The 143,070-nt window shown below is 48.0% G+C and overlaps 3 protein-coding genes across 13 annotated transcripts in view; all 3 read right to left on the bottom strand.

The window, feature by feature from the left end:
* Positions 1 to 56,005, bottom strand: part of EFCAB8 (EF-hand calcium binding domain 8) — a 65,048-nt gene extending 9,043 nt beyond the window's left edge. The window contains exons 1-22 of one of the 5 annotated variants that reach the window (XM_046679950.1): positions 55,131 to 56,005; positions 52,662 to 52,830; positions 49,127 to 49,245; positions 47,569 to 47,669; positions 44,655 to 44,790; positions 41,753 to 41,858; positions 41,449 to 41,533; positions 40,760 to 40,884; positions 38,199 to 38,272; positions 34,650 to 34,780; positions 30,409 to 30,476; positions 29,941 to 30,092; positions 28,377 to 28,514; positions 26,859 to 26,972; positions 25,438 to 25,665; positions 24,618 to 24,688; positions 23,631 to 23,835; positions 22,607 to 22,816; positions 21,299 to 21,433; positions 14,149 to 14,370; positions 13,469 to 13,606; positions 6,308 to 6,476 (exon numbers count right to left, since the gene is read on the bottom strand). In XM_046679950.1, the coding sequence (XP_046535906.1) occupies positions 6,308 to 6,476; positions 13,469 to 13,606; positions 14,149 to 14,370; positions 21,299 to 21,433; positions 22,607 to 22,816; positions 23,631 to 23,835; positions 24,618 to 24,688; positions 25,438 to 25,665; positions 26,859 to 26,972; positions 28,377 to 28,514; positions 29,941 to 30,092; positions 30,409 to 30,476; positions 34,650 to 34,780; positions 38,199 to 38,272; positions 40,760 to 40,884; positions 41,449 to 41,533; positions 41,753 to 41,858; positions 44,655 to 44,790; positions 47,569 to 47,669; positions 49,127 to 49,245; positions 52,662 to 52,830; positions 55,131 to 55,220 (2,986 nt within the window). In that variant the 5' untranslated portion in view covers positions 55,221 to 56,005. Of the gene's footprint in view, positions 1 to 6,307; positions 6,477 to 13,468; positions 13,607 to 14,148; positions 14,371 to 21,298; positions 21,434 to 22,606; positions 22,817 to 23,630; positions 23,836 to 24,617; positions 24,689 to 25,437; positions 25,666 to 26,858; positions 26,973 to 28,376; positions 28,515 to 29,940; positions 30,093 to 30,408; positions 30,477 to 34,649; positions 34,781 to 38,198; positions 38,273 to 40,759; positions 40,885 to 41,448; positions 41,534 to 41,752; positions 41,859 to 44,654; positions 44,791 to 47,568; positions 47,670 to 49,126; positions 49,256 to 52,661; positions 52,846 to 55,130 lie in introns of those variants that run through there. The other 4 variants (XM_046679952.1, XM_046679951.1, XM_046679953.1 and 1 more) reach the window with 4 other exon arrangements.
* Positions 56,006 to 64,701: 8,696 nt separating this feature from the next.
* On the bottom strand, positions 64,702 to 92,738 carry MAPRE1 (microtubule associated protein RP/EB family member 1). Its single transcript, XM_046678484.1, has 7 exons — positions 92,597 to 92,738; positions 87,543 to 87,666; positions 78,447 to 78,592; positions 76,012 to 76,219; positions 73,344 to 73,465; positions 68,315 to 68,467; positions 64,702 to 66,444 (listed from the first exon to the last, which is right to left on the bottom strand). Exons 2-7 carry the CDS (start codon positions 87,661 to 87,663, stop codon positions 66,388 to 66,390), a joined length of 807 nt encoding a protein of 268 aa, XP_046534440.1. The 5' UTR covers positions 87,664 to 87,666; positions 92,597 to 92,738; the 3' UTR covers positions 64,702 to 66,387.
* A 5,572-nt stretch (positions 92,739 to 98,310) lies between these two features.
* Positions 98,311 to 136,947, bottom strand: DNMT3B (DNA methyltransferase 3 beta). Of its 7 annotated transcripts, XM_046679887.1 has the most exons (23): positions 136,832 to 136,947; positions 122,733 to 122,895; positions 121,687 to 121,748; positions 119,322 to 119,429; positions 118,307 to 118,432; positions 117,406 to 117,615; positions 116,362 to 116,520; positions 114,286 to 114,393; positions 113,293 to 113,437; positions 112,740 to 112,799; positions 111,265 to 111,390; positions 111,071 to 111,115; positions 109,908 to 109,987; positions 109,473 to 109,585; positions 108,800 to 108,983; positions 108,133 to 108,217; positions 107,001 to 107,146; positions 106,564 to 106,654; positions 106,079 to 106,227; positions 105,146 to 105,231; positions 102,317 to 102,386; positions 101,434 to 101,552; positions 98,311 to 99,896 (listed from the first exon to the last, which is right to left on the bottom strand). In XM_046679887.1, exons 2-23 carry the CDS (start codon positions 122,887 to 122,889, stop codon positions 99,755 to 99,757), a joined length of 2,571 nt encoding a protein of 856 aa, XP_046535843.1. In that variant the 5' UTR covers positions 122,890 to 122,895; positions 136,832 to 136,947; the 3' UTR covers positions 98,311 to 99,754. The 7 variants fall into 7 exon arrangements, with proteins under 7 accessions (XP_046535843.1, XP_046535844.1, XP_046535845.1 ...); XM_046679888.1 differs by lacking the exon at positions 112,740 to 112,799 and having other exon boundaries at positions 122,721 to 122,895; XM_046679889.1 differs by lacking the exon at positions 112,740 to 112,799.
* Positions 136,948 to 143,070: the final 6,123 nt, after the last annotated feature.

Raw genomic sequence — 143,070 nt, 5'->3', positions numbered from 1 at the left:
ATCTAAGCTTCTACTTTAAGAAGTTAGAAAAAGAAGAGCAAATCAAATCCAAAGGAAATAGAAGAAAGAGAATAATTTTTAAATAAATAAAAGCAGGGGAGCTGTTGTTTAATGGGTATAGAATTTCAGATTTGCAAGATGAGAAAGTTCTGGATATCTGTTGCACAATGATGTGAGGATATTTAACACTAAGCAACCGTACACTTAAGATGGTAAATTTAATGTTATGTGTTTTTTAACACAATAAAAAATGGAAAAAAGTTATTTGATAATTTTATGGATAAAAAGCTTAATAAATTATGCTATATAAACAAATAAACGCAGAAATATATAAAATAGGAAATAAACAAAGAATAGAAAAAAATCAATAAAGCCAAAGCTGATTCTTTGAGAATATTAATAAATTCATAAAGCTCTAGCCAAACTGATAAAAGAGAAAGGGAAAACACACATTGCTAGTATCAGGATGAAAAGGGGACATTAACAGAGATCCTGTAGACATTAAAAAGATGATAAGGGGCTCTTGTGAAGAACTTAATGACAACTTATTTGAAACTTAGATGAAAGGGACCAATTTCTTGAAAAAAATGAATTTATCAAAACTGACACAAGAAGAAATAGGAAACCTAAATAGCCCTATATCTACTAAAGAAATTGAATTCACAGTCAAAATCCTTTCCAGGGCTGGCCCCGTGGCCGAGTGGTTAAGTCCGCGCACTCCGCTGCAGGTGGCCCAGTGTTTCGTTGGTTCGAGTCCTGGGCGTGGACGTGGCACTGCTCATCAAACCACGCTGAGGCGGCATCCCACATGCCACAACTAGAAGGACCCACAACGAAGAATATACAACTATGTACTGGGGGGACTTTGGGGAGAAAAAGGAAAAAATAAAAAAAAATCTTAAAAAAAAAAATCCTTTCCATAAAGACAACTCTAGACCCAATGAGTTTAATCAGCGAATTATCAAATATTTAAGGAAGAGATAATATCCATTCTATATAAATTGCCCCAGAAGTTAAAGAGGGAGTACCTCCCAAATCATTCCGTGACACTAGCATTATCCTGATACTAAAATCAAAGACATTACAAGGAAACTTCAGATCAATATTCTTCATGAATATAGATGCAAAAATTCTAAACAGGGGCCGGTCCAGTGGCGTAGTGGTTAAATTCACACACTCTGCTTCAGTGGCCCGGGCTTCACAGGTTCAGATCCTGGGTGTGGACCTAGCACCACTCATCAAGCCATGCTGTGGAGACATCTCACATACAAAATAGAGGAAGATTGCCACAGATGTTAGCTCAGGGCCAATCTTCCTCAAGCAAAAAAGAGGAAGATTGGCAACAGAGGTTAGCTCAGGGTGAATCTTCTTCACCAAAAAAAAAAAGAAAAAAGAAAAAAATTCTAAGCAAAATTTTACCAAATAGATTTCAACAGCATATTAAAAGAATAATACATCTTGACTGAGGTGTACCTCAGGAATGCAAGATTGGATTAACATTCAAAATTCAAAGAATGTAATTCACCACGTTAACAGAATAAAGGAGAAAAACCATACGATCATCACAATAGGAGAAAAATCATTTGACAGAATTCAACACCCATTCAAAGCCCTCTCAGCTAACTAGAAATAGAGAGGCTACTGTCAAAAAAGAAAGAAAACAGAAAATAAGTCTTGGTGAGGATGTGGAGAAATTGGAACCCTTGAGCACTGTTGGTGGAAATGCAAAATGGTGCAGCCACTATAGAAAACAGTGTAGAGCTTCCTTAAAAAATTAAAGATAGGGGCCGGCCCTGTGGCCAAGTGGTTAAGTTCGCACGCTCCACTTCGGCGGCCCAGGGTTTCAGCGGTTCGAATCCTGGGTGCGGACATGGCACTGCTCATCAGGCCATGCTGAGGTGGCATCCCACATGCCACAACTAAAAGGACCCACAACTAAAATATACAACTACATACTGGAGGGCTTTGGGGAGAGAAAGAAAAAATAAAATCTTAAAAAAACATAAAAATTAAAAAAAGTAAAAATTAAAAAAAATTAAAGATAGAACTACCATAGAATTCAGCAGTCCCACTTCTGACATCCAAAAAACAGGAAAGCAGGATCTCAGAGAGATATTTCATTGCAGCCTTATTCACAATATCTAAGTTGTGGAAACAACCAACCTAAATGTCCATAAATGCATGAATGGATAAACAAAAAATGTGGTACATACATATAATGGAATATTATTCAGCCTTTAAGAAGGAAATCCTGTCTTACGCTACAACATGGATGAACTCTGAGGACATTATGCTAAGAGCAATAAGCCGGTCACAGAAGGAAAACTACAGCATGATTCCTCTTACTGAGGCCTCTAAAGTAGTGAAACTCATAGAAGCAGAAAGGAGGATGGTGGTTGCAGGGGCCGAGGGGAGGCTATATGGGAGTTTTTCACAGCGTACAGAGTTTCCGTTCTGCAAGATGACCAAGTTCTAGAGATCTGCTGTACAACAAAGTGTATACAGATAACAGCACTGTACTGCACACTTAAAATTTTGTTAAGAGGGTAGATTTCATGGGTTTTTTCCAGCATTATTGAGAAGTAACTGACATACAACATTGTGTAAATTTCAGGTGTACAACATGATGATTTGATACATGTATACATTCTGAAATGATTAGCACAGTAAGTTTAGTTAACACATCTATCACGCACATAGTTACCATTTTATGGTACAATACTACATAGCGTCCGTAACTATAGTCACCATGCTGTACTTTAGATCCACAGACTTATTCATCGTATAACTGCAAGTTTGTCCCCTTGACCTCCTGCATACATTTCCCCCATCCCGCACCCTGCCCCTGGCAACCACAGATCTACTCTGCTTCTACGAGTTTGATTTCTCTGGATTCCACGTGAGTGAGATCATGCAGTATCTGTCTTTCTCTGACACGTCTTAGCATAAAGCCCTCCAGCCTCATCCATGTTGTCACAGATGGCAAGATTTCCTTCTTTTTTTACGGCCCAATAATATATCACATTTTCTTTATCCCTTTATCCATCAATGGGCACTTAGGTTGTTTCTGTGTCTTGGCTGTTGTGAATAACGTTGCCATGAACCTGGGGGGTAGGGCAGTGCAGATGTCTCTTTGAGATGGTGATTCCATTTCCTTCAGACATAACCCAGAAATGGAAATGCTGAATCAGTAGATTTCATGTTATTTGTTTTTACCACAATAAAAAATGGATTTGGGGGGAAGATATAAAAAGCACAAACCACAAAGGACGAGATTGATTAAATGGATAACATTAAAACTAAGAACTTCTGTTCATCAAAACATATGACTGACACAAAAAAAACTCTGAACAAAATGGGGATAGAAGGGATCTTCCTCAACACAATAAAGGCCATATATGACAAACCCACAGGCAACATCATACTCAATGGGCAAAAACTGAGTGCCATCCCCCTGAAAACAGGAACGAGACAAGGATGCCCTCTATCACCACTCTTATTTAACACAGTACTGGAGGTCCTGGCCAGAGCAATCAGGCAAGAGAAAGGAATAAAAGGAATCCAAATAGGGAGGGAAGAAGTGAAACTCTCGCTGTTTTCAGACGACATGATCTTATATATAGAAAACCCCAGAGAATCCATTGGAAAACTTTTAGAAATAATCAACAACTACAGCAAAGTTGCAGGGTATAAGATCAATTTACATAACTCAGTAGCATTTCTATACTCTAATAATGAACTAACAGAAAAAGAACTCAAGAACACAATACCATTCACAATCGCAACAAAAAGAATAAAATACCTCCGGGTGAATTTAACTAAGGAAGTGAAAGATGTATACAATGAAAACTACAAGGCTTTTCTGAAAGAAATGGATGACGACATAAGGAGATGGAAAGACATTCCATGTACTTGGACTGGAAGAATAAACAGAGTTAAATGTCCATTCTACCTAAAGTAATCTACAGATTCAACGCCATCCCAATCAGAATCCCAATGACATTCTTTACAGAAATAGAACAAAGAATCCTAAAATTCATATGGGGCAACAAAAGACCCCGAATTGCTAAAGCAATCCTGAGAAAAGAGAACAAGGCTGGAGGCATCACAATCCCTGACTTCAAAACATACTACAAAGCTACAATAATCAAAACAGCCTGGTACTGGTACAAAAACAGGTGCACAGATCAATGGAACAGAATTGAAAGCCCAGAAATAAAATCACACATCTATGGACAGCTAATCTTTTGACAAAGAAGCTGAGGGCATACAATGGAGAAAAGAAAGTCTTTTCAACAAATGGTGCTGGGAAAACTGGAAAGCTACATGTAAAAGAATGAAAATTGACCATTCTTTCTCACCATTTACTAAAATAAACTCAAAATGGATCTAAGACCTAAAGGTGAGACCTGAAACCATAAGGCTTCTGGAAGAAAATGTAGGCAGTACACTCTGACATCAGTATTAAAAGGATCTTTTCGGACACCATGTCTTCTCAGACAAGGGAAACAATAGAAAGAATAAACAAATGGGACTTCATCAGACTGAAGAGCTTCTTCAAGGCAAAGGAAGACAGGATTGAAACAAAAACAACAACCCACTAACTGCGAAAAAATATTTGCAAGTCATACATCCGAGAAAGGCTTAATATCCATAATACATAAAGAACTCACACAACTCAACAACAAAAAATCAAACAACTTGATCAAAAAATGGGCAGGAGACATGAACAGACATTTCTCCAAAGAAGATATATGGATGGCCAATAGGCACATGAAAAGATGTTCATCATCGCTGACCATCAGGGAAATGCAAATCAAAACTACACTAAGAGATCACCTTACACCCATTAGAATGACAAAAATAACCAAAACAAATAGTAACAAACGTTGGAGAGGTTGTGGAGAAAAAGGAACCCTCATACACTGTTGGTGGGAAGGCAAACTGGTGCAGCCACTACGGAAAACAGTATGGAGATTCCTCAAAAATTTAAAAATAGAGCTACCATATGATCCAGCTATCCCACTACTGGGTATCTATCCAAAGAGCTTGAAATCAGGAATCCCAAAAGTCCCATGCACCCCTATGTTCATTGCAGCATTATTTACAATAGCCAAGACATGGAAGCAACCTAAGCGCCCATCAACTGATGATTGGATAAAGATGTGGTATATATATATATATATATATATATACAATGGAATACTACTCAGCCATAAAAAAGAACAAAATCGTCCCATTTGTAACAACAAACAGATGCTCAACAGCACTGCTCCTCAGGGAAACTCAAATTGAAACCACAATGAGAGGCCACTACGTATCCATCAAAATGGCTAAAATTTAAAGCACTGACAATACCAAGTGCTGGAAGAATTATGGGACAGTAAGAGCTGCTGTCCACTGCTAGTGAAAGAGTGCAAATTGGTAACCACCTTGAAAGACCGTCTAGGAGTATCTGCTGAGACTGGACATATATACGCCGTGGGGCAGCAATTCTGTTCTTAGATTTCCAACAGAAATGCATACATTTGTTCACCAAAAAACATGTATAAGAATGTTCATAGCACTGTTATTTTTAATAGCCCAAAATAGCCAGAAACAACCCCAATGCCCACCAACAGTACCACAGATAAATAAATTATGGTATCTCAACAACAGAATGATGTTCAGCAATGAGAATGAATGAACAACCACATCAACAAATGGCTGAACTGCACGAACATGATGGTGTTTGAGAGAAAGAAGCCAGGTACAAAGGAGAACCTAGGCATATTTCCATCTATAAAAAATTCAAAACCAGACACACTCTGAGGATTTAGAAATCAGGATAGTGGTTACTTTTGGAGAGGAGTGGGTAGTGATGGTTGGGGTGGGGGGATAGGGAGCCCCGAGTGCTGGTAATGTTCTGCTTCTTAATATGATGGTGGCTCAATGGGTATACGTTTACTTTCTGAAAATTCACCAAGCTGAACCCTTTTGGTTTGTGCACTTTTTTTAATGTATGTTTTAATGCAACATTTTTTAAAAGAGAAAGGAATATACCTTATCAGATATACGATTTGCAAAAATATATGAAGGCAAATGATGTTGGGTGAATGAGTGGATGGAGACTTGATGGATGAATGGACAGACCGCTAAATGGACAACCGGATAGACTCACACCCTGTAAGACTATTTGAGCAAAGACAACTGCTGTGGCCTAAACCCCCCACCCCACAGGATATAAGGTTTATGTCAACTTATGTTCGAACAGGAAGAGGGACAGGAAGGGCCATGGGGCATGGCTGAGCTTCAGCAGGACTCATACCAATGGCATCACCGGTGAGTTTCCAAGCCTTGACGTCCCGGTCCTGCCCAGCGCTGATAACCAGTTGGAAGCTGTCCACATACAGGATGTCTGCCACACTACCCAAATGGCCCTTCCAGGTAATCAGAAGCTTGGGGGGGACTAGGGAAATGGTCTGGCCAGCCACGATCTAGAAGGGACAGTACAGGAGAACTACTTATACCAAAGCCATCACACAGGCTCATCAGAGGGCACCGAGGACTGGAGGCAGCAGAGCCCACTGGAAGGGCCCCTGGACACGGGCCAGGGTTCTAGCTCTGGAACCATTCCCATGTTAACTTTCTGGTGACCTCAGGTATGTCCCAGCACTCCTCTGGCCCCCACTGGCTCCTTTGGTAAAATCATAAAAAGCCTTTGCATACTGCTATATTGTTTACCAAGTACCTCCATACAGATTCTTCCAGTGGAACATCACAACAGGAGTCTCATCATTTCACAGAGGAGAGACAGGGACGTTCAGTAACAGCCCAAAGCCACCTAGCTAGAAAGTGATGGGGCTAGGACAAGAACCCAGGTCTTCCTCTAAAGATACTCAGCTGGGCACTGGGAGGAGAACAGGGTGAGTAAGGGGGTGATGTATCACGTTATACTATGAAGGAATAAACTCTACGGAACTGGAAACTGAGTGACAATATCCAAGACCATTTTTAAATAAAACGAGATAATTGAAGAGGAACATATTTTACCATATTCAAGTTTGTTAAGTCACAATAATAAAACTTTAAACAGAACAATGGAAGACAATAGAGAGCTCAGAAACCACCCAAATATACACATAAAACTTTGGTGTAAGATAAGAGGGGCAGGAAGACTTGCGGTGATGGAGAGAAGGACTAGACAAACAGTGCTGGAATGCCTGAGGAAGCATTTAGAGAAACTCACATCATTGTCACATGTCTTCCAAGTAAAGAAACACTCGAACGGTCAAAGAATTCTTTTTAATGAAACCATAAAACATCTCAAAGAGGGGCCAGCCCAGTGGTGTAGTGGTCAAGTTCTCATGCCCCAGTTTGGTGGCTCAGGGTTCACTGGTTCAGATCCCAGGCACAGACCTACACACAACTCATCAAGCCACGCTGTGGAGGCATCCCACATACAAAATAGAGGAAGACTGGCACAGATGTTAGCGCAGCACCAGTCTTCCTCAGCAAAAAAGAAAAATGAAGAAAAATCTGAAGAAAAGTGTGAGTGACTACTTATCTCTGAATTAAGAAAGTGATAGGCAATGAGAAATATCACAATGGGAGGAAAAATTGACCACAAAAAAATATAATTTTTAAATCATCATAAATGAAATTAAAAGGCAAATGACAAACTGGGGGGAAATATTTGCAGTGCCTATGACAATGAGTTAATATCTTTTAATATATTTTTAAATGATTATACATCATTTACAAAAGATGGTTACCACAATAGAAAAATGGGCAATAAACACTTATTGAATGCCTTCAATAAGCAAGGCACTCTGATGGACCCAGGGGACCCTCCTTCAGATGATACCGCTGATAACAAATACCTCATGTCGTCAAGGACGAAGCAAGACAGGCTAATAAAGTACAAAACTCTCAATGTTCGGAAGCGTGGTGTGGCAGCACGCATTAACGTCCTGAGAAAGATTTACGTTCTTTTACATACTATTTCCTCGGGACAAACTGTTTGCAGATAAACAACTACAAACAAAAGACTTGTGAAAAAGCCTATTTGCTCCATCATTTTTACAGCTTTTAAACCCAGCTTTACTGAAATATAACTCACACACAATTTACCCAAAGTGCTCACCTCAGTGGTTTTTCGTACACACATAGTTTGCAACCACCATCACAATCAATTTTAGACCATTTCCTCACCCCAAAAAGAAAGCCTGTACCCACTCACGGTCACTCCTCATTCCACCCCCAGCTCTGGGAACCCCATAATCTACTTCTGTCTCCATAGATTTGCCTAATTCTGGACAGTCTGTATAAATGAAATCATACAAGATGTGGTCTTTCGTGACCGGCTTCTCTCACGGAGCACACCGTCTTCAAGGCTTCTCAGGCTGTGGCCTGTATCAGTACTTCACTCCTTCTTATTATTCAGTAACATTCCAATGTAGTGATAGCCCACAATTTATCCTTTCATCAGTTATGAACATTTGGGTTGTTTTCAAGTTTGGCTATCATAACTAATGCTGCTATAAACACGTGTACAAGATATCGTATAGACATATGTTTTCACTTCTCTTGGGTATACACTTAGGAGTGGAACTGCCGGGTCATAGGCTGACTCTATGTTTAACTTTTTGAGGAACTGCCAAACTGTTTTCCAAAGCGGTTGTTCCACGTTACATTCTCACCAGCAATGGATGAGAGTTCCAATCTGCCCATATCTTAGCCAACACTTATTATCTGTAGCCATCCTAATGAGCACGAAGTGGGATCTCATTGTGGCTTTGATAGGTATTGCCCTGATGGCTAATGATGTTCAGCATCTTTTCATGTGCTTATTGGTTATTTGGATGTCTTCTTTGAAGAAATGTTTAGATCCTTTGGCCATTTTTCAATTGGGTTGTCTCTTTTATTGTTGAGTTGTGTGAGTTCTTCCTATATTCTAGATACTAGTCTCTTATCAGATATATGATTTGCAAATATTTTCTCCCACTCTACAGGTTGCCTTTTCACTTTCTAGATGGTGTCCTTTCAGGCCAAAAGTTTTAAATTTTGATGAAGTTCAATTTATCTATTTTTTCTTTTGTTGTGTTTTTTGCTGCCATATCTAAGAAATACTGCCTAACTCAAGGTTGTGAAGATTTCTCTCTTGTCCTCTTCTAAGAGTTCTATAACTTTAGCGCTTATGGTCCATGATCCACTTGAAGTTCATTTTTGTGTCTGTTGTGAGGTACGTTTTTGTGTATGTTGTGACTTTGTTCTTTTGATGTGGATATCCAGTTTTCCCAGCAACATCTGTTTAAAAAGGCTATTCTCTCCTCCATTTGATTGTCTTGGCACCCTTGTTGAAAATCAATTGATGAGAAATGTTAGGGTTTATTTTTCAACTATTAATTCTATTTCGTTGACCTATATGTCTGTCCTAACGTTAGTACCACACTATCTTTACTGTAGCTTTGCAGTAAGTTTTGAAATTGGGAAATGTGAGTCCTCCAACTCTGTTCATCTTTTCCAAGATTTTTTGGACTATTCTAGGTACTTTGTATTTTCATATGAATTTTAGGATCAGCTTGTCAATTTCTTCAAGAAAGGCTGTGCTGGGATTTTGATATAGATTATATTGAATCAATTTGGGAAATACTGCCATATTAGGTTAGATCTTCTAATCTATGAACATAGGATTTTTTCCAATTTATTTAGGTGTTCTTTCATTTCTTTCAACAATGTTTTGTAATTTTCAAAGTACAAGTTTTTCATTACTTTTGTAAATTCACTCCTAAATGTTTTATTCTATTTTAATACTATCGCAACTGAAACTGTTTCCTTAATTTCATTTTAAGATTGTTCACTGCTAATGTACAGAAATACACTGATTTTTTGTATATTGATCTTGTTCATGCAACCGTGTTTAACTAATTTGTTAGTTCTTATAGATTTTAGTGGATTCTTTAGGATTTTCTATGTATAAGATTTATGTCGTCTGAAAATAAAAAGGTTTTACTTCTTCCTTTCCAATCCAGATGTCTTTTATTTCATTTTCTTGCCTAACTGCTCTTCCAGTAAAACGCCGGAAGAAGCGGAAAGAGCAGACATCCTCATCCTGGTCCTGATCTTAGGAGGAAAGAATTTAATCTTTCACCATTAAGTATGATATTAGCTGTGAGTTTTTCATAGATACGTTTTATCAGGTTGAAGAAGTTTCCTTTTATTCCTTGTTAACTGAGTGCTTTTATCAGGAAAGGGTGTTGGAGTTTGTCAAATGCTTTTTCTGCATCTGTTGAGACGATTATGTGTCTTGTGTTTCTCATTCAATTAATATGGCATAACATTGCCATGTTGATTTTGGACATTAAACCAACTTTGCATTCCTAGGATAGGTCTCACTTGGTCATGGCGTTTAATCCTTTTCATATGTTGCTGGATTCAATTTGCTAGTATTTTGTTGAGGATATTTGCATCTCTATCCATAAGATATATTGGTCTGTAGTTTTATTTTCTTGTGATGTTTTTGATTTTGGTATCAAAGTAATTCTAGCCTCACAGAAAGTTCTTTTGGAAGAATTTTTTAAGAAGTCGCATTAATTCTTCTCTAAGTATTTGTTAGAATTCACCAGTGAATCCATCTATATCTGGACTTTCTTTGTGAGATGTTTTATCACTAATTCAATCTTTTTACTTGCTATATTCAGATTTTCTATTTCTTCAGATTTTCTATTTCTTCTTGAGCCCATTTTGGTAGTTTGTATCTTCCTAAGAATTTGTCCATTTTCTGTCATTTTTTGACAATGAAAAGTTAGAAACCATCCTATTATCCAACAATAGGTAACAAGTTAAATAAATGATTGTAGGTCTATAAAGTGAAATATTACTTAATCATTAGAAAGCTTGATTTTCAAAAAATATTTGATGATATAGGAAATTCTAGTTACATACAATATAATCCCAATTTGTTTAAAGTATATCCGTATAAAACTAAGAGCAGATGGTCAGGAACACAGACTCCGGAGTCAGACAGTCTTGGGTTTACTCTCAGGTCCAAACTGGCAGCTGTGTGAGCTTAGACATGTCCCTCCAGCTCTTCAGTTTTATCTTCCTCATCTGAAAAATAATATCTCCCTCACAGAGTCATTATGGGGATTCAATGAGAAGATACATAAAAGCACTTATCACAATCACTAAAACATAGTAAATAAATGACACATTATTGTTGTTATTATAATGCTTATATTAACATTGTAGATTCCTCATATACTGAATCCATGGGTAACCAATTCCCAACAGATCTGAATGCAGTGAAATTCTCTTCTTACTGAAACTAGGCTAGACATAATATATTTGTGCAGGGAGTCAAGAGGCACCTAAGACTGCAAGATGGCTATCAAAATTGAAAATGCATACAACTCTTTGACCTAGCAATCCCACTTCCAGGAATTTATCCTACAGACATTTTTGTCACATATGTAAAATAATATATTCACTATTCACTTTTATCTAAGAAGAAAAGACTGAAAACAATCTCAATTTCCCTTAAAAGGGAATTATATCAATAATATATCCTATGGTGTACTACACAGCCATAAAAAAATAATGTACTGATATGCAAAAATCGCCAAGATATATTATAGAGTTAAAAAAGCAAGGTGAGGGGCCGGCCCAGTAGCGCAGCAGTTAAGAGCGGACATTCCGCTTCGGCAGCCCGGGTTTCGGCAATTTGGATCCTGGGTACGGACCTACACACTGCTTGTCAAGCCATGCTGTGGCAGGCGTCCCACATATAAAAAGTAGAGGAAGCTGGGCACGGATGTTAGCTCAGGGCTGGTCTTCCTCAGCAAAAAGAAAGAAAGCAAGCAAAAAAAAGCAAGGTAAGGGCAAGCCCCATGGCCAAGTGGTTAAGTTCACATGCTCCACTTCACGGCCCAGGGTTTCACTGGTTCGGATCCTGGGCGCAGACATGGCACCACTCATCAGGCCATGCTGAGGTGGCGTCCCACATGCCACAACTAGAAGGACCCACAACTAGAATATACAACTATGTGCTGGGGGGCTTTGGGGAAAAGAAGGAAAAAACAAAAAAGAAGATTGGCAACAGTTGTTAGCTCAGATGCCAATCTTTAAAAAAAATAAAATAAAAAAGCAAAGTGAGTACTGTGTGTATGACATGCTACCTTCATGTAAAAAAAAGAGGGAAATAACTTTACACATTTGTGTTTGCACAAGTAAACACCAGGAGAATAAACAAAAATCAACAGAAGTGGTTAATTCCGGGAACAAGGACTGGTTTTGGGGGAGGACAGCAGTGGGACTAAGACGACTCCTCACCATGAGCCTTTGCACACCGCCTCATTTTTTAACTTTCACTGATGTATAACACACATACAGGACAATGTACACATCATAAATGCACCACTGAATGAATTTTTTACAAACAGAATGTGATGGTATGATCAGACCTGGGTAAGGAAACAGAGAGCTGTCCGGCCCCTAGAACCTCACTCCTTCCAGCCACTCCAACCCCCAAGGAAGATAATCACTTCTGATAGGATAGCTTTGTTTTGCCTGTTTTTGTACTTGACATAAATGGAACTATAAAACATACAAGATATACTCTCTTGTGTTTGACTTCTTTTACTTAAATTGTTTGAAGAATTTCTCATTTTGTAGCAAATGGTTGTGAGATCATTCACTTCCAATGCTGGATGTTATTCTACATAGTGTGTATACTACAATCTATTTTTCTATCTACGTTGATGGGCATTGGAGGTGTTTCAAATGTGGAGTTATCACACATCGTAATCCTGTCAACATTCCTATTCACGTTTCTTAGAGAACAGATTTCTCTAGGGTATGAGCGTAGGAGTGGGATCGCTGGGCCACAGAGTAGGCATACATTCAGCTTTAGAAGCTACTGCCAAACAGTTTCCCAAAGCAGTCACACCAACTTACATTCCTACCAGCAAGGGAAATTCCAGCTGATCTATATCGTTGTCAGCATTTGGTATTGCCTATCTTTTAGTTTTAGCCATTCTAGTGGGCGTGTAGTGGCATCACATTGCGGCTTTAATTTGCATTTTCCTGATAACTAATGAAAGGTGCTCAACTTCAGCAGTCATCAGGAAAATATCAAGTGATTTTTGAACTATGTATATGAATTACCTACTCAAGGAAATACATAAGTATTTTCATTATTTTTAGAAAGAATTCGTGACTCCAGGGCCCTCATTGCAAAGATCAAAGCACAAGGAATGGGTGTGTGTGTGTGTGTGTTTACATATGCATGTGGTTGTATTTAATGTGTGCACACTTGTGTTTTACTGGTTAAGGGTGACTTCTGGTTAACAGAAACTTCTCTACATCAACCAGACAACCCTGAACAGGAAACATGAGACTCAGAGCCTCAGTGAGAGAACTGTGGTCCTGGCTCATTAATGGGGCTCAAAGGCACTTTTCTGAGCAACCATCCAAATCATCTTCCTACCTCCTTCTCCTTCAAGGGAACGTAGTATGGGAGGCTGGTCCGGATCCGTTTAGGAATTAAGAACTGGAACTTGTTTACTCCACTGTGTTGGGATGACCGCTTGTCAGTGGGTATGCAGTAATCCTTGATGTCCCAGATCTAGGCACAAAGTGTGGGTTACTGTAGCAGTGACCCCAACACCAGCTCACTCTGTGGGCCCTCCCCCACACCATTTCTCCTCACTTTAGGGGGCAGTTCTTACTCACACCTCTCAGATACCCAGACATTCAGAGCCAGAAGGGGCCCACGGGATCTCAGCTAGCAGGCAGAAAGGGACTGGCCCAAGGACAAGATACTCTTGCCTCATGTCTCACAATGCATGAAATCAGTTCCAGAGACAGCTGATCACAGATCAGATGCATGGTTGGAGGGTGAAGGAGTTGTAGGAAGAGAATGATGGAGCACAGGACCCACTGGGGAAGGCTTCTTGGAGGCCCTTTTGAATCATGCCCTCCCTCATTTCACTGGGCACATCAGAGCAGGAGAGGGCTTCCAAGGTAACCCACCCTACCCTCTACTGTTTTACAAATGAAACCAGTAGCCAGAAGGAGTAGGGACTAGGCTAGGGCCACATGTGGCAAAGAGGTGGCCAGAACTTGGCTGACGCCAGCTCCTCAATCTTAATGCCAATTCTTCCTCACCTTGATGTGTCCTTTATTATCCCCTGTGACAAGGATGCAGTCATTTTCATCAGTGGCCATGGCGCCCACAACCACGTCCCACTTGTCTTCCAAGTCCACAGGGAACTTCCCCAGCAGGCCACCATTCCCATGGATGGACCAGGCATAGATGCAACCATCCGCGCAGCTGCTCAGCAGGGCGGCTGTGTGTGGCAGGCGAGGCCTGGTCTGCAGGAAGATTATCTGTACAAAAGATGTGAGCCTGCTCAGCAGTGCTGCCTGCTGGGCTCACCCTAACCGCTGTCCACGGTGCTGAGGGGCCACGGCCAATCACCAGATCCAACTGGTCCCCCAACTTCCTGGATGCCCAGTGAGAATGGTAATGGGACACCACCTTTCCTACCTGGCTAGTGACAGGAGCATTTTGCTGGACTATGAGCTCCCTGAGGCTAGGGAACTGTGTCCTTTTTTGTTTAGTACTTTATCCTCAGCAATTGCAATGGTGCCTGACACATGGCACATGACCAATGAATGGTTATTAAATGAAGACACACAAGTTTGATTTGTCCTGGGCTCACACAAGATTTTCTAAGTCCTGTAACTCAACTCAAAGTGATTTGGAGAACGAACTCATTCCTCTTCATACATTTCTAGGTGATATGCTCATATTTTCCAGCCAATTGTCAAGAAAGCATTTTATCCAAATTCTTCTTCAAGTCTTGATTTGACCATGCCCTTTGCTAATTCCCCCCTCTGCTCACTGTCACCTTACATGTCACCCCTGTGGTCCACTTGGGGGCCACTGTGGGAAGTGACTGCAAGACGAGCATGAGAAGAGAGCGCTTACCTGGTACCCACCCTGCATGCGGCAGAGAGTCTGGTCATGGGGGGTGAAGTGAGAGGCCTCCCCACCTCTCCTGAGTCAGAAATTATAGTATGGTGGCTTATGTGTCCCTAAAACAAGTCACTACCACCAACAACAAAAACCCTATTTCCTAACTGTCATAGAGATCTAAAACAAAACGCTCAAACTGCTTCCCATTGGCCCAGGTGCCAAGGTCACAAAACCAGGAGTCCTTAAAGCAACAACGAAGGGCAAGCATTTCCTCACTTCATGCAAGTGTACTTGTGCACCATACAAAACGTGGACAGCACAGACAGATGAAAAGAAATTAAAATTACCCACTGAATCCCAGAAAGAATCACCATTAAGATTTTAATGCATTTCCTTCCAGCTTTTTTCTGATTGCATTGTCTACAAAGACTTTTACCAGATCTTTTAAAATTATGAAATATACATGCATGAATAGACAAATATACCAATGGAACAATAGAGAGGATCCAGAATAGGTTACAGAAGACTATGCTGGGGCCCAGGATAGGCCACCCCAAAATATCCTACAATAGCATACTGATTATTTTGAATTAAAGTTACTTGAAAAACAAAAAGGGCAGTCTGACCCAGCTGTCTCTGTTCCCCTGAAGGCAGGAAATCAATCTCCTCTGTGAGAGGCGCTCTCCCTGCATCCTGATCCCCAGAGCCAGGGATTCAGGACAGAGGAGCCGGCATAAACAGACCTTGCTAATTAACGACCTCAAGCCTAAATTCTGCTTAAATTCTTCACTATTTATGTACCTCAAATCTAAGTGTCTTTGTCCTGTCAATTCCTCACAAATTTTTGTTTCTTTGTGTAGAAGATACATATACACTGCCTGCTTTGTTCACTCTCTGAGCAGGATTTCGCTGTGATCTCCAATATGTACACATTAAACTGGGTTTTTCTCCTGTTAATCTGGTCTTGCATCAATTTTACTATTAGTCCAGCCATAAGAACACAAGAAGAGAAGAAAGGGAAATTTCCCCACTTCAACTGCTATAATATGTATGAATGATGGAATCCTAAGCCAGTGGAGAAAAGGTAAACTGTTCAATAAGTGGTATTTGAACAACTGGCTACCAATTTAGAAAAAGAAAATTAGATTCATACATCACACCTTACATAAAATTACTTAGATGGGACAAAAAACTAACTAAAAACATATAAAATCATAAATGTCTAGAAGAAAATATAACAAATTTTCCTGTGATCTTGAGATAAACAATGCCTTTCTCTATTGTCAGAAAGGAAAATAACAAAGATGGCTAGATAAAAATTAAAACTTCAGTGTGATACCACAAAGGCAGATGAAGTGTAAATATTTGAAAAATACAACAAGCCAAGGATTCATTTCCAGAGCATATAAAGAGCTCCAAGAAATTAATACAAAAAAGAATGGACAAAGCATATGAACAGACATTTAAATTCACTGAAGAAATACAGACGTCTAACAAATATAAAAAAAGCTCAACATCACAAATAGTCAAAGAAATATCAAAAAACAATGCTATTTTCCACCTACCAGAGTGACAGAAATTAAGAAAAGGTTGCTGTCCAGCTCTGGCTCTGTGTGAGGACAAAGGCAGATGCACACGCTGTTGAAGGGAATGGAGACCATCACAGTCTCCCTGGAGAGCAAACTGGCCTGATGTGTACGCAAAGAAGACAATCCTTTACCTTCTAGGTCCTTCTGGCTGGTCTACAAATTAAATTGACATGAGCCAGAATAACAGGAGAAAATCAAAGTTTGATAATATGTATACATGGAAGTAAACCCAAGAGAAATGGCCAAGGTCAACACCTTAAACATCATCCTCAGCTAAAGACAAAGGAGGATGTTGGGGTGGGAGTCAGTTATGGGAGATTACCAGAAAAAGTGCAGTAAACAAGGGTAAGGTTATTATGCAGATTTAAGTCCTTGCCTTCCACATTGATAAGAGTTTCTAGAGATAAGGTCGTCCCCCTCTTCCTGGTATAGAGAGGAAGAGATCTTACAGATGGAGACTTCCCTTACAAATGTAAATGTTTCTTACAAAAGGTAACTTCTACTTGGTTTTCAAAGCTTCTCCCCTATCTGCACTTTCTTAAAAGTAACCAATCCAATTATGTTAAGTGAAATAAGCCAGATAGAGAAAGACAACCTCTGTATGACTCCACTCATATGTGGAAGTTAAACATGTGGACAAAGAGAACAGATTAGTGGTTACCAGGGTAAAGGGAGGTAGGGAGTGGGCACAAAGGGTGAAGTGGTGCACCTACAATATGACTGGCAAATAATAATGTACAACTGAAACTTCACAAGGGTGTAAACTATCATAATCGCAATAAAAAGTAAAAAAAAAGTAACCAACCCAAAATAATCCTCACGCCAAAGAGACATATCTTGAGGTGGCCAATTCTGCACCCCAACGACTGATCACAGCCTGAACTGTGCACACTTGCTGACCCACTAGTCCCACTTCTGGGAAATCTGGCATAACTGCACAGACAGATCCATAAGGATCTCAAATTGCACCATTGTTCGTAATAGTGAGAAACTAGGAACAACTTAAAAGTCTGTCAATTAGGCATTCATTAAGTAAATTACGGCAAATCCAAAAAAACACACTGCAGCCAGGGGCAGATTTACTAGTGAAGTTCATGAAGTTCAAGGCGAAGGTCAAGTTCAAGCCCCTTCTAAGGTCCTGGGAAAACCAGCAACATTTGGTGACTGCTCTAATTGTCAGCTCTGAAGGCTTCAGAATTTGTTGTCATTTGTTTTCTCATTCTAAACAAATTTTCACTTTTGTACTAATTTTTTGTGCATAATTTTGTGTTATTTTTCTTAAAGATTGACTCCCAAATTGTACAAATTTCAGGCTCCAAAAAACCTAGATCGGCCCCCCGTATGAAGCTATTAAAAAGAATGAAGTAGATAGACATGCAGGCACTGAGAGGAGAAGTCGTCTACTGTACATGGCTAAGTCAAAAAAAAGCAAACAGCTCAACTACAGTCTCAAATGCTCCCAGTTTTGTTTGAAAACCAAAACCATACCTGTGTGTATATATAGTATATAGGCATTTAAAAATAAATCTCAAAGACGCACATTTGATACTTTGTAGTAGTCACTACTATACTTTAAGGAAATTTTTAAAGTTTTGTAATAAGCAACCCAAACAACTTGAAATCAACAATCCAAAGTAACATATGCACCCCTATGTTGATTGCAGCACTATTCACAATAGCCAAGACATGGCAACTATCCAAGTGCCCATCGACCGATGATTGGATAAAGAAGATGTGGCATATATACACAATGGAGTACTACTCAGCCAGAAAAAAAGACAAATCACCCCATCTGCAACAACATGGAAGGACCTGGAGAGAATTATGCAAAGAGAAATAAGCCAGACTGAGAAAGACAAACACCAGATAATGTTACTCATATGTGGAATATAAAGAAGCACATGGACTAAGAAACCAGTTCAGTGGTTACCAGGGGAAGGGGGGTGGGGGGTGGGCACAGGGGGTGAAGGGGAGCACTTATGTGGTGACAGACAAGAAATAACGTACAACTGAAATTTCTCAATGATGTAAACTATTATGAATTCAAATTTTTTAAAAAATTTGTAATACGCATACTCCAGATCATTAAGTTTTCCCCTAAAATGGGGTTCCTCATAGCTGCACAGGATTCACCAAAACGATATGCCACAAAGAGCTCCTATTTCTGAACTGCAGAAAGATGAGGCTTCCTCCCCAAGCCTTCCTGCACTGCCCTGGGACAGCTAGAGCTGGCGGGAGTGAGGTGAAAGGATGGTGGCAGCCTCAGAGAGGGCCGTAGGCCCCAAAGGGAGCACACAATTGGGGCTGTGTGGCCAGTGTCAGGAGTGTGCACAGTCAGGACGCTGGGCCCTAGGCAGGACAGAGTGGGACCCGTGTGGCTGGGAGGCAGGTAACCGACACTATTCCTTTTGCACTCTGCACCTGGTCCCTGAAACCTCAAACGTATCCCTCTGCTCATTTTGCAAAGAGCTGCTGGACTGAGGTTGGGCATTCCAGCCTCCCTCAGTCCAGTGGTCCCAATGGTTCTCAACCACAGAGCCAACCACAGAGGGACTAAAGGCCCCTTCAGAAGCAGCTGAGGCTACACCCGGGCTGGGCTTCATACCTTTCAGAGCAATTTGCCACTTCCCACCTCTTTGGTCCTCACCACTAGGGAGAGGGCCCAGGACGGGGCCTCATCTAGAGTGTAAGGGACACAGCTGTGCCTGGATCCATGTCCTTGCCTCCTTCCCAGTGCCCTTTCTGCCATACCCCACAGTCTTCGGAGGCCAGACAGAAATGGTAAGAAGGAAGACCAGACAGACGAGACACTCTCCCAGGTGTCCTTGCCCCAGCCCACTCCCACCCCTCGTCCACTAAGGAAAGGCCGGGACCAAGGGTGACCCAAGAGCTCTGGACCCTCTCCAGGGCACCATCCTGAGAAGTGTCACTCTATCTGCCCCCCAGCTCCTCAGAGGGAAGAGACTTTGCAGGTCAAGGAGCAGTGGGGGTGAAGACAGAGCTCTTAGGAGCCAGGGGCAAGGGTCAGCATCAGAAGTAAGCCCACTTCAGACAGTGCCCAGTACATGGAGACGCTCAATGAATAACTGTGCCCTGACAGGACGAGGTCACCAACCCAAAGGTGGGCTGTAAGTCCCCGATCGGATTCACAGGTTGAAAGAGACGGGGTCTTCTGGGCAATTCTGCTTCCAGGAATCCATCCTTTTGATACTCACACAAGTGCACAGAAATGTATGCACAGGGGTGTCCAGTGCAATGCAGCATGTAAAGTTAAAAACTAGAACTAACCTGCCTATCAGTGGAAGACTGGCTTAACAGTTTATGATGCCTCCAAACGATGGGGCATGGTGCAACTATTAAAAAGAATTAGATAACAAAAGAATAAGCTGAATAAAAATTGCTGGTGTGAAAATATATCCAGGATATACAATTAAACAACGAAAAAGCAAGACAGCTATAATTTAGCTATAATTTTATGTCACTGGTCTAAAAATAAAAAGGACACAAGCTAAACCAATCTGTTAGCAGTGACTGTGACTACTGTGGGGATGGCATGGACTGTGGGGAGACACAGGGGACCTTTAGTTTTTACTTTGCACACAAAGTAGTTTTTCTTTTCTTTCTTTCTGTCTTTCTTTTTTTACCAATCAGCATTATTACTTTTTAAAGCTTTTTTAAAGGGATTTTTTCTTTGGTGAGGAAGATTGGCCCTGAGCTGACATTCATTGCCAACCTTCCTGTTTATGCTGAGGAACATTAGTTAAAGGCATTTTTAAAAGAGAGGAGGGGCCGGCCCTGTGGCTGAGTGGTTAAGTTCGCACACTCTGCTTCAGAGGGCCACGGTTTCACCAGTTCGGATCCTGGGCATGAAGACGGCACCACTCGTCAAGCCATGCTGAGGCGGCGTCCCACACGCCACAACTAGAAGGACCTACAACTAGAATATACAACTATGTACAGGGGGGTCTGGAGAGAAGAAAAAAAGAAGATTGGCAACAGATGTTAGCTCAGGTGCCAATCAAAACAATAAAAATGTAACAAAATAAAAGAGAGGAAACCACATTCAGAAGGTGGAGGAGAGAATATCCAGCCCCTCAGAGCCCTCCACTCCCCCACCACAGGACCCGGCTCTGCAGGGCACTGCTCCCCTGTTCCTGAGTGCCTGGTCTCTGGAGCTGGGTGAGGGGGCACTCCTGCCCACCCTAACATAACTCTGACTTGTATTTTCACTGGGCTCACGTTAAGGACTTAGGAAACCTAGTCTCTGAATTACACTATCTCTGCAGATTAAAGCCGGAAGGGGCCTTAGGGGTCACCTCAACCATGGTGACACAGCGAGGGGCATCCAGGGTCAGAAAGGGGAAAGGCACAGGAGGAAGAGAGAAGAACAGAGGACTGGATGCACTCATGTGCTGTACCAAACACCCTACAGAGCCCCAGAGGGCATTTAATGGGATTCTGGGAATGCTGCTTCTCCCACCTCCCAGTCCAGCCCCCCAACCAGGAGGGGACACTGGTCACCTCCCTAGACAGAACCCCCATACCCAGGGAGCACCCCCCAGACAGAGCAGCCCTGAAGCCAGAATCCTCAGCAGCACCATCCTCTCCTCCATGCCTCTCCAGGCCCTGGGGAGAACCAGGCTGGGCCCCTCAGGTCCCCCAGGCTCATAGACACTGCATTTCCCGACCCCATCCCAACAGTTGACCCCCCGGCTCACACCCCAGACCCTGCCTAAGCCTGGACAACCTTCTCCACCGATGCATTGGACTGCAGCGATATCTTCTTCATGAGTTCCCCTTTTCTCTTTTCAGCCTCTGTTAAAAGTGACTGTGTGCCACGGGGCATTCTTGACGGCTTGGGGCTGCCAGTGTTGAGAGGTTTCTGGAAAGCAAAATGGGCCTCCAAGGTCATCATGAGGGGGTCCCCCTACCCTACGGGGGAACAAAGACCAGAGGCAGATGCTGAAAGAGCAGCCACCCCAGCCCCATTGAGTAGACACACCACGCTGTGAAAGGTACAGCCAGTATCTGACAGATCCTCTGATCCACTCTGAGGCTGGCAAGCCTCATTTTAAGTTACCAGCAGCTTCCACTCTCAGAGCAGAGACCTGAGTTTGCCTTTGGGGAAGCCCCCTTCTCAGTCCCACAAGAGACAGATGGCTAAAGGTGAGGATCGTGGGGTGTATATACCCAAGGTTCTAGAAGATCTGAATGCAGTGTTGCGGCCCTAATACTTCGAAGGTGGTAGGAGCGTCTTATAGTAACGTACAGTGTGAGCATCTCACAGCAGAACCGTGTTCTAGCAGGTCATGTGGGATCCAGGTCTGGGCTGCTATGCCTGACTAGGATTGCGTGTTTGGGGAAGGTGGGGTTTCTCATTCAAGCCTCAGCTCCCAGGAACTGGAATCAGACTTCAATTGCTGAAAGAATCGGACTGGCTCCCCAAGCCCCACCCAAGATTACTGTACTGAGGGTCTGAGGCCAAACCGCCCCTGTGAGTAGCGAGAGCAATTCCCCTGCTCTTTCCCCTTACTCCCCCCAAAACAGGACCATCAGTCCAGCCTGGAAGGGTTAACCATGGGGCAGAGACCAGGGCTCAGAGGAGGAGGGAAGTGGTTCCCCTGCATCTGGGCCTCATGCCCCTGAGCCCGGTCCCCAGGGCAGTGAGACTTGCTGGGGGTGGTAGGCAGGCCCAGCGCCTCCTCTCTACCGGGGCAACGTGAGCTGGAGGCCTGAGAGAGCAGCCCAGGACCTGACCGCTGGTGTAGGCTCCCTGGATTGTCTTCCCTCCAAGTCCCGGCCCCAAGCTTGCACAGCCTGGGGTCTGGCATCAGCCGTGCTCTGGGAAGAGACTGTGCCCAGGCTCGAGGCAGCAGAGCAGGCTAGACACTGTGGGCCTAATCAGGAGGGGCCTTGTCCGTGCTCAAGACAAGGGAACTGACGGACCTAAAGGCGCTCCAGAAAAATCTCCTCCAAGTGAGAAAACAAACACACAACAGCAAACTCAGGGGTCTGGAGAGTGAGGGTGGTGGCTGGGTTCGGCACTCGCTCCCACCTGCAGGGGCACAGGCCTGTCTGGGTCCTTGTCTCTGGATTGTCTCATCACCGGGGGGGCTGACGTCAGGGTCCGTCTCAGGTTGGCATTGGCCACAGTCTTCTCACTGGAGTCCTGGGGCTGCTCTGAGCTCCTGTGGGCCCATGTCAGCTGCAAGCAGGATTTGCTGGGACAGTGCATCTGGCCCAGGAAGTCGTCCGCCACTCGCACCTGTGCCACAGAGTGAGCAGCCTGAGGCACTGCAGTGTCCCAAAGGCAAGCGCAGAGTGCCTGGCCCCACGCTGCCACCACATGGCTCTCCAGGGGCCCCAGGGCTGGCTTCCCTGAAATGCAGGACCCATAAAGGCCTTGAAACAGAGCTTATAACCCTGAGTGCCCCCAGGCAAGAGACTGTTCCCATGAGGAACTCAGTACCCCCGTCTGTAAAATGGACAGTGGTTTCCAAATGTTTTTGAGGTTGTTTTTAATCTTAAGGGAAATTCCAAAGTGTAAGATTGATAGAAAGCTGAGCTCCTCTGGGAGAGGCCCCTGCAATAGGCTCCTAGCCTCTCCCCTCAACACGTTTGGAAAACTACTGAATGAGGTGGCCTTTAAGGCCCCTTCCAGCTTTGATCTGCAAAGATACAGTAATGCAGAGACTGTATGGGTTTCCTGGCGCCCACGCGAGCTCAGTGAGCCTGGAGTGGTAACATGTAACAGCAATGGGTAAGGTGTGAACCACCTTAAGGACAGGGTAATCTACCCGAGAGAACAAGACAAGCACACCAGGCATGGAGTCAGACTGCCTAGGTTTGGATCTATCACTCCTTGGTTTTGTGACCTCAGGCAAGATGCTCAACCTCTCTGTCCCTCAGTTTCCTCACCTGTCAACTGAGGAGAATTAGAGAAACTACCACCTACCTACGTAGCTCCCAATCTCCTCCAGAACAAGTCCCCCAGTCCCCTCTCCTTCCCGGGGTGCCCCCTACCCCCAGGCCCACAGCCGAGAGAAAGGAGAGAGGAGGGGTGTTCCTGTTGACCATACCCTCTTGGGCGTCAAGGGCAAGGGGCTCTCAGAAGCATTGAAATTGAAGATGGGCCTGAACATGCTGACATTCCAGAAGAGGATGTCCCCGTTGTAGGAGGAGGTCCCGAGGAACTGGTTCTGGTACTTGGCCATGCTCAGGACGTCCTCCTTGTGGAAGGTCTGCCAGTGGTAGGACAAGAGCACTGGCTTGGCCTTGTGGAACCTGCACACATGCCAGAGGCAGGAGAGCTGAGAGAGCAGCCTTAGTGCTCCCCCGGGGAACACCGAGGCCTTTAGGATTCTGGGAGCCGACTCAGAGGAGGACACTCAGGCGTCGGAGCAGGCTGAAGCCCTGCCCCACCGACCTCATTTACTAAGCACCCACTGTGTGCCTCCTATAAAGGCCCTGTCCTGGGGCTTTACAGAAACTAATCTTACAGATTCACCCCATTTAGACACTCGAGCAAGGACTCAGGTTTAAAGAAGGGGAGACCACGGCCCTGGAAAGGCCCTTTGGAGAGGAAGGGGCCTTGCACATGCTGTTCCCCTGCCTGGAATGTTCCTCTGTCCCAAGCCCTCGCTGCTTCACTGAGACCTCTCCTGCTCATTCTTCAGATCCCACTCCACCCACGAAATCCTCAGAGGAGCCTTTTCTGACCACCTAAGGCGGAATCAGATTGCCGTCTCCTCCCCGTAGAAACTCAGCAGACTTTATCGATAGAAATGAAGTTATTTGATTAGTCTCTGCCTCTGACTAGAAGCCCCAGGAAGACGGAGACTCCATCCTTGTTTATACCCAACCCCAGCACCTAGCACAAAGTCTAGAACATATCAGCCTCAAGAAGTGATGAAGAAATCCATCAGTAGATGAAGCATTGGACATTACCCATCACTCATTTCCTGCCTGGAGTTCCAACCAGCAGCAACGCCAGGAGTGAGGAGCCCATTGGAAGTAGAGAGAATGGTCAGCTGCCCTTATCCACCCACACGCACCTTGCTACTCACCTGAAACAAGTGATTCTCTTACTCCACCCAGTCACGTAGAACACATTGTTCATATGGACAATCCCACTAATCTGTTGAAGATGAAAGAAAGAATGCTAAGGCACCTCAGAGAAAACGGCCCGGGCCCTGAACGTCTTCCTAGCGGTACCAAGCAAGAAGTCCAGACTCTCCATGATGACGAGAATCCCCCAGAGGTGGTGCCACCATCTATTTCTCAGAGTGCTCTCACATCCCATCATCTCACTTGATGGACTTGGAGGAGGCAGACAGCGTAGGCATCCATGTGCATTATTTAGGGGGATAACTGGGAAACAGACAAGTGACTTGGCTCAGGTAAGTAACTGAGCGATAGGATCTGGACCAAACCCCTGGCTGCTTGGCCAAGTGCTCCTTCTGAGCTGGTTAAAGGGCTGTGTCACAGGCGTTAGTAATGGGCTCAAGTTCCAAAGAGGGACTGCTGGCTTTGCTCCATGCCACACCCACAGACTATCCCTAGAACCCTGGCAGGCATTTCCCAAGGAGGGGTGAGCGTGGGTGCCTCTGAACCCGACCCCAGCTAGAAACGCAATCCAGAGCCCTCAGCCGTGGGCTAAGAAGAAAGGAAGGAGGAGCCGACACTTGTAGACAGGTACTAAGCACAGGCCCTGTCACCTATCATCATTTTATAGGTGAGGACACAAAGGTTCAGGGAGGCACAAAGCCAGGCTGTCTATGCACAGCCATTCAGGGTGGCACAAAAAATACTATGTCCCCGGGTTATGGGAGCTGTGCTGTGCTTCTCAAGAGGCGCCCCCGGCCCTGGCTGACCACCCGGACTGACCTCCAGCTGATCCTGGGAGGGGAAGGTCAGCAGGCATTCGCCGATGCTGTGGTTCCACATCTTCACGGTGCCGTCCTGCAAACCTGTGAGCAGGCACCGCTCCGACTCATCCAGGGACATGGCAGTCAGCTCCACGTCCTCGTCACCGGTCACAGAGAACTCCAGCATCCTCCTGCCCGTCACCATCTCCCACACGCTCACTATGCCACTCAGGCAGCCACTCACCACCTGCAGGGGAGCACACGGCTGGGGCTCCTGGTGAGGAGAGCGCCCCCACTCCCAGGGGCGGCCTCTACACGTCGGGCTGGCTTTAGACTGAGAAGACAGTCATTCAGGGCCCCTGCTGCAGGAGAAGCCCCTCTTGAAACAGGCCTTCCTCTGCTCTGTAGCACAGGGCAGAGCAAACTGGCACAGCTCTTTTAGAAGACACCAATTTAGTGAAATCCCCTTTAACTTAGAAACGGCATTTATCAGAATCTATCCAGAGAAAATAACCTCTAACTTGGAGAAGACGTTTACTGAAGCATCATTAATCATAGGAAAAACAAAAAACGGGAAACGCTAACTGCCCCCTAAGTAGGAAAACGCTGAGAGTAAAGGATGGTCACAGGACTTGATGCAACATCTACTGCCCCCACAACCAGAACAAGGCAACAGCAGCAGGCGAGGCTGTTTCAGAAGACCCCTCCTGCTGAGAACATCCAGGAAAGCTGGGGGAGGGATGTTTTTGCAAGCTGGTTGAAGGCACTGAAGAGCCCTAAGGTATGCAAGATGGTGGTGCCGGAGCCAGGATGGGAGGGAAGCCCAGAGAGGTGAGCTCTGGCCCCGTGTGGCCAAGGGTAAGGCAGCCTGCCCTGCCTGGAGCGCAGGCCAGAAAAGAGGTCACCATGGGAGTGGGCAGAGGGCCCAGGAGCCCTTTCTGTTCCTACACTTGAGAAACCATGTGCTCAGCTGCCCTGCCTGACCCAGAGATCTCTACTCAGGACCAGGGTGCTGTCTGTGGCCTGCGCCTCCCTCCCTTCCCACAGTGGACAAAGCCGAACGAGGGCTTCCCGGGAAAATGGCACCCAGGAACAGCGCCCACCCTGAGAGCCTTGCAGAGCAGCCACACCCAGTGTGCCATCTTACCCACCGTGTAAGCAAGGTGGCTCCTCCAGAACAGACCCGAGGCAGTGGCCAGGGGCACACAGGCCTGGAGGAATTAGGATCCGCTGACCAAGCAGTGGGGCTCCGACATCCTCTTGGGCCGGCCCCTCTGCAGGGCTGCCTCTCGTCCGCACCCTGCCGCCCACACCACCATCAAATCCCCACCGCCTGTCCTGACCACTCCGTGGACAGGATCTGGACCCAGCGGGAGGCTGCGGTGCCACCCGTGTCACCGGCACTCCCGCCAGCCTAAGAGGCAGCTCGGGCCCACTCACCTGCTTAAAGAGCTTGCTGTAGAGGACGTTGCACAGCGGGGTGCTGTGGGTCGTGATCTTCTCCCCGGCCTTCCCAGGCCCCTGGGTCTCTAAGTACCCTTTCAGGATCCCAATCTGCAGGGGTGGGGAGAGGGGCAGCAGCTGGGCAGGTAGAGGGCTCTGCCCTCAGTGACTGGCCCCCGGGAGAAACTCCCAACAAACGGACACCCAGACATCCTGACTGCACGCAGGCCTGGGCCCAGCAAGGCCCCACGGCTCTCAGCATGCCTGCTGATATGTACCTCTCACCTCTACTCCACAGGCCCAACTCTCAGAGAGTGGGGCTCCCAAACCCTAGTGTTCCTAGAACCCCAAAGTCCAAGTCCAAATTCCCTCCTATAACTTCTGAGAAGCATAAAGCCTCAATCTGATATCCCCTCCTCCAGGAAGCCTTCCCTGACTACCCTGCCCCAGGCTAGGCTAAGGATCCTATCTCTGTGCTCCATGAAGCCCCTAGCACACATCTCCATCATAACACACAGCATTTTCTGCTAAAATTATCTGTTCTCCTTCTATCAGCTGAGTTCCTCGAGAGATGGGACAGTGTCTAATTAATATATTCTCTGCTTCTGACAAAGAGCAGGGGGTTGACGTTTGATGACTTGAAATGAACTTCAAAGGTCCATTTAATTCAACAAATGCCGGCAGCCAGCCCAGCACTCAGCAGAGATGAAGGAATCCACAACCTCCCTTCTCAAGAAACCTGCCGTCTGGGGGACAGACAGCCAAGGGCACAAGGATGACGTATGTGTCCCCTGACAGGGTGGCCTGGCCAACGGAGGGGACAAGGCCTTAGTGGGGCTACCCCTTCCTCTCAAACACAAATGACCCCCTCGTCCCCTTTCTAGACAGAACGTCCCCATCTTCTGGCAGCCCCCTGAGCTCCCATCTCGTCACAGGCCCCACCGCCACCTGGGACAGCCTGCCCCTGTGCTTCTCCCACTCTGTCCTGTCCTCTGGGACACATGGGCACCAGCGAGGTCACAGCACCCAGACGGTCTCCACACCTCATCTCTCCAGGTTCTCCTTCAGAGGGGCTGGTCGGGCCCTGCTTCCTGGAGCTCACGATTTGGCAGGAAAGAGAGTCATGTAGCCGCGAGAGGACACAGTTACAAAGGCCGCGATGGAAAGGAGGCACAGGGCCACTGGAGCTCAGAGGGGGCCACCTAACCCAGCCTGGGGGTCAGCGTGGGCTTCCAGGAGGAGAATCTAGGGCATGGACAGGGCGGGAAAGAGCAGAGAGAGCAGCAGCACAGAGGGTGACAGGCTGGGTGCCTACAAACGGTCTTCCAGGAAATCACAAGAGATGGGAGCCTCGGGCCAGGCCACAGGGTCTAGGAGTTTTGTCCTCATGTCATGAAGAGTAGACTCGGGAGGGACAGGATGCAACCAGCCCTCGAGCGCCCTCTGGGACGTCAGGCCCCAGCCACGGGGCCACCCTGTGTGCACAGCCATGACCCGCCTCCTGCGCAGACTCACCGAATAGGTGCTGCAGATGAGGGTGTTGTCGTTCTTGTGGAAGTAGGCGCTGGTGATGGGGCAGTTTCCCAGGGCAAAAAGCTTCCCGCAGAAGGACTGGAGGCATATGTAGTCCTGCATGTCCCACACACGGATATTCTGGGCGTGGGACACAGGCAGAGAGGCCGAGAGTGGATCCTTGGGGATGCGGCCAGCACCTGAGGCCTCGGGGAGCTCCCGGGAGCAGGACCAGGGGTACACAGTGCAGGCACTTCCAACACACCCCCACTGCACTGTGTCTGCCACAATCACAGCTCTACGACAGGGACGCTGCCTTAGGCTCAGGTGAGGAAACCGAGGCACAGTTCCACCCCAGCCTTCCCCCAGGGCCTCTCCCCTACTTGAGCAGCTGCGCTCAGTGGCCAAGGATGAAGACCAAGCAAGCCCGCATGCACCCCTGCAGACCCTCACCAGCTCCCGCTCCCGCTTCCCTCCAGTAAAGCCAGGCAGGACACAGAGTGTGGCTACCAACATCACTGCCAAAAAGGCCCACCTGTCCCCAGAGTAGCCCCCTGGAGTTCATCCCGAGTTGAAGAACTGTCCCTAGAGAGGCCCCATCTCCATGCTCCTCACTGCTCAGAGGCATCGGCAGGGAGCTGGAAAGGGCACAGACTCGGAGTCGACCAGAATCGAGTCTGCAGCACAGCTCCGCCTAGCATTGACCGGGAAGATTTTAGCAAGTCTGTGCCTGTCCCCTGACCCCTCCAGCCTCAACTCCCTCATCAGAGGGGAGGATGCCCGGCTCCCAGGGCTGCCAGGGGAATTCGAGACAATGGGAAGTGGGAGGATGCGGTGGGAGGGTGGCCTGGGTAACCCAAGGGCCCTGCCAACTCTCCATCTACGGAGCCCCAGAAGACACCAACTTGTCCCCTGACGGAGGGCCTTGGAGCTGCTGGCCTGCATCCCCACACCGGCCAAAACGCCCGAGCAGCCCAGCAAATGGGGCAGTACCTGAACCAATAGCTGCAGAAGAGCAACGCAACGGGGCTTGAGCAGGGGAGCCTCGGACACTGAGAAGGGGCCACTGGGAGGGCCGAGAGGGGCAAGTCTGTGTGTGTGGGGGGGGAGGGAGGGAAGGGCTCACAGGGACTGTGCACCGACTGTGAGCCAGGCACACGCTGCTCTTTGCCACCAGCTCTCCTCCAAACCACGCAACAACCCATTCCAGGGATGAGACTGAGGCTCAGAAAAGGGAAGGGCCCTGACCAGAACCAGAATGGAAGAAGCCAGGCTGGGCTACGTGGGAACCCAGCTCTGGTGGGCTGCTCAAGGCTGGGCTCAGGCCTCTACCGGGGGCTGTTGGAGACCCAGGGCCCCCTCATGGTGGTTCCACCTAGGGCACTTCCCTCTGGGCCTTAGGCCAGGAGCGGGACCATGGACAGGGAGGCCACACCATTTCCCCAGGCCTCAGGCTCCTGCCAACTGCTGGCCACATGGCTGGCCAAGGTAGATCATTAGCCCTGGGCCAGCATCTTTCCGGGGACGCTGTGGGGGGCATAAGGGCCATGCTCCACAAGGGGGGCACCTTGTCCTTGGAGACACTGAGGAGGATGCTGCTGTTCTGGCTGTTCACAAGGATGTGCGTCACTGAGGTCTGATGACCCTTCATCAGCCACACAGGCTTTTTCGAAAAGAAGGGGTTCCACAGGCGGATGAGAGGATCATAGCCACCGGTCACTGGGGTCAAAAATGGGTATCAGCCACGGGGGGGCCTACCCTTCTCCTGGGGCCAGACCTCAGACCCCAGCCAGGCTTGGCAGATGGGGGGGCATTGCTGTGACCCCTCCCCCTCCTGCACCACCCCCTCCAACACGCCACGCAGAGCCCGTGTCACCACATCACACCCGCACCCATGAGTGGGACCGGAGAGGTAGGAGAGGAGGCCGGACACCGCACGGCCTCCTCCTCAGCTCTGATGGTCCCCGAGCCCCTAGCGGCCCTCACTTCAGCCCCGCCAGGCCAGCCGCTGCTGCGTGACATGGAGATTACTTACCCAGGAAGTTCTTGTCTGGGCAGTAATCGAAGCAAAGAATTCCTCTTCTCAAGTTCAGCACTGAAAACCTACAACAGCAAAGAGGGAAGGCCGAGGGCTGGGAGCAGTGGCCTCAGGGAGTCTCTGGGCCTGGGGAGGGAAGGAGCTGGAGGCAGGGGCCTGGGAGGAGCAGCCCCAGAAATCCTGACCAGGCTCATCCTGCCGCCACGCCAGGGCCCAGCACCGCAGGCAGAGTGGCAGCCGTGGGTCTCGGCCCAAAGCCAGCAGCTCGAGGAGAAGGCACCCACCTCTCGCCTGTAGGGGAAAGCAGCCCCCAAAACAGGAGCCGCTCCCCACAGGTGTAACACATTGGCCTCATTCCAAGAGCAAACTTAACTTGATCTGCACCTCACCTACACCGGAACAGGTGTCCCCAACCCATGACACAAATCAAAAAAAGGGGAGGGCGTTCCAAGGGCCAGGGGCAAGGGCAGAAAGCTCCTGGGTGCCCCTGCTCCGGGCTGGCCCCATGCTGGGTGCTGCTCCTGTGTCACCTGGACCCCTCCTACAACCCTGAAGAGTGTCATCAGCCCTGTGCCACGATGAGGACACAGAAAGGAGAAGTTAAGGAGCTTGCCCAAGGTCACATGGCTGGCAAGATGGGGGTCAGGATTCAGACCCAGGGTGGGCATGACAGGAAGAGGCAGAAGGCTCAGCAACTGGTGCTCCAGAAAAGGAAGAGGTGAGGCTGGGAGGGCCAGGGTGATTCTGGGAAGCCAGCGGCCCTCACAGGTCCAAGGGCCCTGGAAGCTCTGTGCCTTTGCACATGCTGTTCTCTCTTATCCACACATCCTGTCCTGCCAGCTCCTTCTGCTCAAACTCTCTTCAGAACTCCACTCAAAGGCCCCAGCTGTAGGGACTCCAGCCCTCTAATGCAGCATGCCCCACTGAACCTGCCCCTGCACTGGCTCCTCTGCCACTCCCGTGGCCTGAGCCCGTTGCCTGGGCATCATCCTGGAGGCTCCCTCTCCCGCACTTTCAGCATCCAGCTGGGCCCCAAGTCCCTTGCCCACATCCCACCACAGCGCTGACCTCTGCTTAGGACAGACCCCTTCATCTGTGTCAGCCTCCCAGGGGTCTCTCAACCTCCAGTCTTGATCCCTCTCCAGTCTGCTCTCCCCTCCACAGCCAGAAGGATCCCTCTAAAAACCAAACTTCAGGAAGAACATATCGAATACATGTATTTCATTTATTGTCCAACCAGATACATCTCCCTCCATGCGTACGAGTGCAGAGAAATATTCTGGAAGAATGGTCACAAAAGCATTACAAGAAATTATTTCGGGCTGGCTGACTCATTCATTTGACAAACATTTACTGGCTCCTACGCCCTTCCAGGATGGCCAGAGGCGTAGATATGATGCCCCTGCCTTCACAGAGCTTTCCTTCAGGAGGGAAGCAGCACGAGCAAGTAAAGGAACAGAGAGACAGGGAGATGGACCTTTACAATCATGGCCAATCCTGCAGGGAATAAACAGGTGGCTTTGACAGGACAGCTGAAGGAGACCAGGTCTGCAGATGACTGCTGTGCAGGGAAGGGACTGGAAGGTCAGAGAGGACACAGCAAAGGCCATGGCAAGCAGTCCAGGTGGGAGATGATGGTGGCTTTACCTAGGTGGTGGTGGCAGACGTGAGAGAAGGGGGAAAGCAGGGGAGATGCAGTGGGTCACTCCATTCCTCCCCAGTTCCTCCATCAGAGTCACTGTTGGCTCCAACCACCTGAGGAACTCATCTCAGGCTGGCTTCCAGGAAGCCAGACGCTGAGGCCCACACTGCCTTGGAGGCAGAGTTTGGGGTGGCAATGCCAGACCCCACTTGCAGAGGCCACGCCCCGAGGTCATTGCCAGGAACAGGAGACCAGCAAGCAGTCAATGGTGCCACCTGCTGGCCAATGTGTGTACTGCATTCAGGCAAGAAGGAAGGGTGCGGTGCGCCATACAGCCAACCTGCCCCCAGACTGTATATCAGGTCCCCCCATCTCCACTCCACTGGCCGGCTCCAGGCCACCATCATACGTAGCCTGAGTTATTACAATGGCGTCCACACTGGTGTCCCTGTCGCCACTCCTGTCCATGTACACTCTGCTTGCAACAGAGCAGCCAGAGGGGTGCTCCCACACATCAGACCGCACAGTTGCTCTGCTCAAAATCATCTTAGAATCTTGTTTATATCCTATTTCAAATATTGTAAAAAGACATTTTGAGACATTTGGGGGAAGATTAACTTGGACTAGGTACTAGTGATATTAAATCATTATACTATTTTCTCTACTTTTGTGTCTGAAATTTTTCATAATAAAAATGTTTAAAACACAAAAACAAAAAAAAACAAGAGCACATGAGACAAAGAAGAGCAATGCAAAGGCCCTGGGGCAGGAGCATGCCTGAGTCACAAGGGGGCCAGCGTGGCTGAAGTGGGAAGGGGGAAGAGGTGAGATGAGGAAGGCAGCAAGCCAGACCACAGAGGCCCCACGAACATGGTGAGATGATCCCCCTGATGCCCTCCTGCCACTGACACCCAATAAAGCAAGAAGCTGAATGAAACACATCACAGACGTGAGGTCCTACTACCACCAAAGCAGAGAGGCGAACCTCAGCAAACCAGCTCCAAGCAAGATCCTGAACCCTGTCCCACTCACAGCACTGAAGACAAGGCCGAAATTTGCCCACCGCCGCAGACATTCTCCAAGGCGCCGCCTCCACCCTGCAGTGAGTTCCTGGACTTGGACGGCAATGTGCAGAGTCCTCTTTGGTTAACAAGACACTGGACATACAATGAGGCCTGGGACACAACCCCAGGTCAAACGTCTGCTCCAAGACAGGCACCTCCCCTCCCTAAGCCGCAAGTTTCCCATCTGTAAGCTGAGGGGTTGCACTAAACTAGCCCTACCATTCCAGGTGTGAGCTTCCCTCTGGAAAACAACTGGGACAGAAAAGGACAGACGGAGATGGGGCCTGAATGGCTCTCAGTCTCCTCAATGTGCCTCACCCAGTTGCTCCCCCAGCATAGGTCTCAAATCTCCTGCTCTTCCCCCAAGACGTGCCTGAGGCTGCAGCTCATGATTCGGCTGCTCAGAGCAAAATGTCACAGACCCAAAGGCTCCCGAGGGTAAAGACCTGAACAGGAGGAAGATGCAGAGGAGGGAAGGAATCTTTAGGAGGAAAAACATACCGTGAAAGGCATAGTGACAGGTCCCCCTGACCAGATGAAGCAGGGCCTTCGGTAACAGAGTGAGCCAGTGGGGACTGGATAACGGCAGGGGGGCCACAGGACTCCAACTATATTTATAACATTTTAATTTGTTTCAGGGACAATGTACACATATTTCCTCGTGTGACTAATAAGAAAAAAGAAAGAAAAGGAAAAAATTCACTCCAGGGTAGAGGACTCGAGAATGAAGGAAATAGATGAGAAGTGTCTCCACAGAACAAATGCCCCCATTACTGAACACAAGCCATGTACACATTCACTCGCATAACCCTTGAGGGAGTGACCTAAGTGCGTTCTCACGCCCTTTGACAGAGGAAGAAACTGAGGCTCACAGAGGGGAAGTGACTTGCATTCATTCCTTCATTCAGGAAACGCTTTTTATTTTTCTAAAGATTGGCACCTAACAACTGTTGCCAATCTTTTTTTTTTTTTTTTCTGCTTTTTCTCCCCAAATGCCTTCAGTACATAGTTGTATATTTTAGTTGTGGGTCCTTCTAGTTGTGGCATGTGGGATGCCACCTCAGCGTGGCTTGATGAGCAGTGCCATGTCCGTGCCCAGGATCCAAACCAGCAAAACTCTGGGCCACCGAAGTGGAGCATGTGAACTCAATCACTCGGCCACGGGGCTGGCCCCAGGAAACACTTTTTGACTGCCTACTTTCACTACGTCCCAGCTTCTATGCTGAGTTTTGCAGATAAATTGGCGGGCGAAAGAGGCCTATGATATTTTTGCCACTGGTGGCAATGCCAGAATGATGGTTAAAACCAACTCCAGAGGCCACCTTCTAACCAGCACACCCACCGTGGACCCGGAGGACACGCGTGCTTCCTCAGACCAGGCATGATCCGCAGGACTCTGCCCTGCGCACAGGACATGCCACCGTCCTGGGGGTGGCCACTCTCAGCAGGAATGAAGCCAGCTCCCTGGAGGCACTGTCACCACCCGCCCCCGCCCAGCCCCACCACCCCAGCCTGGAGAGACGTGCGCTTACTTGGGATTCTCGGGGGCTTTGGATGGCAATATCGTCAGCACCAGAGAGGACTTCTCAATGGCTGAACAGGAGGCCACCAGGTTCAGCTGGGGGATGAACTTGACCTGTTGGCACCAGTTGGGATGCAGAGCCTGGGAAGAGAGCAGCGGTGGTGGGAGACCCAACCCACGGACAGCCTTCAGGCCTGTTCCCCAGAACACAGCAAGTGCTGGGGGCCGACCGGGCCCGGAGATCGCCGAGCCCAACGCCCTTCTGCCGACTACAGCTCTGACGAAGTGATCTGACCCTGCAGTCCTACACCAGGTCCTGCGACCAGGGGGGTGTGGCCATTGCTTCTCAGTGAAAGGGCTTAAAAGTACTTAAGGCTGCTGCTTGTGAAATCTTGCTTATAAGTTGGAGGACAGGCAAGGTCAGGCCCAGACCAGTACTGTCTGTCAGCCCACCCAAGGGGAAGGAAAGATGAACTGCAGTCTGCCTAGTCCACAGTCTCTGCATCCACGGGGGCCCCAGCACAGAGTGGCCAGTGCCCCCAGCCCCACCGCTCCCTCCATGTTTGTCCATGTTTGAAGGTGGTCTGCTCCCAGAGCCTGCAGTGCAGGAGAACATTATCTGCTGCAACTTAGGCCACAAAAGGCTGAGACCCACAAGGCAAAGGGCTCTGCACTGGAGCTCCAGCTCTGTGGTCTGGCCCAGGCTCGGCCTCCCAACCCAGAGATCTCCTCTCTGGGACAAGAATGGAGGAGGTGAGGTGGGGGCTGACCAGGCTCTGAGCTGGGTTTCACAGGCACTGTCTCACCCAGAGTCTGTCATCGTGAAGGCAGAATCCAAGGCCCTGCACGGAACCGGGGACACTTAGCAACTCGGAGGGAAAACCAAGGCCAAGATGAGATGCCCACAGAAGGTGGAAAAGAAGGCGGGCTAGGGTGTGACTCTTCCTGAGAGGGTCCCAGGGCCTGAATGATCCAACCTGCTCGAAAAGAAGCATTTATGGGTTTTGGACCACTCAACTTGGACTGCCCTGAGTGTCAGATTCATTCATTCACACATGCGTTCATTTGTTCAACAAATGCACTGGGAGCCCACTTACACCAGGTGCTATTTCAGGCACTGGGACAGAACAGAGAACACCACACACTAAGTGCCTGTCCTCAAGGAGCTGTCAATCTCCTGGAGGTGACAGGATGAGAAACCACTGGAGGGACAATACAAAGTTGGGAGGTGGTAAGCTGTGATATTGTGATTTATAATTAGAAACATATATTTGGTATCTGTCCCTGTTCCTGGCACAGAGCTCCTAAAACCCTTGGAATGTCCTAAGTGATGAGAGCAATAAAGGTGTCTTGATATTCCTAACAAAGCTCTTTCAACCACACCTGAGTTTATGTTAATGAGGTGGCTTTTAGAAAGCACCTGAGGATGGGGGCTGGCTGCCAGTGGAGCCAACCACGTGATAGAGGGCTGGAACTTTCCATCCCACTCCCTGAGCTCTGGGGAAGGGGAGAGGGCCTGGAGGTCAAATCCATCTCCATTGGCCAATGATTTAATCAATCATGTCTATGTAATGAAGCCCCCCCAAAACCCCAAAAGGACAGGATTCAGAGACCTCCTTGGCTGGTGAACACGTAGAGATTTGGGGAAAGGGGTGCACCCAGAGAGCATGGAAACCCCATGCCCCTTACCACATACATTGCCCTACACATCTCTTCCATCTGCCTGTTCCTAAGCTGTATCTTTTTATAATAAACTGATAATCAAGTAAGTAAAATGTTTCTCTGAGTTCTATGAGCCGCTCTAGCAAATTAATCGAACCCAAAGAAAGCATCGTGGGAACCTCTGATTTACAGCCAGTCGGTCAGAAGCAGAGGGGACAACCTGGACTTGTGATGGCATCTGGAGTGGAGGGCAGCCTTGTGAGAATGAGCCCATGACTGTAGAATCTGATGCTATCTGTGGGTAGACAGCGTCAGAATTGCGTTCAATTGTAGGACACCCAGCTGGGGTCGAAGAATTGCTTGGTGATATGAAAAATAAACACACATTGTCATGGTGTCAGATCCTATAAGTGCTGGAGGGTGAAGGCATATAGGCAGAGGAGGCGGCAGAGCTGTTCCAGGCTGGTTGGTTAGGGACCTAAAGGAAGCAGGGAGACCAGCATATAGGTACATAGGGAAGAGCACGGCAGCCTGAAGGCCCAGCATGTGTCAAGGCCCTGAGGTTGAAAGGGGCTTTGTGTGTTGAGGGAATAGCAAGGCTGCCTGCATCTCTACAGCAGAGGAGAAGATAGGTAGAAAGCAAGACCCAGAACAAGTGAGGGGCCAGATCGCCTCGTGTCCTGATGGTCATAGTAAACACTTGAAATTTTGTTCCAAACATGATGAGAAGCTACCGGGGGGTTTTGAGCAAAGGAGTGACATTGATGAGGATTTTAGGCTGGTTACTTTTAAAACTGCAGATGAGAAGCAGGCTCCGAGGACTGGAATTTTGCTTGCCCTTTTGAGAGACATTTGCATTTGTGAAGGAAGGGGGGATGACCTTGTAGGGACCTGAAATTGGCCACCCCAAGATATGTCTCTTTGGCATGGGGATTCTTTTGGGCTGATTGCTTTTGATAAACTGGGACAGGGAGGGAAGCTCTGGGGAATGGAACTTGCCCTTGTTGGGACACATTTACGTTTGTAAGGTAAATCTCTATCTGTAAAAGGTGCCTCCCTCTCTGTACCAGGAAGAAGAAGAGAGATGACCTTATCCCTAGAAACTCTTAATGGAGAAGGGAAGAACTTAAGTTGGTTGCTGTCTGGCAATCTCATGTAACTGATTTAGGGTGGTGGCTTCTGACCTTTACTTATTCCGATTTGATTCTTGTCTAAAAGTCATGGGATCACCGAACAACCAGACCCCACCTGCACTGATACCATTTTAACTTTTTTTCATGTTCTTTCCTTTGTCTTGTAAAGAAATGATTCACATACCCATGCCTTATAAAATTAGCCCTAACCCTCATCTCGGGGCAGCAGCAGGAGCTCTGACTGCCCGTGGGTCCTGTCCCCACGCAGCAGCTCTGCCTGCCCATGGGTCCTGTCCCCATGCCAGCGGGGGCAGCAGAAGTGGCAGCAGAAGCTCTGACTGCCCATGGGTCCTGTCCCCATGCTATTCTACACTATTCTCTAAATAAAAGAGCACTCCTGCCAGATCTTGAGAGTCTAAGAAATCTTTCTTTCGACTCCTCGGCTCACCGACCCTGCATCAACATGACTGTATTTGTATCTGATCATTCTCCTGACTACTGGAGAAAGCACACGGGGAAATAGCTGGAAGCCACAGCAGCCATCCAGTTGCAAGGCAAGTTGTGCCGGGACCACGGCCCTTCGGGACACGTATGTCTTCTGCAGAAAGAGCCAACAGGATCCAGCAGCCGCCTTGACCCGGCTCCCAGAGGTCAAGCCTCAAGGCCTAAATCGGAACCCAGGGGACAAATGCACTCCCTGCATGTATTTTGAGTGGCGTGTGTACAGTTACCATGGTAACAGGCTATAGAAAGATACGACTCACCTTCAGTCGGTAACTTCTGTGCAAAGGGGACTTCTCATTTAAGAGCTTCTGCGTGGAAACCTTGATCCCCTGATCTGAGAGGAGGAAAATTGAGGTCCACATCACCAGCTCTCCCCCTTTGCCAGACAAGCAAAGTCTCAGAAGACACTTGAGTTGGTTGGCAACTCCCGAGCGTCTGAAAGGGCTTTTCCATTCAAATGCTCGTTCAAGCCTCAGTGTCCTGGTGAGTTCAGTGGGGTGAACTCAACACCCAGAAAACAGACGGGGCAGATGAACACTGCTGCCCAGAGCCCCCCGCCAGCTCATGGCAGAAGTGGAGCCACATTCCGGTCTCTTCCCTCTCCGTAGCTGCTGCGACCTAGACCAGCAGTGCTCCATTAGGGAGACCCAGCTCTGCTGGAGTGGACAACGAATTGAGACCCTAGGCTCTGTTCATTCTGAAAATACTCATTTGGGAGTTTGCCATCATGCTTCAAACTACATGCCCCGTCTTCCAGAAACTCACAGTCCAGGAGGGAGAAGTTGCGCATGTGCGTCATAGAGCAAGCGTGCCGGGAGAAAGCAAGCGCTGAGCTCAGCCTCACCTCAGGCCTGGGGGGCTGAGTCTCCTGGCTGCGGAACCGCCCACGGCAGGCAGCTGAGGAGCCCCCAGGGAAAGCACTAGCAGGCCCCTGGTGCCAGCTGGATGGGCGGTGTCAGCAGTGACAGGGGACAAGCATGGGCCTGCCTTCAGAAGGGAGTTAGGGACGTAGGTCAGAGGGGCGGGGCAGTCTGGGCTCCAGTCTGAGAGAAACTCCCAGGCAAAATGGAGACAAGAGAGGAGCCCATCTGGGGACTTATGTCAAGCGCACGAGTGCTGCAGGTCACCTCCCCATCTTGCAAGAGCAGGAGGAAGCTTGAGAAGGAAGTCCCAAGGGGGTGGAGTGTTGCTCAAGGTCACTAAAGTAGGGGGGGCTCTGCACGGGCACAGGCTGGAGGAAGCTTAGTTCCTCTGCTCTGCGAGCCTGCTGGCCTGCCTGCCGCTCCCACTGGACCAGGAGGCCCAGGAGGGCAGGGGAGACAGTCACCAGCACTTACTGTGTGCTTCACACTGCACTCTCTCCTTGTACCTTACAGTGAAACTGTGAATTGATTATGCTCATCCCTATTTGAATCAGGAAACTGAGGCACAGAGAGGTTAAGCAACTGGCTCCAGGTCACAGAGCTGGTCTGTCCAACTCCTGCCAAGTTAATACACTGCTGGGCCCACCTTGTCTTTATGTGGCTTGGAAGGACTCCCAACCAACATTCCAGCTTCATCGGCCGCCGCTCTGATTTCCCATCCAACACTCAGCTCAAAGACCACCACAACCACCCACGCCAATTCCCAGGGTGGTGCAGAGAGACCAGGGTGCCGAGTCAGGGCAGAGCAGGCAGCAGGGGCAGAGGCTGATGAGGCAAGGACAAAGCAGGGAGCCAGCCCCTGCTGCATCCAGGGCAGAATGTGTTTCTGTGCAGCCAGTGGGGGATGCTGCCCCAAAAAGCTTGGCAGGAGGTGTCAGCAAGGCCCAGGAGCCCCTGGAAAGTATCCTGCTCAGAAACCCTGACTGGAAGCCCAAGGAGCCATTCTGGTGTCCTGGATGGAGGGGGAGGCAGTGTCCCTGTGGACTGGGGCCCCCAGTGGCCTGGGCCTCCTCAGGATGGATGTGGAGCAGCCTGGAGGCCAGACACTGTGCATCGAAGTCTCGATCCTGGACAGGGTCCAGCTCAGATGTGTCCCCAACTGCCGCAGGCCCCAAGGCCTCAGGATCTAGGGCCCCTGGCAGAGAAGCCCCAAATAGCATCCTTCAGCATGTAGTCAGTTTGGGATAGAGCCCAGCAGGTGGTTACAGTGCGGACACTGGGACAGACTGCCCGCCTCAGGCCTCAGCTGCCACTTGCCCACCGTGGGGCCTATGCAAGAGCTTCAGCCCTAACCCTCTGCTCCTCCTCTCCTAACAGACTGTGACAACAGCAGGGGTGCGGGACTGTAGGGGGTGATGCACCCAAAGCACTCAGCACACAAGTGCTCAGCGAATGTCGCTGTGCTTATTCACCTTCGCATGGAGCCAGGCTTTCCTTCAGGCCCCACCAAGCCCACCTCCAGGGCAGCCTCTCCACTCCCCACACCCCAAAGGCAGCACAGCGCCAAGGAGAGCAGAACTCTCCTCACAACCATGGAGGAGGTGAGTGCCATCATCCTAAGACCCAGAGAGGCTGAGTAACTTCCCCAGGGTCACACAGCTGGCACAGGTTCATCATCCTGGGATGAGGAGGGTCCCGAAGCCCCAGCCCTCAGCCCTCACCTGCACAACCTCCCATCTTCAGAAATTGCCCCTCTTCTCAGCCCCTCCTCGTCTCCTGCTGTCACCCCATCACCCCGTCTGTCTCCCACAGGCCACTCTGAGCTGCGTGTACAAGTGCACGGCTGCCTGAGCTTCTGAAGGAGCCAGGCTTCCCAGCGGCTCTGAGCAGGGAGGCAGGCAGAGGGCAGAGCACCTTGGGGCAGGCCTTCTCCACCCGTTCCCCAGCGTCTTAGCTACCCCATTTGGAGGCCTTGGGGAAGATCTGGGGGTTGAACAGCCCGTTGGTCACATTGTCGGAGGTGAAGACGAAGACGTTCCCTTTGGTGTCCCCATAGCAGAACACACCTCTGCTATAGTCAGACCTGCAGAAAGATGGAGACAGAGGCTGTGGAGCCGGCTGGGGCACCCAGCTGCAGTCCTGCACCCCGTCCCTGGCCTCCAGGGGCCTTCCTCCACCCAGGAGCGAGCACAGTTCCCACATGACTGTCCAGCCTTGCCTTCAAGAGCTGACTAACATGGGACCAGACGCCCAGATCCAAACCATGGAGAACCAGGTCCGAAAGAAATCAGTATGTAAAACCAAAATAAATGAAACCCTGGTCCTCCAGCTGCTCTTTGTCAAGTCATCCCTACTGATGGACCATGACGTTCCCAGAGTCCTCAGCCACAGCGGGACAAGCCTCTGCCAGGGTTTGATGGCTGAGGTGGTGGGGGAGGGAGAGGAAGAGGAGCCGACGATGACTCTGAGGTCTGAGTGACCGTGAAAGGGGACCCCAAGAGAGAAGCAGCTTGCGGGGAGGAGAACACAGGCACACAGGGTGGGAATCTTTCCAGGGCTGTTTCCAGAGAGGCTTTCTGGGGGTCCCAAACCCCCCAAGTGATGTGGCTGCTGTCAAGACCCCACACCAGTCTCCCACGAGACTCACCAGTAGTCCATGACCAGGACACAGCTGTCCAGATCGATGAAGGTGAAGGCCGGGACACAGCTATGGTTACTGATATCAAAGAACTCTGCGGAAAAGACACAGGGAGGCACGCATGGAACCCACACCCACATCCCCGCCTCAGGGGTCTCTGGTGAGGACCAGCAGCCCCACTGCTCACTGCCCCGTGGTGTACCTAGAGGGTTCTGATCCAGGCTCCTGGTTGGCTCACGGACAGATCTCTCCAAGCGCAAATGCATGGCTCCCCACAGCCAAGAGCAGGCCTGGGGAGCCGCCAGGGACTCACCTATCCTCTGGTCAGTGGACGCAACAGCAACCAGGTTCATGTTGTGGAGACACACCATGTCGATGACCCACATACGCTGGTTGTGGAGCTGCTGGATCTTGTTAAGCTGGCCGGACGAAGAGCAGAGGGGACCCGGGCTGGGGAGGCTTGCCAGGAGAACACACCAGGAGCACAGGGTCCCCGTGAACTCTCTCCTGCTGCCCGAGGCCTTGGAGCCAGGAGTAGACCTGGTATGGAGCCCAGCGCTGCCACCAATGACCAATGATGGGGCCTTGGATAAACTCCCTAACCTCCCTGTCTCAGTTTCCACATCTGCAAAATGCGCTTAAAGAACACCCATCGTCACAACCCCTTTTTAGCACTTTGACAAGCTCATCAAAGTTTTAAATATGCATAGCTTGTGAGCTCGGGATCCATTTCCAAGATGCATCCATAGCTGCGTTCGCATGTTTTCACAGGGAAGTATATGCACGGGTGGACACTGCCACACGGCTATGACAGCAATAGGCCAGAGACCACCTGGAAAGGATAGCTTACACAAATCCACACCACGGGACACCACCCAGACATCAAGAACGAGGGAGCTGTGTATGTATCAATAAAGAATCGTTGCCAAGATCTATTATTAAGTGAAAAAGCAAGGTGAAAAGCAGCATTATAACGTGCTACCATTTGTATATTTAAAAAGAAAGGGGGGTGGGGTACAGGCTAGCCACGGAAGAGTGCCCCAAAACTGGTCACAGCAGTTGCTTCCAGGGAGAGGAATTAGCGTCTGGGAGGGGGAGACTGACTTTCCACTATCTGCCCCTCTGTGTGCCTGAATCTTTTCCCCCCAGTTATTATTGAGACATAATTGACATATAACACTGTATTCATTTTGGTTTTTGTCTGAATCTTTACCATCTGCTGGCGTCACCTGGTCAAAGTGGCTTATTAAGGAGAAATCGTCCTGCCAGATTGTGAGGAATGAAAGATAGAGCATCTAGTGGCTGCTGGCACATGTAGGAGCTCAGCAGGCAGGGGGGCCCTTCTCTGTTCTAGTGCCACCTCGTGTAATGCTTGTGCAGACAGAATGTGAGCTGGCACTCTAGGCAGGGGATGCCACAAGCAAAGCACGTCAGCAGAAATGAGCTGCTGTGTCCAGGGAAGAGAGGCGGCCAGCCCGACAGGCTTGGGTTGGGGAGGCTGGGAGGTGAGTTAGGGAAGGATGCTAAGGAACTTGCATTTACTCCCTGAACAATGAGCGGGCTCTGAACTGAAGAAAGCAGAGGGTACGACCTGAGAAAGAAAGGTAGGGGTGTTCGAAGGCAGTTCCTCTAGGCGGAGATTCAGAAGGGATGGCAAAGGCAGGGCCAGGAAGTGGACTGTTCTGTCAGAACTCAGAGCACCAAGAGCAGAGGGGCCTGCGCTAATGGCTGGGGCAGTGACAACAGTGGACCAGGGCCCCCTGAGGCCCCTCTCCTGCCCATGGCTTGGGTCTAACCCACACACAATTGAAGTGACGGCAACGCCCATCGCCCCCATGTTCAGATGAGAAACTGAGAGCCCTAGGGAGTCTCAGCAACTTGCCCAAGGCTGCGCAGCCGCTTAGTGAAGCCCAGGCCCCACCCTAGACTCCGGGCTTTCCATCTGCGTGACTTGGGCATGCAGTGGGTGCTCATGGATGGTGCCTGATGGTTCACTCTTGCCAAAGCAGCCCCTCAAGGAAAGATGCCCAGGTTTGCTGGGCCTTCCAGGGGACCCTTCCTCTGTCCTCAGCCCTTCTGAGGTTTGGCCCTTGAGGGGCACTGAGGTGACCATATGGCAGCCACAACCAGGAGCTCAGGCTGCAATGTGCCCCAACCCCAACAAACACACAGAGAAAAAGAGGGTGGAGTGTGCCAGAAACCCCAGCCTCCGAAACATGGGTGTGCCTGCCCTCGGTCCTGGGCTGCCAAGTGCGTCCCAGGGAGTCACTGGACCTCCACAGCCCTTAGTCTGCAGCCACGTGGGGGAGGGGACTATGCAGAATGCTCCTGCCCCAAGGGAGGATCCCCGAATCAGCCACCAAACACTCTGCAATGACACAGGCTTGTGAAAGCTTTCACGTGCTGGCAGCATTCTCAGTGAGCCTCTCATCTCGGGAGAGCTGTGCCCTCCTCCTTTGCTGGAGGATTCTGAACCGGCCTGGGAACACCAAGCACACTGCAGCTGGTTCTGAGTGTTTTATCACTTAGAGCGCTTGAAAGACAATGACGATGTCAGCTTCTGTTTATCGGGTGCTTGCTGTGTGCCTCACTATGCTCCAAGGACGAGACATATATTGCGCCATTAAATCCTCCCACCAGCCCTGAAAGGGGGCACTGTCACCAACCCCATGTGACAGATGAGGAAACGAGGCACACAGTGCTCTACACTAACTTGTCCAAGGTCACAGAGTTGGAAGGGGTGCAGCCAGGCTCCAGAGCCCATGCTCACAGCCACTATGATTTCCCCTGGTCCAGGAAAGGACTTGAATCAGCCAAACTTGGCAATAGAGTGGGTGTGATGGGGAAAGGCAAGGAGGCTGCTGCCCAGCACAGGAGCTGTGGGGATATTGATGCCATTCACTGAGACAGGGGCACAGGAGAAGTAAGTCTGGTGGCAGGGAGGGCTGTAGTGACATTCTGTTGGGACAAACCGGGTTTGAGGCATCGGTTGGACAGCCTAGTGGAATGGACATCTAGGTGGGATCCTGCTTGCAGAGAGAAACCTGAGGCTCATAGTCCCACAGTGAAGCCAGAACCTGGACCCTGGAGCTATGACTGCAAGTGTGAGCTGCTTAGACCACGAGCCCCAAGAAGGAGCCCGCTCAGGGTGCAGGGTGCAAGGGCAGAGGCTCTCCGACCAGCCCATGTGTGCTCCCCATGTGGGCGCCACTCACCCTAAAGCAGTTGATCAGCACAAAGGACTCGGACCAGGACTGCAGGAACCCGTCCTTGGTGATGGTCAGGAAATACCCGGTCTTCTTGAACCGATGGATTAAAAACTCCACTTTCACAATCTCACTCCCATGATTCCTGTGGAAGGTAATGAGAGAGAAAAGGCCAATAAAAACAGAACAAAGCACAGAGGAAGATGGACAAAGCACAAGAGCAGCTTCGCTCACATGCACGCATGTGTGCGCACATGCACACCACCAAGGAAATCTAGCTGGCTCCGTGAGACAGGGCCACTGCCCCTCCTCTGAGGGGACTTCTATCATTATCTACGGGGACCCAAAGAAAAGGAGACCCAAGCTGATCTGAGATGGGGCTCCAAAAGCAGTAAGCTTCTTCTGTGAAATAGCCAGTCAGCTTCCTCAGGATGGCACGGGTCAGAGGAGACGAGAACAGAGGTCCTTTGCAAACCATCTTTTTTGGGAAAAACGGCCCACAGAAGGTGAGCGGAATGGGGCTTTTGACTGAAAACTGTAAAATAACACTGCTTTCAGCAACTGCTCTAGTGCTCCAGGGTAAGGGGGGGAATGAGGCCCAAGAATGAGATAAAAGTGGACAAGGGGACAGTAAGAAATTAGAGCCCTGAGTACCCAACTCTGCGTCTCCAAGGACACACACTGAGCCCAGCAAACAGCTCCTGGGGCCGACTTGGCCTTGCAGGAAGCCACATACAGCCTTCCCAGTTTCAGCGCCACCTTGCAGTGGCTTCTTTCCTGCCCCAAAGTTGGCTAAGCCAGCTATCTGGTTATTAAAGGGCACCGTGATTTTGACTTCCCAACACGTCAGAGCATACACTGTCCCACTTGATGTGCCCACACCTCTGGGTCCCAGCAGGGCAGGTAATGTCACCTCGCCTCACAGGGACCCAGGGGATAACCGTTTGCCTGGAGTTACATCCTGGTTACCAGCAGAGCAGCACTGAACCCAGGCAACTTGATCCCTACTCTAGCCAAAGCCCTTTCCCAGTGATCTGACCGGCAGCTTCAGGACAAGCCAGTCACTGTGCAACGCCACTGCGTCACAATCTCTGTAGAAGAGAGCGGAATCGGGCATCTGGACACTCCTCCCCCTCCTCTCCTCGGCCCAGAGCTCCATCCAGACCACGATGAATGTTCTCAGTCACCCTCTACTCGTCACTTCCAATTCTACCTCCTCTGTCAGGACCAAGAGACAGAGAGGAATAGATGTGGCAGATGAGAGCTATGACAAGTGAAGAGGGCCCTAGGGAAATGTCACCTCATGAGGTCTTGCTTCTTCATCTGCACAAGGACAGCACCTCCACCTCCTAGGATTGTGGTGGGACCAAGGAGATGGTGTGCTAGTGAATTCGGCCCAGGCTCGGTAAAGGAGAGCCAGCCTTTAAAAGCAGGTAATTAGGGGCCGACCCGGCGGTGCAGTGGTTAAGTGCGCACGTTCCACTTCTTGGTGGCCCAGGATTCGCTGGTTCGGATCCCGGGTGCGGACATGGCACTGCTTGGCAAAAGCCATGCTGTGGTAGGCATCCCACATATAAGCAGAGGAAGACGGGTATGGATGTTAGCTCAGGGCTAGTCTTTCTTGGCAAAAAGAGGAGGATTGGCAGTAGTTAGCTCAGGGCTAATCTTCCTCAAAAAAAAAAACAACAGGTAATTAAATACAATGTATCTAGTAGTTTCTCTGCCAAGCTGGAAGTGCTTTCCAGGTTTGCAGGTTGAGAAAATAAATAGGAGAAAACAGGGGCAAGCTTCTTGACAGTTTTGGTTCAGGTCTTTTCAGTACCTTGGGATTCTGAATGTCCCAAGGAAACAGAAAGACCAGTGAAGGCTTGGCTACATCAAGCCAAGTTTTCATGTCAAAATTTATGGTTATAAAATCTTTCATCATTCATAGTTATTGGCTATTCCTCAATTAAATCTTGACCAAAATTTTTTTTGAAGTTCCCCTTTTGTGGTTTTCATTAAACCGTCTTCTCTATTAAACTTGAGGCTGCTTGCAGGCACAGCCTGCCTTCTAGTTTGTGGTCTTCCCCGAGGTCTGCTCTGGGTGGTCCCCTGAGGACAGACCCACCCACAGCCCCTCCTAACCAGGCCACAAATGTAGGTTACCACATGTTGTACCAGAAGACTCAGCTCCCAGATGCTGGCCGCCTGCACCTGGCAGTCGGTGCTCCAACCCAAGATGGGCTCTGGGAAGCAAGCCAGTGGCCTACAGGCAGCCCAGCTCAAGAGACCTGGGTCAGGGGGCCGGATCCACTGGGGTGCTCCTCACTCTTGGGGAGTTGAGAGGGGTGGGGGCAAACAGGGCCATGGCACAGAGAGAGGAAAAGGCGAAGCTCCAGAGGGCACAGCGGGGAGGAGCCACAAAGAGGAGAGAGCAGGCAGGGTCAGGCAGAAGTCAAGGCAGGGACAGAGCCACATGCTCCAGGAAAGATGGGGCGGCTGCCCCCAGGGCCCAGTGCAGCTCGAGGAACAGTTCTTGCGATGGCTCTCACTCCCTGTCACCTCAGAGGAAAGCCCTATCCACGCTACGCGAGCCATCTGTGCCTGCCTGTCCGAGGAAGCAGGAGAGTGTGCACGCTGTGCAGAGGGACTGGGAGGGCAAACAGAGCAAGCCCACCACCTTCACGTGCCCTCTCTGAGCCTCAGTTTCCTTTCTGTGAAGTGGGACCTGTAAAATGGGACACATCAGCTACCTTAATGCTCAAGCCTACCTACAGGGCTGTGAGGCTGAAATGAGCTAAAGAACATCAGGCACTGGGCCAGATAGCAGGCCCCTAGCGGGCCCGAGGGAGTGGCTCAGGGATCTAGGAAGCGGGGCTCACTGCAGGACTAGTCTAGCCTTGTTCAGACATCCCCTTCAGTCCAGGGAGAGGCTCCTTACAGGGGGATGATCCTCATGGGAAGCTGGAAGTGCAGACGGTACTGGCTCTTCATCATCTCCTTCCCCCGGAATTCGCGTATCATGTAATCCACATACTTCGGCTGTCTCGGGAAGAAACCCACGGGAGGGAGGGCGTTGGCCAGAGAGGCTGAGCACTGGGCTCCGGGAACCCACGACTGGCTTCCAGCGTCCTCCCCATCGCTCCCAGCCCCTTCCAAGGGGCTCTGGGAGCCGTCTCCTGAGGCTGGCCAAGAGAAGCAGGCCAGCAACAGAGCTCTTCTTGGATCTGGAATGCGTGAAGGGTCTATTTGCAAGTACACAGCAGCACCTCCCTCCTTAACGTGTTTCTGTAATGCTAAACACATCATCACCTCACCTCCACATCCAGCACCTCATCTGAAACTCTTTATTCACCCCCACTTTATGGATAAGAAGACTGAGGGCCATGTAAGTATAGGAGTTGTCCCGGCTCATATATCAAGTTAGCAGCAGGGAGGACCCATAAGCCAGGCGACTAGGGCAACTCTAGACTCCACTGACCAGTCTCGTGAAAACATGGCTGAAGCCAAAACGGGCTACCATATGAAACTATAACAAAAAACAGAAATCAAAGAATTTAAGAAAAATCATTGTGTAGATGGCAAAGGATGTTGGAAACATGCTTATTATATCATATTAAGAGAAAGAAATGCAAAAAACAAAAATCAAAGAACAGAATGTGCACCCAAACCAAGGGAGAAGTCTGAAAAAGCAGTTAACAAACGGGTTCTCGGGGCAAGGCCCCTGGGTCTGAAGACAAGCTCAACTGCTAACTAGCCCTGTAATCTTGGACAAGTTTCTTAACTTCTCTATGCCTCAGTTTCCCCATCTATCAAATGGAGGTAAATAATAGCACCAGCCTCTTAGGATTCCTGTGAGGTTTAAGTAAAATAATAAAGAGCTTAGCACAGTGACTGGTGCCAACGCTGGTGATCATGTCATCATCACTACATCAACATGTCAGACTAATTTTTTGTACTTTTGTGTATTCTTTTGTATTCTGTATTCGTAAATGCCATATGTACTCATCATAGAACATTTAGAATCAGGAAAAAAACCCAGCATTATTATTAACATGCTCTAAAACCCTCACATTCTGGGATTTAAGCCATAGATTTGCCTGTCCTGAGTTACCATAAAGGGCCACGAGATGGTGAGGCATCGGCCGGCATCCCCTCAGCCGATGGGAGGCTAGTGTGCAGGAGAGCCCTGCAGCGGGCGGGGAGGGCCCTTGCTGCTCATGGCTGTGCACCTGTGCAGGAGTCACTGACATTCGTCATACACTTGCCTCTTCCCCGGGAGGGGAATGAACTGAGATGAGCCCAGCTCACAGGAGTCTCAGGAGGGCCCCCTCAAAGACCCAAGGGTTCCCTCTACCCAGCAAACACCCCAGAACCCACAGGAGGCCTTCTGATGTCGTGACTGCCATCTTAAACCCTCATGTGCTCCACGGACCAGCCAAGCCCTGTGCCCTCCAGCCTCCCTCCCGCTACTGTGGCAGCAGGGGCGGCCTCCTCACCCAGGTGACAAAGCCACTACAGTCTGTGTCCACCTTCAAAAACAGCGCCTCCAGCATCTCGTCTGACACACCGCTCACCATCTTCTTCATGGCCTTAATGAAAGCCTTCTTGTCCAGGGCTTCAAAGGAGAAGAAAGAACATCATCCACTTTATCACAAGTCACTCAGCCCCATCACCGGTGTTCCTGGATGTCTGGGTGCCGGGGAGGGACACACAGAGGATCACATCTGCAGGCTTCCCTTTTGCATCTCATCTGTTCAATGTTCCATCATCCCACAGATCCTGGCTGCACCCCTTCCACACAAGAGCACTGCGTTGGCCCCACAGCAGGGGTCCAGGGGGTACTGAAAAGTCAGATCCAAGATCAGATCCCATTTCTGAACAAATACGACAGGCCAGGCACTGAGACAAAGACAACTGATGAGGACCCCAAAAAGCAAATAATGGCGACAAAGAGACATAAATTCCAACATACAGAGGGAGAGGTGAAGTGCATCTTTTAAAAGCAATTAAAATACAAACTTTGACTGGAGGGAAAGATGGGGAGGGGAGAGGCAGAGAGGGCGGGGACAAAATATCCTCCCCACACTGGGTTTTGTGGCTCTAAGGAAATCTGTCTGCAAATGGGTCAATAACCCCTGTCTAGATGTCGTTTCTAACCACAGTTCTTAAAAAGTGCTTTTAAAACCCCTCCAAATAATTGAGGTCCTCACCCTGGCCTGAGGGCTGTGCACCTTCTGCCTCCCTCAAACCTCCCTTCCCACCATGGTCCCCTCACTCTCTGCTCCAGTCACAATGTCACCACATTCTCTCTCACCACCAAGCACACTCCCACTGAAGGCCTTTGCACCGTCTGGTTCCCTCCACAGGGAAGCCTTCCTGAGGACTATCTAAGTTGGCCACCCACCCCACTGCCCGGCTCCACTGTCCCCTCGACGTTCCTCATTACTGGTCCCGCCTGGGAGCTCTGGGAGTGCAGGGGTGAGCCTGTCCCCTCCATGACTGGGTCCCCAGCACTCAGCAAAGGTTTGTTCCCCGAGTGTTTCTGTCTGAACTAGGGTGCGATGGCGAGGATCCTGGGGCCCAGTATCATCTGTGTATATTCATACTGACCACCTAGTGGTGGGGAAGGCTCGTGAGGGAACTCTGGCACAGAGAGGTGAGGTCGCATGCCCAAGGTCACGTGGCTGGTACCAGTAGCCAGTAAGTGGCGGCACCAGAGGCTGACCCCAGCAATCAGGCCCCAGAGGTCACGCTCTCACCCTACTATGTGCTCCTCATAAAACACCTAGCACAGTGCTACAGCAGCAATTACTATTATTTCTTGCTAGATTAGGGAACAAATGAGAGCATGAACAGAACTTGTCTTGCTTAAAGAAGGATTCGTCTTGCTTATCTGAAGCTAGCGCCAAGAGGCTTACGCGTTCTGAGTGGCGCTTAATGGTCCTTCCGTGGATAAGATGGATGTCAGATGACAGCCCACCAGCACGGAGCCTTCCCCTCAGGAGAGAGCTGGGAGTCAAAGCACCTTTTTGTGGCAGTTAGTGAACAAACTCCTCAGGAAAGCACTGTAGGGACCGAGTCCTTCCATGGGTGTTTAGGAAACCATACATATTGCCCACTGCCGTAATATTTTAATATACTTCTTCTTATAAACAGTTTACTAAAAGTTTTCTGGGAATAACAAGAGAAGAGACACACAGGTATTTTGGAAAGGAAACGTACACTGTGGAGGCCAGGCAGGGGCTCTGCTTTGCCTCTGAAAGGAAGTGCTCGCCTATCTCACGCCAAAGGGTTAATTAATAGCTCTCAGAGCATGAATGTGAAAATATCCCTCCCTGGGGAGGGGTCAGTACTAGGATCAGGCAGGAGGGCACCTTCTGGGGGCTCCCTGGCTTCTGCCAGCCCACAACACTGAGCCACCAGTGACCTTGAACCACACCCGATGGTGCCGTTCCTTGTCCTTGGGGCCTCCTCCCTTCCAGAGGTGACCCCCTGGCCACTCCCATCTCCCTGGAGGCTCTGTCTGCTCCGGGCTCCACCGCCCACCCTGCCCTGGCATTCAGCATCTGCCTTGGCTCTTCTCGTCACTATCTTTGCTGTTCTGCTTGACACTCTCCTCGAGTGACCCCATCTATTCACCCATCTCCACATCTCAGGAGACAATTTCTCTCCCATATCCCTAACTCTATTTCCAAGTGTCCCTCTGGCTCCTCCAACTCAGCAGATCTAAAGTCCAATTTATTATCTTTATCCCACAACTTGCTCCCCTTTCCGGTGTTCGCCATCTCTGCTGATGGCGTCACCTCCACCCAGTCACCCAGGCTGAAAACTTGCACGGGGTTTTCAATTCCCTTTCTCCTAAATCCACACAGGAATCCTATGATCCTACAAGGTAGGTATGTCATTTTTCCCATCTTATAGATGAGACACAGAGGCACAGAGAGGTTTGGGGATTTGCCCAAGGACACACAGGGGCGCAGCAGGGATTTGAAACTGGAAGTCTTCCCTCGTCTCTGATATAATCTCCACTGCTCTATGCAGGGCTGTCATGTGATGAGCTGGGGCTCTTACAACTGCCTCTCAACCAACCCCTAGCCCTTAACGTATTAATATCAGGAGAAAAAAAGGTCTGAAATTACGCATAAAGTACAATTACAGACATGTGAAATCACACATAGCCGTGCGTGGCAGAGACGTAAGGCGGCCCGCATGATGTCCACCTGCTGGTGCTCATGCCCTCCTGAGATCCCGACCCCTTGAGCGTGGCAGGGCCTGTGGCTTGTTTCTAACCAACAGAATACGGCAGAGGTGACAGGATGTACAGGACCATGTGTACATGATTACATGATTATGTTCTGAGATTGTCGCACACATCTTGCTGGAGTTTCTATCTCCCTGGCCGGCTTGAGCCTTGACATCAGCCATGTTGGTGAGTCCTACATGGCCAGGAACTGTGGACAGCTCTAGGAGCTGAAGGCAGTTGCCTGCCAACAGCCAGGAAGAAATGGAAAGTCTCAGTCCTGTGGCTGCAAGGAACTAACTCTGCCAACAACCTGAGTGAGCTCAGAAGTGGATCCTTCCCCAGTCAAGCCCCAGATGATTCCACAGCCCCAGCTGACACCTGGATTGCAGCCCAGTGAGACCCTGAGCAGACCCACGAGCTAAGCCGTGCCTGACTCCTGACCCACCAAAACTGAGACAATAAACATGCTGGTTTAAGCCACTAAGTTTGCAGGAATATTGTTACACAGCAATAGATGATAAACCACACATATGAAATTGTTTGGAAGAAAATATACCAAACTGCTAACAGTGGTTACATTTGGGTGTTTGGTTAGAGGTTTTTTGTTTTTAAGTTTCTAGGTCCCAAACAGCCTCTAATATGCTTATAATACTATATAACAATAAAAAGTCTTAAAGGAGACACTGGATGCAAAGATGCTTGTCAAGTCTGAACCCTCCACACCCTCCAGGTGCTGGGTCCCACTCTGCGCAGAAGCCATACAGACTGAGGCCACAGGGCAGCTTTACCTCCAGTTGAGTTGACGTCATCCTCAAACATTTTCTCTACCTTGGCCAGGTGTAGCTCGGTAAACAGCTGAGACTCCTGCTGGAAGTCGGGCATCTGGCTAAGGGTGATGGATGATGCTGGGAAGCTAGGAACCTCCTTTCTCTTCTGGAATCCACCTGGGATGGACGCCTAGAACAAATATGGCTACAAGAACCAGGAGCTGAGAGGGCCGAACTCCTGAGCTGAACCTTGTGAAGCACATCTTATTGGAAGAGAGACTCTTAGGGGAATGCAGGATATGTAGTATTGCAGTGTGCTACTAACTGATGCAAACGAGTCAGTCTTAACCACTTTTAGACCTGGGAAGGCCGAGAAAGATCTAGTGTGCTTCTCCTGACTTTACAGAGTTAACCACTGTTCCCTTTTTACAGATGCCACAACCGAGGCTCAGCGAGGTTAGTGGGCACAGCCAAGGTTCCGCCTCACACACAAGAGGACTCTAATTTATAAGGTGCTTCAGTTCAGAACTCTATTGTCTCAAATCTCCAGTGGTCAGAATTCAAGACTCCAAGGAATCCAGTTCCATCTTCCCAGCCAATTTGATCTGGTCCTGACAGCCCAGACACCCCCCCGGCTCAGGTCAGATCATCTGCGCACACCCCAAAGCTCATGCTGACCCCTCCCCCAGGGGCTCTCGGCTTCCTCCTACTCACCTCCCCACATCCCTCCCCTAGCCTCCCCTATCCATCCAGCTCCCAACAATGCTTTTTCTCCTCAGCTCCTACACACGATTCATTCTGACACTTAGCCCAATGCTTCAGGTCACTAAAGTCTCAGGTCATCAAAGGCTGCCACCCTCAAAAGACTCCAGGCATGCGCTCTGGGATAACCATTGAGTGTTACTCGCTGAGACATGCTGCTTTGGGCCTTGGGCAGTCAAGAAGATTTTGGTTCAAAAAGCTAAAAGACAAGGTGGAGGCTAGATGGCTCACTCTCCCCACCCTCTCCCACCAAACAAGCAAATGTGCTCATCCTCTCGTGAACTTTCATTCATTCACTCATGGTCTACACACATTTGCCGAATGCCAGGCACTCTGGATACATGAGTGAACAAAGTGGAGACCTGCCATCATGGAGCCCAACAAATGAGCTAGTTAATGCTCTCACCAGCCCTGCAAGCCCCCAAATTCAACATTTCAGCACCATCTTTGGCTCTTCCCTTTCCTTCTATGCATCCTTGCTGTCCCTCCTATTGATTCTTACTATGACCTATCTCCTACATCTCAACCCTCCTCTCCTACATCCCTGTCCCACCTCAACCTCTGGCCTTTTCCTGGGACAAGTACAATGACCTCCCCTGACTGGGACCAGAGTTTGGCCTTCCCTTCCAATCCTCCTCCCAACACTGGCACCAATCATCTTTCTAGCAGGCAAATCTGATCATGACTTTCCCCTGGCTCTGACACATTCCAGGATACTCCTACCACCCTCAGCTCCTGAGTGTGGCATTCAAAGGTAGCCCTGACCTATCTTTCTAGTTTCAATGCACACACCATGGTCCAGGCACACCAACTGCTCTCCATCCCCAAACACAGCAAGCATGCCACTTGTACTCACATCATCCCCTCTACGCAATACAGACCATCTCCCCAGAGGCGAACCCCTACCCATTCTTCAAAGTCTGGCTCAAATGGCACCTCCTCCAAGGAGCTTTTCCGTAACTTTCACTGCTACCTCCAGGCTCCCAAACTCTGTTTCTATCTGCCATGCATGCATGATACTTGTGTGTGTCTGTCCATATGTGTAGAAAGTAAGGTGTGATGGGAAACACATGGCTATAGAGTCCCAGAGTTCTGTGTTAGAATTCTGCCTGGCTCCCTACTTCCAAGCTAATTTATTTTGGACATATCACATCACTTCTCTGAGCCACTAGTTTCTTCACCTGCAAAATCAAGATCCACAGTACCTGCCTTAGAGGGATGTGGGGAGACCTACACGACGCCTGAACACATGTGAAGCCCCAGGAGACTGTAGTTACACAATAAATGATAGCTCCTGTTAAACTTGCGGTCTCATAGTGAGCTCTTTGAAGGCAAGGCCATATTTAATTTATCTTAATTTAATTTATACTAATTATCTATTCCCCAGCCCCAAGCACGTAATAGACACTAAATACTTATCTAGCTAGATAGTAATTTGTACAGCCCATCCCACCACTATCACAACTTGGCTGGACAAAATTAAATAGAATCCATGTAGGACTGCAAATTGGTAGCCTCAGGTTTGCTGCACTTGGCTGATGCAGTGCTTTAAAAGGAAAAACCAGCCCACGCAGCGCACACTTCAGTTACCTACATGGCCTTGTAAATATCTGAGTTTGCAACCCCTCGTGCAAAGACTCATAAGTGATAGACTTCTATGTTAATGAGTGATGTTTGGGTGGCTCCAAAACACCCCCGCCCCCTTATCAACTCTGATTGTTTTCTTACCTTTTGAGGTTGAGGGCTCTTGGAAGACACTGGTTTTGACCTAGAATAGGGAACCATAGTCGTTTTAACTCCAGCCTTTGTAAGGAGCATGTGGGGGAGCTGACCTAGCCGGGTCACAGGAGAGTGGAAAAGAAGTCAGGGTTGGGGGTGGCTGCCCCATGCCCATGGACCACCCCCAGCATGCATGTGATGAGAATCCCTTTTCCCATAGGGCCTTCTCCAGCAGGGAGCTTTTCCCAAGCTTACAACTGTGAACCTTCTTTCCCCTGATGGAAAGTTGTCTTCCTAAAGCCCTGGGGCTTAGTGCCAGAGGCTTCCTAAAGGGGGCTCACCCTTTTCACAGAATTAGAAGGGGCATAGGAGGCCATGCTGTGGTCCAACTACAATTCACAGATTAGGAAAATAAGGTTCAGGGGCAGGCACGTGTGCAAAGGGCCAACACATGCTCCAGAGGTGGGGCAGGACAGGCCCCAACTTTCCACTGCATACACCCCCCTACCCACCCTCCAATGCCCTTGGAGACAGAACTCTCCTCACAGCAGCAAAGGATCAGGTGAGAGTGTGTGGAAGAGGGCCATTCCACGGAGCTCTGCTCTGAGAATATAAAGGGCACATTTCCACAGGGTCAGTGACACCTCCACAGAGATGTTAGGATTACTGGAGCGTCAATTCACCTCAAATAGCAAGTCCCACCAGGCAAGAATGGAGAGGGCACTCTGGGATGGCAGGGGAACGGACAGGAAAGAGTCAAGCCCTGGACAGGATCAGGGGACAGAGAAAATGAGCCAGCTTGGTTTGACAAAGGGTTCCTGGGGGAGAGAGCGTGAGGGGTGAGGGAAGGAATAATAAGAGACAAGAGAGAGAATAAAACTTGGAAGCAGAATGTAGAATCGTAAATATCTCACCAGAAAGACTGAACAGGATGAAGGGCAATTATGAAGATTCATCAGCATAAGATGGAGGGAGAAAGGAGGAGGAAGACTGAAGACTGGCCAACAGTGTCCTAACCTAACAGTGTCTTGGCAACAGCTCAGATGTAAGGACCAAAGGAGAGAGAAGAGGCAAGGAAAGGAGATTTGGAAGCCAAGAACCAGGGTAACTGAGGGAAATGCCAGAAACGTTTCCAGAAATGGGAGCAAGGAGGGAAAGTGGCTTAATGCACATGACGCTGGGTTTTCCAACTGGAAATAAAAGACAAATACCTGGAAATAGGGAGACTGACACTGGAGGCATGGCTATATTTAGGCAACAGAAAGAGGAGGGAAAACACACAAGAGACAGGATGAGTCAGCTAGGAGGATGGGATGCTTCACAGTGGGCCAAGATGATAAGGAGAAGAAAAGGCCACTGAACATGGCAAGTGAAGGTCACCAGTGAAAAAAGCTGCAGAAGTATATTTGTAAGTCCATTTCTGTTAAGAATATACACATGTGTATGTTGGCACAGGTATAGAAAGAGAGCCTGGAAAGGCACACCCCAAATGTAATGGCACTTATCTCTGGCAGGTGAGGTTAGGGAGGATTTCTATAGTCTAAATCATGCATTTCTCTACTTTTTTTTAATTCAAAAAAGGCTCACGGCAATCTCTAGGACTTATTTCAACAGAATGGGTAGAATGGTGGTAGTGATTTCAACTACTCATCTGTGACTGACCATCATACATGAGGGGTTGCTGCAGCATCATTCATAGCAGCAAAAAATAAAATAAAGTGAATGGCTATCAGAGGAATGGCTGAACAAATCAATACACCTGCACTCAGAACATGACCTAAGCACCCAAAGGTGAGTCTGACCTTCAGCAGCTGACTAGGAGGGACTTCCCTGAGGTACTATCAGTAAGGAAAGACGCAGAAAAGAGTGCACAGTATGCTGTACCAACCAAAGGCATGTCTATCGCCACATTTATACAGAACAGGAAGCATGGGTATGTATAAAGGAAATGAGTACATTCTGTTTTGCTTTCAAGTCTTGGCTAACAAGTGATAAAATTAACACCATCAATGAGGGAGCAAAAGACCATCACATGCCTCCTGGCGTGTACACTCAGGACCCGTTACTTCGATGGTATTACTGACAAACATGCATAACCTGAATCGGATCATGAGGACCAGACAAACCCAAACTGCAGGACATTCTACAAAATAACTGTGTTTTAGTCTTAAGATGTCAGCGTCACGGAAAACAAAGAAAAGCTAAGGAACTGTTCCAGATTAAAGGTGACTAAAGAGAGTCAACTGCTAAAGGCAATGGGTGATGCTGAACTGGATCTCAGACTGGGAAAAAAAACTCTAAGGGCCATTATCAGGACACTGGTGAAATTTGAACACGGATTCTGCATTCCTAGATGATACTGAGCTAACGTTGTTTCTTGCTTTTGACTATTATATTGTACTTATAAGAGAAAATGGCCTGTTCTTAGGAAATATACACTTGAGTATTTAAGGACAAAATGTCTATAATTCATTCTCAAATGGTTCAACAAACATATAAAGTCATGCTTTGCTTAACAACAGGGACATGATCTGAGAAACGCATCATCCGGCAATTTCATCATTGCATGGACATCATAGAGGGCACTTACACGAACCTAGATTTAGAGCATACTACACACCTAAGCTACACAGTACTACCTTTATGGGACCACCATCGTATATGCTGTCCATCATTGACCAACATGTGGTTACGTGGCACATGACTGTAACAAACCAAATCTGGCATGGCAAAATGTTCACAATGAGTCAATCTGGGCAGAGAGGACTTCTTACACTATTTTTACAACTATTTAAATATGTTTCATATTTCAAAACTAAAGGTTTTAGAAGAGGGAGAAACATGTTTCATCAAGAGAGAAAGAGGAGCTCTGTGTAGCTGTATGTTCATAGACTGAGGCAACAAGTGGAAAATATTGGTTGAGGGCAAGAGAGACACCCATGAGGAAAGGAGAAGAGTAAGAGGAGGAAGGAGAGAGAAGTACTGTCCTCTGATACTGGAGTGAAGAAGAGAAAATGCACACGGAGAATCACATTTCTAGTTCTAATTAGACAACACGTGAGATCGGGGAAGCCACACCCACTGGCCTCAATCTACTCCCTGAAGTTCACCTGCTCTGGGGGAAGCAGGTGAGACAGCATAAACCTGGAAACAGGGGTGAGAGCTTAGAACAGCCACTGGGGCAGCATGCTGGGACTGAGGGGGGTGGGTTGGCGATAACTGGTTGGCTAAATAGCAAGAATTTGTAGGGGCAGACAACTCAAGGCCAAATGCAATTCCAGCTGTCCTGGAAACATGCAGGAGATGCTCTCCTGTGGAGACTTCGCTCTCAGGCATACGTATCTTAGGGCCCAGGTGTCCAAGCTTTGGGAGACTACTTTAATCCCAAACCCTTACTCACCCTGACCCAATCTGCTCTCCCCAGTTACTCCTGCTGGCTATACTTGACAGAGGCATACTGGTTTTCAACTGGCATCTCGACTGAGACATCTCGGCAGCTCGCCCTGAATCCAAAGGAGCTCCTCTATGAAGTCACTGTGGAACTCCAAAGAGTTCCACCTGACTGCAAAGTCAGCCGGTCACATTTAGAACCAGGAAAATGAGACAGAATTCCATGTACAGAACACAAAACAGAATATCAGAATCCATCCCACAAACCATAACCAGCAGCCATTTTTCATCCAAATTGAGACATTCTTTTTATTGATGAAGTTGAACTTACAGCAGACAGTGACAGGAGCTACAGCAAACAGCCAGGACAAGTATGACTACAAAACGACCCATAGGACAATTACAGCACACAGTGCCCACCTCTCACGGAAACTGTGGAAAATGCCAAGGAGCCCTGTGATAAGGCTGGTTCACCAAAACCAAAAGGCCAGCTGGCCCCCACAGCTGCGACAGTGGAAGGCACAGCCACTCTCTTAACATGCCCTCTGCATGAGCTCCAAGTCTCTGAAAAGAGGAAGGCTCCAAGAGCATCGTGTGTGAGATGGGGTCTGACAAGTCCAGACCTCGGAGCAGGCCGGGACTCGATGCAGCACTGCTCAGTCTTCATCCACGGCACAGGCAGCAGGAGGAGTTGTCAAAGGTCAATCTCTGGGGAGATTTCAACCAGGGACATGGATTCCAGATTTAAAGGTAGCCAGCTCAATCACATCTCATGATGACCTAGATGTTACCAAAATGTTAACGGACCACCACCAAACAAGACATTCTCCCTAGACTCACACCATAAAGAGAACACCAACATACAGAGAAAATTTCTGCTTCCACTTCATCAATAATGGAGACAAAAGATTTTGTCACATTGTAGAACATTAAAAGTAGAGAGGTTCACTGAAATGTCATAAACGGTGCAGAACGTCTTTTAAATCAGAGTTTTATTAAACTAGGTATTAATAAACTAGAAGGGTTTATTTTAAAAAAAAACAACGCTGATGGCCCTACATTTGACAGCTTCCCACTATTTTTTTGGCTCAGTACTTTCATTTTTCAATCCAATGTTACTCCTACTCAGAGCAGTTCCAGTACTTATCAATATTTTTATATGTGCCCAAAATACACTAAATTCAGTCATAATAAATATATTTTTCCTTCCCTGGGAGGAAACAGGAGAAAAAAGGGTACTAAGATGCACTCCACTTTTTAGGAAAGGAAAAATTCACAAAACTCCCACCTAAAAAGAGTGAAAACATGATCATCAATAACAACTCAGGCAAAAAAAAGAAAAAAACAGAAATGGGGGGCTGGCCCCATGGCCGAGTGGTTAAATTTACGTGCTCAGCTATGGCGGCCCAGGGTTTCACTGGTTCAGATCCTGGGGACAGACATGGCACTGCTCGTCAGGCCATGCTGAGGCGGCGTCCCACATGCCACAGCTAGAAGGACTCACAACTAAAAGATATACAACTATGCACCGGGGGGCTTTGGGGAGAAAAAGGAAAAATAAAATCTTTAAAAAGAAACAGAAATGGGAGGGAGGGCATTTTGAGGAAAAACTCTCCTAGATAAACCTCTGCACAAAAATAATTCTGGAAAAAAGTTCAAAGTCCTACTTGAGACTAGGTTCAGGCATCAGTTGCCAACCCTAAGGAGATTCTGATCCCTAAAAGTAGAGGTGAGACGTGCCAGAAGGGAGTGACTCCGGCGGCCAGGGCTGCAGGGACACACAATTAACTGCTCCAGGGAAGGCCCCTCCAGTCCACTCAGCAGCACGGCAATACTGTCCTCTCCAGCTTGACAACTGCGGGTCCTAAAATGCCAAAATTCGTTTCCTAATATGCCACTATATGTGTCCATTATTCCTCAACAAAGTTAAATTTAAAAAATTGTAACCTTCTCAGTGTTATATAATTTGCAAAAAATTTTAACATGCAAGTTGACAGCCAGGGAGAGAGGCTTTTTCCTTTCAAACACAAACGAGAGAGAAGTCAGCGACTGTTGGAACTGAAGGGCCCCTGAAGACTAATATTGAGATCACATCTTTAGTTGAGGTCAACAACTCAGCTGCCATGACATTTAAGACAGCGTTCTTCCTACCACAGCACACTGCCAAAGAGAACTCCGGGTCCAAATGCCAAAGATTTCAAAATACCAGAATCCAAGAAAAAAGGCAGAATCTCAATCTGGTTCAGTAGCTACTTACCCATTTCCTCCCAAAAAAAGAAAGAAAAAAAGGCACTTCTTAAACATTGGTGGGAAAATATTAAGTCAGAGAGTTAAAAATTCTTATGAAATTTTGTTAAATAATTTTTATTTCATATGACACGGAATTATTATTTCTTCTCTCAGCTTTTAAAATTAACAGGGAGGAAGGTGCACACAAACGGGCAAGCTGGGATGGCCTATAGCTAAAAGCACAAATATTCCATTCTTCCAAGCAGAGTTTAAAATTTCAAAGTAAAAATAAGTCATACATAATTATACACATTTAACTCACATTATTTTGTAGAAAAACACATAAAACACCCAAAAGGGGGGCGGCTATCAGGTTGGAAACCCTTAGAATGCTTTTAAAATCCAGACGACCCTGAGGTATGCTGGATCTTAAAATACCTAGAACCACTTCAAAATATATAAACGGGCCCATTATGAGAAACAGAAATACGGACATGATAAAACAACTGGGAAGCAAGCAAGAAAGGAGAGCAACGTGAAGGTCGCTCGGCTTAGACCAGGATAAACCACGGCAGAGCCTGGGAGAGTACAGTTAGATTCCTGCACCAAACGGCGACTCGGGGATGCATCTATTGGCCAAGCTCTCCCTGCAGCTCGCAGACTGTGGGGAAAACTCCAAACACATGTGTTGAACCACTTGTTACTTCTCCTGTCAAAGCCTCTTCAAGTCAAAACTCTGATCGAAACACAAAAGTCGTGCACTTCACAAACGATTTCACTGCCAGTGAGAACTCTTCCAAAAATCTCACATGCAAAACGTATACAGCTGATGCTGAGAGACACTGTACAACTGTCCCTCAACTGATGAAAACTGGCCTCTAGAGGCAACATATGCCAGAACTGGGCACTCTCCCACCTGTTCTGCTCCAGGATCCTATTGGCTTTTACAGACCTAAGCAACTTTTTCTGGCCCAGAAGGGATCTTGGGGAACCATTCTCGCTCATCTTGTCACTGAGCCAATGAAAAGCCATGCTCTGCAGACCGGGCACACATGGTCTGGAGGAGGACCCTGGTCTCAACTCCTGGTCCTTGATGCCCTGACCACAGCACTGTCTCCTCGTTCATTTTGGTAAAGGTCAGAGAAGGGTCTAGCCACACACTCGCTGGAATATTCAGTCTACACACTGGTATGCTTGACACTGGACTTAACCTTGTCTACAGTGCAATGTGTGAATCATCCATGAAGGGTGAATCTTAGAAACCCATCTCTGTCCCCAGAAGAAACCAGTAAGAGCCATAAAGCCAGATTTAAGACTTACCCTGAAGTGAAACTCACCAGCAGCTTCCCAAATCTCATTCTACCACCCAAACCAAAAGTTCAAACAGAGACCTCAGTAAATGGAGCGCTCCTCCTCTTCTTCCTCATCCCTGCCTCCGGCCTATCGGCACCAACAATCCCTGCAGACCGAAAACACGCAAAGTAAACCCAGAAAAAGCTAACAGAGAAATTTTTTTAATTCTTAAGGTAAGACATCCTACAGAATTCCAAACTGCTGAGAGGTCACTTTGCAATTCTAACTCTGTTGGTACCACTGAGCAAGGCTCACCTGGTTTGCTTTCAAATGCACGGGACAAAGATTCGCCTCTCCCCACCCACAGAAACGTGTCCGTGAAGTCATCTGGGTTTTAATGTTCTAACTGTACTCAAGTTCAATGTGAAAGTAGAGAATCCCTCCATGGGCTTTCTCTCAGACAAGGACTCTGCATACTCAGTCACAACCTCACATGTGCAAACTCTGAGAAAAAAGCAGCGAGGGTCAGAAATAAACAAACTCATCTGGTCTCAAAATTTTATCAATGGAATGTGTAAATCAAAAGTATGACATATTCCTAATTTTAAGTCAGCAGCAGCAGTGTCAGACCAGCAAAATGACTGGTGATTCACAAACGCTGACCACAGGCTCGGTTCAGTGCAGTTACTTCCACCCCACAGACAGCAATCAGACGTGGGTCACTCGCATACTAGAGCAAGCCAATCCGATTAGGCCACTCGCATACTAGCAAGCCAATCCGATTAGGCCGATCAGACTTAAAAGCTAAATCTTGTTTGTGGACTATGGTGAATTACAGTAAACATCACAAAAGTAGCTCCTCATCCCAAATCTTACAAAACAATCCTTAAAGAAACACTTCTCTACACTCACTTTGGTGACAGCAAAAGAAAACTAATTCCTTTCCAACATACTACATTCTAGAGAGTAAACCATGACGAAAATACAATTTTTTAAATCAGTGAATCTGAATTATTCAATCACTGAATCTTCATTTAAAAGAAAATCGCGGCATGTGTGTTTAGATCTCAATTTCATTTAGGGAAAAAACAGGACGAAAATCATAGTCTGAAAACTGAAAGGAGCTGGACCCATCAATACCAGAAAGCTGAAAAAGAAATATTAAAAAAACTTGCTACTTCTTTTACAAAATACTCAAAGCCTATCTTAAGGAATGCCCTCCTGAATTCTCAGGATACAAAACCCCTGTGCTAAGCTTCTCTGCTCTATAAACAGAATTTCAGACTGGATGTGAAGAGCCCATGCAGGGCTTTCTAACGTGTGCTTGCTTTTTCTGTCTGTCAGTTCATTCTGCTCCAACAAGCATCGAGTGAGGGAGGCACTTCAGCCACCATCATCATCCGTGTTTTATAGGCCAGAACAAGGAGAGAGGTCCATTAGCTCCAAAGTCACAAAGCTAGGAGGGATCTGCAAGGACTCAAATCTGAGGCTCCCTCTGCCAGAGCCAGACTTGAACTTGCAGGCAGAGAGCAAGGCCAAAGTACAGGTCTGAGGACTAAATCAAGCCCAAGTGCTCTGAGGCACATAATAAAACACAGATTTTCAACCTCCTGACTCGGAATTTCTGGGGACAGGCTTTAGACCTGTCCATCAACTCCCGCAGGTGATTCTGAAGCCCACCAGTTTGACGACCACCAGCATGAGGGACTCCTAAATCCTAATCCAGCCAGAGAACCCATTTGTGTTCACCTATCCTCTGCACAGCACACAACTTGCCAAGCAAACCAAGCAGCTTATTCAAGTTTACCGCACCAGTGACCGAACCTCCATTAGTCTCCTCAGAAGACGTTATGTGCCTCAGCCTAGAGCCAGGTCAGTGGACTCATGTCAGAGGTACACACAGTATCAGCTTCATCCTTCCCAGGTGGCTTCTCAGTTGACATTACCCGATAGTATCTTCACAAACTCCACGCACTCCTGGAGGAATCTTCTTGTAGATTACTGACACATACGGTGTCAAACTCCTTCTGAAGGTGCACACCATTTCAAGGAAGGTATCCTACCATTAACTCTTAGAGGAAGTAATGTGGGTGTAATTCTAGTCAAAGTCATCAAGTTGAGTTTACAGAGGATCCATAATTGCGGTATGTACTCTAAACATCATACAGAAAACTACCTTCTGCCCATTTAATTTTATTTCATACTGAAAATGGCAGCAAGTCTCCTTTTGAATTCATTTCTTATGGCACAGAATTTTAAAAGGGAGGAAAAATGGTGACAATTTCAGTTATTTTATAGATTAAAGTTATATTCACTGCCTTTGAAACATACTTTCAGGAAAAATAACAACAAAAAAGTATCTCCCCATGGTAGGCACCAAGCATTGTCCTGCCGTACTTCTCGGGAGGAAACAGCCTTAAAACCCTTCGCGGCCGAGCCAGACTTCTGAAAGACCGCTCACAGTAATACGAGCACGTCAAACAGCAGGAGGCTGAGAGATGTTAAAGAGGAGAACCAAGAAAAAAGGAACAGGTTTAGAAATAAGCACATTTAAAAATACAGTGAAGGATTTGAAAAGACCAGTTCTCATTTAAGAAAGAAGCATTGGTACCTGTCATTTGAACCTACAAGAACATACCCAGGGCAAGACAAATTTCAGAAGCCATGACACTCTTGAAATACAGAATTTTATTTAGAAACTGGTTTAAAGTAGAAAAAAACCCTGTCAAGAAAGATCAGGTGGAAAATGGGTTCCCAATAAAATGGAATTTTAGGGCAACAAAAGTCTAAAAGGCCACAAGAGAGAAAGAGCACCACTGTTATTTGAACAATGGCTAGTTACTTGCATTTTTTTGGCATTGTTAATCACTGAATCTGGGTTTTCCTCTGAATTCCACACAGAGCATGCACTACACAACAATTTTTTCATAAAATACCTGCTTTCTACACACATTTTAGGACAAGCTACCACCAGAAACAAATCAATACAAATACATCAGGGGCCGCACAATCTCAGTAGTGGGTGACACACATTTTGCAGAATTCTGCGAAACAAAGGAACTGAACAGGCTATGGGCAAAGGAAATGAGGGAGTTAAGGAATGAAATACTTTAAATATTAATAATTAATTCAGACATGGTACTGTATTTTCTGCAAAAGAAAATTAACATTTAGTAACACACTAACAAATTTTATCTCCAAAGAGATTAGTGCACTGGCAAAGTATTCCGGTAACAGCGGAGGGCTCTGGACAGCAGGTACCGAAAACACCCAGCTTTGCAAATCCCAAGGTAGCGATGGCCTTCACCGATCACTCCCTCTGCCAGAGGTCCAGAAAGAACTCGCAGCATGGTCACCTGCCTGCTGAACTTCCACTCTAAGCAGCAAAGTTTAAGGAGCCAAAGAGGAGTCCCCAGTGGGCAAGGGGAGCAGAGAAGAGAAACACGTTAATGTAAACTTAAAAGACAGTAAAATGGGACATGACCCTCATTCAAATCCCAGAGGTGAGGGCAAGTCCCCATAAGTAGTTGTTAGATTTAAAAACTGGACACACTTCATTTCCCAAAAAACACAATACATAGAATTTTCAGGGATCATTGGAGAAATCGTCAGAGAAATGCTCAATGAAGATCAAGCTCTTCACCTCAAACACCTCAGGGCTGAACCACACCCTCTCTTCAACCAGGCAACAATGCCTCTTGCTTCTTAGCAGGGATGCAACTGGGCAAGGACACCAAAAGGCTTTACAGAGCAACTTTTCAAACTTTCCTTCTGGGCCAAGGTCCAGGCCTATGAGGATTCAAGCAGCCCTCAAGGCCTGTGAACAGCAGGTTCCCAATGTTCCCATGTGTGGCCCCCCTTCCTTCCCAGACACAATGTCGAAACATAAAATCTCCTGTCATGTTACATTTTCTATTTTGAAATATGGAAGCATATTTTAAATACTCTTAAGGCATTTATTTATTAAAATGTTCTCTGCCAAGATTTCACATTAGCTTAAAATTCAAATCAGTCTTTACATTTCTCTGCTGAGGTCTCCCTCTCAGCGTATTACACAAAAACACCTTCTCCAGCAATCGTTACCAGCATCCACACGGTGAGCCCCATGGTCAGCCTCTTTGTTCCTAGGTGAACCAACTAGATGTTAATACTGCTCTGCTACAAGGTAAAAGCTCCTAACTCAAACTTATCGGAAAAGGAGTGAAACTTCTGCAAAGTGCACTTTAAGAAGAGGTACTTTTTGCTTATGAAAAGAAACCAGTGAGTCCTCTAAGAATAATAAAAGGGAGTATTTTACAGTTAAGCACATGATTTGGAGTGAAGAATTCGGATGTTGCTCTGCTGGTCCGGGCTGTTAATACTCTTCTTGTTCCTCCTGTGGGCCCCCTTCATCCGGTATCACAAAGCCTTCCTAAAATGGGAAAATAAGAGGGGAAAGCCATTACTCAATACTAAATGACGGATCAGTTTCTACTGTGGGCTCACTTTCTGCATATTTAAAGCCTCTCAAAGTCAATGGTTCTTCCTGTCTCTATCACACACTTGGCATTTAATGGCACAAGACCAACTGACCACAACTTTATTATGTAGGCAGAAGAATCATCTCTCACAAGAGGCAAGAACTGAGCACACTCAAATTTACCCTCAAACTCTGGGGGTGATGCATGCACACACGGTCTTGATTACGGTGATGATTTCACACATCATCAAGTAGTACTGATATATATCTGCAGTTCATTCCGTCAATTATAGCTCAGTAAAGTTGCTTAAAAAAAGAAAATTTACCCCTGAAGTCACCATTAAGCTCAGGACCACACCATCTCCTCTCAATAAATCGTCAGTCCAGCCAGGCTTTGCTTCCCACATTCCTTTGACTCCACTTAGGAACCATGCATGCTACTGTGGGTAAAAGACTGACCCAACATCGTGGCATGGGAAAAGAGCAGATTCGTGGCTCCCACCTCACCTTGCGCCAGGGCACTCTGGCATGTACTAATGGCTACACTACCATCAAAATTAGACTTCCAGGGCCGGCCCTGTCGCTGAGTGATTAAGTTCGCACACTACACTTTGGTGACCCAGGGTTTTGCAGGTTTGGATCCTGGCCATCAAGCCATGCTGAGGTGGTGTCCCACATAGCAGAGCCAGAAGGACCTACAACTAGAATATACAACTATGTACTGGGGGGCTTTGGGGAGAAGAGAGAAAGAAAGAAAGAAAGAAAAAGAACAAAGAAGATTGGCAACAGATGTTAGGGCTGAGGTGCCAATCTTTAAAAACAAATTAGATTTCGTCTTCAATCACCACCTTTTTTTTTTTTTAACTAAATCTCTAGGGCTGAATTTAGTTATGATTCCACTAAAATAATACTGAGACTCGACCAAAGACTCTCATATCTTCACCATCTTTGTTTTCGTTATCTAGCAAAAAGCAATCCCAAAATAAGAATTTATTGAACAAATTATCAACTCTTCAGTCATCTGCCTTAAGCCCCCAAAATTCATCTGATTTGTTTAGAGGACAGTGTTAATAACAGCATTAATATCACCTCATATTTGTATACTGCTACACATACTACAAAACACTTAAGACACATACTGTAGTTTGACCCTAGAGACCCTGGTAGGTATACAGAAGAATTCTTAAAAAAAACAGCCATTAAAGAGTGGACACAGTAAGATACCAAATTCCAAATCTAGGGAAAATCAGCCTTCCCTGAGCAGCTAACATGTCATGATTAGCATCAGCAGATGTGGCTGCGTGACATACATGGATCCCAAGAAACAAGACCACAAAGGCCTGTGAGGGAATGGGAAGCAGGCCGCACCTGGAAGGGAAGAGTGAGGTGCACTCTGATGGCTATGGGCAGCAGACGTCACCAACGGGCCACATGCCTGGTTATCAGAGCATACCTGGGGCCCTGATAAAATGGGGGCAGCACCTGAGGCTGAGGGGTCCAAGCTACAGGGACTGGAGTGGGGATGGTGGGGTTAAGAGCATTCTGTGGCACTCATCACCTATCAGTGGCCACAAACTAGAAAGGCAGGGTAAGTCAGCACTCTTTGTCCTATTCCTGCCTCAAAAGCTCCCAGACCTCAAGGCAGATGTTGAAGCTAGGCAGAGGCTCCCTGTGGCTGACTTTGAGGGTCAAAGCCGAAGTCTTTTGATGAATACTACACTGGAACACGAGAAGCATTGGCACTGAGTTTGCCAAAACCAACCAGATAAAATTTTCTTAGGTGGCAAAATGGCAAGAAAATATCCTCATAGTCAACACGTACATCTGTGGCATAGAGAATGTCCACAATCCTCTGTAACACAGGGTTGTTTTCCCCCTCGTTCTCCTGGCATATCAATTCAATGTTCCTTAGCTTTCCAAAGTAGAAATCTCTCTCTTTCTCCAAGTCTTCGACGGTAAGTTTCAATACGTTGACCTGCACAAGACATTAAAAAGGGTGAGACACCTGGCATTCATGTACCAATAACACATCAGACAAACTTCTAGCCCAAAAGGAGATGTGGTCTTTAATCAAACTCTCTAACGTGGACAAAAACCCACTGTAGTTTAATGTCAATTTTCTTCAGCCCTAGATAAATAACATGGGCTTGTTCACTACCACCTTGACTATACTAACTCTCAGGAAAGGGCAGACTACACCAGGAAACACGCAGGAACTTCCCAGGCACTGAGAAAAGATCAGGGAGAAAAACTACGGGAGCCTGAGACAAACAGACAAGCAGAATCCACAACCCAGCCCAGCAGGATGGCAGACAATCATAAATTGAGTCCTTACAGGGCACTGGTCCATCAAGTCCAGACCTCTCTGCGTATGGAGGTCAGCAAAAGACAGGGTCTGGTCCAAGGGAGCAGGGTAGAAATGGCGAGCCAGGAGGGGAAGACTAGCCAAAGATGATTAATATTAGCCAAAAACAGCTAGGACCAAGGGAGGCCTGGGCACGGAAAACTCAATGATTCTTCCCAAAAGTCTCAAAAGGGAGAGGACAGTGGCAGCAGGGAGCAAACCCCACCACATTCCACTGCCAGCTCCACTGAGCATCTCCTCAGCTCACCACACAATGCTGCAGGATCCTCCAGGAGTCCCAGTGAGGGGCTCTAATTTCCACAAAGCGGCAATGAAGGAAGAAACCTCAGTGCGCAGGCCAAGACTCTATCTAGCCAAGAGTAATAAAAGTCATAAGGACTCTTACGGTCCTTTGTGTATTTTAAGCACAGTGTATCTTCATTCCCGTATTCAAATCTATGACACGTGAATTCAATTTAATGCTCACTAAATGCAAATCACACAGCATCCGTGCCACATAAAATCCTCACAGGACTTACAGGCTAGGCCACAGGGCAAGCCAAGCCAGGAAATCACAGGGGCAGCTGCTGAGAACAATTTGGGTAGCAGGGAATTCCAAGAGCCAGAAGCACCCCAGAAATCTAGTTCAGCCTTCTGAATTTCTAGCTGCAAAAACTGAATCAAACAGCTTACCTAGCTTCCCCACACTTCTTCTGATCAAGAAGCCAGACACAACCAAGGGATCGAGCCCCGTCCCAGGGTGGAAGGAAGCTCCCCTTCAGAACCTGTAGTCAAGAAGCACTCAGAGGTGAAGCGCAGGTGACTGGAAGCACCAGGACCATTTTGTTAAATACTTAACTTCCATGTTCATCATCAAAAGGCTGAACAGCCCAAACCAGAACCAGGTTTGAGATATCCTTTCACTATTCCTTTATCAGTCACAGAAATCACTTTTAAAAATCATTGAAAGTTTCGATAAAGCACTACCATTACCTAGTAGCCAGCAAATCCAAATCATCCACCTCCCCCCACTCACCCCTCCCTGTTTTACTGCTACTTGTTTCCTTTCCTTCAAGTCTCGTTAGCCCCAAAGGGGAGCACGAGAGGGGAGAGAAGGGCAAGAGCTGACCAACCTCAGCAGCAAGCAGGAAACTGCCCTGGATCCTCAGCTCCAAGATCCAAGCACCAGGGAACAGGCCTTCCCATCATATTAGCGACCAAAGAGGAAAGGACAGTCAAAACAGCTTAAAAAGATATGCTAGCTTGGACTCCATCTGCACACTCACGTTTCACTAGTACCTCCCTCAAAACCCATTTAAACCTTCTCTGGCCTACAAATCATCAAGGTACCAGAACCCAGCCTTCTGGGTCCCACCTGTAAAGCCAAAGCAGCACTCCTCCTTGACAGCACTCAAGGAGCACGTATCCACAGAGACAGTGAGTATACACTAAGTCACTGGCTTTCACTTGGTGCTCTTCTAAATGCTTATTTATGAGCTTATTAAAAACCTGTGGCTAGTAACCACTGTCACTCTTAGAACCTTCTCTTGTAGTAAAATAGCTATAACCTAAGAAGCCCAAGGAGAACGCTTTGGACCTGCATTGGCCAATATGGTAGCTATGAGCACTTGAAATGTGGCAAGTGCAATTGAGACGGGCTATAAATATTAAATACACTCTAAATTTCAAAGACCTATAACAGTCTTGAAATGAAAAACATCCCACTGATAATTATTTGTATTGATTACACGTGAGAATGATACCATTTTGGATATACTGGGTAACGTGTTATTAGAATTAATTTAACCGGGCCAGCCCAGTGGCGCAGCAGTTAAGTGTGCAGGTTCTGCTTTGGCAGCCTGGGGTTCGCAGGTTCGGATCCTGGGTGTGGACATGGCACTGCTTGGCAAAAGCCATGCTGTGGTAGGTGTCCCACATGTAAAGTAGAGGAAGATGGGCATGGATGTTAGCTCAGGGCCAGTCTTCCTCAGCAAAAAGAGGAGGACTGGCAGCAGTTAGCTCAGAGCTAATCTTCCTCACACACACAAAAAAGAATTAATTTAACCTGTTTCTTTTCGCTTTTCTTAATGTGACTACTAGAAAATTGTAAATTATACATGAAGCTCATATTTCTGGTTTGCATTCTGTTTCTATTGCACAGTGCTGCTTTAGACTAAAATCAACTGAGTAAATTTCTCCCGGATGACATAAGAATGTGGAATTGCTGCCCATCTCCCAAGGATATGAATACTACAAGGTAATTTGTAGAATACACTGTTCTTCTCCTAGCCTAACAAGCCCCTCTGGCTCTATTTCCCACACAGGTCACGGCCCCAAGACGTCCACACCTTTATCAAGGGGCACACATTCAAATACTTTCAGGGGCCAGAAAGAGCACGTATGAGCCAAGGGAGTCAGTTACAGGGGGTGGTGGTAAGGACGTCAGTGACCTGGAGAGAACCTCAAATCCTTCATATGAAGAAGAAGAATAAACGAAAACCTGGTGCAAACCAAATAAAGTACTTCTGAGGCAGGGCTGGACCATGTGGGTGTGAGGCAGGTTCCAGACCCAGCTCAAGTGACTGAACCTCTCCGAGCCACACTGTTCTTATCCGTAAAACCTCACAGGGCTGCTGCACAACTGAGATTAAAGTGCCTAGTAAAGTAATGACACACACTCTAAAATTGTTAGTCACTGTTTAATTATTATTAACATTCACGTATTTCACCCCAAAAATCTGATTCCTGTGAACTTTTAGAAACACTACATAACCTATTTCACTCTATCAAAACCGCAGAGAAGGGGCCAGCCCCGTGGCCAAGTGGTTAAGTTCGCACGCTCCGCTTCAGAGGCCCAGGGTTTCACCGGTTCGGATCCTGGGCGTGGACATGGCACCACTCGTCAGGCCATGCTGAGGAGGCATCCCACACGCCACAACTAGAAGGACCCACAACTAAAAACACACAACTATGTACTGGGGGGATTTGGGGAGAAAAAGCAGAAAATTAAAAAGAAGATTGGCACCTGAGCTAACAACTGTTGCCAATCTTAAAAAAAAAATTTTTTTTAAAAATACACTGTAAACCATTCATTAAAAAAAAAAAAACCCACAGAGAAGAACGGTAATAATCACAACTGTCTTTTATCCACTGCCATTTACCCCATTTATCCCAAACACCACTCCAGGCGCTTGACATAGCATCAGCTCGTAATCCACTCAGCTACCATGACCAAAGCACTAGCCCCACTTCACACGGGACAGTAAGTGCAGAGAGGTGAACTGACGCATCTCAAGGAGAAGGAAGTGGCAGAGCCAGAACAATCTCCAAATCCGCGCAACCCAAAGCCCGTGCTCCCTCCCCTAGGACACTAGCTGAGCCAGACAGCAGTGACATGGAACACGCTGCACCTTCTCCTAGAGGGCACAAGATCAACCCTGCGCTAGCCACCCAGTCCCGGCATTTACTGTTTTCCTCTGAAGCTGTGTCCTGTGTATATCCACATCTGGAAACCAACAGTTACAGGGAAGTCTCCTTATTCTCCAGGATGGCGTACTTGGAGTGACAAGTGACACACAGTGACAACACCCAGAGGGTGCTCAAGGCAGCCACACTAATGGGGATGGTGACCCAGTCACCCTGACACTCCCAGGGCACGTAGGACCACGGGGCACACACAAATCAATGAATAAAAACACAAAATATGACCTCTGAGCAGGCTCTTATGTCCCATCTCCTGGGAGCAGGGTCAGGGTCGCGAGAGCTTCTGGATTAAAAGTGAGGTCTTTTTCCTCAGGTTTTAGGACTCGGCTTTTAGGAAAGTAAAAGGGTTCAATGACAAACTCAGGGGCATCACAAAGCACCCCTGACTTTAAAACCGGAATTAATCAAGAGAGGCATGCAAAAGCAAACAAACAAACTGCAAGAATTAGTGAGAAGATGTCTAAACGTCTAAAATTTGTTCTGCTCCACAGAGACTTCTGACAAGTACCTTCAGGATATTTAACTAATCCTGAAGAAGACATTTCAAATGACTGACCTGTTAAGAACAGAAGAGCAACAGGCTTTTCATACCAGTTCCACTCTCAACCTGAATCTCTAGGGACCCAGGATTTCAGTAGAGACACTGTGGAATCTTTTTTTATTTACTTCTTTAAAAAGGAACTTTCCTTTATCTTCTGCCACAGCCAAAATTCAAGAGGCACTTTCTGAACCCCAGAGACTCCTGACAGCGTACCAGACTTTCAACAGGGTTCTATCGTATGGGTGGGTTTCCAGACAGCCATCGGTCTCCGTCACACTAACAGATGTCAGAAATGCCTGACCAGCCCCCACCTCCACATTCACGATCCCCACACCACACCAAGTGCTCACACGTGACATAAGGACTGCTTCTGCAAGCAGACAAGGCAGGTCTCCCTCCAAGAACACAGACAGGCTTCCCCTGATGAGCGCAGCAAGTGTCCTCCCCCCAAGGACTCCCACCTCGGATGGAGAGGGGGCCTACCTGCTGCATCAGTTCGGCTGCCTCGTCATCCCCGTTGCCCACACCAGGATTCTTTCGCACCACACCCGGGCCAGCCTTAGGGGTTGCTGTAGTTCTGTGTGCTGCAATGGGCCTCTGTGGAGCTGAGAGAGGAGCAGAGGTTTTTTAAGAGAAGAAATTTCAAGACAAGAAAAACACACCAGACAAGAGGAAGCTGTGACCAACTGCCCTCCACAGCTATGCAGTGAAGGGACCCAACGTAGACAGCCCAGCATGCAAGACAACACCCCCACGCTGGCCCAAAGTGATGTTTTATCCTGGCAGCAGAGTTAAGTACCAATTTTAGCCACAATCTTCTGTGCTGGGAATAAGTCCTTCTCTGAGGTCTTTTTCCCGCTGGGGTGAACAGGACTATCATCTGAAAAAGGCAATCGTTATGGTGCATGAAGATGATCTACCTTAACCCAGCTCGAACCAAGTCCACATACAGGGCAGCTTCAGGGAGCGAAGGCAAACTTCACACCAGGGCTGAGCTCTCAGGCCCAGCTGTTGCCAGGTGCCCACAGCTCCCCAACTGGAAAGTAAGATGCCTCCTAATTCAGAACCGTGGGCTCCCTGGACCGGGAAGAGGAGGGCGGTAGAGACTGTTCTTATCACTAATTACTTCAAACCCGCCGCTTGCGCACCTTTGAGGTGGTGTTCAGAGGGGTAAGGAGAGAACAGCAGCACACTGACTACGATTTACTGATTTCTCTCAGTTGTAATAGCCAAAGGCAGACAAGGAAAAGGAAAACGCAGTGAAGGGGCCAACCTATCTACAAGTTAAAATCATCAAGAATGCGCTACCTCAAGGAGATTTATCGATCATGATTCTATTCACTCATTCCACAATTATTTTGTAAAGCTTGTACTTTATGCCAGGCTTAGAAACACGTGATCTTCCTAACACCCCAAACTATTCAATACTCATAAGGCCTTTTGCCCGCAGTAACAGGCATTTCCTTAGGATGATCTCTAGTATGTGTTTATTCCGAAGACTAACGCTTAATGCAAGTCTCCACGTGCCCGTCAGCAGCATCTGAAATATGAAATGCACAGGGTTACCTATGCAGTTCGCCATTCTAGGAAGCTAAAGAATAAAAGTACTCAATATCTGGAGCTATCGGAACCCTGACATACTCTGCTGATGGCAATGTAAGATAGTGCAGCCACTTTGGAAAAGTCAGGTAGTTCTGCAAAAGGTTAAACAGTTATCATATGATCCAAGAATTCTGCTCCAAGATATACTCTTAGATATACACCCAAGAGAAAAGAAAACACACACCCACACAGAAACTTGTATAGGAATGTTCGTAGCAGCAGAAGCAGCGTTATTCCTAACAGCTAAAAAGTGGAGACAACCCACATGACCATCAACTGATGAATAAATAAAATGTGGTATAGCCATACAATGCAATATTATTTAGCCATAAAAAGGAATGAGGTACTGACACATGCTACAACATGGATGAAACTTGAAAATATTATGCTAAATGAAAGAAGCCAGACACAAAAGACCAAATAATCTATGATCCCATTTATATGAAATATTCAGAATAGGTAAATCCTAGACAGAAAGTGGATTAGTGGTTGCTTAGGGTTGGCTGGGGGCGGGCGGGGGTGGGGAAGAAAAACGGGAAAACAGGAGCGACTGCTATTGGGCACACATAAGGTTTCTTCTTAGGGTAACAAAAATGTTCCAAAATTGATTGTGGTGATAGTTGAACACACTTGTGAACATACTAAAAACCATTCAATTATACACTTTAAATGGGTGAACCGTAACAGCACATGAATCATCTCAACAAAGCTATAAAAAGTACTCAGTGTCCCTCTCTACCTACCACACGGATCAGCCTCTCTCTCAAGGTACTACGGGACCTTAACTAATGTTCTTGCCACCTTCTGAAAAAGGAGTTAGCATCTATAGAACATCCACTTGCCCTAAAGTATACATATGTTCTATGAATATACTACTGGAAACACATTTTGGGAAACCTACCAGGCCAAGACCTTTTAAAGAAGGTTCCTGCCCCTGCCTCGCACATTCCGCTGGCATCACAGCAAGTCAAAGCCACTTAGGAGCTAAAGTTGTAGGGAAGGGCGGGGAAGCACTACGTAAGCACGGGAAGCTGGTCTGCAGAAAGAATCATGATGCAGAGAGCCAAGAGCAGTCCCTGAGAGACCTAGAAAGTTCCTTCAGTTCCTGGGAGTTCAGGTCTGGTTCTAACTTCCCTTCCTAGGGCTCTGTGAAATGTCCTTGTGTTCAAACTAAAGCTCTCTTTCATGTGAGCTAACCCGAGGGATTTCTATTCCATACAACTAAAGAGTAGTGACAAAACTGCATACTCACTCAGTAATTCACTCAGGCCTCAAGAACAACCCTCTGGGGCAAGTACTGAAATTCTCATTTTATAAAGGAGGAAATTGTCGGGCAGAGGTGAAGTGGCTTACACTGGGCTACAGAGACCTAAGAACACATACAGGTCTGCCTGATGCCACGAACCACACTCCCGCCACAGGGCTGGGATTATGCTCCTTAAGCTCCCTAAACCTATGGCTACTCGGAAAATTCTAGTTGAATGATGAATGAATGAATGAATATCTGGAATACTATTATTTGGAAATGGTGTTTGTTTTGTTTTTTTACCTGCACTGCTAGAGCTGAGAGGTTTCTTCGGTTTGTTCAGAGCTGGAGCAACAAGGGAGGGAGCCACTGCGGTTTCTTGACCTTGTCTGGCAGCTACAGGGTCATAGTCTTTTCCATCATAGTTTGCATCAAAAAACTTCTTGAACCACTGAACGAATTCAAAATTATCCTGAAACTTTCCTTTTACTAATTTGTCCACAGGAATTATCTGCAGAGAAACATCAAGACTGTTTAGCTCAAAGCATGAAGTTTTTGGCAAGCATCAAACATGTTCATGCACCAAATCAGTATAAAGCACTGCCAAAAGGGGAAAAAAATATTTTAGAGGCAAGAACTTAGTGCTAAGTAAGCCCCTGGAAGTTCATAGAGCAAGTTTCATTCAGTTTGCCTTCCACAGAGTACCTAAACCGGCCAACCCCCACCCAAGTCCATCAAAAGGAATAAGAAAAGCAAGAGCAGTAGGTGTCATATATAAGTCACATGCACACATCCTAAGATGAGTCATTCCCATGTAACTTGCACAGCCACAGTGCCTGTCACAAAGAATGAAATCCAGAGCACAAGCTAACCACAGGTATCTACCATGAACTCTGTTAAAGAAAATTCTGTCTTAAAAATAGGTCAAGGTGGGGCCGGCCCCCTGGCCGAGTGGTCATGTTCACGCGCTCCACTTCGCGCCGGCCCACAGTTTCACCAGTTTGGATCCTGGTTGCAGACCTGGCATCGCTCATAGAGCCATGCTGGGGTGGCATCCCACAGAGCACAACCAGAGGGACCTACAACTAGAATATACAACTATGTACTGGCAGGGGGGCTTTGAGGAGAAGGGAAGAAAAAAAAAAAGGAAGACTGGCAACAGACGTTAGCTCAGGTGCCAATCTTTAAAAAAAAAAAATAGGTCAAGGTACAGACTCAGTCACACGGTAGATTTCTACAAAATGCTATGATGTTTTTCAAGCAATTCCAATCCTATCAAAACATATTTTAAGGACCCTGTACGTTTTTTTTATTGTACAAGAATGCTGTGTTATCAGGTATTACTTCAAATCATTGGACTGTGGGCCAGAGCTTAACTATCTTTTAACTCTTTAAGGATTCCAGCTGCAATGGTATTTTTATAAAAAAGAATGTATATAATGATCTGAACTATATCCACCCCTCTGAGCAAATAAATATAACTTTTTTAAATTACTTTGTATAATACTAAAACGTTTACAAATAAAATGTTATGACCACAACTCACTTTAAAATAATCCAGAAGTACAGGGGGTGGGGTAGAGGTAAAGCTGGAACAAAACTGGCCCGAAGCTGACAATCATTGACACGTGGGAGATCAGCACACTATTCTACTTTTGCATGCTTTAGAAATTTCCCTTATTCAAAAAAATATATATAATTCCAGAAAAGAAAAAGAAAAATCACTGTATATAAGCTACACCTAGTTTAACCATGTCTGGTAACTAAATGATATTCTTAAGACTACAAATGCACATTTTATATTGTACAGAGACAAACTAAAATAAAAATAAGACTGATTTCAAAGTAAATAAAAAACAGATACACCAGCAAGACAATTAGGGGATGATTATAAGCTTTACTAAAATAAATGTCTTCCCCCCCAAAATGGTTTAAAAGGATAAATCCTTCTAATTTAATTGGGGGGGGGGGGGTAGGGATTGCTTAATTTTGCAATAATCTATTATCTAAAAACAGAGATAATATCTGTCCTAATGAACCCGGGTGAACCATGTTTCTAGCACCTTCAAATAACCTTGGGGGCAAACAGAACTTCCCAGTACCTACTAGAGATCTTCCTTGTACCTTGCTATAACAAGTATTTCTAGAATCTTCCCTATTAGAACTATTTACTCTACCATATGGTATGCTTTACAGAAGTAAATCCAGAGATTAAAACAGTTGGAGCTGCGACTAATTGAGATTAAACAGTAATATTAAAAAAAAAAATCACGGGGCCAGCCTTGTAGCCGAGTGGTTAAGTTTGTGTGCTCCACTTTGGCAGCCCAGGGTTTCACCGGTTCGGATCCTGGGCACGGACATGGCACCATTCATCAGGCCATGTTGGGGCAGCATCCCACATGCCACAACTAGAAGGACCCCAGCTAAAAACAGACAACTATCTACTGGGGGGATTTGGGGAGAAAAAGCAAAAAGAAAAAATCACAGGTACAGATTTACAGGTTGATTCCTCCAAATGGTTACTAACTTCATGATGAAGAAAGCAGACGGCGAGGGAACTGGTGGTAGCAGGGCAGAGGGAAACTCTGCTCCTAGTAAATTCTGCATTAACTGGAGAAATGATAATTATGTAAATCGGGAAAAGAAAAAAATGTCCAAAGTTATTGGCCAACATCTACATCCTCAGTAACAACCACTAGTTAAGAAACAACCTAAATGAAAGAATAAAATTGACTCACTTTGTCAACACCCATCCTCTTAAAACCTGCCTGCAGGATTTTGAAGTTCTGGATGTACTCGTGTTCAAGCTTTGCTTGGAACTTCACTTTCTTCAAGGCAACAGAGCCAGGGAACAGCATGTCCATAAACTGACAATAGGCAGCCCCTGAATGAACAACAGAAGAATAAAATATACACCAGGTCATTAAACACTACTAGTAAATAAGTGGGGTGAACTTTTACCCAGACCCACTTAACCCACATACCATTTAAGAAGTTGTAAAGTGAACCTACAAAACCCAAAAGCTTCATTACTACTTGACTCTCAAGTCAATTTTTTAAATCTATAATAAGACTGTGGTTTTACCTGATAAGTTCTACAACACACTTGCAACTCGGAAGCCTATGATGAGGAAAAAAGGGATGTTTCTATGAAATTTGAAAACTACTCTTTATAAGAAACCAGCGTGACAACAAAATGACCACTACAAAGAAAAATGAATGCCTAGAAGAGAAAAAAGGGAAACAGAGATGACACTGTCTGATTTGTCACAAGGACTTACCCTCCTCCCCAGTGGTGGGAGGGATTTCCCAAGTATTTCAAAGATCCGTCCTCTGACCTAGGTTAAGAAAATGGTTTTTCTAAGATGTCTGTCTTTCTGAGCTTCTTACATCTCTAAATAAACTTAACCTATCATTTTATACACAAAGTTGAATAGAAGACATATTTGTGTTCCTCCATTTAAATTTTTTTAATTTCAAAGGCAACTCAAAGAACTTACCACATACATTTTAATCTCATTTCCTCCTCCCCAATTTCATTCCTTCCCCCACTTGCCCATTTTTTTGATCACCACCCCCAAAAAAGTGTTTTCTTGGTGCTTAAAATTTCCAGGAATGTTACTTCTCTAATGCCTACCGAACTGCACCTTCCTGATACAGGGCAGGCTTCCCTGTGCACTGACTGCTCCTCCAGGGCTAATTTCGCCAAAGAACAAGCCAAGGAAGACGACAAGAAATCCAGTGACTAAGCAATAGGTGGTGTGCAGAACACAGACCACCGTAATGCGCACATTCAACCTACTTTAAATCAGGCCAAGCTGGCTCCCTGACAGTTTTGGCACAAAGAGTGCCATTATCATTATTTTTGGAAAGATGCAAAGAGAGCAAAAGCACTTCAGTGACCAGAGTGACATTCTTAGCAGAAAGGAACATCGGAAAGTGAAAGCCTGATTTTTTCTCTTGAGGAAGATTAGCCCTGAGCTTACATCTGCCACCAATCCTCCTCTTTTTGCTCAGGAAGATTGGCCCTGAGCTAACATACATGCCCATCTTCCTCCATTTTATATGTGGACGCCTGCCACAGCATGGCTTGACAATCGGTGCTAGGTCCATGCCCGGGATCCAAATTGGCAAACCCCAGGCCGCCCAAGCAGAGCATGACAACTGGACTGCTACACTACCAGGCTGGCCCCGGTGAAAGCCTGATTTTCGAGGTGGCTGATTTATTTACTCATCCAACAAAAATATACTGAGGGAATTTTATGCACCAGGCACTGAATTAGCAATATTTATATTTTTTAAAATAGGGACACTAATAGCTTCTTAAATTCTAGAGGACAATGACCCAGTTTCTTTAAGAAACTAAGAGCACGACGAAAAGGAGTAATTGTTAAATTCTAAAAGAGATTTAAAAGTCAATTTACTATTTGCAACATATAGATCTTATCTGGATCCTGATATATAAGAATCAACTTAAAAAAAAACGAGACACGGGGCTGGCCCTGTGGCCGAGTGGTTGGGTTCGCGCACTCCGCTGCAGGCGGCCCAGTGTTTCGTTGGTTCGAATCCGGGGCGCGGACATGGCATCGCTCATCAAACCACGCTGAGGCGGCGTCCCATATGCCACAACTAGAGGGACCCACAACAGAGAGTGTGCCACTGTGTACTAGGGGGCTTTGGGAGAAAAAGGAAAAAATAAAATAAAATAAAATAAAATAATAAAATAAAATAAAAATCTTTAAAAAAAATAAAAAAATAAAAAAAACAAAACCAGACACACACACACGCAAAAATCATCTACTAAGCATCTATACCCATAGCACTGCTCTACATATGAAAGATATTTTTCTGAAACAGCAAAATAATGTGCATTTATTCCCAAGCCATCCATGGGACTTCCAGCTCAAGTCAACCAAAACTACCTAAAAAGAGGAGTCATCTGCTTGCTTCTCAGGAAAAAACCACTTGAAGAACTATCAGTTTTTATTTTAGAGCTGGAAGAATCCTTAGAGCCATTATAAATTTAAAAACTGAGAACCAAAAACTATGTCCTAAGACCACAGAGGCCAGAGACCAATCTTAGGATCAGACCCCAGGTCTCCTGAATCCCGTCTGCTGCTCTTTTCAACAATACCATTATCCACTCCCTTAGAACCCCTTCAGTTGAATAAAGAAGCATTTCCTGGCTCAGGGAAAAAAAGAGATACAGCATGCTGCCACGCTGACTGAGAGAGAAGCTCAAACAGAGAGTTTATACATAAAGAAAAACAGTAAGACCCCACTAAAAATGGACAACGCAGTTGGACAATTCACAAGAGACATGCAAATGGCTAACAAACGCTGGGGGTCTAGCCTAAGGAAGCAATTTTAAAAAATAGGGCAAAGATTTACACAAGAAACTGGTTACCATAACTATTCACAGGAGTAAAAAATGGAAGCAACCTGTATGTCCAACAGTACAAGGAATAAATTACATAAATTTTAGCACACCATCTGCCTGAGAGAATATTACACCAGCACTCAAAATATATTCTTTTTCATTTTTGGGGGAAAAGCTCAAGATGTAATATCAAAAGAAAAAGATACAAAACATATCTATGTCTTCATATACGTAAAAATACCCATCTTAATACATATGCATAGAAAAAAACTAGAAGAAAACACAACGTATTAGGTTAAACCATATGAAATTACTGTTCTGTAAATCAAAATGCCTGAATAATGCCAAAACTAGAAGGACCCACAACTAAAATATACAACTATGCACTGGGGGGATTTGAGGAGAAAAAGCAAAAAAAAGAAGATTGGTCACAGTTGTTCGCTCAGGCACCAATCTTTAAAAAAAAAAAAAAAAATGCCTGAATAGTGGCCATCTTTGGAGGGTGGTACTGAACGCATTCTATTTTTTAAATATTTTATTATGTACTACAGTGAATATTACTTTTATAATCAGAACACAAAAAAAGAAGGTAAGTGCTTAAAAGAAAAAAGTTTATCAACTGCTTTTTCCAAAAAGGCTGAAAATTCCTGGCCCATAAATGTCTCGGCTGGGTACAGAACAGGTTAACAAGGGGCCTTCCTTCCAGTCTCTGCCTTAATGACAAAGGCTGACAACAGAAGCAAGGCTAGAAGAGGAGCCCTCTTAGACGGCCGCTGTCCCAACGACCTGCAGCTTCAGGACGCAGACAGACTTAGGGCAGGACCAGCTGTGCCACTGCATCACTGACTGCCGCAGCCCCACCCTACCAGGATCTGCGCTGCAAGCAGAGAACACAAAACAAGAGCATAACGCTGTCCCCGCTCCAAAAGCTTGCAATATCTCAGGCGTGCTGGCTCTCAAGCCTTTCGAGTCAAGGGTCCCTGGGAGAATTAGATGAAAGCGGCAGCCAACATTCTACCCAGATCCAACAGATGCTCCCCTAACCGGAAAACCCCAGAGTGAGAACTCTCGATGTTTTAACACAAACACACAGGAAACACACTCTGACTATTAAATCTGAGAGTGTTCAGGCTTCAGGGAGTGAGTGAGGCTTGTGTCATCCTAAAGGATGAATGAACTTTGGAAATAGAGGGCTGTGAGGAATCATTAAGGCAGACATTAAAAATCAGCCTCAAGGTATTTTAACATGGGAAAAATAATCCTACTTTAATTTTAAAAGCAGGAAACAGAACCGTACAACATATGTGTGCTTATATTTGTTACTTATTGCAACAGTCTGTAATAGCAAGAGACTGAAACCAACCAAATGTTCATTAATAGGGACTGACTGCGGAAATTACACCGCCATACAAGAAAGTGGCATATAATACACAGATATGGAACACTCTCCAGAATATACAGTGTGATTAAACATGCTACCATTAGTGTAAAAAGGGAAAAAAGAGAATACACACACACATAAAATATGGCTAGATGGATGTTTTTTGCTCGTTCATACACATTCTCTCTGAAGGCTCTCTGAAGGTGATGACACGTTTACTTCTGGGGCAGGGAACTGGGTGGCTGGTAGACAGGGTTAAGAGGGAGACTTCTCACTTTTCATTTATCTTCTTGTTCCTGTTGAATTTTAAGCCATTTTGACACTTTCAGTCACTCAAAAAATAAAAACCATATACAGTATGTCAACTATATTTAAAAATTATAGGAAAATATTGAAAGTACAGCTAAAATGAGTAACCTCGGGCAAGCTGCTTAACCTCTCTATGCCTCAGTTTCTCTACCTATAAAATGGGGACGCTAGTCCTTACCTTCCAGGTTATATATGTAAAGCACTTTGGAAAGTGTCTGGCCTATGGTAAGTGTTCAATAAATAAAGCTGTAAGTTAAAAAATACATATATAGGGGCTGGCCCCGTGGCCGAATGGTTAAGTTCGTGCGCTCCGCTGCAGGTGGCCCAGTGTTTCGTTGGTTCGAATCCTGGGCGCGGACATGGCACTGCTCATCAAACCACGCTGAGGCAGCGTCCCACATGCCACAACTAGAAGGACCCACAACGAAGAATATACAACTATGTACCGGGGGGCTTTGGGGAGAAAAAGGAAAAAAATAAAATCTTAAAAAAAAATAAATAAATAAATATATATATATATACACACAGCTAAAAGATAACAATGACTACCATTAACTTGGGACATTACAGCAGATTGTGGTTTTCTTCTTAATACATTTCTATAACGAAGACTTATTTACTTATAAGCAGAAGAAAACTGGTTTCTTGTCTTTTGTTTTGCTTTAATTAAGGCAAAGAAAAATCAAGGAGGTGCTTGATAAGTTAGGCAAAAAAGGTTAAAGAGCTACTTCCTTAAGCAGAGGAGTGACATAATAAAAATGGTTTCTTACAAAGGCTGCAGACTAACGTGGCCCAACAAGAGGAACGGAGGAGGGGGACCCAGTGTCCAGTTAGGAGTAAACTGAAAAAGGGCCAGATCCAAAAGACCCTTCAGAGACATACAGAACTTTGAGAATTAGCTTCAAAAGATGCTCTCAGGCCTGCGACACTGGAAGAATGGTAGAATCATGGCCCAAAATGGAGTGTCTGCAAAAGGGAGCCAACTTAAGGAGAAAAAGTGGGGGAGGTCTCTGGTTAGGGGCACGGGCACATGCCCTCAGAGCAACACACGACCAAAACTGACAAGCTGTTTTACAGACACTCAAGAGCTAGCAGGACCCCACAATAAGCTGAGGAAAAAGGAAACCCAGCATCTGCCAGGGCACATCAGGACACCTCTCCCATTCCGTACAGCACAGGAACTATAAAGGAGGCCAGGTTGGAGAGAAGAGAAGGGGGAGCTGAGAACACTGAGGGAGAGTCACTCTACATGTTCAAAGCACAATGCTGGGCCCTTGGAAAAGTGAAGAGAAGCCTGCATATGGAATGGAACTGAGGGAACACAGGAATGGTTGACAAAAAGCAACCAGCCTCCCTTTTTTGACACAGCAAGCCCTCATTAAAATCATTCTTTGTGATCAGGGATTTTTTCTTGATGACTATCTTTCCAAAACACTTGATAACTAGCTCCCTAAAACAGGGAGACTACAGAATATAATGAATCGTGAAACAACCTGCCAACTCTGTCACTGAAAGCTATCCAACCTTATCCCACTACAAAAGCCAAGCAGAGGCTTGTTTCACTGTTGCGGGGCGGGGAGCCCGCAAGGCTGACAAAACTCAGCCATTTCACAGGCAGCCAACACATTAACAGTGCAGGGCCCCACAGCTTTGCCCTCTCGAGGGAGAGGCCTATTCCCACCTTTCAAAGGTTGGGTTTGGTGGACAATTCTGGTCTGCTTGATCCTCTGCTCATCAGAGGCATCAGGAGGGAAAGGCACCAGTGTTCAAGGCTGCTGGGATTCTCCCTGGGCCTCAGTAGACTTAGCAAAGAGCTGAGGAGCCTCACTTTCTCTATGACTCCAATCCCCCGGAGGCAGCCCTTCTTCAGGGACACAGTGTGCGGCTCATCCTGTCTGGTTTCATAGTGGAGGCCAGGACCTGGTTTTCTAAACACCAATGTGAAACACAATGCAACCATCTACAAACACAGAGAAGTCCTACACAGCTTTCAAAAAAACAACTAGCTAACAATGAATAAAAGTTTGTTTACGTATCAGTTAAGTGTCCTGCACTTGCTACTTTCTGGGGAAAAGCACTTTATCTAGGATAAGAAAAATGGCAGGCCATGCTGAAATTCTTCACAGATCTTTATAGAGACAATTATTATCAATTATATAATTTACATTTGTTTAACTCTCTTCCAAATGCTTCTTTTAAAAAGGTTTAACATGTACACAGCAGAAAAAGTATGGGCTGTGTGGTCAAAAAGATCCGGGTTCAAAACCAACCTTTGTAAGGCATAAGCTGTGCCCCATCGGCAGTCTCCTCCTCTGTAAAACAAGGATGTGCCCCACCTCAAGAGAGCTACACTCACCTCCAGGGTCTGGCCCAGAATCAATGTCCGAGAGCTATTTTCACAGGTGAGTCTCACCACAGCCCAACATGGGGCCAGGTCTACTACCCCGTTTACAGACAAGGAACTAGAACATTAAGGGACTCACCCAAAGTCACAGGGCTCAGAGCAGACTGAAGCCTCTTCATGGCCAGTCCTGACTATCCATGACAGCTCCCTGTCTGAATGAGAGAACCCTGGGGCCAGATCAGCACATGTACAACTTTATCTACACATGAAAAGAGATCTCATTTTCCAATTAACTAAGTGGAATATACTTTGGAGTGTATTTCTAGAAAGAGGTAAATTTTAGAAATTGCTGGTAAAAAAGCTGGCTCCAATGAAAACTAGGATGACTTCACCCCCACATTAGTCACCAATCACGGGGCAAACAAGTGCTTTAAAAGCCTCAAACAAATGGGGATGTGGCGATGAAACTGAGGAAACTAATCGAAAATGGGGGAAGGCAGTCCAGATCTAAAGCTAACAACCTATGCCCACAACTAACAGAGTAACTAACGTTTAATAAGCCTGGCTCTTGGGCACCACCGTTTCACTGTACAGCATCATGCGGAGCCTCCCTGTGACCACCCGCACAACTGAGATTAACCCTCCCAAGGGAAACAACAGGACAAGCAAACGAAACTCAGACCCAGACTAGGACCCAGCTATAAAATAAGGAAGTTCAAAAGCTGAATTCATAAAAAAAAAATCATACAAATGAGAGCAATCATTTTAAATCAGTCCAAATGGCACCAGTCAGTAAAGGAAAAGTCTGGAGAGTGAGTAGGATACAGAGGTTGAAGAGCAGGGGCTCTTGGCATGACGAAGGTTCAAGTCTCAATTCTGTTCTGGGTTGTGTGACCCTGGACTTGTTTCTCAATTTCTCTCAGCCCATTTCCCCACCTGTAAGACGGGGTTAATAAACATCCCTACCTCTTGGAGGTACAGAGAGAAGGAAACGAAGAGATACCTGAAAGGCATTTACATGACCCCTGGCACAGAGGCTTCAATGAAAGGATTACTGTTCTTGTCACACTGGGAGAGGCTGAGGGTTCTAATTCTCTAACCTACACACAAGATAAGAACTTAAGGAGCAGCAGAATACACATCTCATCCTTCTGGAATATTCTTCACCTCACCTATCTGTCAGGACAGTCAGGGGCAGTCAGCAGAACTCTCAAAAGGTGTGACAGGAAGTCTTTAAAGGAAGTAGAAACTGGTAACACCTTCATGAAAAATAATTACCAAGAGTCTAAAGTTTATACTCTTTGATCTAGCAATTCCATTTCTAGGAATCACTGAGTAAATAAACTGAGATAAGATTTACATTAATAGATACTCAACCTACCCATTATTCACAATGGAAAAATTACAAACAATCTAAATCCAAAAACTGGGAAGATTTTTAAACAACTCCAGCATATCCAGAAAGAAATAGCACACAGCCATTAAAAATAAACACTTCCAAGATACTGAATGACAGCAGAGAAGATCCACAATCTAACATTAAGTGAAAAAAGCTGGAATACATACAACTATTTAAGTGCACAGAAAACTGAAAGAAAACATCCAAATGGTGGCTTTCTCTGAATAATGCCACTACCAGCATTTTTCATTTTCTTCTTTCTAGTCTTCTAAATGTTATATAATTATTATATACAGAAACAGAACATGTTTTGTTCTGGTTTTAAATCATTAACTCTGTGCCAAATTCTTATTAAAGAGTAATTCGATAAAACAGCGGCTGAAACAGCATCTGCCTGACTTTACTCTTGTGCTACTTGGGAATAAGAAATGCCACTGATAAACTAATATGAACTACAACAATTACAGTTACTGTCCTCAAATAAAACATTTCAAAGCTGGATGCACAAGAATGCAGACAGAGAATTTGGGGCTAAGCTGTAGGCCTCAAAATAACAATCTCTACGGCAGGAAATGGTGGCTACACAGGCCAGAAGCAGTTAAGTGCAGTTCCTTTCAGAAGTGGAACCAGGGGGGCCAGCCCAGTGGCGCAGTGGTTAAGCTCACACATTCCACTTCGGCGGCCCGTGGTTCATTGGTTCAGATCCCAGGCGCAGACCTACGCACCACTTGTCAAGCCATGCTGTGGCAGGTGTCCCACATATAGAGGAAGCTGGGCACGGATGTTAGCTCAGGGCCAGTCTTCCTCAGCAAAAAGAGGAGGATTGGTGGCAGATGTTAGCCGAGGGCTAATCTCAAGAAAAAAAAAAAAGAAGTGGAACCAGGGCAGGGATGAGAGGAAGAACTGGGGCAGCCCTAAGACAGAACCTGAACCTGTGGCTTCTACAGTCAGATACAGGCCTGCACATTACTGAAGGAGCTGCAGGCTCTCCTGGAAGACTGGTCTAGTGAATTTCTCTTACCTGAGCACAATTGTTCAATCTTTGTCAGATTCAACTGCAGAGACTCATTGATCCAGGCCAGCATGTCATGTCGACTTAGGTTATCACTGGTGACTGACGTTGAGTACACGTTCACTGCCATCTTCTACAGCACGTGAGGAAGAGAGAAGGGCTCGAGTTAGTAGGCATGTAAGGGAGAGCAGGCATTTCCTGGAGAGTCACCCAGAGCAGACCTACGGGAACACTCTATTTTTAAGTCTCTTCTTCCTCCCCAAGAGGCCAAATCATAGACACTAGGATTCCAGCCACGAGCCTGGATTTCCAGACACAAACATGACTTGGAATGAACTGCCCAACACCAGCCAGCCTGAAATTTAGGCCTCATTTTAATGTGACTGGTGTAAAGTTTTAAGCAACAAGACACTGAGTAAAGGGATAATTAAGTGCTTTCTGAAGGGAGGCTGATGCACAAACAAGAACGTCCCTGTCTAGAAAACATTAGCCCAAGCTTATCCACTGACAAAGCAAAATGTTTACAGCAGTTTTCTTCAGATGGTGGCCTTTTATTAATTTCTTTTTATGGTTTTCACCATTTTCCAAATTTTCTTTAAAGATTATATTGACTTTCATAATCAAAAAAGTAAATAAGCTTTTCAAATAACCTAAGTACCACAAAGGTAGTGGCAAACGACCTGGTAATGAAGAATCTTTGGTACTAATTCTCTGCTGAGCCACCTGGGGACCGGAGGGCATCTGAGGCCCTACTAAGCGCCAGAAGCTTCACAGGCGTTTATTTAAACTTGACAACTCTCTGCAAGGTTCACCCCATTCTCATTTTACAGATGAGGAAAGAGAGGCTCATCACAGAAGCCCTGGGAATTGGCAGCCAAGCCTGCCCAGCGCCATCAACCATTCTTTCCCTGAGCCTAGAAAATGCTGCCCCTCATCTTTCTGCCAGGCCTTCAAATTCAAAACAACGAACACACAGAAACACACCAACCTTTTAAAATGCTATTAAATGTGGACGCCACCGTCATCCTCAGTCAACAAATGTTTACCGAGCACTGCACTAGGGCCCAAGAAACAGACAAGCAGGAGAGACCAGCTGCTACCCGTAGGGCCTTCACATGCTAATGGTGGAAGTCTGACGCTGACCAAATACACGGACAAATGTCATTTCATGTCGACCATTTAGGCAATGGGGGTGGTGGGAATGCGGTCAGGGAAAGCCTCTCTCTCGAGTTGCCGTTTGAGCTTAAGAACCAGAAGGAAGCAGCCACATGGAGATGGAAGGGTGGCAACAGCCCAGTGAGCAAGGGGAGAGCAGGAAGAGAAGAGGGAAAAGAAGTGAAGAAACCAGATCATGTCAGGCCTCTGCAGGCTATGGTAAAGAGTCTGGATTTTATTCTCTGACTGCTAAGGAGTCCACCAGGGGATTTAAGTGGGGTAGAATCACACTCTCATTTGTTTGATAAAGATCACCCTGACTTCTGGTAGAAAGCAGACTATGGGAAGGGAAGCCTCAAGCAATATAAGATAAGGGCAGGCTACTCCAGATCTAAACGAAATTTCTGGGCAATTACCAAGAGGACACACAACCATAAAACACTGGATTTCTTTTTTCTTCTTCTTCTTCTTCTTCCCCCCAAAGCCCCCTTGTACATAGTTGTATATTCTAGTTGTGAGTCTCTAGTTGTGCTACGTGGGACGCCGCCTCAGTGTGGCCTGATGAGTGGTGCCATGTCAGCACCCAGGATCCAAACCAGCAAAACCCTGGGCCGCCTCAGCGGAGCGCACGAACTTAACCACTTAGCCACCCGACCAGCCCCAAAACACTGGATTTCATAGTGACCTTGACACAATTTTCCTCACTTCATGAGACGTCAATATTACTAATGGCGGGGGGAACCTCAGAGCAAATCTGGAACCACGATGAGACCCCATGCTCTCTTGCGGCACTTCATTTTCTCCACCTAGTGCCTAGTGTATGAGCTGGTCTTCTCACTTCCCATGTCTCCTGCACTAGGCTGCTGCAAGCCCCAGGTCACAGAGCCACAGAATGTGGGCGCTGGAAGGGATGCAAATCTACCCATCCAATCCCTTTCATGAGCAGGGGTGACTGAGGTCTGGAGAGGGAAATGACATATCAATCAGGTCTGTGCCCTCAAATCCCCCACAGCACTTGTCACAGTGCCCTGCACACAGTGGGTGCTCAATAAATGCTTTTTTTAAGGTTGGCAGGACAGCATCAAAGAGATAAAAATGTCCCTATATAAACTTTTTTCAGACAGCAAACCATCAATATTCTTACATTTTTAAACTCAGATGATAAAACCACGTTAGACAAGAAGCCAACAGAATTTAGCTCCTGACTCCACTGGGAAATTAATCCCTATGTTCCTACAGTACTTCATTCAAACCTCTACCATAGGAATTATCATACTGGATTGTCATTATGTCTTCATTTCTGAACCATTCCTGGACCAGATTTGGGCCAGGAGACAATTTGCTCTGTGCAAAGAGCTAAGGATTTCAAGCCAGGAGGACCTGGGTTTGAAGGTGATGCTGTCACTCCTTAGTTGTATGACCTTGGGTAAGTTACTTAACTTCAATACACCTCAGTTACCTTAGAGTTAATGCCACAAAAGGATGAGGTGAGGTTTAAATGAGATAAGGTACATAAAATACTGGGCATGGTATCTGACGCATAATGAGTATTAAACAAACAAGGTCCAGGGCAGGGAGGAACCCTGTCTCATTCATCGTCCTATCTCCAGTGCCAGAAACAGTGCCCGAGACCTGCCACCATCATCTCCCAGGATCCACTGCCACAACCTTCAAATTAGTCTGTCTCAATCTGTTCTTACACAGCAGCCAGAAAGAATTTTCTGAATCACAAATTAGATCAAGTACCTCCCGTTTAAAAATCACTGAACAAATAAATGAAATGCACACTGTGTGCAAAATGCTATTATAAGGTACCAAGGAGAGACATCCACACAAAAGACACGGTCCCAGGCTGAGCACTTACAATCTACTTTGGCAACATCCACACACACACTGGGTACTGTGTGTGTCATGCTACCATAAAATGTAAGCAGCTGGTTAAGCCACGTGTGTCTCCTGACCACACCCCAGCCCAGAAAACGTTAATGGCCTTTCATCATCATGTAATTTAAAACTCTTTCATTAGCAATACATTAATACCTGGTCCCATGTGCTCCGTAAACTCTGCAGCCACTAAATACATAAGGGTAGGCACCCAGTGGATGTTCAATAAACATCCAATGACTCAATTAATTAGCTCTTCCAGGCAGTCAAAAGAGAGCCTAGTTCTCAGAGCTACAGTCAGCCACAGCTCACTCTTCCTCCCTAAGCATTCCATTGCCCGGCCTCAAAGGAAGACTCCAGAATCACCACGCAAACTTCGCCCTTAAAAGGCTCCTTGATCCAGGTTTCAACTGCCTTAGAAAAAGCTCCCTCTTGCCTCCCCAGGTAACTCTTCTCCTTGAGCAGTTCTCCTAGCAGACTCCCAAGCCCCTTCTGATTCAATGCTGACTGATGAGCACCCTATTACTTTCAAGGCACCCTACTGCGCCCTATGGAAAGGGGGAGAGAGGCACCGCCAGAAAAAAAGCCACGTGACCCTGAGTAAACACCTTTCTGGATCACAAGTGGCTCACCTGTGAAAGGTGAACAGCACTCTCTTCTGCGCAAGGTGGCGGTGAAGATTAAATGAGAATCCAACTGAAAACACTTCAGTGCACAGCACATCACGTCCTAAGCTTCCCTCTGCGCCGGAAACCATGCTAGGCATTCTGAAAGGCCACAACAGAGGGCGCGTGTGTATGAAAGGTGCTACCCAGCTCTAGACCTCAAGGAGGCGGGGTGTACAGAGAGTATATAACAGGTAAGTTAAGAGCCTCCACTCAGGAGTCAGAGATGTGTGTTCAGCCACTTGCTGAACATCACTTCACCACTCAAGAGTCTCGGGCCCCTCCTTTGTAAAATGAAGATGGTATCTCTTAGAGACAGCGATATCAAATCACATGATGCGGCACCAAGCACTTAACACAATGCCTGGCACACAGCAAGTTGCGAATCAGCAAATAGCTGCTATTATTATTACTACTCTTAGAGACAGCCCATCAGAGAGGGGGACTGCCGGGTTCGGCGCACCTTCCTTCAATGGGCCTCAGGATTCTCATCCCCAAATCCGGGCGGGGGCCACAGTCTGCCCTGCAGTACGACAAGACGGCTGTAAAGCAGGGACCGGAAAAGCACTGTTCACAGCATCCTGCTACATGCTCTTCCCAGCAGTTATGTGAAATTGTCTTGTCCACGTGCGTATTCATTCTTATTTCCTACCTGTCTCCCCACCACAATGAAGACGCCTGGACAGCAGGCCTTTCCCCTCCTGCTCCCGGGTGTCCCGCCAGCACTCAGCACAAGTGTCTAGCACTTAGAAGGCGCTCAACAAATACCCGGTGAAGAAAGGAAGGAGTCCACTGAGCGGGCTTACATTTTGCCATGCACCGCGATAAGAGCTTTCTGTACGTTGTATTATCATGGTCCCCATTCCACACACGAGGAAACTGGGGCCCAGAGAGGTTAAAGCACCTGCCCAAAGTCACACAGGAGGGAATCGAACCCAGGTCCGATTCCAAAACCGGAACTCTCAACCATGAGGCGACACCGCCTCTTACAGCAGGGCTCCCCAGAGCTCCCAGGACCCCCTCCAACCACACGCCCCTCCGCCCGGGCCCGGTCACCCCGGGACCTCGCGCCACCGCTGTCCGGATTCTACACCGCAGCGGCGGCCCAGAAGCCCCCACGCCGCCGAGGGGCAGCCCCCACTTCCGGCCCAAGGCCCCGCCCCCGACAGAGCGGAGCGCGCGCCCCCCAGCGCAGCCCGCGCGCGCCGGGTCACGGCCCCGCCCTTCCCCCACCCGGCCCGAACAGCACCGCCGTGGGGAGCGGCCCGCGCCCCGCTCGCAGGGCCCGCCGGCGCCTGCGCGGCCCGAGGCCCACCCGGCCGGCCCCGGCCGCCGCTCCGTGCCCGCTAGCCAGCTCACCGGCTCTCGGTGGGACGGCGTCCACGGCCCGTGCCCGGCTCCGGTTCCGTCTTCGTCTCGTTCAAACCGTCCGACCCCGCCCGCGCGCCCGCGCGATGACCTCACACGCACCACCCCCCTCCCCACTACGCGCCGACGTAAAGGCTCGTCATCGCCCGCCGGCTCCTTTTATAGAGAGGGACTCAGCCGCGCGCCGGGGGCGGAGCCCGGTCCTTGATCGACAGCTGAGGCGCCCAAGGGGCGGGGCGCCGGCGGCCGGAGCAATACAGCCACGTGGTCCGCCGCAGCCAATGAGATCCTGCATCGGGCCGTGTGTGACTCCGCCTAGAAGGCGGGATTCAGTTACACATTCTCCACCCCAGGAGCCAAAAAAAACTTGGTTTTACAATGAATTTCTGCAAAAATGGGTTATTGGATAATAAAGATACTTGATAGGCGCTTTGAGGAAAGATTTAAGTCACCTCAGAGACACATTCTGTGACCACCCTCTAATCTCATCATCTATTTATTTTCCTCTGGGTTCCTTATGAAGTCATCTCGTCTATTTGTTTAGGCCTTTATTGTCTGCCTTTCCGTAAATTCCACGAAAGCAAAGATCTCCACAGTCCTGTTCTCGGCTGTGTCCCAGTGCCTGACACATAGGCTCTTAATAGAGACTTGCTAAAAGGATGAATTACACCCACTTTACAAAAGAGGAAACTGAGGCTCAGAGAGGCCGATTGACTTGTCCAGCATCAGAGGCTGATCCACGTTTCCAGCTGGTTTCTTTGTTTTGATATCATTTATTCATGTGTTCAACAGATATTTATTTTCCCTGATCAATCAGGCCCTAGGGCTTTGATGGTGAGCGAAAACCAGACACAGCCTCTGAGGTCTTTAAGTTTTCACTCTAACAGGGGAGGCAGAGGACAGAATTAATGACACAAATCGCTGTTTAATCACAAACCAGACTTTGTGCTAGGCAGGAGCGGTATGCGGCAGGGGTGAGGGCACCTGGGTTGCATGGAGTGGGGTCCTGGAGGCCCCTTCTGGGTCAGGTCTCACCCAGTTAGCTGCTGAAGGCCGGGCAGATGTTCAGGGAAGAATGGGGTGGGGAGCTTGGGCAGGAGCTGTTTATCAGCCGGTCTGGAGGCATTTCAATTTTATAACCACCTGTACTGCTGGTTGTCTCTCTGGTATGTAGAGCTCCCAGAGTTCATCACAAGGAGTGATGACCGCACCTGAGCAGTGTGGGAAGGGCTTCCCGGAGACGATACTTGCCCTAAAAGATGAGATGTTAACCCAGCAAAGGGGTTGGGGTAGGAAAAAGCAAACAGGAGGAAACGGCAAAGAGCCCTGTAACCAAATGATTTGAGAAATAGTAGTAATTAGCCTTATAGTGAATTGATAGGAAGCATGGATCATCGAGTAAAGATAAATATTCTTAAGTGCTTTGGGGCAACGTGTGTTACCCCCATTTTATACGGGAGAACATTAAGTTCCCAAGAAGCTAAGCAAATTTCATGAGTAGCAAAGCCAGCAGGTCTGGGTTCAGATCTTCACTCTGCTAAGAGTTAGAATTAAATGAGATGTGTGTGAAGTTCTTAGACTGCTCCTAGCGCATAGGATGTGCTCCATAAATGTTAGTGATTTCTGAGTCCCTTTCAATTGGTGTCAACATTCAATTAATGTCAATTAATTGTTGTCAGCATTACCTAAAGGCCCTTTTGGATTGAGGGGAGGACATTAGTGTTAGGGATGAGATCAGTGGAGAAAGCCAAGTCAAGAAGAGCCTCAAGTGCCCGACTAGAGCTTGGCCCTGGTTCTGCAGACACAGGGCATCACAGGAGGTTTCTGAGTAAGGGCCTCCAAAGTAAAACTCATCTGCCCTCCCAGGAGACAGTGGCCAAAGAGATGAGAGAGGGGCACGTGACCTGCTCAGCGTCCACTCTCCTCCCTGAGGAGGGGGCTATCCAAGCTATTCTTGGTCCAATTAAGCCTTGACTGCAACAGGCCAGAGAGCAGAAAGAAAAAAGAATTTCCACCTAGCAGGAGAAATAGCTTCAGGGACTTTCATATGAGCCTTTAAGGAACTGTTTTAGTATGTACAGTAATCTCATTTTCACAGACAGAAATTGTTGAGTCTCCTCTCCAAAAGCAAAAAACTATGACTTTAAAGCCTGAGTTTTCCAATTGTATGATAAATTTATGGAACTAAAAAATGGTGTTGGGAGGTCTCAGCCACTTGGAGGACCTCACAAGCTCATGGAGCAGACACTTACAAAAGAAAGAACTTATAATACAGAGTGCTCTGTGCTGATAGATTCTTCTGTCCCCCACAGGGACGGAGCATGCAGATGAGGGAATGGCTCCCAATCCCACCCAGAATGGGGGCAAAGAAGGTTTCCTGGATATTAGTGAGAACTGGAGGACCGGTCTGGGAAAGGGGAGAAGGCTAATCCAGGCAGAGGACAGCATGTGCAGAGACTCAGAGTATGCAGAAACCACCTCCAGTAATGCCAGCCTCTGTTTTCTTTCCGCAATGCCAAGACCTCAGGATGAAGCAAAGCTCAGAGAGCACAGGTAGGTTATAAGACCGGAGGCACCAGGATTTCTGCACTGCTCTGTTTGTGTATTTCACAATTAGTTAAAAGTTGTAAAAATCAAAAATAACCAAGTGTAATGTGTGATTCTGGAATAGATACTGGACCACAAAAATATATATATTTATTTTCCTTCCTCTGTAAAGACGCTATTGGAGCAATTGGCAAAATCTAAATAAGGTCTACAGACTAGATAAAGAAGTGAATAAACATTCATTTCCTGACTGTGATAAATGTACTGTAGTTATATAAGAGAGCGTTCTGGTTTTTAGGAAATACACACTGCGGGATTTAATGGTAGAGAGATGTCTGCAACTTACTCTCAAATGGTTCAGAAACAAATAATATTAATACAGAGAGGATGACAAAACAAATGTGGCAAAATGTTAATATTTAGAAAATTTGGGTGATGGATATTTAGGAATTCTTTGTACTATTCTTGTATCTTCTGTAAATCTGAAATTATTTTAAAATAAAAAAAATTTTAAGAAATAAATAAGGTTAAACAGAAAGAAGGCAGAAAGGAAGGAGGGAGGGAGGGAAGGAAGGTAGGCTGGAAGAAAGGAGGAAGGAAGGCAGGCAAACTGTAGCCCAAACAAAACACACACACACAAACCCAAAAAGTAAATAGATGTAGGTGAGGCCAAGGAGAAATAGTAGTAGACTGGCTTCACACAACAGATTCCAACTCACAACTCCTTTACCACGGGCTGTGTGGCCTTGGCTATGCTATGGGACCTCTCTGAGTCTCACTTCTCTTACCTAAAATCCTGGTTAGTTACAGCCTCACATCAGGGTTGCCAGGAGAGTTCTCTAACAGTAACAAACAAGCAGCTGCTGGTCACTCAGCACTACCCAAAAGCACTCTTCCACGTGCTTCACGAACACTGAAATCACTTGATCCACACAGCCTATGAGGTTGATATTATCATCTGTTTTACAGTTGGGTCAACTGAGGCATGGGAAGGCTATGGAGCACACCCAAGGTCACAAGTTAGGAGGAGGTGAAGCCAAGAACAGCACCCAGGCTGGCTGCAGAGAGGAATCAAGGACCAAGTGCAGACCTCAAGAAGCAGCTGGCTGGAAAACCAGAGGGACGGAGGTTGGATAGCAGACCCTGTCTGTCTGGTGGAGACCCCCCACCAAATAGCTATGGAACTGTCCAGAGACCAGTCTCTGCACCCCCAGGCAAGATCCCTTCCACAGGCCTCTAGGGTGGAGGATGCCAAAGCCACCCCCATCCACTCTCCCCAGCATCCCCCAACATGTGAGGGGCCGTGGTGGACACAAGTTCCACACCAGATGCTGCTGTTGCTACAGTCAGTATCAGTCAGCCCAGCTCCTGTGCAACAACCTGGGGGAATATTGCTGTCCTTCCTTTTTAATACTTCATTAATACATTAATAAATATTTGATGTTACCCTCGCTACCAGCACCCAGTCATTAATGTTGCATTGATCAATGGCTTTCGTTATCACAATGCCATCCAATACATTTGAGGGCTTACTGCACACCAGACACCAGGCTTTACCCAGACGGTGCCTGTGAACACTCAGAGCCCTAGGAAGTAGGTAGGATTTGTGATCTCCGCCCCAAGAGTCACCTGCCCAAAGTGACATGGCAACATGCTAGACCCCAGATACAGCCCCAAGCCACTGCTTAAAAGGCCTACGTGTGGCACAAACTCCAAACCCATCCCCCCAGATCGAAACATTCATCATGCTGTCCCCTTGCCACCAAGCCTGGGATCACTCAGCTCAGAACCTGGGCATCTTGAGAAAACACATTAAAAAACTGCTCCGAGAGCTCCTCCAAGGCCTCCCCTAGCAGGGCCCAGGAGCAGGCAGGACACCCAAGGGCCTCTCACCTGGAGGGCTAGTCCATCTCCTCTCTTAGGGTTTCGAGGCCGGGGCTGTTTATTTCGCTTCATCCTGTCCTGGCATTTGGTGCAGCACTGTACACAAGATGGCTTCACAGGGCTGCCAAGGCCCCTGGGTCTCAACGCCTCAGAGAGGAGCGCCAGCCCAGCATGCTAATTGCCAATTGTCTCACCATGGCAACTCACACCTGGGCTGTTCTAGCCCAGCTGCACCTGAAAACAGTTGGTTTCTCATCCTCCACTGCAACTCCAGACCAGACCCTTTAGGAACTTGACCTTATTGAGGCACCCAACTATAATCATGGAGGTGGCCATGGTTGTGACCTCTCTTACATGAGGAAACTGAGAGGCTCAGAGAGGTGCCAAGTCCAACTACTGCTCAACTGATGCTCTGTACACCTCGTTTACACACCCTTCGCCCTCTGCACACACCAGCTGACCAATATTAACCTCTGAAGAGGTGTTGAAATCTTCATCGGCTCCTTTTCCCTGACCAAAGGACAGAAGTAGTGAGACATGAGGATTAGGGCACCTTGGGCTCTGGGCTTGGGACGCTGTGGCTGGGTGCCCCCAGGTAAACTTTCAGATGTTACTACTGAAGGGAGTTGCAACAGGTACACACTCTAGCCAAAGAAGTGAGGCCACAGGCAGCTATGTTAGAATCACGGGGCCACTCCCAACCAATCTCACTGGGGCCAAGTGCCCTTGCTGAACGTGGCTGAACCGCTCCACAACTTGGGGGCAGTGGAGCAGGGCAATTCCACAAAGCCACCAGGAACTGGGAGAAATCAGCCCTGGGATTCTTGCGTCATTAATCACCTTGATGAGCTACCCAAGAGCTGTAAGAAATAGTCTTGAGATGACTGTTCCAGACATCAAGCGTTTAACTAATCACTCTAGTCACTTGTATTAGGAACCAAGGTTTAGAAACCCATTCACTAGGCCAGTGTGGTCCCTGGAGCAGCAGCATGGAATTCACAAGCTCCACTCTAGACTTAATGAATCAGAAACTCTGGAGGCAGGGCCCAGAAATCTCTGCTTTCCCAAGCCTCCCAAAGGATGTTGATACACTGGAGGGTGGGGACCAGGGTGCTAGACCACAAGCTCCACATCTGCTTGGAGTCACCACGGGATTCCTGCACTGTGCTTGTTGTATGAATGACCTACTTAAACCACACATCGTTCCACCGTAACCAGGCCCTCCCATGACCCACCCATCTGACCTGCAAAAGAACAGAAGGGACGCCAGACTGTTATAGAGAAATACTGATTTTAATTCAACATAAGGTAAACTCTAGGCATTCATCATCTTTCAGCCTAAAAATTAGCAAAACTGTTGAAACAAGGCACAATTTTTCCCCATACTTGTTACGTGGCTCCAGTTACAAAAAAAAATTATGAAAATGTTAAAACATAAAAATAGAAGTCTGAGATTCTTTAAAAAAAAAAGTATATAAAAAAACTCCCACAAAACCTGTCAACGTCATTCCTTAGTCTACAAAATAGCACCAGTAAGAAGAGTAAAAGGTGTTAAAAACCATTACGACAGCATTTCTGAAATGCAGCTTGTCCGACCTCCCATTCCCCGTAAAAAATGACGTATCATGGAATAAAAAAGGACTTAAAAACCTCTGGAGGGAGGGTCGAGCTTTTTTTTATTGTAGTTTCCCCCTGCAATCTCTTAGATGAGGGGAAAGTGAGAGGAATGTGCTTCTGCCCCTGGCTGTCACTGCTTCTGAGTTTAGAAAAAGGCTGAGGAATTAGGGTGTCGTGCTTCTCATCTGGGGACGTGTGCCTGCCAAGTAGTCTGGAGGGTAAATTGGGGGGGTCGGGGAGGGGTCTTACCTAAGCCTCCTCCTTCACTCCCCTCATATAGGGAATAGGAAGATAGTGAGAAGCTACACCTGTCTACATAATATGGCAGCTTATATAACCCAGCCCACCCCTTCCTGAGCTCCCCGGAGGGTTCCATTGCAGTCGCTGGGAGGGACTTAGCTAAGGGTGGCCCTGCCCCTGGGTTTGTGGGGAAAAAAGTAGCCCTGAATGTGATGATGACGTCATCCCTGCTGAAATCATCATCATTGTGGAAAATACTCTAAATGGGCCCCAACATCGCATCCCAGCCCTTTATACTGAGGCTGGGGGACGTGCCGGGGGAAATTCAAGAAAGACATAAACATCATTTCCTCTTCTGCTAGCCCTAGAAAAAAACATCCTGGGCCCTTAAAATGTCCCTTAGCTACACGTCTACCACTGCATGCTCCTGGAAACAAGGAGCTGCAGACATTTAAAAATATTAAAGTCTTGCAACAACTGGCTTGGGTGATTTTTCAGCATTGACCTGAGTATTGGAGAGCTGTCGGCACTGTGGTTTTGGTATCTTAGCCATCATTTCTCTGAGCCATGAACCCAGGAGGGAAAAAAAGCCATCTTACTACCTACTTCAAGTTTTAAAAGTTTTCAGAGAAGACAAAATGAGCACCGTTGTTCGGCCACTCCCAGCGGCCAGGTCTGAACTGTGCATGAGGAGGTGGCACCTAGGGCTCCCCTGCCAGGAGGGGATCAGGCGGCTCTGCTCCCGCCGAGGTACGCAGTGTGACCCCACACAGCTGAGCTGAGGAGAGGCAGAGCTCGGGCTGCACCTCCTGGGTCCTGGCTCTGCCCCACAAGCCCCAGAGCCCCAGTGCGCCTGGGGAACTATTCACAAGCAAAGTAGTCCTTCAGGGGGGCGAAGAGGTGTCGGATGACAGGCACACTCCAGGACCTCCCCAGCAGCTTCTGGCGGGCACCACGGCCCATGTTGGACACATCCGTGTAGTGTACGGGAAAGCCGAAGATCCTGGGGAGGCACCAGAGTAAAAAGACAGGGAGTCAGAAATGCCCCCAGCAGCTTGCTTAGCACCTCCGGGAGATCCTCACCATGGCCAACAGGACGCCGCTCTCTCTGCCCTCTGTCCCATCCCTTCCATCAGGCCCACTGGGCCTTTACATGAGCCCTCTTGACCCCCAGAGGTCAGATCCACCTGTTCTTCAGAACACAGAGGATTGTCCTAAGGGCACGGTCCCTCAATGAGAGTGTCTGTTTAGTGCATCCCCAGCACTAGCACTGTGGTCCTAGCATATAGCTGGTGATCAGTGGACTTTCCTCAAATGAATGAATGAATGAATGAATGCTAAGACAGACAGCCAGCAGACAGACGTGTATCTGTCTTCAAACCACAAGATGAGAGAAGTTAGGCAATTTCCTTAATAAAGAATGAGGACACTTGCAAAAATGGACCTCATTTTCAATTATCAGGTGGTCAGGTAATTTACCGTGAACACACTCAAACATCCTGTGTTTTCCTTCCCTCTTCAAACCCAATTGCTGGATCAAGGGCCAAGCTTGACTTGATGGCAGATGGCAACCAAATACACCAAGCGTCTGCTCTATGGGATTCTACCAAGTCTGCTAAGAGGCTTCCCGACACACTGCATCTCCTTCTTCCCTGGGTTTACAACCTCATACTAAAAATCACACCAATGGGCCAATGGCCAAATGGGTGTTAAGAAACATGCCAACATTACAACACCTTTGGCCTGTCTTGCTTTGTCTACATAATGACAGCCATCTGCACCAACCCCTGTATCCCAGATCTAGCCCAGCAATGTTAGGCTTGAGTCTTAAAATACAGAATTAACCACAATGTGAATGGGCAAAGTTACCCACCAGTTTCTTTGTACTAACCATAACTTACTTTTATACCAAGAAAACTATTGTTAAGTCAGAGGAAATAAACCTGGTTGTAGAACTGAAACATCTGGAATGAAAATACTCTAACAAATCTTTCAGGACACAACAGTAAGAACAAAATAAACAAGAAAGAAAAAAATTGAAACCAGAACAGGAAAATTAAAATCTGAGAGGTGGTTCTTTGAATCAAAATAAACTACCAACTTAGCCAAATAATGAAAGAGGGAGAAGACAGACTGTAGCTAAGGAGGAATCAGCTTTAGAATGAGCAACTTGGCAGAAGGAATCTTCTGAGAAAGAGCAATGGCATGCTGGTGGGGTTTGCTTTAGCTGGTTCTTCATACATCCCAGCGTCCCAACACGTTGGGGCAGGCAAACATCAGGGCAGTGCAGCCAGCACAGACAGATGGTGCTGATGACTTCATGTTTCAGATTGCTCACCTCCACCACCCTTTTGCCATTTCTGGAATGGCCAGGAAATAAGGACTGGCTCTGAAGAGGTGCCCCACTAACAGAGAAGGTCAGTGTGACCATGCAGAATGAGGACAAGCAGCTGCCCACTTGTGCGGCTGGCCTCCACCACATACTCTTCCCCTTTCTGTCTGTCTGCGGGGTTTCCCTCTCCACGTGCAGCCTTGCTCACCTTTCTAGCTCAGTGCACCACAAAACATCTTCTTTGCCATTCATGACAACAGGGAAAAGTTGGTTTTTCCCCTGTCTGATCGAGTTCGACTTGGTGGTTATTGTCTGTACTTTCTTTAACTGGAGAACAAAACGACATCATGGAGTGAGCACAGAAGGAAGGCTTCTGGGTCAGTCAAGGCTCAGAAGCACCTAGGGAAGGTGGAGGAGGGAGGGCAGGTGGGGGAGAGGGTGGCAGCCTGGGCTCACAGAGGGAATGAGAAAAAGAGTCCGAAGGACAAGAACATTATGTGCTTCCCACAAACGCCAAGAAGTTAATGAACAGGAAGACCCAGCCTCAAAGAGAACAAGAGATAAACAAAACAGTGACCATGAATGAGATCACAGGGGGACCAAGAAAACACCAGAGTTCTTGAACAGCAAGATTAAGCAAAAGTAAAAATCACCCAGATTATAGAGGATGGTCAACCAGGGTTCAAATGAGTGGAGCTTAGTTTGATTGTGAACATTGAGAATTAAGTTTATAGAGGTCTTAATATTATTATCTATGACTTAATAGTAGAGAATTTTTTTTTTTTTGGAAAAAGTATAATTACTCACTTCTCACTGGGAGGACAAGCTGAAATTTTCTGTCTCTATGAAGGGGGCATTCACAATTAGAAAGTCTAGTTGCCTTTTCTCAGTGATTATTTGTTTATCAAGAACCTCTCCTACTCTGTACTTGCAGATGGGACAGAACAATTATGTGGGGAAAGGCCCAGCACCAGGGAGCCACGTGGGGGGAGGGGCATGAACAAACTGTACATCAAGCCCCTGCTTGGAGGTCACCGAGTGCGTTTCCCAGAAGGCCATGGCACAGACCATCGTTTGTGAGCACATCTTACCTTTGCTGTCCTATTGAACTCCAAGCAGTCCTGCAGCTCGAGTTTATCATTCTTTGATGCTATCACAGGCCTGGGAACAGCCAAAACCCATTATTTTCTACCATCTGTAAAGGGGCCTCGGCTAGGCACCTCCCAAAGTGGGAGTGAGGGTCTAAGGCTGCAAAATGTGCTCTGGCAAAGAACTTAGCAACACATATATGATGAAAATGATCCTGGCATGAGCACCAGCCTGTGCTGAAGCCAGGGACAGACTAGCCCCTTGATGGGGCAGCCTGATGTCCAGGAATGAATGCTCCCCCTTCCCAAATTTTAATATTAGTCAAAGCCAGGCTCCCATTGAAGAGAGCAGGACAGGGGAAGCACACCAGAAGAGGAGTCTGGAGATGCCTACTGTCCGGGCCCCACCTCTCACTGGTAGAGTGATAACCTTGAGTGGGTCATGGCCCCACTGCTCACTGGCTGAGTGATGACCTTGAGCAAGTCATGGCCCCACTGCTCACTAGCTTCATGTCTCAGGAGCTTGGATTAGATCTTTTGGGTCTACTTGCTAAACCTAGCACCCCAAAACCATGATTTGGTGGCTCACTGCTGGCGATGCTGCCTCAGGAGGCTTTAAGGACTCAATGAGTATAAATAGAGGGACAGGAAGTGGCTCCTTGAACACTAATTGCCCTTGTAACTTTCACCACTGAAACTTGCAAATGCAGAGAGGCAGACAGATGCCTGAGAAGGGGAAGAGATAGAACTTTAGAAACCAAAGTGCTTGAGCAGCTCCAGAGCAGAAACCAGCAAGAGCTCTGCATCAGAGCTGATAGACACCACAGCTACCCACTTCATGGCCCCCCGAAAAAAAAAATCAGACATAAGAATGGAAATGATGTCCACAAGAGGGGCCATTGAATCACAAAATGTCTCCCTGGACTCTCTCAGATTTCCTTGACCTCACCTTCTAGGATTCAAATGACACCCTATCCCCATTCCCAATTCTTCGGTGAACCCAAGAGAGCTGAGGGACCTGGAGGAAAAGGACACAGCACAGCCCTACCTTGTGTTGATTCTAGGATTGAGATCTAAACACACACTCAGGTTTTTCGCCTAAAGGCTGGATTTGGCTCTATGAGCTCTGGTTCACTTGAGTCACCCATGCCAGATCCCGGCAGAGCCCAGTAATAGCACTACAGCTCAGTTCTTATCACAACTCAGGCAGAAAACTTTGTGGCATCTTTGCTGACTCTTATTTTCATCTCATACTCCACATTCAAGACGGTCTATCTGCACATTCTGCAAGTCCTATCCTCCCCTCACATTATCTAGAATCTTCTTCCTACTAAGTTCCACAGGACTCCCCAAGGTGCAAATGCCCTGGAGCCACCACTCACATTGTGTGTATGGATGGTATTTCCCAGGGCATAAAACAATAATTATAGTCTGCCCGCGTCCTCTGAACAACTGTCTCATTGACCCTCATCCTGTTATAGTCTACTCCACCAGAAACTACCATGAATCTAAGATACACTCAACGGCTTCAACCTCCTGTGAACTCCCATGCCAATGTAAATTTAAGTGGCACCATGACCCACAGGCCCCACATAACTTGGCCCATACCTCTGAGTTCTCTTTCCTCCTCTCTTAGTCACTCCCCAAAAAGGAAAACAGTTCTCTGAACTGAGCTGTGAATGCCCTGTCACTCCTTCCCCTCTTCCTTTGGCCTAGAGGGCTCTTCTCTCAAATAACTGCATGGCTCCTTTCCTTCATTTAGGGCTCTGCTAAAAGGAGAAGCTTTCCCATCAATGCTTCCAATGTCCTACTCCAGCCATGACCTTGAAATCATTGAATATCTTCTCTAATCACCCCCATTAGCATGTCAACTCCATGAGAGCCAAGACTGATGTCTATTGTGTTCGCTACTGCAATGGCACCACTTGTACCAGAGCCTGCCACAGTGTGAGAGTTCAAGTATTGAGTGAATGAGTCCATTCCATGCCAGACATGGACATTGCACCATTTGACTGGTTGATAAGCCAAATAAAATTGCAAGATACCCAAGAAAAATCCTCCAAGCTACTCTACTACCTTGTCACTTCTCTCTACATTTTGCTCAATGCTAGAGTTATTATGCTTCCAACAATTTCTTCCAAAGGAGAAATTTTTTAAGCTTAACTAATTTGCAAGTCTGGGATGTCACACTATCTCCAAATTTCTTATCTTAATTAGCAGGTTGTTCTCCCTGAAACATTAGATAATTAATCCTCAGCAATTTGCTTTCTGCCTTTCAATATGAAAGGACTGATGAAAAGTTGGGAAAAGCTGTTGGTTAAGAAAATCCAAAGGAGACAGGCCTTGGGCTACCAATTGTCATCTCAGCTTGTCGACCTGGTTGGTCACCACAGGCCCAGTCCAGGGGTCACTTCATCTCAGGGGCAGGGAGAAAGACATGTCTAACAATCTTATTCCGTTTGCCAAGATGACAGCAACTAGGAGAAGAGGTGGGGTATAGAGGCATCAGCATCCTGGGCTTGGAGAAGACTGTCAGTCTGGTCAAGCACATGGCCCTTTTGAGAAACAGGCCCAAGGGCCGAGTAGGAACAAGTCAGAGTAGACTGAGGAATCCTGGCCTGAGATTCCCAGGTTGTTGCTGTCATCCTAACAGGTATCAACCCTCAACACCAGGGATTGATCTGAAGCCCAGGGTATGGCCATTTCTCAGCAGAACCAGCTTTTTCTAGAAGGCTCGAATATGACGGTCTCACAACAGTCGACAGCCAGGGATCACACCCTTAGCCGCCTTTAACTTGGCTGTTACCTGGCCTACTCAGAGCCCCCTGTTACCTGTTCATCCCAGGCAGGTTGCCCCAGAAGTATCGGGCCCTGTGAGCAGCAGACACTTTGATGGCATCAATCATCACTGGGTTACACTGTGGGGAGAGAGAAGGCAGCTGCTGGGAGCCTATGTCAGAGTTAAGGTGGGAACCAGTGCAGGGCTTGACCTAGGGGGTGAAAGGACTGTGCCCCCCAGCTGTGGAGAAGACACAGCTCCTGCCAGCCAGGGGACAGACAAATTCCCATCAAGAATCTGACTGATGGACATAGCTAGTGTCCTTATATTAATGGTGGGGAAAGAGACCAGATATGACCTGCAGGTTCTGAGAGAGGGTATGCCCTGGGACACGCCAGATTACAGAATGTGCTCTGTAGAGGTGGCAAAAGCAGCTCGCAACTGAAATCTGGCAATCAAGGTCTTGGCTGTAGGAATGCAGTGTTGGCAATCCATGGCTTGTGCCACCACCAGCCAGGTTGACACAGCAGGAAGGAACTAGCCAGTCCTATAATGTCTTTAGCAGAACTGAAGCTGTAAAGTATTGGGGAAAATTAAAGGAGTTAAGCACATAAAAAGTATTTACTAACATACTTGATGCCTATTAAGCATCATAAGGTAGATAATTAACTTGCCTGTGGCCCCTAAAACAGCAGTTCTCAGAACAAGGATGAGTAAAAATTTTAGTCAAATCTCATGGGGCCTCCAAAAGTAGATGGTTTCATCAGCTCTGACTTCAAAGGGTTCAGGGTAAGGTTAGAGATCATGTATTTTCCACGTACTCAAGAGAACCAACCCATCTGATTCCACTACCCTTGGATCTAGGCACATCTTCCTTCAAGAACCCAGAAATCATTCCCGACATTGGAAACACCCACCAAGCCCCAATGCCAGAAGGGCCTTCCACACCCATCTTGTCTTGAAAATCAGGACCCTAGGTCACCTACCTCCAGGAACCGAGAGATGTCCCTCTTGTCACCGACCTTCATGGCTACCACATTCTCAAACATCCAGAAGAATGGCCGGTCATCACCCTCCTTGGGTCGTGAGTAATTCAGCAGATGGTAGAACTCAAAGAAAAGTCGGCCTGTGCCCTCTGAGCCCACAAAAGAAGACAGCAGAGACAGAAAGTTCAGACTTTTCAGTCCACCCTTCCATACTCAGACCAATGGGCTCCCAACGCTCACCAACTAAGGCTAATAATACACTACGGTTCTTCCACTTGCAGTCGTCTGGAATGACTAAGGACACAGCCATCAGCAGGGCAATATTTATTAGTATCTCTGGGGACTGAGGATACACAATGGGGCAGGGATAGAGGCAAGAGGTAAGGCTGGCCAGAAACAAACAGCTCCTTCTCAGGCCATTCCTCCGGGACCACACTCAGGTGACATAGGGTCCCTTGGGGCCACCAGAAAGAAGAGATGCTCACCATAGAGGCCTTTCCTGGCAGGGTTCACATTGGAGAGATCATTGCACGGGCTTCCACCAATCACCAAGTCAAAGGGGCCCCATTCTTCGATCTGTGAGAGAACAAGTCACTCTTAGGGGAGGGGTGGGCACTGGAATGGAGGGCCGGACAGCCTAGGTTCCAGGTAACCTGTCAAGAACACCCATCTCTAGAATCCTGCATGGTCACTTAAGTCTCTTAACTCCACTTCTGACCCAAGAAATCCTAATGCTCCAGATTCCCTAAGATCTGAATGATTTCCAAACTGTGGGTCTTGGTGTGACAAAGCCTGGTGTGACCACAGGTTCTCTTCTCCCACAACTCTGGGCATACGAAAGGGGAGTGTGAGGATATCTGGGACTCAGGGGGCGAAGAGCAGGAGGTGCTGCAGAGCCCAGCAGGGCAGAGGCTGGCCTCACGTTTCTCTTCGTGATGTTCCTGACGTCATTCACATATTTGATGTTGCCTTCATGCTTAACGGTTCCAACTGCGATAGACTCTTCACACACTTCTGAGGCGACATACTTCTCCACTTTGATGCCCAATTCTTTGAGGACCAAGTACCCTGTGTGGGGTTAGGGAGACAGAAAATGTACCCAGGGTCATCCTACCCATGGCTCCTCCCTCCAGTGATTCTAAGTCATCGCCAGAGCTCAGACCAGACCTAGCAAGGACATGGTAGTCCTCAAGTGAACGCTGGCAGATGGCACAGAAAATGCCTACTGGCCATACTAGGCTCTCTGGAGTGAGGAGTTTTGTGAAGAAAATATTTATCAGGTACAGCACAGTGGCAGGATCTATTAAACCTGCCAGGTACATGACCAAGTCCCAGCATGTACCACCCCAGCACAGTTAAACACAGACACACAGACAGGGACCTTCACCAAAACCATGTTTAGAAAAGAAATTCATGGTCTGGGAGCAACGGCCAAGGCTCCATCCTAGTATGGGTTACCTGTGTCGACACAAATAGGTCTTTAGGACCCAACAAAGTGGTGAAAACAAGCAGCTGGCAATGACCTGGAGGGCCATTAAAAGCTGTCAATGTTTTTGGCAGGTGGACACCATGTACACACATAAGTACAAATGATGCTAAGTGCAGAACAGCTCATTTCCATTGCTTCCTGCTCTGGTAAAACAAATGTATTCCTAATAGCTGAGGGCAAGTTTGAGGATTCGCCGAGTTGCATCAGGCAAAGCCCCGGGGGCACCACACATGTTGGCTATGCTTATTCCACACCTGGGTGAATGGAAGGGATGATTGGAGATATTAGTAGGAAGAGTTGCCTAATCAATCTCCAATATATCTATGCTTATGGAATGAAAAATAATTTTCCAACAGACCTAGACACATAATAAAAAATGCAACAGCTAAGACATACATGGCTTTAAAAAGGACCAAACGAGGGCCAAGTGGGTGAAATAGTGGAGAGGTTTAAGGAGAGAAACAAGAGCCAGTGGTGTTCTCAGAACAGGTCCCAGTGATGTTTCGTGGCACTGAAGACAGACCCCGGGACCAGGTGAGTCTCCCAAGGTGAACTCCAAACTCACCTGTGGCGATTCCATCAAACAGGGACAAGACTCGAATGGGTCGCCTTCGGGCTGCAGGAATCGCAGGGTATAACTTGGGGGCTTCCTGCCAGGTTAAAGAAGGAGGTCATGGAGGTCAAGGTGCAGGTGGAAGGCTCAACCTCTGGGGAGGTGAGGGCTGACCTTCCTCTGAAGGATTCAAACCCTGCGCTTCCCTATTTCTTAGCTGAGACCCCTTCAGGAGCTTTGGCACAGAATGGCCGTTCCACCCTTAGACATGAAACACAGGTGAGACTCTGATACAGATGCACAGACAAGAAGACACGTACAGGAGTGACCTGGGGCCTCCCTCACAGATCTGTAGAATGGAGCCCAGAAAAATCCACTCCCACTAAAACAGTAGTAAGTCACAGGCTGCCCTCCGCTCTTCAGTTCTGCTAACTCAGAAGCCTTGGTTAGATCTACAACCATTTTTCATCAGGCCCCTGAAAGTTCACAACGAGAGGCCAAGAAGGAAGGGAGGAAGAGACACAGGACAAGCCTGAGAATTGTACAGAAGATGTGTCAACTAGCCGGGTCCCTTGAGTCTGAGGCTCGCAGATGCTCATTTATACAATGGATCTTTCCATGGACTCTGTCCAACCAGCTTCTGGGGTGTTGCAGACCCCTGAAGCCCTGGGATGCTTACGTATTCCAGCCCGGTGTCGCTGGTAAAGAAGGCCTGTAGGCGCACGTTCCAGTCCTTGCGGCGCCGCAGGACACCGTGGCAGCGCTGCGGGAGGCACATGTAGCAGCTCCAAGGCTCCTGCAGCTTGGCATGCGCCGCCGTGCCTGAGCCCACCAGCACCTCCAGACACTCCACGCAGAAGCACCTACGCCAGGTGGGGGCAGGGAAGGGACGCCTTCGTCATTGCGCAGCTCTCCTGCATATCCCCCTTCCCAGGGAGAGGGCACCCACTGCCTAATGCCTCCTCGAAGCCCCAGCTGCTCTGCCCCCTGGGCTGGAGAGGCCTACAGTGTAGTTTGGGGCACACGAACCTCTTCCTCAGATACCCGTGCATCCCCAGCTCAGTGGCTCTGCACAGAAGAGCTCCCCAAACCCCCAGAATTGCCAGTCTCCAGGGAGAATTCCCACCTCGTTCTCCACTCAGAACTACCTGTCTGAAGCCCATCCCTACACTCCTGTTCCACTTCGGACATGAGCATCGCAGCCCCTGCAGAATACCAACTCTGGGCCCTGTTAAGTCAATTAGGCTCCATGTCCCTGTGCCAGAGACTCCTTCGGGCTGCAGGAATCCCGAGGTCTGGCTTGGGAGCCCGGGGGCCCAGCTGCCATCTCACCCGCGGGGCTCTAAGCTCACCGGCAGCAGCTCGTGTTGCTGCAGAGCAGTAGCTCGCGGCCCTCGCAGCACACTGTGCAGTAGGACTGATAGCCATCGTCGTCGTACATGTAGAAGAGCTCGAGGAACCGGTCCTGGCAGCCAGAGAGAAACGCCCGTGAAATCGGAGAACAGGGACCGCCAGGCCCCGCTTGCTCGCTGGCTGAGGCCCTAGGATGCAGCCACAGAACAAGTCACCGGTGGCTTGCTGCCCTGTGCAGGACAACTGACCGGGGTCTGGGTGGCACTGCAGACAGCCTCCTCTGCTGCAGCACCACTGCCCCCTGTGAAGGGGGCAGCCCCAGGAGGGCCTCACTAGAACCCTCCCTGATGCTCACACACCTGGGCTTTCTCCTGGGGAAGGACAGGGAAGCCGAGAGGAAAGGAGCAGGGCATCTGGGGTGGGGCGGGACTTACCCGGCACGTCTGGCAGAGCCCACCCTCAAAGAGAGGGTGGAAGGACACGGGGTTTTTCCTACCACAGGACAAACAGCTATCTGTAAGAAAGGCAGAGAGGCAGCTTGTGGCCATCACGGCCCCAACACCAGCTGCTGAAGCCTTGGGTCTAACTATTCTTGAACATTTACTACACGCTAATGCCAAGGATTCTTCATGCTTTGTTCCTTTCAACAGGGCTTCAAAGTTGCACTGTCTCCATTCCAGAGGTCAGGAAATGGCCAGTACAACAGCCCTGAGGAGAAGGTACCACAAGACAGGCAAAAGCACGGCCCAGGTGGAAGACATGGGGCAGAACTCTGAGCAAGGGCTGCTCCAGCAGAGGGACATGCTTATCTTTAATTTGGGGACTCTGGGGAATTTGTGGGGAGGCCAATTTGCCAGTAATCTCATGATAGGACTTATCCACGACCAAATCTACCCACAGCCATGGCTGTAATTTCAGAACCCAGGTCCTTTCCTATTAGGCTCTCCTGCCTTCACATCACCTCAGCAGCAGGTCAGGACTAATGCACATCACGGATGGGCGGGCGGGGCCTTTATAATGCTGTGACGGAGCATGCCAGGGCAGGAGGCAGCCGGATGGGTGAAGATGTCTTAGGGGCTGGGAGGGTTTTGAGTAAAGGCTCTCAGGACTGTCAGGGATGGCTCTAAACCAAAGCTTTCCCAAGGGTTCTCTGGTCATGAGCTGTGTTGTTTTCCTACCCAGCATTGAGTAATCACTCAGTAAATATTTGCTGACCGAGGACATCAGGCTGGGGAAGCAAGGGAGGGTCAAGCCTTGCTCGCACATTCTGGATTCTGTTAGATACATTCTGGGCAGTTTCCATTCCAGTGGCAATTCCCAGCCTGGGAGAAAGGACCAGAGTCAGCTTGACAGTGACAATAGGTGACATGTGTCTGCCTCAAAGACAGTTCCAGCTCGTTTGGGAAGGGTCAGGAGACCACAGAGATGGTCAGGCAACTCATTCTACAAAATGTAGCCAGTAAGATGTCTACACCTTGACCTGAGGTCCAGGCACAGAGCCCCGGGGTAAATGTCAGCAGGGCAGACAAGCCAGGATGCGGCAGGACTGAGTACTACCCAGGATGAGAAGGGAGGACTACACGGGAGAGAACAGTACCTTCCAGACTACTCTTGTTGTTGGTAACATCCAAGGCCATTTGCTCTGTGAGAAAAGAGAAGATGTGAGATGGGGTCAAGGAGACCCTTGCTGATCAGCAGAGTCACACTCCCTCGCTGAGCAGTCCTTAAGACCTGCCCAGTCCTGACAATGGGTAATAAGAGTCTACTAGCTTCTTCACCCACTGCCCTCACCTCTACTCTGGTCCTCTTCTCCGCGGTCTTTGCCGTTGTTATAGCAATTGGTCTTGAGGCGCTTGGGTGGGGGGCAGTAGTCGGAGGCGGCCGAGTCATCAGCTGTGCGTCTTCGGGTCTTGTTCTCTGTGAAAGGGAAGGAGATGGCAGCCGTGGCTGGGGAGGAGGAAGATGCAGGGGAAATGTGGGTCTGGAACAGGACTATGCTATGCCTGGTGTCAGCTGCATCAGGGCCATTACAGGGGTCCACACTTGGTGTTGTAGTGCCCTACTATGGGACATAATTCAAAACCCTCATGTATCTAACCCATGTTCATAGGGTTTTAAACAGCTATAGATGCAAAAGAATGCATCCTTATAGATCCAGCAAAAAAGGACACTAGATGAAACCTAATCTGCAGCTGATCTCTGAAACCCGTCTACAGTCAGCACGCTAGCGAGCCGCACTGAGCTACTGACCACTTGAAAGAAATGTGACTTGTGTGACTTGTGAACTGAACTTTACATTCAACTTTCATGTAAATTTAAAAACTGCCAATTGCTTCCATTAGCTACTTCATTTGGAACATCTTGGACATTTATGAAAATACAGATCAAGTATCCCCAATGAAAACTTTGTATCCAAATTGAGATACATTGTAAGGTGTGCAAAACACATGAGATTTCAAAGTACTAAAAGGAAATATAATATCTGAATTTTTTTTCTGAGGAAGATTAGCCCTGAGCTAACATCTGCCACCAATCCTCCTCTTTTTACTGAGGAAGACTGGCCCTGAGCTAACATCCATGCCCATCTTCCTCTACTTTATACATGGGACGGCTACTACAGCATGGCTTGCCAAGCGGTGCCATGTCCACACCTGGGATCTGACCAGCAAACCCTGGGCCCCCGAAGCGGAACGTGCGTATTTAACCACTACGCCACCAGGCCGGGCCCAATATCTGAATTTTTTATTCGGATTGTTGGAAATGCTAAAATACTGGATATGGGTTCAATTAAATGTATTAATATTAACTTTACCTGTTCCTTTTTACTCTTTTCAATGTGGCCACTAGAAAAACTTTACATTATGTGACTTCTGTTTATTGTTTCTATAAAAGCCAGTTATATTTTTATTCAATCTATAGTTTAATCTGTAAGGGACATGATTCAATTTGACTCTGTTACTAGGAAAGGAAATTATGCAGCCATTAAATATCATAAAGACCCTTTAGTGACATAGTGACATTTGACAGTGCTTAAACCATTAATATTGAGAAATAAAAGGAAAGCAGGAATCCAACTAGTGTACAGAAAAAGCTGGAAGGATGTGCACACCCAACATGGTTAACCTGGAGGGCAGCTGTGAGGGTTGGGAGTGAAGGGTGGGTGAGAGTTCAGGTTGACTTTTCCAGTGATCACTGTATATGCAAAGAAATCAGAAAAAAAAAGTGCAGAGGAAATAGTGTATAGTCAAAAGATGGGAAGGGAATACCGTATTTTCTTGATTCTAACTTCCCACTGCCTGCACGACGCACCTTCGACTTATTAACCACTTTTTTGGGAGAAGGGGGAACAAAACAAAACAGAAAAAACTACGTTAAATGGATTGTAAGACAAATCCTGGATTTCAGACATCCTGGATTTCAGGAGAGTGACAATGTGAAAACCACACATATCTTATAATGGAGGAAATATGGTATTGGTCAAAATGTTAGGAGGTGGTTTATGGTTTGCGGGGTTTTATCACTTTCCAAGTTTTCTCAATAAGCATAGCTTAATTATTTTTGACCTCCTGTTGACTAAGTTTTCAGAACAGACTCAATTCCAAATTATACGCACTTGACCCTTACCAGGAAAGTGACTAAGGAAGTGGGATGAGGCTGGGCTATTTTCCACTGCCTTGGAGGTTCATTGGGTGAAAAGGGGGAGGGGGATCCCAGGGCTGACTGGCTGCTGGAAAGTGGGGGTCAGGGGAGGGGCTTTCAGGGTGGCTGTATCTCCCAACAACAGTGGCAGTGGGGGCTGCCACAGGTACCCGTTCCCACCTGGTTGCTTGTTGTTGGGTTTGAGGCCCTCGACCCCAGTAGGCTTGAAGCCCCCGTGGGCCCACTCCAACATGGGCTTCAGCTGGTCCTCCAGTGAGTCTCCGGGGCTGCTGGGGAAAGTCTTGCCAGCTCGCACCCTGGCTTTCTGCCAAGATAAAGGCGAGTTTGTGATGACCCGGAGGGGTGGGTGCACGCCAGGTCACACCCAGGGATTCCCTAGCGGGGACCTGCATTCCCCTCACACTGGGCCCTTTCACAGCCAGGCAGCTGTCCTGGGCTGTGGTATGTGACAGGCAGAAGGGGCCTGAGTTAAGAGACAGGCAGGAGGCCACGGGGGAGAGTGAAGTCTTTCCATTCAGGCACCAAACATGATGTCCTGCCTGGAGGGCATCTGAGTGGTTAGCTCCCTCTCAAAGGGCACAGGCCCGGAAGGAGCTCTGCCACTTTTAGCTCCAGGGAAGCACCTGCCAGCCCTGTCTCATCACCTCTGAGAAAGCATTGAATCTGTGTCCTTCATGAAAATGGGGAGGTGTCAAGTCCTATCTCAGAAGCACCATGAGTATTCACGTGTCTATACAGCACAGAGGCTGGCTCATAACGGCTGGATAAAGCCCAGGGATCTTTTTAGCCCCAAGTCCAGGGGGAGGGAGGGGCACAGCCTGGTGGATCTCACAGACAAGGGGTGGAGGCAGCTGGCCTCAGCTGCTGCCCAGTCTTGGCCTTGAACCACACCACTCCAAGGAAGGAGGCGTTACAGATTTGGAAAAGCTTATTCACTGGTATGAATACCATCTCCTACTTTCCAGTAGTCCTCCTTTCTCATTCAGTCGCATTACTGACAGGCAAGAGGTAGAAGCTGGGGGAGCATTGGGAAGTGGTGGCCCTGTCCCCCTAAGCCATTCTGACCACACTGTGGGCTAAGCTGGCTTTCTACGGATCCTCTGCTTTAACCCTGCTCTCAGAGCCAGGCCCTCACCACCCACACTGTGTTACCTCCAGAGCATGGTACATGGCCTTCCTGTAAGAGACCAGCTTATTATAGGTTGCCAGGTTAAAGTGCTGACTGAACAGCCCCAAGGCCACCAGTTTATCTGCAGAGACCTAGAAGAGAAAGACATCATCAATATCCGCCTGTGTTTCTCATAGGGTCATTCCTAGGGATCAAATTCACTGACCCAAAAGAAGGGGGGAAAAAAGCAGAAAATAGAAATAGTACATAGACTCCTGATGCACGCTTAAGGTAGATGCATGGTGGACCTGACACTCCATGCGAGGAAGCACAACACTCTGAATGGATACAATTAGTGCACCTGTATTTGTGTATATTTAAGAGTAAATGACCCACATCTACCTAGTGTGGGCCTCTTGTGCTCACTCTTGACATTTGCCGTGGATGCTCCAACCTTGGGGGTTTTTGTACCTGTCCTTCCCTCCTTTGTGAGCACGACAAATGGGTGCTTACTATTTAGCATTTTATTAACTGAGCTAATCTAATGTACGTGTTTAGAGAACAGTGATTGGCACAGAGTAAGCACTTTTCAGTTATCGTGGTTTGTTGGTATCTGCCTTTTATAGGGGCTAAAGATTCATGTTCTACAAACCTCATGCCCCAAGTCCCCAGGCCATACAAGAACTAACCCGGCTGTCAGTGGAAAGATGAAACTGGGCATTCAGGGATGCTGATCAGAATGGAAAGACATGTGTGATGTTTCATTGTGCATAGTGTGCTTACACTCATGCTAACCTCCATTTTACACCTATACACCTGACCTCCCATGAGGGGATGGCATCACCATTGGTGAGAAGAAACTGGGCTCAATGTCCTTGTGCACTGAAATGCAGGTGTTCTTCCCCAAACTACTCCAATGCAACATGCGGCCTAAGCACCAGGCCACCTTGTACTCCCATACCATAATGCTAACAGCCCCATACTTCATTGTATGAGCATCAGACCCAGAATTGCAAAGTGCATTTTATGTTTCAGTGGGCCAAAGCAATTACAAACAGTCCATGTTTTTTCATTTCACAGAAGTCATTGCCCGCATGCCTACAATTAGATGCCTCAGCCAGAGCTCAGGACCAGGACATTTATCCTTCTACTCCCTCTGCTGGCTAATGAGGGCATCTGCATGCAGACTCTCCACAGACCAGGGAGACTCTAGGTCATCTTACTCTTGCCCTTTGGGAACTTCAGTATGTTTACGGGAAATGGCCCATAGGAAACCCAAATCATGGAAAATTAGAATCCTGACTTGAGGCCAAATCCCACAAATGTACCAGATGGTCCTCCATTCACACATCTGCCTCCATCCCAGGCCAGCTTGCTCTGCTGTTTCTCACTCAACCTCTGGACATGCTGAGGATTGAACTAACATTTCAAAAAGAGACCATCGCAGAAAACGTATTGTTTACATCATTCTAATCAAAACCTGGAGATCTCAGAATGTGCCTTCAACAAGGTATAAAAATCGAAACAGCCTACTTCATGCCCCACACAGCTCTTACACTGCATAAACTTAAAATGGCTAATATTGATGATCAATGATCAAGAGACCCTGAAATCATTACCCTGCTAAGAACTTTTTCATAAATGTCATGAGGTGACCCTTGACCCATCTCTTGGCTGGGTCAGACACTTCCTCCACCCCACCCCACCCCCAGGGCTAAATGAGGCTCAGAGGCAAGGCCCACCCTTCCTGTCTCTTCCAGACTTCTTCTCCATTCAACACTTTAGGGGGTATCTGCCCAGGTGGCTGCTCTTGAACCCTCAAGACCCCATCCTGGTGACTCTGCCCCAGAGACATAAAAACCAAGAGAGCAGAAGTGGCCATGGCTCCACAGGACCTTCCAGCTCTTTGTCTCTTATAAAGCAGACTCAGCCTCTGGGCCCACAAGACCCCATGCACAAGCCAGTTAGTTAGTTAACAAGGGAAGTTTTGTCCTTCCTCCTAGACACCCAGAGTCAACACAGCCTCATCCATCTGGAAAGAGCAGTCCCAGGCTGTTATCTTAAAAGACATCACACTGTGGTCGGCTTGCCCGTGAGACTGCCTTGTGCCCTGGACTCACCTCGGAGAACTTGCCGTCCCCGAACCACTGGACCCACCGCATTCCAGACATGGCCTGGCGCTTGGAGGTGGCCTTCCAGGACACCACCATGGCAGGCCACCAGGAGAAGCCCTTGATCTTTCCCCACACGAGGTCTCCTATTCCAAATTCCTTCCCATCCTGGAAGAAAAACCACATGAAGGAATCCCACTGAGACAGAGCACCTGGGCCAAGCAAAACTCCTGCCCACCCCACTGACCTGATGGCAAGCACCTGGCAGAGCTCCTCAGGAAATGACTATCACCACCTCCAATGTGTCATGGTAAAAACAATGAGTGAGAATGGCTTGAAAGTAAGGGATAGTGGATGGGCAGGCACGGGTGTTTGACAGGAACATGGGGTTTATTGCATTAGACTTAACCCAGTGTCTGGGAAGGAGAGATGTCAACTGAAAACTCACAGGAAATAAGATCAGAGTTAAAAATGGCCCCCGAAGCCATTAAAATGCAAAGAAAATCTTTGGAAATTTGCATATAAAAAGCTTGCCATAAAATGAGAGATGCCCATGAAAACAAGCAAGTTATTAAAATATATCTATAGTATGATCTACCTTATACATAGAAAAAAGGATTTCTACACAATACAGGTATGTACATATGCAACAATGCTCGAGTGAAATAAACAGGCTCAATCGGCTCAATTATGAACAAGAGTAGATGGATTATACAATACAATGGATCTAGTTCTTATTAAGTGAAAAAAGCCAGTCTATGATTGTATGTACATTATGATGAACAGAATCATGTATTACATATATTAAGTGTATATATTTCTAGATACAAATATGCCATGTTCAAAAAATCAGTAATCAGTTGGTAAACTAATTCTGGTGCTTGAGTTACATCTGGGAGATAAGTAGGGAAAGGAAGGACTCTGTTGCATAGGGAAGATGTACTGGGAGAATGAATTCAAATATTAAAATAATGACAAAAATCATAGTCATAATAGTTACCTCCAGGTAGCTGTTTTCTATTCCCTATAGTATTCAGCCCTTCCTGGTAGTACCTGATACTCGCTGCTGTCTGCTTCTCTACCCTCTGCGTCCACCTGTGGGGACTCCAAGCTCTCCTGCTGGCTGTCCTGGGACAGGCGGGCATAGGGAGTACTGCTGCTCTGGGGGACCACGTCGTCATCTGTGAGGTCAATGGTGAGGTAGGGGCTGGCAGGGGATGGCCACGGCGTGCCTGCTGATGAAGTTGTCCGCCGCCTTAGGGACTGTGGACAGAAGGACACATAGCTTGGACTACAGCAAACCAGGTGGGTGACCAGAGACCCATGGTACTCCAATTGCCCCCCACGTAAAGGAGTACAGATGTAAGTTAAGGAGAACACAGACCACCAAGGAAGGTTTTCCAGGAACAAGTATCCCTTAGGGGTTAAGAGAAAGCAACTTCCATCAGAACAGAGACAGAATCAAGGACAATGGCGTGATAATGAGTGATGCTGACAGGCTCCAAGAGCCAAGCTCAGAGAGAGCCACTGGTTTCCTCAAGTGCTTACTGTGTCCCCAACCCTACTGTGTGCCAAACCCTGCAACAGGAGTGGAGGGTTGCTGTAACCCCTGGGGTTGCCTCAAGACAGTCAGTGAAGGTACTAGAGAGACAAGACAACTCTGGAAGTCAGTGGCTTCAAGCTTATTTCCGAGGAGGGGTGAGAACCCAGTCAACAGGGAATTCTTGCATTCCCATCACAGTTCCATCCAGGATCAGGCAAGGAGAGAAGTCATCAGGCTTAAGAGAAGCTTACACAGCAGCCTGGAGAGAAAGGAAAGGCAAGACCCTGAAAAGGAGACACATGTGATGAACAGAAGCAGGTTGTACACTGCTCGCTGTCAGGGGTGTGGTGAGAGAGGCAGAGCTTCTAAAAAGAGCCTGGGGGCAGGGGTCTGAGCAGCCGGGGAACCAACCCTGGTAGCTGAGAACTCCACGGGGGACTCGTCCACGTGACTGCGGCCCTGCCGGCCTCGGGTGGCACGTGGGGAGGGCCTGTGCCTCTCCCGGCTGGAAGCAATGCTGTTATTGCGGGTTCGGACCTAGAAGCAAGAAAGGATAAGCACAAGGCCTTTGGTGACCCAAGGCACAGGTCTCAGGCCGGGGGCCAAGAGGACTGGCCTTGTGAGGTAGCCTCAGGTCAACGGAAGTGAACAAGGTGGTTAGGTAGGTGGGGGCTCTAGCCTGGTAACTTCCCATCCAGAAAGCCCCCAGTTAATGGGATAAGGGGCAAGGGTGCCTGACAATCCACAGCAGATCCCACTCTGCCTGTCACAGTTGAAACTGCCACCTGCAAGTTGAATTGAAAAATAAAATCCAAGTTTACTCTAAACCAATCATTTTCTTTCCAGAAAGCATTAGAAAAACTGTTGCATTCTCAGGAAGGCACTGGATCATCAAGACGGATGAGAAGCCCTTAGGCTTCCTCAGTGTGGCATGAACTTGAGTGTTGTAAACCTGTATTCAAATCCTGCACACAAGAGTTAATGTTTAGGCTTGGGTAAGTTATCAGAATCTTCTGTCACCTGTAAAAAGGGGATAAGACACATCATGTGCTGTGTGAGATGCACTGGTTACCAGTATCCACCTGGTCTCTGTAACGGGCTGGGTGACCATGAGCAATAGCTGCCTTCCCATTTCCAGTCAAACTTAAAGTCACATAATCCACCTAGAGGTGGCTCCCAAAGGGAATTGGCAACTGAGCCATCCACCTGCAACCCCAGCACCTTTGGTCACTTCCAAGAGTGTCCAGAACTGTCATGTGAAAGAAAACCTTCACAATGATCCTTCATGAGCCTTGCTGCTACTTTCCAATTTCATAACATCTTGTTCATCTCTTTCTTCGGAGCTCCCCCAGGGAGATCCAAGACATGTTTTTTTTACGCAGGTCTGAGTGGTTGGAGGGGCCCTGGCTGGGTGGCGGGGACTCACAGCTGGGCTTTCAGACCGAGTCCTGGTTTCACGGAAGAGTTTCGGCATCACTGGTGTGTCGGAACCATCTCCGTCTTCCCCCTCGCCATCTCCATCACCCGTCAGATCCTTTATAAATGAAACATTAGGAACTTTAGGATGTTAACTAAGAGTCCCATAACCAAAATAATTTAAAAGTGAAGAGTCAATCATATTGAAATCAATCATAATATAGGTCCAAGTGACCTAAAAAATTTTTTTTACATTTTTTTTGAGGAAGATTAGCCCTTAGCTAACTACTGCAATCCTCCTCTTTTTGCTGAGGAAGACTGGCCCTAAGCTAACATCCTTGCCCATCTTCCTCTATTTTATACGTGGGATGCCTACCACAGCATGGCTTTTGCCAAGCAGTGCCATGTCCCCACCCGGGATCCCAAACGGCAAACCCCGGGCCTCTGAGAAGCAGAACATGCGAACTTAATTGCTGTATCACCGGGCTGGCCCCTACCTTCTTTTCTTTTTTGAGGAAGATGTGCCCTGAGCCAACATCTGTGCCAGTCCTCCTGTATTTTATATATGGGATGCTGCCACAGCAAGGCTGCTGACAAGTGATGTAGGCCTATGCCTGGGAACCAAACTCACGAACCCAGGCCGCCGAAGCAGAGCGCGCTGAACTTAACCACTATGCCACAGGGCCGGCCTCCAAAAATATTTTCAACAACCTCATTTTGTTCCAAAAAGATTTTACAATGGCTCATCTTGGGATCATGAATTCAAGACATGACTGAAAGATAAAACTCCAGTGGAATCAGAAAACCAAAGAAAGGGTGTCAATGCCATATGCCTTGTGAAGGCTTCTGTGTCTATGCCTTAGTTAGACTGATTTGTTACGCCTAGCCAGGAGACCTGGTCATTTTCACAATCAGTAACGTCTGGGAGAAATCATAGGCCAGCTGCTCCAGGGAGATGCTTCTTGATACAATGCTTCTTAATGACCAGGAATAACTGCCAACAACTCTGCATCACATCATGAAGACCTCCAAGTTCATGCCCATGCCACACACCACAACCCAACAAAAATAGCGCAAAAATTAGAGCAGAGGTGAGCGGCCCAAGGTCTAGCAGGAGTGTTAAGAACTTGACTTTTCACTTGCCAACTAACTGCATGGCCTTGAGTGAGTCCACTCCTCTCTGCAAAATTGGAACATCAGTACTTCCCTCATAGCACAGCAGGGTTGTGGTGAGAATCAAATAATGCACACTTAGCCCAAGGCCGGGCACAGAGGAAGCAAACAGCTGTCGTGAGCCTCTGACCCAGCCCTGACTCTCCACGCAGCTCTCCTTTCCCATCACCTGGTTGCCCACTGGTTGCTCTCCACCAGAGAAGCTGTATGACGCTGGGTTTTCATTTGTCCAAGACTTAATGTGCATGACTTTGTCTCCATCACCTGACACTTGTTCTTTTGAAAAAAGTAGCCAAATGGACAAAACTCTAGTATGATTAATATAAGATATAAGGTATAAATAAGCTCAGGAATAAAAAAACATTATAGAAAAACTGTAACTTGAAAGAATATTCATCATGTAGGAACCTTGATATTGCACCAAGTGTTAAAGTGATTATTAAAAATCCCATAAAATAAGTCGGGCAAGTTCTTTCCAATGTGCAAAACAAAATTCCTTGAGGCCACATAACCCTGATATCAAAACCAGACACAAATTACAAAAAATAAAATCATACATCCATTTTATTCATGAAAAGATGCTAACGTCAGTCAAATTCAAAACATACCATGACCTAGTCGGACTCATTCTAGGAATAAGAGGACAGTTTGCTACAATAGAAATATATCAATGTAACTGATCATCCAGATTGAGAAAAAAATAATTTCAAAAAATGTGCAAGATGGGCCAGCCCCGTGGCCAAGTGGTTAAGTTCGTGTGCTCTGCTTCGGCGGTCCAGGGTTTCGCCAGTTCGGATCCTAGGTGTGGACATGGCACCACTTGTCAAGCCATGCTGAGGCGGCATCCCACATGCCACAACTGGAAGGACCCACAACTAAAAGTACACAACTATGTACCGGGGGACTTTGGGGAGAAAAAAGAAAAATAAAATCTTTAAAAAAAAATGTGCAAGAAGCATCTAGTAAAAAACACCATAATTTAGTAAAATAAATGTTTATGATTAAAAATGCTTCGCACATGATGACAGCAGATGCCATCCTAAGTGAGGTTGTCTGATGCCCCCTGTGTGCCCCGCAGTGTTCAAATTTGTCATCCAACAAGTATTTATTGGGTATCAGCCTAGTGTGCCTCAGGTTTGCCATTTAATGAAAGCTAAAGGGAATTCCCATGAACACTGAAAAAGGGAGAGCAGAGCCTGTACCTGAGTGTAACTTAGCAGGCTGGAGACCTCCCTCCTGGACAGTCGCGAGCTTGATCTTCGGCCTGTGGATGAAGAATCGGAGTCTGTTTTGAGGAAGGGGCAGCGCCAGGCTGGGCAGCAGCCATGTCTTCCCTGACTGATAGGGTGTCCTATGTGGCGTCACCCCAGAGCTGTGGCCTCGGGTCTCCCTATACCCACTGGCATACTCAGGGGTTAATTCCTAGCCCCTCAGGTCCTGTAGTCCCCTCAATATATCCATAAGGCAACAGGGCACAGGGCCAGACACATCATAGGACCCAAAACAGTACTGAAGGTACTCAGGAGGGAAGGCATCGAATTCCTTCCAGAACTATGCATCCCAACTCAGTGGCCACTGACTACACTTAAATGGACAGTCCAGTACCTGTCATCAGCCCCATTTCAAGCACTCATATGTGGCTGACGGCGATAGTTGTGATTGATGCAGAAAGAGAACAGCTTCACTCACAGAAAGTTCTATTGGACGGCACAGCTCTAGGCGTTCTCAACAACGGGATAGGACAATATGAGGGGTTCCAAACCAGCTAGGTCAGAAAAATCTCAGTGGGGAGGAATTTCAGCTGCTCTGAACTGGGAACAGCCCAGGGAGGGAACAAGCCTCAGACCCTCCCCACCTGTCTTTCTTCCCACACAATCACAGTCCCAACTGTGAGGGGAAAGGGGTCCCACTGCAGAACGGCCATCAAAGACCCAAGCCTATGCTGTGACCACCCCCATCATGACTAGAAAAAGACAAGGATCATCACCTTGGGGTCACCTCCTCAAGAGCCCCAGCTGAGGTGAGAGAGTAGGGAGGCCAGGGGCTGTGGGCAGGGATGCGAGATGGGCTTGGCTCTGCCTACATCCTCTTCCCTTCCCAGTCGGATGTGGTGGAGGTTGTCAGACAGACCCTCTCCCCACAACCTGACTTGAGTCTGCTGGCCTGCTGGGAGGCACACGTCCCAGCTGTGGTCTGCTGTGCCTGCCCCACCCCTCCTCCCCACAGGCCCGGCCACCTCTGAGGCCACCTCTGATCTCCGGGGTGCTGATAGCCTCCAGGATCGGGGGCGAGGGTGCGTCCTTGGAATCAGAAGACTGGTCGCTGCAGCCCCCATTGGTGATGATGGAGTCTTCCCTCCCGCTGGCGTCCTCCTCTCTGTTGAGCTGTCTGGTGTCTCCCTTCATTGTTTCCTGTGGGAGGGCCAGAATGGACAGGGCAGCAGGGAGACAAGGGCACGAGGGGGCAGCACATCCCCAAACCTCCCGCCAATGCCTCTATGTCTTCAGGCCAAAAGAGGCCCCATGACATATTCTCAAGGTGATCCTCCTGCCCAAGGACCCCACCCAGGCTGCCCCCCATAGCCTGCCCCCCTCACCAAACTCGGAGGCTCAGGACTTGGTTCCATGTGGCCAGGCGGCCCGAAGGCTCAGCCGCCAGCACCCAGGACAGAGGAGGGGGCTGGGCCAGGGTCTGAGGCTCAGGCTGCTCTGTGCAATTAGCCGGCCACTTCAAACAATGCCATTTAGGACCCGTCTGCCCCGGCCTGCCTGCCTCCAGCCTTGGTCCCCTCTGCCCCTGGCCCTCTCTCCCTGCCCAGCCTCCGCAGGGCCTCAGGAAGCCAGTGCATTATTTTCCCTCCTGACCCCTTTGTTTGCTCTCTCCCTTCCCCTCAATCTCCAGGTCCTCTTCCCACCCGCCCCCTCCTCCCCCACAGAACAGCTTCTCTCCTCTCCATGGCAGCACAAGCCCCGCCTCACCCCAACCTCCAGGGCCCATTGGTCTGCTGGCCTGTCATTCACTCCCCTCCTCCCTCACCAGCTGGGGCTCACAGTCCCAAGTTCCCAAGAAGGGAAGGGATGAAGGCGGCATAGGGAAGGACTGGGGCAGTTAACAAGGGGCATGCTCCCATCTGCTCCAGCCTCACCCCACCTCTGGGCCTTTGTCTCCCCGCTGCTGCCCCTCCTGGTCACTGCATCATCCCTAGGCCACTGGGCTAAAAGCAGCTCAGGTCAGGGATGGGTTGAAGGGCTGCGGGACCTTGACCTGGCCCACTGCCTGCAACATTTGTTGGCTCTAAGAAGAACCTGCACCTTTTTCTCATTGTTTCGTAATGGGATGGTGGGCCCATTTTATAGAAAAGGAAAACTGACACAGACTGGGTTAGTCTCCAAAGTCAAAAATCACATCAAAGAGGTGGGGTCAAGGCCAAAATAGAGCCTAGCTACAAGGGAAGGCCCCCAGACTCCCATTCCTCAGTTTCCCCCAAACAGCTCCAGAGGTATTTGGAGTCACACCCTTGTCCTGGAACCCTGCTTGGAAAAAGCTTCCCCAGCAGACGGCTGTCTGAGGGCACTGAGCACTCCCTGCCCCGGTGCCCCAACTTACGGACCCAGACCCACCACATGGTGCCTGAAGACCCACGCCAGCTTCCCAGAGTACCTTCTAGAAGCTGCACCTAAGCTAGCGGGCTGGGTGCTGCAGCGCAGACGGTGGCACCACACCCACCAGGGGGCGCTAAGGGGCTCAGTCTGAAGAGGACTGCAGCGCCCCCGGGCGGATTTGCAATGTCACTTGGGATCCCAAATCCATCCTCTGTACCTGTCCACATCCCACTCCTGAGAATGGGGCTGGGCAACTAGACTTCTGCTATTCCCCCTTTGGCCCAGGGACCAGCACCCTTGGAATCACCCGGAACTGGTCAGAACTGCAGAGAATCTCAGGCACCATCCTAGACCTATGAAATCAGGATAGACATTCTCACAAGATCCCTGGGTGATTAACAGGCACCGTAAAGAACCTCTGTTCTGGTTATAAATGTGTGCTGTCATACATAGTACAGCGTGGCATGTAACTACTCCATGCAGACCAGGGTCTGCAGGTTCCCAGTTTCTGGTCTGTTTTGTCTCAACACATGTGAAAGAATCTCACCAGCCCCAGGGAGAGCGGGGAGTGCCTGACTCAGCCTGATCTGCTTCTCAGCCCCTTTCACCACCAAACCCTGACCCAAAAGAACAAGCTGGCTGCTGACCTATGGCCAGTTCCTGTGAGGCCAAGCGGCCAGAATCCCAGAAAAACTGGAGAGCGGTTCAAAGTAATCATTAATTTCCAGGGTTTTGCCTCAGGCCAAACCAGTGAACTAAGTAACCTGGGTGGCCTCGCATGGGGTGGGAGGCTGGGCCGCGGGGTTCAAGACACCAGGAGCCTCCATGGGGAGCTCTGGGGAAGAGGAGGGGGCAGACAAGTCTTCAGGCCAGGAGCTGGTAGCAGGTCAGCAACTCAAAAGGAAGAGGTGTGACTTCCCTCTGGTCCGGGGCTCAGAGTTCCCTCAGACAGCCCCTAAGTGGGTCACTTAGGAGCCTCCTTCCTAGACAGGCCCAGGTAGAGCCTGTAGCCCAGACAATCATTAACTTCCTTGGGCCTTCCCCCAGGGCGTCAGCAGTGCCAACTTGTCTGCCAGCCTGCCAGATGGACATGTCAGCAAAACACCTTCCCAAAGCCAGATCCCCATTCAGGAAAAACCTCCTGCCCCTAGAAGGAGATCCAGCGGCCCTGGAGGAAGATTCCGGGAAGGAAACCTACCAGCTATAAGCATCACCAGCTACCTGGGTGCGCCAGGGTGAGCCAGGCAGGCAAAATACTTCTCCTAGTTGCATCATTCAATGTGATTCCATAAAAAACTGCTCTTGTGGTTTTCATCACCCTGGGTCTGCGATGACCTTAACTCCCCTTGCCGCCTCACTGTGACAACACACCAGCAACCAGAACCTGCACTCGCAATTGAAAGATGCCCAGCTCAAGTCCCCCCTGCCATCCACATTCTACACACAGGCCAAACAAATCTAGCCTCAGGGCATGTGGTGCTGTTCCCGCCTCCTGGATGCACTCCCCATCTCCCTACCGCATGCCTCTTTATTACCCTGACTGCAAAAACCACAGCTGAAAAGCCAGGAAGGCTTTTCTGAGGCCTCTGCTCCAAAGAGTAATAATGCGGCCCTCCCCATGTAGATACACAAATCCTCTCACCTGAAAATAGTCATTTTTTCCAGTGTTTACTACTATATACCAGGTCCTCTTCTGAGCTTTACCTGTATTAATTCATGTAATCCTTAAATATGGTATGGACTATTATCCCTGGGTTTTGTTTGGCTTTTTTTTTTTTTTTTGAGGATGACTATCCCTGAGCTCACATCTGCCAATCCTCCTCTTTTTGCTGAGGAAGACTGGCCCCGAGCTAATATCCGTGCCCATCTTCCTCTATTTTATATGTGGGACGCCTACCACAGCATGGCGTGCCAAGCTGTGCCATGTCTGCACCCAGGATGCGAACCAGAGAACCCCGGGCCACCAAAGCGGAACGTGCAAACTTAACCGCTGCACCACGGGCCAGCCTATTATCCCTGTTTTACAGACTAGCAAACCCAGGCAGAGACAGGTTAAGCACCATAATACATACTTGACCGATGTGACTTGAAGTGTTCACATCAAATCTGGAGGAAGTCAAATAAGAAACACAGATTTAACTAGATGCTCTCGGCACTGGGAAGAATTTCCCCCAGGGACCGGTGTGTTGTGGTAGATACAAGTCCCCCTCACCTCTTCCCACATATCTGTTTGGCTTCTCGTGATTCAAGATTGGCAGGTCCCGGATAACACAGCCTCCAACTCACGTCAACTGTTTTATCTAGTGTGATGGTTCCAGTGCTGGAGGATGAACTGGCTGCATTACCCCCCGAAATAGGTGGCGCTTTCCTAAGGGATTGTTCCAGAGGGACTGACAGACTAGTTTTAGAATGGCGCCTTGCCATGCCGCTGCCCCTACTGTAAGCTCAAGACGGTGGGGACATCTCTTAATCCCCCCACCCCATCCCAAGGCAGGTCCTGTTGTCAACCTGCTCTCAACAGGCTCAGACGAATTGTCACCCAACCAAGTGGCAGAGTCAAGACTCATGCCCAGGCAGTTCAGGGCACGTGCTTGGAACTGCTGTGCCTGAGACAAGGCAGATGAGAATTATAAAGTTATAAACAATGCGTCATCCATCCCAGGGGCTATGGGAGCATTATGGCTGAGGGACATGATACTCCAGCTAAGTATGTACCTTCACAGGAGATGGAGGTCCAACCTAGTGATGTGGGGCGAACTCTGACCCTTTCCCAGAGGCCGGGGTCCAACATGTGACTTGGGGGTGGGAAGCAGTGCGGGGTGGGCTCACCCGCAAGGTTCTCGCGGCAAGGCCCTGCCTCATTAGTGCAGGGTGCTTGTGTCCCGACTGAACCAGGTCAGACGTGTCCAAATGCAATGTGGCAGACAGACGGGTGGGTGGCACCCCCAAATAGACTCAGGGAGGCGGCCCAGGGACACCCCCCCAATTCAGCTATAAAGCTGAGAAGTGATGTCATTTATTTCCTCCAGCCTGGCACCAGCAGAGCTATTTCACAGCACCTTGTAAATGTTAATTGCATTAATTAAACTCACAATGCAGGAAGGGGGGGACGTGGGCATGATGGGGAAGTGGTGGGGGGGGCCACTTGGGCATCCCTGCCTCACTGTCAGTCCCCCAGAGCTTAGAGATTTGTTGAAGTAAAAAGGGAGAGGTTGAAAGATATTCCTACCTCCCCTATTTAAAAAATTCCCTTCTGCACAGCCTGTGGGAGGGAAATCGATACTCCTGAATCCTCCCCTTGAATTGCTCCAGTCTTTCTTAGCAGTTCCCATCGTCCAGCATTGCAAAAGAATAGCTGAAATGGAGCAAATATTATGTACTTCACAAAAAGAGGAACTCTTATGAACCCCCATTTTGCAGAGGAGTAAACAGAAGCTCAGAGGAAACAGATCAGCAGATCCCTTGCCCAGGCTCACACGGCAACTAAGTGATGGAGATTTAGGCCTAATCCAGGAGACAGATCTTAAAGACATCTGAAAAATGTGCTAAGTACAGCCACAGAGTTAAGTCTGAGGAGGGACACCTCACCCAGGTGAGTGGAGAGGAGGGGAGGCCCCCAGGCAGCAGAGTCGGCGGGGTCACAAAGGAAGGGGGCTGGGCTGGAAACAGGCCACCACCTGGCTGGTGGCAGATCCCAAGGTCTGAGTTCCATGCCTTTGCCTGAAAAGGAATCCTCACTAAATTCCAGAGTAGATGAGATTCACAGGAAAGAGGAAAGAAAAAGCCCTCAAATGTTTTTCTCAAAAGCCCAGTTTTGTCATCTGTGAAATGAAGGGATCCCATCTAATTACCTGGCTGCTTTTAGTGCTAAGGAGCCCAAAGTAGATGACAAAACCCTGAGACCTGGACTCTCAGGTGCATGCTCGTGTGCCTTCTTGCTGGACTTCCCAGCTCTGTCTCACGTAGGGAAGCACCCCTCCATCCTCGATGATTCAGAAGGCGTTTAGAGAATTGCTCAATGCCTCCAGGTCATGGCTACATGCACCACTGTCATCGTATAGTAAAAGCTGAGGCTTGGTATATTTGCTAGAATTACCAAAAGCATTGATCTAACTAAGGGTCAAATGGGGTAAGAGCAAAAAGTTGGCTTCAGGGTGTTTCCGCAGCATTGCTCCTAATAGCAAAACACTAACACCTAGACTTTTATCAATGGACTGGAATAAAATTATAAACCACTACCTTTTGGATAAACCACAAAAAAAAAAAAAAACCTAGGAACATACAGAAAGATACAAAAAGCTATTGCAACTTAAAGTGGAGCCTAGAGTGCAACTATTTACCCTATGTAAACAAAATGCAAGCACACACTCCCTTCCCCTACAATTTGAGAAACCCTTGGAAGCATGGGCAAATGTGGAGAGGGAAGCCAATGGTAAGTCAAAGAATGATGGGTGGGGTACCATTAAGGATCAAGGGATTCTGGGAGCTGAGATGCCCACTCCTGTGGCCACATGACCCTTGACAAAAATAGAGCCAAACAGCCCTCTGTTCTCTAGGGGGTATGGGAAGAAAAGAGACCAATATTCTCAAAAGCCATTGCTTCAGCTCTGCCCCTCACAGGAAGCTGCACCTGTTGCTACAGCCAATGCCTTAAATCTCAACCCAGCCACATATACCGATGCATTGAGGGTATCGCTCCAGCGTTTAAGTTGGCAATCTGACATGGTGATCTAACATGTCAAATGTCCCTATCCTGTTACAGGATTCTACTGCTATGAACAGACCCCATCCAAAGCTCTCACCAAGACCTGTGTGCCAAGGATGGTCACTGCTGTCCTGCTCGTCACAGCAAAGCTGCAAATGACCATCAATAACAGACAGGCTAAATTACATGCAGCCATACTAGGGAATGCTACAGGAGAGGCAAAGAATGAGGTAACTATTGTTACATGAAGCCATGGAAAATTGTAAAAGTCCGCGTAACAATACACCCCATTTGTTAATGTTAGCACATGCATGAAGCCATGTTCCTCCAGTTTTTTTTCTAACTGTAAAAATATTAGGCCTCATACTAAGGCAGCTTATGGGGGAAGTGACTATTATTTGCCCATGTTACTTTTTTTTATCAGAAAGCAGACCTTTAAAACACCACTGCCCAAGAAACATTTCTCCCTTTGAGAATAGCCATTCATGTTTAGTCATCTAAAGTTATCTGTACACAGCACGAGGCAGGGATCTCATTTTTCACTATAAGGAAAACCAGACACCTATCATAACAAGTATGTCCCACCCCACCTCTTTTATCAAGTTCTCCTGTACACGTGGGATGTTTCTGGGCTCACTTTTCTTTTTGGTATTTCTCTCTTGCCACCCCTTTTAATCATCATAGCTGTAGAGTAAGTGTTCACACCTGCCAGGGCCAGCCTGCCAACCTTATTAAAAAGTTTTGTCAGGGGCCGGCCTTGTGGCCGAGTGGTTAAGTTCGCGTGCTCTGCTTCGGTGGCCCAGGGTTTCGCTGGTTTGGATCCTGGGCGTGGACATGGCACCGCTTGCCAGGCCATGCTGAGGCAGTGTCCCACATGCCACAACTAGAAGGATCCACAACTAAAATATGCAACTATGTACTTGGGGGATTTGGGAGAAAAAGGAAAAGATAAAGTCTTAAAAAAAAAAATTTGTCAATTTCTCTTCCAAAGTCTTGAACATCCCTTAGTTGCATTTTCTCATTTCTAGTTCTGTCTCCTGGCTGCTAGATTTCTTTTCTATGCATGCAAATAAATTTAGACAGTATTCCTAGTCGTTTCAACGTGGGAGGACCTGCAGATCATCTCCACCATAAGCAGAAAATAAGACCTTGTGTATTACTTATTTTAAAAAAACAAAATCTTTACAATATTAAGAAAAACTAGGTGGTAGGTGGTGGGGGAAGCGGCTAAAGGCGGTCAAAAGATACAAACTTCGAGTTATAAGATAAGTAAGTCCTGGGAATGTAATATACAGCCTGGTGACTATAGTTAACAACACTGTATTGTATATTTGAAAGTTGCTAAGAGAGTAGATCTTAAAAGTTCTTGTTACAAGAAAAAAATCTTTAACTACGTGAGGTTAAAACAAAAGGAACTGCACACTGAAATTGCCTTTAAAAAGCCCATGAGATCTCACATAAACCACTTTCTAAGAAACCAGCCAGTTACCTGGTAGGGGTTGGGGTCTGCCTCTGAACACAGTGGTGAAACAGGCCCACAGAGGCCCGTAAGCCAACGCATCTGCACCTCCCGCCAGTTCTGTGGGGCCAAGTCAGGTAGAGGGAAAGGTCTCTCAAAGAGGTGTCACAGCATTTCAGTCCAGACTCCACTCCCTGAAAGCTGTGTGGAGTTAGCTAACGGGGACAATCACACTTAATATTGAGCATTTACTCTGCACTGTGCTCGCAGCTCAACACAGAATATCCTAGGACAGATCAGGATACTGGCAAAGGCTACTTTTGTCCACTCAGACAGGAGTTCCTGCTATGCTTCAGGACATGCTCAACACTGAGAATCAAAGGCGGATAAAGGCAGAACAGCCCTGTCCTCATGGAGCTGCCAGCCGGAGAAAGGAGGGTGGCAGGGAAAGTTAGGGGACAGCTGAGTTAATAACAAGGCTGGGTCACCCTGAAACCTGCACTGCTCTTACACTACAGATAGCCTTTGAACAAGAGCTCAAGGGGACAAGACTGGCCCACACATCTATGCACACTTGCTCAGAATTACCCAAATCCTATCATCTAGTTGCACACTGCCTCTTATGGAACCCAGACAACCCAGAAAATCTCTGCCAACAGCACCTGCCTGTTCAGGCATCTAGCCTAGTTACACCCCATTTCCCACGTGTCCCAGGGGAGCCAGCTTCCTGCTGCTCAACCTCAGCGTCTCCTCCAGGTTCTAGGGCTGCAGCTGCGTGACACAAGCAGAGCAATGCCCGCTTTTGCTGCTTGAGTCAAGTCACACAGCACACCTTCATGGAGCCAGGAGGCTAGGTAGGGGGGCCCAGCACTGTGCTGGCTGCTGGGAACACGGACCAAGACAGCATCAGCCCTTCTCCAGGAGCTGGAGTCCAGTGAAGTCTGGGTTGCAGCCCAAGCTGTGGCCCAAGCATGTCCACTGGCAACAGGAAACAAATGTAACTGGAAAATAAATGCAGGTTAGGAAGAGGCCCAGTTAACCTCGGAAGGTGGGGCTGCAGGGAAAAGAAAGTCCGGGATCCCCCAGGACCCCTTCCTCAGCCCGTTCAAGAGGCAACCACTCCTCCTCCACCTCGGCTGCCACACGAGACACCTGAGGGAGGGCAGGGACTGATGGCAGCCTGAGAATGCCCTGTGCCCTGAGCCTACGCCCTGTCCCTGTGCCAGGCCTGTGCCTCTCAGCAGGGCACTGGATGATTCCTTTGCTCTGAGGAGTAAGACACACCCAACAGCAGCGAGAGTCCTTCAGACTGGGGGAGACCCAAAGACAATTTCAAATCACCGTCCCACAAAGAAACCCTTCATTTTTCAAGTCCCACAGACAATTTTGGTCCCTCTCAAATATAGAGATAAACCTCCAAACTTAAATATTAAAATGAAAACAGTAGGGGCCGGCCCCCTAGCCGAGTGGTTAACTTCGAGCGCTCTGCTTCGGCGGGCCGGGGTTTCACTGGTTCGGATCCTGGTCGCGGACATGGCACCGCTCATCAGGCCATCTGAGGCAGCATCCCACACGCCACAACTAGAAGGGCCCACAACTAAAAATACACAACTATGTACTGGTGGGCTTTGGGGAGAAAAAGGAAAAGATCTTAAACAAAAAAAGAGAATTACTGTTTAAATAAAAAAATGAAAACACTAGAAAAAAAACACCCTGAGAAACAAATATCAGAGGGAGCACTAAACATTAGAATTAATATTCTCAGAGATGTAAAAGACGTATGGAAAACCAAGCTGAGGACACCACTATAAATGGAATTTGTAGGACAAGAACTCTTCAAAATATGAAAGACAAACGTTCAAATGCAGGGGTTGGAAGCTGAGAACATTGCTGGGAAAGCAGAACATAAGGACAAGTGGTCAAAGACAACTCCAGCAGCCAGGAGACTCAACGTCTGATTTATTAATAAGAGCTGTAGAAGGAAGGCAGAAAAAAACAAGGGAGGTGATGATCCAAGGAAATTTGTTCCCTCAACCTTAGGATAGGAGCCCCCAACCATGGTGGGCCCTCCTCCCCCTGCACCACCTCCACACACCTGGTCAGCATCAACCCGTCCCAAAAAGGAAATTTACTGGTTAAGAACCTTTCCCCACTGACAACTGTTTCTCTCCCATCCATCAGCTCTCAGTCATTTTTGGAAATGCACTTCTAATTTCCTGCTCAGAACCTTTCAATAGCTACTGCTCTACCACAAATTTCAAAGACTATAAAAGACCATTTTCTGGAAAATAAGTTTGATCCTCAAGTCACAAAACTGAAAAAGCAGAGAGGAAGGTAGAGATGAGGCCAGGCAGAAGTTTGCACTGGGGCAGAGGCCACGGACCGCACTGTTGGAATGAATGGAAATCTCTGCCAGGGAAGAGATTTCGGCAGCTTGGTCAGGCGGGCTGGTGAGAGGACAAGAGCAGAAGACACAATGTCTGCAGATCCCAAAGACTCTCTTCCCACTGCTCCCCAAAACGGTCCTGCCCCTGCTTGGAAAGCCAGCCCGAGTGGGGACCGCAGTGCCCTCAGAAGACCTCGCCAATTGAGCTCTATCTGCCTTGGGTCCTGGTCCCTTCATTTAGGAAGGGCTCCTGACACTATCTACATTTTTCTCCAACTCTAGAGGAAACCGAGAGGCCCCAAAAAGAAAGTGAAACATTGATTACCTTGGCACTGTGAGATTGCAGGTGATGACTAGTTTCTTCCTGGCATCGAAAGATGGTAAAGTTGATTTTCATTTGTACCAAACACAGTGAATGTCATTTCTTTGAAATTTTTCAATTCCCTACACAAAACAGGTCTTCCTCATTCTTGGCTTATTCCCTGGAAAACTCAGGAATGCTCACTGGGATTGCACTTCTCTCAGGAAGTAAATAACCACTTGCCAGTAGTTGAGTGTTTACTACGTAACACGCAATAGTATGGAATCCTCAGTATGAGTGTTTTTCAATCTAGCGACTCAACTGATTTAAACTTCAACATCCCTTAAAAGTGGCCATCAGAGCATCCCTGTTTTACAGAGGGAGCAACTGAGGCCCAGGCCACCAGCTTATAAATGGAGTGAACAGGAATACAAATCCAGATCTGATTCCAAGCCCCAGGCCCCTTTAGTCTATTACCTCAGACAAATAACATGACCCAACAGAGAACAGGCTTTTTACAATATTTAAGGCCCCCACCTACCTTGTTTTCTGAATGAGCAACTAAGCCTTGCTAGGCTAAAATAAAAGGCCCCCGTGGATTCCATTCGGCCCTCCTACCAACTCTCCTGGGTAGGTTTGTTATTTGTATCCACTTCACAGATGGGAACAAGAATCCCAAGAAAGGTAACCCACCACAGCTGCCCTATGCACAGCTCCCTCTGTGTTTAACAGGCCACTTCCTACGGCCACAGACACATACATCAGGAACACTTGCACTGGGCTTTCTCCCTTCTGGAGGGACAAACTGTGTCCTGGGACAGTGGCAGGTGGGAAAATGCTCTGAAAGCGCTAACCACTGAGGTGCACAAGTGATTGGATCTCCCAGAGCCTCAGTACCATCAGCTGTAAAAGGGGCCCAGGGAGAAAGTCAGCCCCCCATAAGAAGAGACAAGTCTGCCCATCACTCTACAAAGAGGGTGGTCTGCAAAGGAAAGGAGGAATTCTGCACTCCAGCCCTCGTCCACCAAGAAACTGAAAATCACCTTGAATTCATGGTTTTTAAAAAGCTCACTCAACCGATGTCCTGTACCAATCAAGGCTGGGGAGTGGAGGCACGTGCCATGGTGGAGGACCCAAGAGTTGTTTCAGATTTATCAAGGACCATCTCAGATGAACTTGGAAAAGGTGTCTGAGGGGCTAGCCCGGTGGCGCAGCGGTTAAGTTCGTATGTTCTGCTTCAGTTGCCCGGGGTTCGTTGGTTCGAATCCCGGGTGTGGACCTATGCACCGCTTGTTAAGCCATGCTGTGGTAGGCGTCCCACATGTAAAGTAGAGGAAGATGGGCACGGAGCTCAGAGCCAGTCTTCCTCAGCAAAAAGAGGAAGATTGGCGGCAGATGTTAGCCAATCAGATACCAACAAGGTGTCTGAGTCTGGAGGCGGGACAGCTGGCATGAGAGCTGGTCTGAGGACAAAGGAATCAATCCCCTGGTGAGTTTTCCAGGATGAAAAATTTGCCCAAACCCCCCAGCCCCATCGAAAACGGATCCGTGGGGCTGCAATAATGAGGTGCTACAGGCCCCTCTGAGTCACAGGCCCCACGTGGCTGGAGGACAGGAAGGAGAAGCGGCCTCCCCCACCCTATCTCCCTGGCTCCTCCCCTTAGCCCCCTGCAGCTCCCCATCCTCTCCTCCCCTCCTTCCAACCTTTGCAAGGGGTCGGGGTTATGCCTATGGCTTTAAGGGGCAGGATGCAGCCAGCCCAGCCCTGGCCCCTTTGTCCCAGGCCCCTCCACCCAAAGTGGAAAGGTAAAGGATCTCACTTCGCTCTGCAATTACGCCTTCAAGGTAGACCCAAGCTTGGGGGGGCGGGGGGGGGTGGTGCAAAAATGGCCCCAACCCATAAAACAAAACCATGGCTCCTTTAAAAGAGGAACAAAGGCACTCCTTCCTGCCAACTCCCAAATCGAGGACAATGATTTGGAAAAGCTTTCATAGCCAGAGGAGCAGAGTACCTTGGTGGAGGAAGGCAGGAAAGGAGGGGCCAGCAGAGGTGCCTCCCTTCATCCCCAAGTCTCATCAATGGCCACCCTAAAAATGGGGCTATTGGTTCATTAATACAGATGTCAACAGTCAGCACCCGCTATGCCAAGCACCATCGCACCGAGTCCTCACCGGAGCCCGATGTGGCAACGGCTATTACACCCAGGCATCCCAGAGCATCGAAGGTAAGAGGTTCAATCAAGAGTAAAACTGCCTTCATTCTTACACAACCTGGGGCTGTTAGTAGGATTGTTCCTATTTCACAGCTGTAATGAAGGCCCAGGACTTGCTGGGACAGACTTAAACACACCCCAAAGACCTATGTGTCCCCCTAAGGAGGGTAGCCTACTTAGTCCACATGCCAGATAATGATGCCAGGAGTGGCAGGATTTATTGAGGGACTACTGTATGCCACCCTGTAAATTAGGTACCATCATCTCAACTCTAGAACAATGAAGTCTGCACCTGGGAATTCCAATGGCTGGGGCGCAAGAAGCCACAGCAGGCCTGTGGAGGAGGGCAGAGTTAGGTAAGCGTCCTGGGCCCTCTAAATGAGGGCCCCAGCTGGGATCTGGTTCCCAAAAACAAATGCCACCAGTCCGCCAAAACGCCCAGCATCCAGAAATCAGGAGGCGGTTCAAAGTTCAGACTGTCCTTAATTCCCTTTAATTCATATACCTCTCAGCTTGGGGGGGATGGGGAAGCACAGGGCCCAGCCAGTGTCACAGCCCAGGGGATAAGGGAAGGAGGCGAGCTGGAAACAGACCTGGGGCTGGGCCCAGCACTCCTGCAGCCCTGCCCGCCACAGGTGAGCGACTGCAGCAGGAAAACCCAGGCCAAGAGCAGCGCCGTGTTACTAACTTGCTAAATCCGCCTGCTGTCCTTCCAGACTTCCACTTTCTCCCCTCAGAAATGGGATTCAACACCCCCTCTCCCCAGACAAACAATCACACGGGCACGGAAGCCTTTCTAGGAGCAAGGAGGGGGTGCTGGAGGTTTTGAGGCCTCAGTTTGCGAGTTTGCGAAGTGGGACCAGCCACACCCGGAAGAGAGGAAAAATAGAAAGTGAGCCCCCAGGGCAGGCAGCGTGGCCGGGGTTAGGGAGGCGCCGCCCCGGACCGGCTCCTCCTCTGCCAGGTGTGCACGGGGAGACCGCAGCCTCTCCCGAGGGTGTTCTGGCGGCCCCGCCACGCCTCGCCCTCGCTGGCTCATCTAGGGAGGACCCCGGGAGCCCGCCCCTCCGGCACACGCCCCCGACACGCGCGCACATCCTGGCCCACCTGCTTGCCCGCACCCACACCCACTACTTCTCTTCTATCCCTGGGAGAAAAGAAACGGTCCCTCGCCCGAATCCCCCAGGTCCAAGTCAGAAGGGACGGACGCCACCTCCATGGCAGAACTCTCTCCTCTAGCCCTGCCCCTCCCAAAGGAGGCTCCCTCTCAAGCCGAGGCCAGGTAAGGACGCCCCCTCCCCACGACCTCCACTTCTCCCCAGCGGGACACCTCCTCCCATCTCCTCTAGATTCCAGGAAGCTGCCCCGTTCCCCCCCCCGGGGGCGCACTCCTCTCCTCCTCAGGGTCTTGGCGTACAGCAAGGGTATCCCTATAAGATACACGTCCCCCCCCCCCCCCCCCCCCCCATTTTATTCTTCCTGCCCAATTCCCCCAAGTAGGTTCGGGGGACCTCTCCTCCCTAGCATGTCTGATCTCCAGCCAGATTGGAGCCGCCTCCCCAGGAGGTCCCCGGGACGAGGTCCCCCCCTTGCGGTCCCAGGACCCCTCCGCTGTCCCCTCCCCCACCAGCCCCCGCAGCCCCGGGACGGGCGAGCCTCCGCGGGGCCACGGGGCGCTCACCTGCCGAGAGCCCGGCTCCGGCGCGGCTCCGCGGTCGAGCCGCGGGTCCGGACAGGCTGGCGGGAGGCCGGCGGGCGGCCGCGCACGGCGCTCGGCTCGCGAATCTCCGGCGCCGATCGCCGCGCTACGTTTACTTGGGCCGCTTAACCCCCGCGCTGCCGGCCGGGCGCGGCCGCCCGCTCGCCCGCCTGCCAGCGGGCCGGTGGCGTCCGTCGGGGGGCGCTCGGAGCGTCCACGCGGGCTGCGGCCGCCGGGCCGGGGGGCGGCTGCTGCGAGGAAGCAGCGCAGATCGCACCCGGCAGCCGGAGTGGGTGGGGAGGGGGCGGTGCCGAGTCCCCTTGTAACCCCGGCCCGGCTTTCGCCCCGCCCCCGCCCGGGGGCGCCCCCTCCGCAGCCACTCAGAGATGGGCCCCGGGCGTGGAGGGGGGCGGGAGGAGGGGACGAGGGAAATTTGAAATCACTCCGGAGCCTCCCCTCCGCCCCTCCTCCTCAGGCACCGCCTCCTATGCCCCACCACCCCCGGGGCCTGTTAAATTACCCACCTTGATAACAAGCCCTTTCGGGGAGCTTGCAGACATCCCCCAAAACTCCAGACTCCTCCTGGGGGCCCTGGGGCCCCTTTTTCCCGTCCCCCACCCCGACCACGGACACGAACACACACGTCTGGATGCGGCGGCCCAGAGAGGGAAGCGACCCCATTGGAGTCACACAGCAACCTTGTCTCCCCTTCGCCCTCACCTCCAGCCGTAATGCCACCTGGGCGCTGCTTGCCCCTGCCAGCCAGTCACCCGCTCTAGACCCTCGGAGTAGTCCTTCCTCCCTTCCTCCCACAATGATCGGCCTTTGTCAGCCATCTTGAGGGGAGGGGAGGGGAGGGGAGAGCGGGGAGCGAAGGCAGTCAGGCCCCGGGTACCTGGGTTCTGCCCGCATTGACCAGTGCCCTGCTGGTGCCCACCAGCGGAAGGAGAAGCCCCACTGTGTTCGCAGGTCTCAGTTGCCTCTCCCCTTAAAGGGGTACGTCCTAAGATTTAGCGTGTCTGGTGTTTATACTCACATTATTTGTTTGCCTGCTTATGGTCTCCGTGCATTAACTGTGAGGGCAGGGTCTCAGTGCGTCTTGGCACACAGTAGACGCTCAATTAGTATGTGCTGAATGAATGAAACAGCATATGAATGATGCCTTCAAGGCCCTCCACAGCTGGCTCCTGCCTGCCTGTCTAGGCATCTCCCCCCCTCTCCCCTCCCTCGCTTCACTCGAACCTTCTCTTTGCTGTTCCTCAGACAGCGAGCATGTTCCCGCCATAGAGCCTTTGCTCTCACTGTTCCCTCCGCTTGGACGCTCTCTGCCCAGATCTCTGCATGGCCAGCTTCTCACCGTTGAGTTCTTTCCCAAAAGGTCACCTTCTGGAGAGGCTTTTCCTGACACCTCACCTGAACAGTCTCCCTTTTCAGTCGCTCCTGTCCTGTTCTCATTCTCTTTGTAGTGCTTACAGCTATTTGAAAAGGTTTTGCATACTTCCTGGTTTACATCTTTCTTTTTCTTATTACACACACACACACCCACACAAATTATAAACTCTACTCGCAAGGGAAGAAACCATGTCTGTCTTTCTCTTATTCCAAGTTGTATTTCCAGTGCCTCCAGGAGGAATTCGATACAAATTTGTTGAATGAATGAATGAGCACAGGTTTCCTGCCTCCTGGGTAAAACCACAGCTTTCTCCCTTCATCTCTTACAAGGTATTTGCAAATAAGTAAATGGCGAATTCTCTAGAAGCTGCAAACGTTTCTAAAATTACTGGATCTTCTTCTACGTAGGCACCTAGGGAGAGGCTAAGGAGATACAAGAGTGAAATGGGCTCGGCACCACACCTGGCAACCGGCAGGGCCTCATATGGATGAGCAGCAGGAGTCCTTGGCCGTCTGGTACAAACATCCAAAACTGGGTTCCAGTCACTTGGTGCAGGAAGAAGAGAATCTCTCATGAGGGGCTGTGGCTTGTGCCCACCATCTAGGGTATGTCTTTACAGGAAAGAAAATGTCTATGAGCTGGTGGCCCATGGGGAGGGCTGCTGGGCCTCAGTTTTCTGATTCATAAGCCAGGACGTGCCACGTGGTAAAGGATGTCTGTGCACCACCAGGAATGCCTGGGAATCCTAATTAAGATGCCAGAGGGTTGGGTTTTCTGGGACACGGCAGACATTTCTGGGTACAGCAGACCACCAAAGTCCAGGAAGAAAAAATAGAGGATCTCGATGAGCACGTGGTCTCAGTCCTGGTTATTTGAATGGGGGGGTGAACGCCAGGAGAATGGGTGAAAGAAAAATGGCATGATGTCTCCTCAGGGCACACAACTTAATAGTTTCCAGAGTTCGTTGGTCATTTTCACCACCTCATTTGAGCCTCATAGCCACTCCACAAGGAGTCAGGGCAAGGAGAACTGGTGATCCCATTTCAGATGAGGGGACTGAGACCCAGAGAGGAGACGGACTTGGGCAGAGTGAGTCAGCCACGCAGCCTGACCTTGACTGAGCACCTGCTATGTGGCAGTCACCTGGCTAGGAATTCAGATGGGAAGGTCCAGAGCTTACATGCTGCTCTGGGAGTGCCAGATAATAAGCACAATAAACAAAGAAGACTGTCAGGTATGGATAAATGCTGGGAAGAAGATAAAATGGAGTGATGCAGCCAGGGGATGACCTAGGGCAGAATCCAACTGGGCATTCAGGAGGGATAGCCGGGAGGCCAGTGTGACCGGAGCAGAGGGAGTGAAAGGGGAGAAATCGCAGGGGGGCCAGGTCTTGCAGGACCTAGTAAGCCATGGTGGGGACTTTGGATTTCGCCATTTGAGTCATGATCTGACTTAGACGTTTAAAACAGACCCAAATGGGGAGGTGGAAGGGGAAGACACTGGTGCCTGATCTAGAAGAGTGAGGATGGTGGCCTGGACCACAGCGGGAGCAGAGGAGGTGGAGAGAAGGGGTGTATTGTAGAGGTTGAGTCAAGTGGTTCTCATGGTTCTGGGGATAAAGGCAAGAGGGGCATCAAGGAGAACCCCTGGGATTTTAGCCTGAGCACCTGGATGAAGGGTGGTGCTTGTACCTAAATGAGGAAGGCTTGCAGAAGTGGATTTGCAGGGGAGCTGAGGTCAGTGGGTCTGCCTTGGCCGTGTGAATATGGAGTCACACCATGGGCTGGACTGGGCTAGCACCCAGGTCCCCTGACTCTCTGCCCAGTGCCTCTCTCACTGTCTGGTGGTAGAGATGCCACATTCATCTCCCACACCACACCCCCTTCCCCAGCAGGCATTCTCAGAGGGGCTGACCCCATGTCCTAGAGGAGAACTTATCAGATGCTGTGGTTTGAATCCCGCTTCCAAGATCCCATGAATCTGATAAATCACCTGGTCTCTCTGAGCTTCAGTTTCCTCAGCAATAGAGAGAAAGGACACTTCACAGGACTGCTACTGGGGCCACTGAATGAATTTAAATGAAAACATTGTTTTCTGCATTGCCCAGTTGGGCAGACAAGGCTCTGGCCCTCAAAAAAATACTTTTATGAAAAGTTTTGCTTCTTTTTCCTCACACCCCTAAGATTTTGCTTTTTGATGTTTAAAAAAACATATAGGTGTTACTACACACACACACACACACACACACACACATACAGAGGCAGTGAAGAACATGGAAGGTTAGAAAGAAAACATCTAGATGGATTTCAAATCTTCCTCTGGTTGCATACAGGTGCAACAGTGTTTACTGAAAAATTTGTTGTAACAGATCACAATAATTATCATCATGATGCTAATCAATGTTTACTAAGGAAGCAAAAATTCTATGATTAAAGGTCATTTGTTTCATTATCGAAAAAAAAGAACATAGATAAGAGAATGTCCTTGCTCTTAGGAAATACACTGCAGTATTTAGGGATAAAGAGACACAATATCACCAATTTGTCCTTAAATGTTCACAAACAAAAATATGCATATATACGGGAGAGGGAGAATGTAAAGCAAATTGGGCTAAATGTAAACAAATGGAGAATCTGGTTAAAAACACATTCAGGAGTTCCTTGTACTAGTCTTACAACTCTTCTCTATCTTAGAGATTAGATTGAATAAAAGGGTGCCCCCCCCCAAAATGGACGCTAAAAAGAAAAACCACACGTACATACATACACCCTTGATGCCCTTGTGCTAATAAATCAACATATTGATGGACCTAACACTTACGTTGTGGTTATATATTTGTGTTGAATTATACCATCATCTTTTCTGCTCTTAAAGCAGCTATGGGTTTTTAATAACACACAAAAGTGCTTAGCCCAGTGCCAGGTATGTAAGAGCTACTTCATATATGGCGGGTATTTTTGTGAGCAAGTGACTTCATCTCTCTGGGCCTCAGTTTCTTCATCTGTAAAATAGACATAATAATCGTACTTACTTCCTAGGTTGTGTGAGAATCTTATGAGTTAATACGTGTAAAGCACTTTGAACAGTGCCTGGCACGTGGAAAACACCATTGAAGTGCTTGTTAAAGTAAAACTATCTGCTGTTATTAATAATGGATACACACTGCACTGCTTTGCTGGCTGTCTCAGCTCGGGGCAGGCAAGGAGACGAGCAGGCTCCTGCCTCCTGAGCGTCATATAACTCGTCCCTTGGGCTCCGGGCGGCTAGGGAAAGCCTAGAGCACCTCTCGGTCGACAAGCAGTGAGAGCAAATGAGCCCTGTTTTACAGTCAAGGAAACTGGCTCTGTGAGGTGAGGCAACTTGACCCAGAGCCACAGCTGGTTGGTGGCAGAGCTGGGACTAGACTCCCAGCTCAACCCCCACTCTTTGTGACCCCCCACTCTGTGTGTGCTATGCTAAGGAGTCTGAGCCTCAGTCATCTTCCCTTTCTAATTGGAATAATAATAATAATCGTAATGCCTGCTTCCCGGAGTGACTGCGGGATTCGCAGAGCTGGTGTATGTGAAAAGACCCCATTGTAAAGTGCTCAGTCTTAATTGCAGCCTCGTTAGAGGCCGCGTTCATTTGCAAAGTGGGTTCCTCACCTTTCCTTTTCAACAGGAACACCCAGACTTCTTTCTGCCCCAGTTGACCCGTGGAAGGAATTCTTTCCTGCTTTTTTAAACCCAAAAATGGGCCATTGAAATATTTGCTTTAAATATATCTGCCTAGACAAGTACACAGAGTCTGGCCCGGGATTATTCATCAGATTTTATTAAATAATCTATTTAATAGTAGCTGTTGAGAGAATATCGTGTGCCAGGCATTAGGCTGAGCTTTGGGGGTTATGTGTTGACTCTTAGGACAATCTTATGAGGTAGGAAGGAGTGTTGTCTCTATTGTGTTCATGGGGAAACTGAGGCCCACAGAGGCAGAGTAACTGTCCAAAGTCGTATTGCCAAGAAGTATGGTGAGGGCTGAAATTAAATACCAAGTGTTCTTAACCACTTTACTACCCCATAAAAGGTTCAGCATGGTGCCTGGTAAGTGCTCATTAAATATTAGCTATTGTTAGTATTGTTATCCCTGAGTCGGAGGCCCTGGTGGGCAGGAGGATGGATCCTAAGTCTCCCTAAGTTTTAGAGCCCTTGCTCACTGCACAGCCCTGTGGCTTGCTTTCCTTTGCCTGGGAGGTGAATCTGCCCCATTTTCTGAGCCAGGGAAACAATCTCCTGAGGCTTTGCTCCCTGTATCCCTCCTTGCCCTCCTCCCAGAGAGAGAAGTTACTCTGCGGTGGGGGTGGGGAATGGGATAGGCAGTGGTGTACCCTTCCTCCTTGTCCTCGCATCCCACTCTCTCCATCCCCTGCCAAACCAGCATTCTTTCCTTGCTTTCCTCACTGACGAGGATGCCTTGGTGGAGGAGGGGTGTGGATATTTAGTGAATTTATTGAACCTCATGCCAGGCACAGCGGTGAGGAATGGGGATAAAGCAGAGAACAGAAACAGACTCGGTCCTGGTTCTGCCCTCCTGGAACTTACAATTGAGTGAGGGAAACAGACATTACTTAAATCTATCTCACGAACAACTGTGAGATGACAATTGTGTTAAATGCTAAGGAGAGAAGGATGGGGTATTAAGGAGGTCACAGGGCCTGAGAAAACTTCCCTGAGAAAGTGTTGGTCAAACAGAGATCTAAGGGGATACAGCAGTTAAGCAGGCTGAGGGACAGAGGGAAATGTGTTCTGGGCAGTGGGAACAGCACTTACTAAGATCCTGGGGCACAAGG

This window comes from Equus quagga, chromosome 12 (genome assembly GCF_021613505.1).
Source record: "Equus quagga isolate Etosha38 chromosome 12, UCLA_HA_Equagga_1.0, whole genome shotgun sequence".
NCBI classification, from domain to species: Eukaryota; Metazoa; Chordata; class Mammalia; order Perissodactyla; family Equidae; genus Equus; species Equus quagga.
Note: the sequence above shows the minus strand (reverse complement) of the source record. Positions and strands in the feature narration are given on the sequence as shown.

What these genes read in the sequence shown, in the direction of transcription:
- DNMT3B (XM_046679887.1), bottom strand. Translation starts at nt 122,889, where the DNA reads ATGAAGGGAGACACCAGACAGCTCAACAGAGAGGAGGACGCCAGCGGG. An exon ending in TGGAGTTCTCAGCTACCAGG is followed by an intron (nt 117,616 to 118,306) that starts GTTGGTTCCCCG and finishes TTCTGTCCACAG; the next exon opens with TCCCTAAGGCGGCGGACAAC. An exon ending in AGAAGAGGACCAGAGTAGAG is followed by an intron (nt 111,116 to 111,264) that starts GTGAGGGCAGTG and finishes CTTTTCTCACAG; the next exon opens with AGCAAATGGCCTTGGATGTT.
- MAPRE1 (XM_046678484.1), bottom strand. Translation starts at nt 87,663, where the DNA reads ATGGCAGTGAACGTGTACTCAACGTCAGTCACCAGTGATAACCTAAGT. An exon ending in TCTCAGCTCTAGCAGTGCAG is followed by an intron (nt 73,466 to 76,011) that starts GTAAAAAAACAA and finishes CTCCTCTCTCAG; the next exon opens with CTCCACAGAGGCCCATTGCA. An exon ending in ACATTCTCTATGCCACAGAT is followed by an intron (nt 66,445 to 68,314) that starts GTACGTGTTGAC and finishes TTCCCATTTTAG; the next exon opens with GAAGGCTTTGTGATACCGGA.